General features: G+C 35.0%; 9 protein-coding genes and 1 long non-coding RNA gene across 20 annotated transcripts in view; 7 read left to right on the top strand and 3 right to left on the bottom strand.

Annotated features, from left to right (window-relative positions):
- The first annotated feature begins 2627 nt into the window (after positions 1–2627).
- LOC138327841 (uncharacterized) lies at positions 2628–5183 on the top strand. Of its 2 annotated transcripts, none has more exons than XR_011209112.1 (4): positions 2628–2790; positions 3068–3354; positions 4538–4644; positions 4847–5183. XR_011209112.1 is itself a non-coding variant. In XM_069274261.1 (4 exons), the coding sequence occupies exons 1-4, from the start codon at positions 2733–2735 to the stop codon at positions 5035–5037; spliced, it is 393 nt and encodes a 130-aa protein (XP_069130362.1). In that variant the 5' UTR covers positions 2628–2732; the 3' UTR covers positions 5038–5183. The 2 variants fall into 2 exon arrangements, 1 of the variants encoding a protein (XP_069130362.1); XM_069274261.1 differs by having other exon boundaries at positions 3318–3354.
- Positions 5184–8930: 3747 nt separating this feature from the next.
- LOC138327839 (uncharacterized) lies at positions 8931–12462 on the top strand. Its single transcript, XM_069274260.1, has 4 exons — positions 8931–9071; positions 9268–9304; positions 10832–10962; positions 12007–12462. Exons 1-4 carry the CDS (start codon positions 9014–9016, stop codon positions 12192–12194), a joined length of 414 nt encoding a protein of 137 aa, XP_069130361.1. The 5' UTR covers positions 8931–9013; the 3' UTR covers positions 12195–12462.
- A 2628-nt stretch (positions 12463–15090) lies between these two features.
- LOC138327840 (uncharacterized) lies at positions 15091–16961 on the top strand. Its single transcript, XR_011209111.1, has 3 exons — positions 15091–15810; positions 16148–16275; positions 16540–16961. It is a non-coding gene; the product is annotated as an uncharacterized lncRNA (long non-coding RNA).
- A 7679-nt stretch (positions 16962–24640) lies between these two features.
- Positions 24641–38109, top strand: LOC138327838 (thioredoxin domain-containing protein 2-like). Of its 7 annotated transcripts, XM_069274256.1 has the most exons (6): positions 24885–25172; positions 25339–25448; positions 33102–33159; positions 33342–33375; positions 36823–36926; positions 37189–38109. In XM_069274256.1, the coding sequence occupies exons 1-6, from the start codon at positions 25123–25125 to the stop codon at positions 37229–37231; spliced, it is 399 nt and encodes a 132-aa protein (XP_069130357.1). In that variant the 5' UTR covers positions 24885–25122; the 3' UTR covers positions 37232–38109. The 7 variants fall into 7 exon arrangements, 5 of the variants coding, with proteins under 5 accessions (XP_069130355.1, XP_069130358.1, XP_069130357.1 ...); XR_011209110.1 differs by lacking the exon at positions 33102–33159 and having other exon boundaries at positions 24864–25186; XM_069274257.1 differs by lacking the exon at positions 33102–33159 and having other exon boundaries at positions 24879–25172.
- A 2015-nt stretch (positions 38110–40124) lies between these two features.
- Positions 40125–61031, bottom strand: LOC138327836 (sodium channel and clathrin linker 1-like). Its single transcript, XM_069274250.1, is given in 23 exon segments — positions 40125–41656; positions 44988–45091; positions 45381–45476; positions 45801–45939; positions 46552–46688; positions 47254–47446; positions 48041–48189; positions 48760–48834; positions 50017–50088; positions 50639–50737; positions 51222–51312; positions 51667–51753; positions 51889–51980; positions 52711–52749; positions 52751–52802; positions 54195–54265; positions 54855–54905; positions 55171–55242; positions 55836–56033; positions 56774–56846; positions 57238–57287; positions 57613–57677; positions 60849–61031. Coding segments are annotated over 23 exon segments (2157 nt in total). The 5' UTR covers positions 60886–61031; the 3' UTR covers positions 40125–41541.
- LOC138327837 (coiled-coil domain-containing protein 22 homolog) lies at positions 57871–84236 on the top strand. Of its 3 annotated transcripts, XM_069274252.1 has the most exons (17): positions 61121–61268; positions 61969–62140; positions 62854–62986; positions 63513–63643; positions 64442–64526; positions 65162–65331; positions 66789–66995; positions 67418–67483; positions 67908–68147; positions 68660–68776; positions 69370–69471; positions 69711–69818; positions 70061–70156; positions 70510–70569; positions 72137–72173; positions 73327–73364; positions 80256–84236. In XM_069274252.1, exons 1-17 carry the CDS (start codon positions 61219–61221, stop codon positions 80370–80372), a joined length of 1929 nt encoding a protein of 642 aa, XP_069130353.1. In that variant the 5' UTR covers positions 61121–61218; the 3' UTR covers positions 80373–84236. The 3 variants fall into 3 exon arrangements, with proteins under 3 accessions (XP_069130354.1, XP_069130353.1, XP_069130352.1); XM_069274253.1 differs by lacking the exons at positions 61121–61268; positions 73327–73364 and adding an exon at positions 57871–58507 and having other exon boundaries at positions 72137–72211; XM_069274251.1 differs by lacking the exon at positions 73327–73364 and having other exon boundaries at positions 72137–72211.
- Positions 84237–86115: 1879 nt separating this feature from the next.
- Positions 86116–100485, top strand: LOC138327833 (uncharacterized protein DDB_G0284459-like). Its single transcript, XM_069274246.1, is given in 3 exon segments — positions 86116–86323; positions 94212–96093; positions 96095–100485. Coding segments are annotated over 2 exon segments (2310 nt in total). The 5' UTR covers positions 86116–86323; positions 94212–94239; the 3' UTR covers positions 96551–100485.
- Positions 100486–102162: 1677 nt separating this feature from the next.
- Positions 102163–109564, bottom strand: LOC138327832 (uncharacterized). 2 transcript variants are annotated; one of them, XM_069274245.1, is made up of 4 exons: positions 108753–109564; positions 104597–105138; positions 103636–104170; positions 102163–103569 (listed from the first exon to the last, which is right to left on the bottom strand). In XM_069274245.1, exons 1-4 carry the CDS (start codon positions 109438–109440, stop codon positions 102755–102757), a joined length of 2580 nt encoding a protein of 859 aa, XP_069130346.1. In that variant the 5' UTR covers positions 109441–109564; the 3' UTR covers positions 102163–102754. The 2 variants fall into 2 exon arrangements, with proteins under 2 accessions (XP_069130346.1, XP_069130345.1); XM_069274244.1 differs by having other exon boundaries at positions 102163–104170.
- A 24-nt stretch (positions 109565–109588) lies between these two features.
- LOC138327835 (uncharacterized) lies at positions 109589–112787 on the top strand. The gene is made up of 2 exons (XM_069274249.1): positions 109589–110126; positions 111050–112787. Exons 1-2 carry the CDS (start codon positions 109695–109697, stop codon positions 112136–112138), a joined length of 1521 nt encoding a protein of 506 aa, XP_069130350.1. The 5' UTR covers positions 109589–109694; the 3' UTR covers positions 112139–112787.
- A 1571-nt stretch (positions 112788–114358) lies between these two features.
- LOC138327834 (translation factor Guf1, mitochondrial-like) overlaps positions 114359–121896 on the bottom strand; it is a 25233-nt gene continuing 17695 nt past the window's right edge. Inside the window, exons 10-17 of the mRNA XM_069274248.1 lie at positions 121417–121546; positions 121005–121114; positions 120574–120701; positions 119470–119540; positions 117549–117650; positions 116462–116595; positions 115555–115813; positions 114359–114730 (exon numbers count right to left, since the gene is read on the bottom strand). Of these exons, the coding sequence (XP_069130349.1) occupies positions 114602–114730; positions 115555–115813; positions 116462–116595; positions 117549–117650; positions 119470–119540; positions 120574–120701; positions 121005–121114; positions 121417–121546 (1063 nt within the window). The 3' untranslated portion in view covers positions 114359–114601. The remainder of the gene's footprint in view (positions 114731–115554; positions 115814–116461; positions 116596–117548; positions 117651–119469; positions 119541–120573; positions 120702–121004; positions 121115–121416; positions 121547–121896) is intronic.

Genomic DNA, 121896 nt, shown 5'->3' with positions numbered 1-121896 from the left:
CTTATGGTCTAGTAGCGCGCCTTTTGCTATTTTAAGGTTTTCAATTTTTGTACTTTTTTTCTGTAACCATGGAAACATTGCTGAAAATGGCAGATTTTTGTGTAAGAATCGTTTCCGGAGCACAACTCTAAAACCAGCAGAGATTATTCCATGAAACTTCATAGACTTGTATTTTAAGGTTTTCACTTTTTGTACTTTTTTCTGTAATCATGGAAACATTGCTGAAAATGGCAGATTTTTGTGTAAGAATCATTTCCGGAGCATAACTCTAAAACCAGCAGAGATATTTCCATGAAACTTCATAGACACATTGTTCTTATGGTCTAGTAGTGCCTTTTGCTATTTTTAGGTTTTCACTTTTTGTGCTTTTTTCTGTAACCATAGAAACATTGCTGAAAATATCATATTTCTGTAGCAGGTTCATTTCCGGAGCACAACTCTAAAACCAGCAGAGATATTTCCACGAAACTTCATAGACACATTCTTTATATGGTCTAGTAGTACCTTTTGCTATTTTTTTAGGTTTTCACTTTTGCACTTTTTCCGTTACCATGGAAACATTGCTGAAAATATCATGGTAAATGGTAAATGTTACTTTGCAAAACTCCACCCATCTTTGTGTATATAGTCTAATATAAATGTCAAGGCTGTATACCTGATTCAACAATTGCAGCCCTGCTTTACTTGAATTATACTCCATCTTTCTTTAGCTCAACTTCCTTTTTTTTTTGTTTCATACACATAAGTCTCCACAATCAAACTTACTTCAGCTTTGATATCTCCATTGGCGGGGGATCTGAATGACTATGTCCTTGTTCAATTTTGTGATAATAATTATGAAAACACATTTATCACATAACTGGCCCGTCCAGCCATGTCATACGGCCATGTCATAAATATCGTAAGACACATCTGTAATAACACTGTTATGACGTCACATATAGATTTAGGTTTCAGTAGACGGAAACGTCACATCCGAGTCGGATCTCTACTGTATAATATAGAGACGAAATTTAAAGTTTCATTTCTATTTCTATTAACAAAAGTTATGTGATGAATAGAATTTTACGCTCGTAACTATGTGATATAAAATTTATCAAACTAGTTAAATAATTTGATATGCCATTCGCCTTAAAGGCTTGTGGCATATCAAATTATTGAACTCGTTTGATAAATTCCAAATCACAAAGTCACTCATGTAAGATCGTCTATTTGTCATTTTTAACGATGTAAAACTTGGTGATGTCACTCTTACTTTATTCGAAATTGGGGACATCATTATGTGTGGTATATGTCAAATGATGCCTGATATATTTTAATGAAATATCACACTTAAATTAAATTCAATATTAATATAAGTGTGGCGGATCCTTGGGGAGGGGTGTGTGCTCAGACATCTTCGTCAACCTAAACCGATTAGCTCACATAAATGGTAGGTCTTACATTCGTTCCTTGTTTTACCAGGGAGGTGAAGACAGATTTGTGACGTTAATAGGAAATGGCCCATACGACAACACAAAAACTGGCACAATGAAGCTAGTTTGGCTTTACATCGACCGAGAGCAGATACATCAGCTAGATACACATAATTTTAATTCCTTAAATCGAGAGACAGTATAATTAAAGACTCTCCGCATTTAATGAAAAAAAACTTATGTCTGTGTCGATCGTGTTTCGAGCTTATTGTCACTCAAAGCTAAATAGTTGTCAATTTATTGGTATTTCTATGGGGGTGAGGAATTTCGCCAGTTTTGGGCTAATAGATACACAAGCAGATTAAGCCCAATATTTTGCTAATGAATGGTGTTTGTTTTGTATGGATGTTTGTAGAATTTATTTTCTAGTTGTCTCCTTTAAAATATGCCAGTTTTGATTTAATAAGACTAATATTTTTTCTCAGATTATCAATATATGTTACCCCTACCCTTTAATTTTGAAATACAATATGCACACATTTTCAGTCCATTTTTGCAAAAATTTATCCCTTTATTAGAAAAAAGTTTGGTATTTAAAACTTTTGTTATTTATATTTTGCATATAAACAGGGAATGGCGTTGTTCTTTATAAATCAGGCAGGAAAAATGGGGGGTTCTGTGCTGCTTACTTTTTTGACCCCATTTTCTCAATTTATTTGTTATTTTTCAGTATTTTAGGAGTAAAAAAATAAAAAGTGCTCAAAATTTACATATAAATGTAAAAATATAAGTGACATAACGTGTTTCATTTCACAACATTAATGCTCAATGTTTTATATTACACACGGACCCAGTAGTAAAGTTTAAAGCAAAAATTAGGATCTCCGATACAGCTAAATATACTGGCGCATTGATGATTTATGTAAATCAATTTCAGTTAAAAAATGGGATAAATCTTGTGGCTCTACTCAATAGCGGAAAAAAGACACAATTTTCATAAATGGCGCTAATGGGCCATTTCTTAAAAATCCCCAGTATAAAAAAAATCTACTAAATTAGTAATGTAATTTGTTTGACAAAAATTTGCAACAGGCAAGCTTGCTACAGATATTGATAGTTTTTATTTGAAAATCTCATAACTTCTTTGATTCTATGTCGAAAACGAGACTTCAACGGGACTGACTGAACCACCGAAGAATATCAATCTTAATGTGTATCTTTCTGTACCTGTAAGGTTTGTTCTAGTGTTGCCGGTTTTAAAGCAGGCAATCCGTAACAATAACAAATTAATGCGAACATCTACCTGCCTTTTGCAAGATGGCGTCACTAAATCATCATGTAATTAGTGTGGTGGCATTTCTGGTGGTGTTTCTAGGTGAGTATTCGGTAAAATCATCATTAATCAGATATACTGTACATATTACATTGTGTAACCAGAAATGTGAAATGCTAGCCAATAGTGTTTATATGAATACTACAAAATAAAGTGGACTACAGATTACTCAGTGGGTGGTTTTAACAAGCCACTGTTAAACTTATATTCTCCCATATTATGGACATTTACCAACGTTTTTCTTACACAATTGTTGTCTTTCCTAAATGATAAAATGTGAACAAGCCATAAGGAATCAAAAGCAATAATATCTTTACAGAAAAGGAGCCAACATTCCGTCCTGTGGATGACATTTGTGGCCTGGAACCAAGTCTAGCCCTTGTAATTGACTAGCGTTAACCTGTCACTGATCCAACAAAATGTCTGGGTCTATGTTTCATAATTAGAACCTGTAAAAAGCCTACATGGCGGCATATTTGCTAAAATCGACATATCTGAAAAAATATCAATCGTTTCCCGTGTTGTATCTATACATATTCCGTTAAAGTCAATGTTTTATTGACTTTTAGTCAAAGAAGTCGAATGTTGGTGGACGAACACGCACAGGTAAGTAGTTTCATAACACATGAAAATATGCTTTAGTGCTTCATAAGATTTATCTCATATTTCACTTCAAGCAGCAATGTTTTCTATGTCAGCCAGATATTTTTTTATTATTTGGGCCTCGGCTGTCCTACAATCATCATTTTGTCTGTCTATCTGTCTGTTTGTTTTGCTTTATTTTTATAAAATTGCAATGGGAGGGTATTGTTTTCAAAGGCAGGATAATTTCACATGCCATCCTATAGTGCTGTTTAATGTTTTCAGTAAACCGAATCCAAAATGGCTACGCAGCGACCAAGTTGTCTACTGGAGAAATTTGAGTGTTACCAATTTGGTAGAATAACTCCTCGTGTCATCTAGAGCTGCTGTGTAACATTTTGGGATAACTGGATTCAAAATGGCTGCTGAACGGCCATCTTGGACTTTTACAATGGGATATTTGAAAGTAGCTAACTGATAAACATTTTGTGAAACATAATATGAACCAAGTTTTTCACAAGTTGACATTGAGTTGCCTGACAATGGGGCAACGAAAGCCTCGTCTGACCCTAAGTCAGTGACAGTGGGTTGCAGGTCAAGGTCATTTTGTTAAAGGTCAAGGTCAATGGATCACTACCTCTGATTTTATCTTGAAAAAACGTTGTTGCTTTTAAATGACGAGATTCATTATGATTCTGTTGGGAATAGTATGTTGAATTATATGCATTTAGCAAGAAGTTCACTGACCAATGTTCATAAATGTCTGTCAGAGAAATGTTGGTTAAACATCCGCGATGAATGGTGCTTTCTAATCTATCGAACAGTTTTGTTCAAGTGGAAATTACTGTAATTCACACATGAAATGAAACTATTCAACTGTAATTTACACCAGTTGTTAAAACCATTTCATTGTGCATGTTGACGGTGACATGCATGCGGTAGTCTGATACCCAGGTCGGGAAGTCATATGGCGGAACCCTGTCCGACCTGTTGGTATTTAAGCTATCATAGTTTTTATTTTCACCCCTTACACTCACATTCCTATAATTTTCTGTTTTAGTTAATCTGTTTTAATTAATCACTACTTTTGTCTTAAGTATGATAATAATATCAAAACCAGTTTTGCTAATAAATCCTCTAATTCTTCACCAACTTTATTTTTGTATAAATACCGTATATTGTGACTGAGTTTCACGTTCTGTTTAAGCTACATCATTGCCGGAGGAAGTTGCTCTCTTGTGATCATGGTTTTCTGCATAACTTGTTGCTTACGATACCGAACTTTTGTGGAAAAACGCTATCAACCAGCCAGACGTAAGTGTTCATCAGTCTGGCATATCCAATGTAAAATTCAGGCTTTTCCTTCAGCTTGATGTTTGAACAAACCATGTACATTTATCTTAAGTTCTCACACCATATAATCATCAAAATTATAATTTATTATCAATTTCCAGATCTATTGTAGTCACACATTAAAATATCTAATTTTATTATTGTTAATACTGTTATTTTCCAGCTATGCTAATCGTAGACACACATCACCATGTGGTTGATACATCAAGTAGCCAAGCCAACCCATACAACACTGGGTATGACCAGCGAGGAACACGCAGTACCCTGAACAGTTCTTCATCTGATGCCCAGACAACTCCCGGTAGTCCATCTCCGTCAAACCCTTACAACACTGGATACCATCAAAGAGTTTAGATGCTGGGTTGAGGAGTTGTCTGTCGCGTTCATACTAAAAAAAGATACCTTAAAAGTATATGTTTTCTCGTAGAGTCAGAGCAGTGCCATTTTGTTTGTTTGTTCAGGTTTTTTTTTTTTTTTTTTTTTTTTTTTTTTTTTGTAATTTATTATAGCTACACCGATTGAAATGTCTGTAAATATAACCGGTTACTTGCAAGACTGTGATCCGATACATGCTTGCTTTTCTCACAGTATAGGCAGTTTTGATAATTTCCTTCATCCTTTTGTTATTGTATATCTAACTACGAGGATCACATAACGAGTCCAACTTGGAACAGTTTGTTAGACATTGTCGTAGGTCGGTGGTGTTTCGTATGACACTCAGAGTTTCCATCAGAAGCAAATCCTGGGACGTCTTATTTATCTTATTTGATTTCATAAGATGTTTACGTAAAATCAAACGAAACCCAGAAAAACTGTCATATCAACGTGTTTATTTTCTTCACTTATTCAAAACTACAATTATTAAAATATTTCATTTTGGTTGAAACGGGTTTTTTTTCAGAAAAAAATAAAATGATAAAACGAGAGCACGGGAAATTTTTGAATTGGTTTTGTTGAAGTCGAAATCATTAAGCTTTTGATTTTTTTATATGAATGCTATTATCGTTGCTTCATCCATTTTAAATAAATTTTCCATAGTGTATTTTCTGTCTACACACCGATATACTTTTGTATCCTTACATGTATGATTTACCTTAACACACGTTTCTAGAACTAATATCGCTTAGGCGTACTCTCATATATTGATATTATATAATTTTATTGGATTTTAGGAGATTCTGTTTATCAATATGTTTGTTGTTGTTATTGCTTAATAATTAGGTACAGCTGTATATATTGGTCACGTTAAGGTAGACCGTCTCTTCTGATTTCCTTCACAGAATTTCGTTTATTATTTTTTTTATATTTCATTTTGTATAAATGCTATCTTGTATATTTAGTTCATACATGGCTGTATTCATCTTCAGTAAAACAACATTTCAAATACAAAGCGATAAACCAAGCTTGAGTTGTGCCTGCTATTTGTTCTGTAGGTGACCTTAAATACAGGTGTTTTATGAATCAATAGTCTTAATTAATTAATTACGGTATAATAAATTATTGTGTTTCAAAATTCGATTGTATATTTATTATTAGAATATGATATATGTATGTGAAAACTGAATTGCTTCCCTTGTATTATAGATTCAATTTTTAACATCTATTTTCAAAAATACAAATGCCAAAAAATTAGCAAACCCATTTTATAATTCAGAAAAGTATGAGCTTTTGAATTTCATGATTAAAATTTAAAGAAGCTCGTAACATATAACAAAATATAGGATATATATGACTAAGTGTGGTTTATATTGAATGTTAAAATTGGACAATTGTTTCCCAAAATTAATAAAAATAAATCTATAGCTAGACATTGACATATTGTGTAACATTTAATAGAAATTGATCATTCAGTTGCAAATAATATGGCATCTTAATATGAAATCTTACCTTGTCAGCAAATTAGCTGATAAAACTTGTCCCAAAATTTGTAAATAAAAAGTTTAAATAAGATTTAATTATCTATTTATTGCTTTTCATAAATTAAGGCATTGGTGGCGGAGGGGATCATAGAACCGTTCACCCCCTTTTGATTGAGACAGGGATATCTGCAATTTTACCAGTGTGAGATTTTTCTATCTCACCCTAAGGTAAAGACAAGCTACACGAGATTTTTGCACGTGCTAACGCGGGCTAAGAGAAAATGAGAAAAATAATCATTCACTCTCTTTGGAGTGGGATAGGAGATCAAAGCATCGTGTTTGACAACTTAAGAATATTACCGTCGGGCTAGGATTCTCGTCTCATTCCAAAGGGGTGAACTGTTAATCTCAATCCGGTGAGTATGATTTTTTTGTCAAACACGAGACTGTGCCGAGTGTTTGACAGCTTCAGAATGTTATCCAGATGATTAAGATCTCCTGTCCTACCCCAAAGACGGTGAATGAATCTTTTTCTCTTACCAATCTATAACACCAGTAAAATCGCGGATATCCCTGTCCTGGAAAAGAGAATAAAGTCTCCCAATAAATTAGCATTACACTTCTAATTCTTGTAGCGGGCCCGAAATCAGTGTTGATTCATCCTCTTAACCTGACAAGCCCTGGAATGTTCTTCGTTTTAAATATTATAACACAAAGCAAAAGCGAAATGTAAATAAAAATGTATGGTAGACTTGCGTCTTATGTTCAGTTTGATAAACAATAAGTACTCTTTCCATTCATCCTCGATACCCCAGGGGTTACTATCTAAGTCATAATATCCAATCCTTGGAATATGTTATAGCAAACAAAACTGACCATTCTCAGGCCTGCAGAGATTTCCTTAGAATATTTACAGAGAGAGAGGGGCTCAGCTGCACATCCATACAAAATACATATGTACTGTTAATCGATTCATTCCAAACTACATGCTTACCTGTTGTTGCACAAATAGCCTTTAGGTTTGCTATGATATATTCAGAGGGTGGATATATCGATAGTCATAATAACCCCTGGAGTGTTGAAGATGTTTTTCAATGTACTTGTGGTTCCATTGACTCTACTACATTGTGACTTGAAACATACGTAATTCTGATTATATCAATTAATTATGATATCAATAGCAGCAGCATCCTTTGTATCATCCTCAATACTCCAGGGGTTACTTTCACTGACGTTATATCCACCCCTGAACTATCTTATTGTGAAACACAGGAAAATTGATATTAATGGCAGGGATAGTAACCCCTGTAGTATCAAGGATACCTTTGCATTAGCAAGTAACATTTACTCTTCTATTACCAATGTCCTAATTGACATTAAATATCGATTGTATAGCGATAATACTTAGTATTGGCTTAAATTTTACCCTCAGACTCCAACGTTTCGTATTTATCCTATTTCACAAAGTCTTGAAAATGTCTAATTGGGTTAAGCATAATTTATCTTCAATAAAGGCAATTACCTTTGAGAATCAGCTTTTTTGTTCCTTGATTTATAATTTCAATCAAAGAAAGAATCCATATTTTTTCGAATAGTCGGACGGGTCCGCGGAGACAAACCTTTCGTCGTTGGAAACACCTTTCATATTTACTTTAAACTGCATTCATAACAACTATATAATACTATTTCGTAACAGCTTATAAAAATAAAAAAAGATCAATTTATGGACTCATGAATGTAAGTGGTCTTCATCTTGTCGTATCATGACTGCCCAATGTAAAAAAAATAAAATAAAATATATTACTTTTAAACTCCCATTTTGCACCAATTCTTTTTTCTCTTTCGGCTAATACGAATTTGAAAACGAACAACGAGCAGAATGTGACTTAAAACGCTCCATGTGCGAGCTTCATTTTGTAGCCTCATCTAGTCAGGAACATGACAAGATGGTCTCAAATTCATAAAAATGCATTGTTCTGTTAAAAATTGCCAACACGTTACATTCCTCGTTGCTTAGTTGGACTATGTTAAGGATACTCAACGTATTCATTAAATTTTTACTTACATATAAAACTTTTAATCATCACGTCTTAAAAAGTAATTCAATATTATGATATTTCTGGGATCATCGGCAATTGCAATTTATTCATTTTTACAATCAAAAATCATATCTCGAATTCTGGAAATATACATGAAGTGATAGGTATCGTGTAAAACAATCAATTGACCTCAAAACGTCTATTGATTATATATACTTCTCGCTTGACCAGTATGATATAACATAACAGTAATATGAAAAATGTGGAACCCAATCTAATCTTCATAACGTGGTGTATAATGGTGATCTGTATTTAAGTCATATGGGTGCGAACCAATGTATACTTTATCGGTACGTGTAGAGTCACCAGTCTAAAGCAGGCAATACAAAACAATAGTTAAAGCAATGTATATATCTACCGGCATTTCGCATAATGGCCTCCCACTATCAACGTGTACTCGGTGTTGTTGCATTCCTATTAGTGGTTCTTGGTAAGTAATTAGTATTTTTTTTGCATTTTGTAACCGATCTTTAGAATCACATCACAAACAAACAAACAAAAGCTAAGCTGCGATTCTAAGGTAACACTCAATATTAAAATATGTCGATGTGATTTTTAAGAGTGATTGTTAAGTATCAAATAATTGTTAGTATTTTTATATTTAAAACAATATTTATCACTTTCAGCAAAAGAAGCTGAAGGCTGGAGAAACAACAACGGATCGTGAGTTGCAGCTTATAGTTATTTTGAATATATGATCATGGAATTATTTCATTAAAGGTAGGTTTCGCCCAACCAACTAAATATTTTTTTTTGTGAAATGCGATAAGCGGAAGAAAAGATGAAAAAACATATTAAAATATCTCAATTTAATTTCCTTATGTGTTTGAGATTGAACAAATGTGTCTTGAATACAAAATTGAAGGAAATCCTTGATTTATTACGGTGTCCGTCAGACAAAATAATATGCAAATGAAGCTGCGATGGATTGTGTTGTCGAAGTTTGGCGCATGCGCATTGTCACGCACTAAAAGTAAACAAAATGGCTGAACGAAAGTGTGTGCGATGAAGAAAATATATCTGAATCGGCAACAAAGTGGAGGAAATTATAATGGATTCGGTAGCACCCTAGGATATCTATAGGAATTAAATTCAGAAATGGCATGTAGCAATAAAAGAAACAGAAGCCACATCTCAAGCGGAACTTGCCGGGATCTGTTGGGACTCTTGTAACGGCATTGCACGTGGTGAGTTAAATTTCAACACATATGCCAGCGCACAAATACAGACTAACTACATGTATATTTGGTGTACAAAGTTAGCGAGCGTATGTAAGTAACATGAAGTGTTTTAGATTATATGATATGTATAAACAGTCCCTCGCACTTCGATTTGTTGTTGTTGTTTTTTAACTAAACATGCCGTGGCAAGACTGTCACTTCTATCTGACATTTTGTTGCACGCTTCCGTATGTTGCTGCGGCCTCATCATGTTCTATGTAAAGCTTGACTTCGCTCTATTTTTAGAGGAGTATTTTCCTGGTCAAGCTAGGCAACTGACCACCCATATTGTTCGATGTATGCATTGAAAATGATCTGAAGATTATATCTATGTATAGGATAAATTTCAATTTCGTAGTCTTTATATTTCATTGGGCGAAACCTACCTTTAAGGATCTTCTCTGGTAAGGTTTCACTCTCGTTGAAGTCTCGTTTCAACCACGAACGAAGAATTGTTATGGATTCAAAAAAAAAATTGTCTAATCAAATCTCAAAAAGTCAAATCTGACAAAAATAAGTCTTCTATCTTTTGTAAATATTTTAATAGCAGTTTAAATAAATGACCCATTTGGCGGCCATTTCTAAGATGTGCGCTTTTTACACGATGTGGAGAGTTGAAATTCCATCTTTTTTACTTCAAAGTTTTCACATAAATCACCAGTGTTACGACATTATAAGCTATGTCAACTTATCAAGTTGATTTCTGTTTTTAATCATGGAAGTTCACAAATATGAAAATATCAAGCATTTAATTATAAGAATCGAATTAAAACATTCTGTCTTTTTATTTTTGGATTTAAATGTAGTTTAAGGATTTTTAATTTCTAAGGAAAAACGATGAAAAAGTAACAAATATTGTAATCGCGCAAACTCTCAAAAATCTTCCAAAATTTAGAGGGTATGAGGTAACATATGCTATTGTTTTCCTTTAAGACAATACTGATTTTGCATTTTTTGTCAATCATGTCAGGTACTATATACTTGGAGGGAGTTCAGTGATCGTTATAATGGCCCTCGTCACCTGTTGTTGCATACGATACAGAACGTTTGTGGGAATACAGAAACGCGAACGCGATCGACAACAGCTACAGGCTGCCAGACGTAAGTCTAAAGTCGACTACAAACCATTCTAACAATCGTACTGGGTTATAGTAGTCGCGTTTTCAACATTCGTGTAGATTTACAGTAGACAATTACACCAAAAAGTCTGGTTAAGACGCCCTCCTGCTCTGGGTCGCGAGTTCGAATTTTATTTGGGGCAGTTGCCAGGTACTTATCACCAGTCGGTGCTTTTCCTTAGGGTATTCTAGCTTTCCTCTGCCTAAATTTATGCATAAACATGACACTGTAGGTTCTTAAATGACCCTCACTGTTTTAGGATATTAAACCAATCAAACACTGTATGTTAAATGTTTTCACATATGAATTGTTTTGCCAGCCTGAAATCTATTTGCAAGATAATTCTTGAATTATGAAATTATTCATATATATATATATAAACTTTGCTAACACGATTCGCATGGATATGTTCGCAGAGTTTTAATAAAAGTGAAATCAGCGAAAATCTACATGACGCTAATAATTCCATTTGAACAGTACCACAAGTCACCCATGCTACTCTCGCCTCTTCAAGAAAGGTTCTGTCCCCTGACCGCGACAAACCATAGTCTATAAAAGTGGTAGTTTTTGCTTCTGCTTAGCGCTCAGTATAAAGAGAGTGGGACGACTGGTTTGATCGTTGTCGGTTTAACGTGATCGGGTGAGATGTGCTTGATTGTTGTCCTCGACGATATGCTTTAGTGGGATCGTACTATAAAAATGGCAAGAGTTTCTATATTACAAGAAGACATAAAGCAAATATACCACAGCATCTCAAAACACGCACCACGGAATTCACATACGTAACATGGAGGTCATCCTTAGACGACTCTGGTTGTTGATTTGACGTTAATTTAACTAAAACATTTAAACAAAATAGTTTCAACAGCCACAATACCTTAACAAATGGGCGATAACAAGAAAAACTCCCGTGAATACGTGTAATCTAACGTTACAGCCTGTTATTTTTGGGATTTTAAGATAAAGATTAAGCGATTGAGCGATAACTTGATATGATAATTAAGATGATTATCATATTTTTTCTAGGTTTGGAAATGATCTCGGCAGACACACGGCCTCTCGTGCATGTTAATGTATCCAGCATGCCAACTTATCCCACCGAACGTACACCAGCGAATACACCCGATAATCCTCCGCTGTACAACCAGGAAACGAAATCTCAAGTTTCATCTCCATCATATCCTGGCAACACTGAAATAGATCACCTTTATTAACTGTCGTGTACATGTATTTACAGTATTATTGCCAAAATGTCAAAAAAAAAAAAAAATTTAATAGATGTTTTGAGTGCAAACAGAGTAAATAGATACACAGTCATTTCGTTGTATCCATTGTTCGTTGTGACCAATGTGGTTCAGCGTAGTTCTCTGCTTATAATTGACGAATTTCTGTTCAATCTGTCAGGCTCAAAGTGTGTTGTGTGTATGTCTGTAAACTTAACAAATGTCCTGGTCTGGAAAAGAACAATAAATCTGTATCGTGTATCGTGTCGTCTTGATGTATAATACACAAAACAGCAAACTTCACTCGTGAATGAAGATAGACGGTACATATGTACTTTTCTTAAACACTTCCTGATTGAATTATTCGGTCATACTGAATAAAGTGTAAATACGGCTTATTATTAAAAAGTCTTCTTATCCCTACCAATGCTTAAATGGGCTAAAGAAATTCAAACCTCGACAAGGAGAGTACAAAAGACTACAGTATTCACAATTCTGAATTTAACAAAACGAACTGTTTGAGCTTGATTACTACGGTAACCTAAGATCCAATGGTTCTAAACCCATGCTAAGAATTATAGAAAAAGTACAGGTATTATAACAATCGCATTGTTCTTATAAGTGTATGTTTAAGAAAGAGCTTAATTTTACTTTTAATTAATGAGGCACAATTTCAACATGAAGATTAATTTGGCCAAGAAGGTATTGTTCTGTCACTTTATCTCGAAATATCATATGACTTTAGACCATTGATGTAACATGACATCCTTACATTGGCTATATCATTATGTATATACACGCAATTTGCTATTGATGTAATAGATAAGTTATTTGGTCTAAAAGAAACAACATAAATATTTCGACTCAATATTTTGCTGTGTCGATTGATATCGAAGGTCATTTGAAATAAATCAAAAACTGCAAAAAACTATAAAACAGCTGACTCAGACCTTCTGCAATAGATACGAATGGATACAACATTAGAATTAACTTTATTGTTTTCAAGACATGTGATAACGGGCACGAGTTAACGAGTTTACTATTGAGCCATGAATATTGGATAATGCGTATTCATTCGTTCTGGAGTCATATTTCATACCCTGATCATCACATCGTATCGTGTCTCGTCATATTCTTGGCATGTTGTGACGGCTGTTCATGGACAATTCTTTCATTGAAATTCTATTATGTATGAAATGAATCCCTTCCTGGATGAATTTGATATTAATTGAGAAAAAGAGCAGAGTCGGCAAATTGCTATCTGTTGCAAGAAGCAACACGGCCGACCAGCAACCATCTTGAATTTTAACAATTAAGAGTTTAGTTCGTTATCACTACTGAATTGATATTTCCCGTTAACAGTATCTCCCTCGTACTTCATAGCTTTGGCTTAGGGACGGTTCAATTTTATTATTTATTGCCTCTTCTCAAAAACTATTGAAAAGATTTTCTCAAATTTTATGTAAATGTTCCCAGTCAGCAGCCGCTTCTGTTGTGTGTTTAGTTTTGAGAACGATTGGTCAATGTGTGTCGAAAAATACATCAGGGTTGAAAGTTAAGCATCTGAAAGGAGTAGGTCCCAGGAACTGATGATAGGTAGATGGTTTTTCTCCGCGAACTCTCGTTTTTCTCTCAACGTCCTGAAACGGACACATCCATAAACAAAACAGACTAAAACCCTAAATCCAGATATGATAAAACATGTTAAAAAAAAGAAATAAAAACGTATCAATTTCTTACCGCAGTATTGCCTTCCAGTGTGAATATATTGTAGTTGGAACGAAATATGTCATTTCATCTTTGATTGGTAAACAATAATGTGACACGCAACGAACTTCCTGGTACAGATAATCCGGTATTCATAAGTACTACGCGGCACCCCCTCCATTACCGGGCGATATCTTTTCTTCCCACAAACGTTGAAATAAATAGTTTACATCATTTAAATAGCATGCAGTTGAAGTTGGTGCAGCCTACAAAACACACTTTCTCATTTTGAAACGTAATCCTAATCTTAACAGCTATAGACAACTATGGATATTTCTGTTCCTAATTAAGTTCGACTATACCGGTATCATTTCTCTATAGTGGGTTCTTCTTTTTTCAATATCCATAGTGCTGAAAACTTTATGAATAAACATTACAATTCTGGTTAATAATGGCCAAGGGAAAGTTGATCTTCAAATCATCATGCTGTTTTTTTTTCATGTTAGAGATTCTGTTCTTGACCATAGGTAGAGATTCTGTTCTTGACCATAGGTCAAGGGTCATCGTGACTTGAAGTTGATGTTAAATGTACCATTTTGAAAATAACTTTCAAAACCAATCCTACAATGGATTATGTTGATATAGTGTGATATCGGGTAAAAGTAAATATGCCCAAAGTGCATAAATCGGTAAAACATTATGTTGACTATATCCCCCTGCTCCTGAAGTCAGGCAAAGAAGACCACTGAACTCTATGTTCTGCATTGCTCCACCTATAAAGATATCAGCCATACTATATTTACTTACAGGATACATTCATGATAACTTATTATACGGAGAAATTCTGATATATATATATATATCGACAATGAATTTATATTCCGCTGCCTCTGTAATTTTATTTTTGTAACTAAACACTTTTAGTTAACAGTTGATTTGTTTTGTTAAGTCCATGAACGAGTAATTGCTCATATCCTATACGATCTACCGTATGAACCGCCCACCTCGGGTTTCCCCAATTCTCAACACATATAACTTATTTGTTAATGTTAACTTAAACTTAGTTCATAATTCTGAATCTAGTCTATCATTATATTTATATAAGTATCGCATATTTTTTTAATCATTACGTTTGCAGTATTTTGTTATTTATGTATGAAATTGAAACAAAATACGGTTTAAATTACACTTCTAATGATGAAACGTATTTAGAATACTTTTCATTTGACGATATCAAGAATGCCATTATTCAGTAGGGTATCAAATCCATGAACACTGGCATATTATTGACATTTGTTGCACACACGAACTAATGTTTACCTTAGCGGTACGTGTAGAGTCACCAGTCTAAAGTAGGCAATACAAAACAATAGTTAAAACAATCTATGTGTGTACCTGCATTTCGCATAATGGCATTCCACTATCAACGTCTACTCGGTGTTGTTGCATTCCTGCTGTTGTTTTCTGGGGAGTATCCACATTACGTATATTTAATTGAATACCTATCGCAAATGAGTTGTTGCATTTAGTTAAAAATATTGAAATGATAGAAAGTTCTATCAAGATAATAATATTTGTTTTCAAAATGGAAAGATCAGGGTCCATTTGATCAAAGGGTGATAAGCTTTATTACAATTTTCAAATAAAGATAAAATCATTTTTTTGTAAAACTAACTTTACAAGATTTTACAAGATTATGCAACACACTACTCTTTATCTTCTGGCTTATTTCAGTGAAGATATGATCATCGGTTATACAGCAAATAATAAAAATCACTAATCAGGCAATTAAGCTAATCGCTCTTTAAACAACCGGACTATGACCTGATCATTCTTTCAAACATATTTCATTACAGTAAAAAGAAACTGAAGCTCAAGAATGGAGGAATAACACCAAAAGGTTAGTCATTTTATTTAATATTTATTTTGTCTATATGATCAGTGATGGCATTCACTGACATTCAGTAAATTCATTTCACTAATAATGCGTTTTTGTAGAAACCTGCTTCGAAAGTCGGAAATTTGTATTTACTGTAAAAATACTTTGTTTACAATACTTGTATGTTGTCATGAACTCCGCGTAGCATTTAAAACACATATATCTACGGATCATTGTGTATCGTAAAATAATCAAAGAAAATATATTATTGACCCGAAAGAATTTTATTTTTGAAACAAGTTCTGTAATTTCGACCACACTTGTAGTCTATTATTGTATAGTAAACATTATGTTGTAGGTTTGCTGCGCCTCTGGGAGGTGCTATGATCTTTGGTATGATAGGTATAATTGCCTATTTTGCACGAAGAAAAAGTTTGTGGTAATGTACATGTTGTGATCGCTACCGACGACAACAGGCTGCCGGACGTAAGTTTCCATTCTGAAACAGACCACAAATAGTTTAACAATTTTAGCTCCAGATCGCCTTCAAATAGTTGAACAATTTTAACAGCAAAAACAGACAATATATGATGGCATTTATCAATGCCTTTAACTAAATGTTGAAAAAATACCTGTTGTATTTGAAAATTTTCATCCATAACTGATTCAATGATAGTATTATATCTATCACTGCAGTTCTAGTTTATAGATAACCTTTTTAACTGTGTCAATTATTTTTCCTTGTCCTAGGTGTAGTGATCGCCTCGACAAACACGCAGCGTCTTGTTATAAAGGCATCCGAAAGCCCTGCTATTCTTATCCAACATACAGCATCAAACACCTCGGATAATCCTCCGTCTGATAGCCACGATACCAAATCGCCAACCACCATGGAAACTACCCCATTGTGTGACCCGGAAGCGAAATATCCAACTTTATCTCCAGCTGATCCTGGCAACACTGGCAACGAGCATCTTCAACAATTGTGTAGTTCCAATAATATGGCCAACAAGCCTAACAAAGAAATTGTATAAATGTTTTTGACGAATGATCATCTGAGACATTTTGTTTGAGTGCATTTTTTTAATAGAATAAATAGAAGGAACTCTCCTATCCGTCTAAACAAATCGTTACTGTTTTTTAATTTGAAATGTCGCTGTATCAATTTATCTTATGACGGATTTGATATATATATATATATACCTATACCACTATTCCCCCCTTTTGAGGTTGTTATCATCGTGTAGATGGTTTTTAAGGATGTGTGGATTAATATAAATACTTAACTATAAATATATATTAAGATTAACTTCATTGATAAGTAATGGATAGGTGTTCGAATCCTTCGGAATGCCGGTGTTAGGCAATGTTATGTGTCGGTAGTTTTTCGAAGACAATTAAAGTTTTTTTGTTCACTGACAATATATAAAACGTTTTTAATTTACTCTAGCTGGTAGATGGCTATCAAAACAAAGCCATGTCAAAACAAACCAAATATCTTAAGATATTGGCTTCATTTTTTCGATCAGAAAAAAAAAATCTGTGACGAGTAAAAAGTCTAGACGTTCGTTAGAGAATGAGCAGATTTCAAATTGATTTATAGTACAATATAACGTGTCGTCTGATTGTGTGCTACACAAAACAGCGAACTGCACGCCTGAACGACGATGGTCTGGCGTACGTGTACTCGATGAAAGCACTTCCTAGTAGAGTCGTACGCACGGTCGCACTAAATGTGGTATCAATACAGATTATAGATCAGTACATGAATAGAGTTTTGGAAATGAGAGTTCATACCAAAGGAACAAAGATACTCATTTGACAAAATATTTGATTTCATAGGAATTTTACCATTTAGGTCATATACATGATTTTTTTCCGAATGGTTTTAATATATATATTGATGTTTACAGGATATTTTGCACAATTGCCTTCTTTAAATTATGTAACAGTATTTATGTTTAAAAAGATTGATACTTTTCCTTATAGAATAACAACATGCGGCCATTTTCAACATGTGCCTTTCTGCGTTTTGACTAGAACCATACTTTTGCCATTTTTTAGCTCACCTGGCCCGAAGGGCCGGTGAGCTTATCTCATGGCGCGGCGTCCGTCGTCCATCCGTCGTCCGTCCGTCCGTCCGTCTGTCCGTCAACATTTCCTTTAAATCACTACTAGTCATAGAGTTCTGCATGAATTGTAACCAAATTTGGCCACAAACAACCTTGGGGGAGGGGGAACAGAACTTGTATAAATTTTGGCTCTGACCCCCCGGGGTATATATATTTGAAAAAAAAATGTTCCGGAAAATATTTGAGATATCCTACGAAAATTAGTTTTTGCCTGCTAGTTGGATGGATGGCGTGCGTATGTGTCGAGTTTTGCGGTGTCTTAGACTACAGTAATTCTACTAACAAAACTAAGATGTCTTCTTGACCAACAGTGAATTATTGCTTTAACTTCTTTTATTTTACTTTCAAAGTTAATATTATTAATACCATTTATGTTGATACTAAATTTCACTCCCACAAAAATAAAAGGTCCATCATATCAGTTAAGTTTCCTCTGCATAATCTTTCATCACTCTGTTTCTTGCTGCCAAACCATATACACTTGGTTGTTTCAATATTAGGCTTCAGCCCGGAGTACTTGACATATTGACCAAGAAGATCGAGCGTCTTCTTTAAACTTTTTAAGTTTTAACATTTAAATTGTCTTATTACTAGCATACTACTTAACGTCATAGTCCCTGTTATGTTTCAGTGATTTAATGGAGACTGAAAACATTTGTAAAGGCAGTTATGTTACTAATGGATTTTAATATAGATGGCAAATCAAGCTAAAGATAGTCATTCAATAATTGACGATAAAAATGAAATTAAATAAAATGCAAAGCCATACAATAAGTGATGTATCGCATTGGAATAAAATAATGAAAACAACATCTAATACTTTCTGTCACGTGGCTCTCTCGGAAACCACAGCGTCTAAACTCCACTGCGTTCCGCGAGTTCCGCTATGGGCATGTAGGTTGTTTTAAGGAACTACGTTTGCATTTATATTTTATTTAAATGAAAAGGAGAATTTTCAATTAAGGGATTACTTGAAGTTAAGGAATGTTTGTGAACTGGGCCATATCGCTATCTCTTTATAGACAATGTAGCTATGATCTTGAAATACAGAACTGTAGGTCTACAATACAATAAAGCACAGGACAGTAACATTTTTGTCTAGGAACTGTTAGTTACTATAATGCATTACTTATCATAAACGCCCCCCATACTGAATTTTAATGTTCTATGTGCCATAACTGGGTGAAAATGTTGACGTTCTATGTTTTTCTGCAGTGATGTATTGGAAATCATAAGTTTTGATAAATTCAGCTGTATGTGTAATGCTCAATCTAATTAAAATTCGATGTTCATTATCTACTCCGTACACTCCGTATGTTTTAATTAGATTGGTGTAACGCTTTTACAACATAGTGTATGCACTGTAATAGGCCTTGTTTTCATGCTTTGTGTATGTTGAGATGAAAACGTATCTGAAAGAGTCACTTTATATTTACTAGTATCCTCGTATAATGTGAAATGGAATGGTAGAACACAACTTGGCTATTTGGTGTAACCGTGTGTAGCGTATTTACTGCACTGTAGACGTAAATATCATTATGTTTAACATAACAATAATATGGGACAAGGAAGTAATTCCAACCGTGTGGACAAAACAAAATTGTCAAATTTTCTGCCCCTTTATCAAGACAAAACAAAACAAACACGAAATCTTTTTATAACAGGTCTCAAGGCAACATGGGTAAGGCGGATTTATAAAGATGATGCTAGTTGGATGCATTATTGCAGATAAATATAATGATAAATTTTCATTAGCGAATTGTGGACTTCAAAAACTCAAAATTACTTTGAGAGAATGTACAAACTTGTTTTGGAAAAATGTTCTTGAAGCATGGTATAAAACAATAGAAAGGTCTAATACTTACAATGGTAAAATTTGTGAAAAACCTTTGTGGTATAATTATAACATCAAAATAAACAAACCTGTTTTTTTTACAATTTTTTGTTTGTTTGATTAATTAACGTCCTATTAACAGCCATGGTCATGTAAGGACGGCCTCCCATGTATGCGGTGTGTTGCGTGTGTGTTGTGCGAGGTGCGTGTTTTGGGAGACTGCAGTAAATTCATGTTATGTCTTCTTGTATAGTGGAACTATTGCCCTTTTTATAATGCTATATCACTGAAGCATGCCGACGAAGACACCAAGCAACACACCCCACCCGGTCACATTATACTGACAACGGGCGAACCAGTCGTCCCACTCCCCGTTTGCTGAGCGCTAAGCAGGAGCAGAAACTACCACTTTTATAGACTTTGGTGTGTCTCGGCCAGGGGACAGAACCCAGAGCCTTCCTCACAGGGGCGAACGTTCAACGCAAGGCCAAAAGTGAGGCGGTGCCAAGGAAGGCATTAGGAAAGATAAAGTCAGTTAGGAAGAAAAGAAAAGATAAGATCCTAAATTTAGTCGCCTTTTACGATCATGCAATAGGGGCAGCAGGTACAATTCTAACGCCCTACCTGCAGGGCTGGTTTTTTTTACAAAGAATGATTCTGGAAAGGAGTAATGTATATATATGATATTGTCAAAAAAGATGGAACGTTTTATAGTTTTGAAGAATTTCACCAAAAATATGATATAAGATCCAACTTTTTATTATTTCATGGTATTATTAGAGCAGTAAAACATTTAATAAATAGTAAACATGAAACTTTCTCTTCAGTAATCTGTTTACCAAACACACCATTAAATTTAATTTGAAACTTATATTAAGAAATAAAAAAGGGACGCAGGACATTTATAGAATCTTGTGTTATAATCATACAAAACCCACATCACAAAGAAAAGGGTCTTAAACTTTTAATATCCAGGAAAATCAATGGAAAGAAATTTTTGTAAATGTCTTTAAAACCACTAATAATACAAAACTAAGATGGCTCCAATACAGAATCAACCATAGAATTTTAACTACAAATACAATTTTACATAAAATGGGAATTAAACCAGACAATAAATGTACATTCTGTAGAAATTTTCCGGAAACAATTGAACATATGTTTTGGGATTGTGACAAAGTTACTAATCTTTTAAGTGATTTAAAACAATTAATTAATGCTGATAACATTTTTGTTGATTTTATTAAACAGGAATTTATATTTGGAAAATTCAGTTTTTGTGATACAGACTTGATAGTAGATAACCTTATTTTACTATTGATTAAGCAATATTTGTTTAAAATTAAATGTTTAGAAAAAGATATCAGTTTAATAAGTTTTAAAAAAATGATATACTATTTGAACTTAAAGCTCATAAGCAGATGATAGTCAAACATAAGGCTTACCATAACAACATTGAGCTACACATTTTTTTATAGTTATTTTATTTTTCCAAAGCATTTTTACAAATACAAAACAAAAGATTATCATCAATCGTCATCTGCCACATCAGTTTCATTCACCATCAACATCATAATCTGCTGCATCAGCTTCATTCATCATCATCATCACTATTCATCATCCTCATCTACATCTCATCATCATCACCATCACCATTCATCATCATCATCATCATCATCATTTCAATTGATCGTCATCATCACCATCATCATCATTTGCAGTCGCAGTTTCACACACCATCATTATTGTCTGATGCATCAGCTTCATTAATCTACATCCTTATTGTTCATCATCTTCCATCATCATCATCATCATCATCTGCAGTAGCAGCTTCTACCTCATTTCTCTATTTACGAACATGATCCTCACGCCCACATCCACACAGACACACATACGCCACACACGCCTACATACAGACCCTCGCATGCAAGTTCTTACACAAGCACTCTAAGGAAAGAGTATGATACATATTATAGAGAAAGAGGGAGGGAGATCGAGAGAGAGAGAGAGAGAGAGAGAGAGAGAGAGAGAGAGAGAGAGAGAGAGAGAGAGAGAGAGAGAGAGAGAGAGAGAGGACTAGAGATCAATAACAAGATTTATGTGGTGTTATAAACTCCAGGAGCATAATGAAGGACAACTAATTTATGTATATGGTAAAAACGTTATAGTACATGATACATAGTTATATATATGTATTGCCATGATGTATTATGTATTATTATGTATTATCATAGATTGTCGCATTAAATAAAGAAACATACAAATAGTTAACTAGTCAGCTAAATCAATAATTTTTTCCCATTTTCTCCATTCATTTTCACATTTCCATTGAGCACCTCCACCTTTACTATTGGCAATATGTTTTTGAGAAATGTGGTGTTCTTTAATTAAGTTGAGTAGAGCATGTGGACTTAAAATTTTATGCAAACATCTGGTTTTGTATATGTAATACTTAATAATAATCAAAATTTCATTGTCTACTCTATTTATAGTATGATATCTATTTTGTAAAAACAAACCAAAAAGAAAGCTTTGTTTATTGTATTGAAACGGGATATAGAGTGCATCCAGGAATGTCTCTACGCTTTGCAAAAATCTCTGAGTTTCTCTGCATTCTCAAAGAATATGGACAATGGTTTCTCTTCAAGATTGCACAAGTTATATGTTACAAATTGGATTATTGGCTTATCCTACTTTACATAAAAAACGAGTTTGTTGTTCAAATATTTTGTACTATTCTATACTGAAACCATTGTAGTTTTGTGTTTTTAGTAACCTTGAAAGGATTATTATATATGTTGACCCAATTTAGTTCAATATCTTCAAATGGATCATCCCATTTTCTTCTACCAGTTGTAATGAGATTATTTTTAACCATAATATTATAAAAATCTTTCGTCCCATTTAAATTTTTCATAAAAAGTAAGATAATATTAGGGATAATTGGATAGACTATTTCATGGTTCATATTTACAACATTAAGTCTCGTTAAAAGTCTTTTGATAGATGAGATTATACCCTGAAGTTGAAGGAAATTTATATCGATATTATACACATGCATGAATTCTTGATATGTATAGAAAGAACATGTAGTGGGATCTTTTACTAAATCATTGATTATTGTTACGCCTCTATCATACCAGGACTTATAAAAAACTACCTTTCCTCCAATAGTTATATCTTTATTATACCATAAAGGCTTTGTCTGTGTACATGATAATATATCTATTTTTTTCTCACCCCATCTACATCATTGAATTTTTCCCATGCTTTGAAAACGTGTTTCCCGAAATTGTGACTAGCCCGAGATACTCTGGCCCTAACACCAGACTTAGACATTATGACAGATAGATGTCTGGTTTAGGGCCAGAGCGCAGTAGTACTCGAAAACCTGGAATAAGCCGACACCGTTTGGTATCGGGCCAGGTACTCTCCGATTCAGACTGACCACCGAGAAGCACCACTAACCTTAGTCTATACAACAAATGAATATCATATCTACCCAAATATAGCAATCCGTCGAGATTAAAGATGATTTGCATACTACGAGAAAATGGCGACGACGACGAGGGAAATTTAAAGTTGCGGAAAAGAAACTACTGTGTTGACACAATAGAACGTGCATGCGTGATGAAATGGATGGCTATGAGTAGATAAAGTATTCATTTGTTGAAAAGACCAAGGTAAGTGGCGATTCTCGGTGGTAATATTTTGTAAGTAGAGTACCTAGCCCGATACCAAACGGTGTCGGCTTATTCCAGGTTTTCGAGTACTACTGCGCTCTGGCCCTAAACCAGACATCTATCTGTCATAATGTCTAAGTCTGGTGTCAGGGCCAGAGTATCTCGGGCTACAATGTGACCTACATTCCTCAATATACTCACTACCGCATAATTATAACTTTTGCAAATCAGTATGTGATTTAAAAATAATTCGCCACTTGCATGTCTTTTTTAAAAGCCAGCCTACCCAAGTAAGTTTCAAGGAATCAATAAATAGTTTTACATTTACCATTCTTAGACCGCCTTATTGAGCTACAAAATAATCTTGAAAACTGGCTTAACATATGATCTTAATATCACTATGATGTAGTTTTGTTTTACTAATTTAGATTGGGCAATGTTCTACTAAACTCTGTTATAATTGGCCAGTGTTGAAGTTTTCGCTTAACTCCATATTGAAGTGAATTTCTTTTGAACTATCAAAATTCAGTTCTCATGATGCTGATTTGATAGTAGATAACCTTATTTTACTATTAATTAAACAGTACTTGTTTAAACCTACAACCATTATAACATTAATGACGAGTGAAACTTGGGACAAACTTGAATCAAAATAAAACTTGGGATATATATACTTGCATCTTTAATTTGGGACACATATATACATAATTACATGGAATTCTTATATAAAATGAAACCTTTTTGTGCTGCTAAATAAACCCCATGTTCAAACTGTTAACTATTTAACCATGTGAACAGTGAACCACCTAGTCTGAGTCTGCAAATTAATATAGCTCCCCCCTCCCCCATTGTGTATGTGCTGTCTTTATAAATGTGTGTGAGCGAGTAAGTAAAGGCATATAAAATACCTTAGTTTTTTCGCCAAGGTGTAATAGAAAGATGGACATCAATAAATCAGAATATAAGGTGATGGCAGTATTTACAGTCATGAACTCGACTGTTTTTTGTGTCCCCTATATCACATGCTTAATTCTACTGTCAGATATCATGCAAAAATTACACTAAATCCATTCTTTGCCTGTGGCATATGGGTAGACTTGCATGCCTTAAAGACGGCAATACATAAACATATCTTAGGTGTACAACGGTTTACCCAAAATTAAAAAAAATGGTGTCCCGGAATCGATATTTCATGCGTGAGTATTGAAGATTTCTTTATGTCTGTAAGCATTTTAATTGATGTTTATAACGTAAATCAAAACACAAAATGGGTTTATTTTTGTGTTTTAAAATATTTTGAAGTGTGGTGACGTAGTAAAAAATACTTAGAATCCAGTAAGAAGTATTTTAGTATTTGTCCAGTCTTTCGTTTACCACATTCTTCATAGTTAATAAATACTATATATTAATTTGCAGTAAAAGCAGCGGAATGTGGACCAATACGTGAGTTGCTGCCCTTTACATATATAGATTATTGACTATTGTAATGGTGACTTATCACTGATCGTAATATGACATCATCCTGCTGATTCTATTACGTCAAATATCTATCTTACTACCTGTAAATGAAACGTAATTTTCTTTTGTAAGGTCCCCAAAATATGATCGACAAATTTCAAACTGGCAGTTGTTTAGTCATCCTAGATATCCGAGATGTTTGTACTATCCACCCAAAACTATCTGAATGCAGTTTAGAAGAAGCAAGAGGCCTAGAGGGATTGTATCGTTCACCTGGTTTGTAATGCAAAGTAATATATCATTGTTTTTTTCTGAATGAGTTTAAAGATTTACTTTAAACGTTTTACTCTATGGGGTCAGAGCTAAGATTTATACAATATCTGTTCCTCTTCCATAGAGGTATTCTGTATAAGTTCTGACAATGTTTCACGTTTCGTTTTAGTTACGTCGCCATTGGAGTGGGTTCTACAATTGTAACCTTGATCTGGGTTATTCACTGTTGTTGTCTATACCGCAGATCCAAGTGTCGTCACCAACAACAGCAAAACGGAGGTAAGATTCCATATACACTATCATATATTTCATTTATGTGTCATGTGTCAATATGACATACAAAGAAAAAATATTTACTTTTTGTATTGACATATGTCATTTGCTTTACTATGTAATTATATAATTAATGTTATATCTTTCTTTTAACTATGGTAATGTTATCGGAAGAACCACGTCACCGTGTGTTTTGTACAACGTGGGTCCAGACAACCCGTACAACGCCGGTTATGACCAGTATAGGCGAAATAGAACACCGCTCAATCCTCCATTTTATAACCTGAATAGGAGAAATAGAACATTGCGCATTCTTTCTTCTCCCAGCCAGTCTTGGGCAAATAGAACAACAACAAGAGATACCTCTATCTTATGACCAGGCTATGGCAGATAGAACAACAGAGATACCTCCATTTTATGACCAGGCTATGGCAGATAGAACAACAGAGATACCTCCATTTTATGACCAGGCTATGGCAGATAGAACAACAGAGATACCTCCATCTTATGACGAGGCTATGGCAGATAGAACAACAAATATACCTCCATCGTATGACCAGTCAAGAGGAGATGGAACATTGGATACTCCTTCATCTTATGACCAGGTTATGGCAGATAGAACAACAGAGATACCTCCATTTTATGACCAGGCTATGGCAGATAAACAATAGACATACCTCCATCGTATGACCAGTCTAGAGTAGATGGAACATCGGATACTCCTCTATCTCATGACCAGGTTTTCAAAGCTACAGCTCCTGGTAATTCGTCGCAGTCAGATCCTTACAACGCCGGATATGATCAGCCACATTAAGCCTCGAGGATTTTCCAGGAATATCCTGTCTTCTTTACAAAGAATAGAACCAATGTATCCAGTTAGATATAACGCGGAGACATTACTGAAGTCATTCGCCTTCGTGTGGGATCCAAGCAGATTATGGCATAAATTATGTTGCATTAATTGAACTAGGCAGACCAGCAGCAAGCTATGCAATAGTACAATAGTAAAAATAACCAAAACATCAGATTTTGATTGAAATGGCCTTTTTATTAAAACGACATGAAAAAATTCAGCCACTTTTTTCGAAGCCTGTAACAAGTTCACATGTAAGCATTTATTTTTACATACATTTTCTTTTTGGACGATTAATCAGTTTATGCTATTGATTACTGCTAACGAGATATGCTCATTATACATGTATGGACTTACTTTCGGATAAGGCAATTATGATTTACGGAACAAAAATTACGTATAGTTCCACCTTCGGACTTATTTATTAGATTCATCATTTGTTTATATGCTTTCTTACTTCATGAATGATTTGTACACTCTATGTCATAAATTATTTCGGACCACCTGGAGTTTTTGCTCGAATATTAGATTTATTATTATATATTTACATTTCCGTTTTCTCTTAAGAAAATGAACATTCGCAGATATAAAAATTGAAAGAAAATTCTTTTCGATATAAATGGTGCAGATATTATTTTACGAAGATAAACTTTCACGAATTTTCTTGATCGTGAAATTTGCGAAAACAAAAGGTTCCATAATATAGGGATTGTTACGAAACAATGTACATAGAAACCATAACGTGGAAGTGTTAGTGATCCCTTGGTATAGTTTTTATTCCACTACAATAAATATTAAAAAGTGAGACACGAGATTTAGCAATACAAATATTTTGTGTCGTTTATCGAGCAAATAAATACCATTCAACAACTTTTATTGTGTTGCATATTTTACATTTCAACAAGTAGGCGATAAAGAGAGAAGAGGAATTAATTAAGAGATCACTGTCTGCGTATAACATACAGACAATGATATATATGTAGTGTAAAAGGAGCGGGTTGGTGTTGTTTGATCATAGTGTTAATACTCAAGTATATGATTTTTACATAGACTTGAGTAAAAATTCTGCTTGAGAAAGTTTTATGGTGCCGGGCCTTGGGTTTGATTCCTGGTCAGGGCACTCGACAGGCACCATATGTGTATTTTCCTTGTTCTTCTACAGTAGTATTGTAGTATATCGTATTGTCTTCATTTTTGATGCACAAAACAGCTAACTGCACGTCTGAACGACGATGGCCGGGTGTTTCACCTTTATGTACTTCCTGGTAGAGTTGTTGAGTCATACCTAAGTGATATGGTGTTGATTACATAGCCATAGCCATTTCTCTAACAGGGTACGCAAGGTAGTGGGTAATGGTATGATGGGTTTTAAGTAGGATAAATTCTGCGGGCTCGGTACAATCCATTCTCTCTAATAATGGACAGGCTTTCGGAAATTATCCCTTACTTAAAACCCAGCTAGTAAAGTTTCCTTTGTTGTATATGACCATTATATTAAATAATGGACACCTAGGAGTCCATTATGTAACTCGCTAAAACTAAATGATTGTGAATGCATCTCAACATTGTTAGTCCATTATTTGTCACAGGTGAATGTTTGACAAGGGTTATTGTACAAGTTATGGCAGTATATTGTACAAGTTATGACAGTATATTGTACAAGTTATGGCGGTATATTGTACAAGTTATGGCGGTATATTGTACAAGTTATGGCAGTATATTGTACAAGTTATGGCAGTATATTGTACAAGTTATGGCAGTATATTGTACAAGTTATGGCAGTATATTGTACAAGTACAAGTTATGACAGTATATTGTACAATACAAGTTATGACAGTATATTGTACAAGTTATGGCAGTATATTGTACAAGTTATGGCAGTATATTGTACAAGTTATGGCAGTATATTGTACAAGTTATGGCAGTATATATGTACAAGTTATGGCAGTATATTGTACAATACAAGTTATGACAGTATATTGTACAAGTTATGGCGTATATTGTACAAGTTTGGCAGTATATTGTACAAGTTATGGCAGTATATTGTACAAGTTATGGCAGTATATTGTACAAGTTATGCAGTATATTGTACAAGTTATGGCAGTATATTGTACAATACAAGTTATGACAGTATATTGTACAAGTTATGGCAGTATATTGTAACAAGTTATGGCAGTATATTGTACAAGTTATGGCAGTATATTGAACAAGTTATGACAGTATATTGTACAAGTTATGGCAGTATATTGTACAATACAAGTTATGACAGTATATTGTACAAGTTATGGCAGTATATTGTACAAGTTATGACAGTATATTGTACAAGTTATGCGTATATTGTACAAGTTATGGCAGTATATTGTACAAGTTATGGCAGTATATTGTACAAGTTATGGCAGTATATTGTACAAGTTATGGCAGTATATTGTACAAGTTATGACAGTATATTGTACAAGTTATGGCAGTATATTGTACAAGTTATGGCAGTATATATGTACAAGTTATGGCAGTATATTGTACAATACAAGTTGTACAGTGGCAGTATATTGTACAAGTTATGGCAGTATATTGTACAAGTTATGGCAGTATATTGTACAAGTTATGGCAGTATATATGTACAAGTTATGGCGTATATTGTACAAGTTATGGCAGTATATTGTACAAGTTATGGCAGTATATTGTACAAGTTATGCGTATATTGTACAAGTTATGGCGTATATTGTACAAAGTTATGAGTATATTGTACAAGTTAATGGCAGAAGTTATGGCAGTATATTGTACAAGTTATGGCAGTATATTGTACAAGTTATGGCAGTATATTGTACAAGTTATGGCGGTATATTGTACAAGTTATGGCAGTATATTGTACAAGTTATGGCGGTATATTGTACAAGTTATGGCAGAAGTTATGGCAGTATATTGTACAAGTTATGGCAGTATATTGTACAAGTTATGGCGGTATATTGTACAAGTTATGGCAGTATATTGTACAAGTTATGGCAGTATATTGTACAAGTTATGCAGTATATTGTACAAGTATATTGTACAAGTTATGGCAGTATATTGTACAAGTTATGGCAGTATATTGTACAAGTTATGGAGTATATTGTACAATACAAGTTATGGCAGTATATTGTACAAGTTATGGCAGTATATTGTACAAGTTATGGCGGTATATTGTACAAGTTATGGCAGTATATTGTACAAGTTATGGCAGTATATTGTACAAGTTATGGCAGTATATTGTACAAGTTATGGCAGTATATTGTACAAGTTATGGCAGTATATTGTACAAGTTATGGCAGTATATTGTACAAGTTATGGCAGTATATTGTAAACAAGTTATGGCAGTATATTGTACAAGTTATGGCAGTATATTGTACAAGTTATGGCAGTATATTGTACAAGTTATGGCAGTATATTGTACAAGTTATGGCAGTATATTGTACAAGTTATGGCAGTATATTGTACAAGTTATGGCGGTATATTGTACAAGTTATGGCGGTATATTGTACAAGTTATGGCAATATATTGTACAAGTTATGGCGGTATATTGTACAAGTTATGGCAGTATTTAAATTCATGAACTTTACAAATATTAACCTACAAGTCTTTTGTCTTTTGAAGACTATATATCGTAAGAAAACTATTCTTTAAAGCCTTAATTAGCGAATAAAGATATCATTTTTCAATAACGTGTAATAAAGCCTTATTTGATATATTGCGAGCAATTTTTTAGGTTAAAAGATCTACCAATACTACAACGTACTTTTTGATTACCTTGAATATATTTTTATGTTATGGAGATATCACACAAAAACAAACCTTGACCTACAAGTCAATGAAAGGCGTCGTATGTATTACAAAAGTCGGCTAAAACGGGTCTAGTGGGTTTTTTTTATTCAGTTTCAATTTCAAAAACAATTTATTGACAAAAATCAATGGGATTAGACAGCAGGCATTGCCTGTGTAGGTCTTCCGCCTACGGAACAACACAGTGGTACAAGTTACAAACATTCATTAGCAGTAACACACACAAAAAAAAACATGAATAATAGTCAACTCATTTCAAATGAGGGGAGATAACTATGAATATTATTCAAACACAGAATTCTAAATAGAGTAATGGACAACAAGAATATAACTATTTTTATAAATATAGAAGCTGAAATAAAACGATTATTTTTATTGGTAAATCTAATTCTCAAATAGGTAGTGCATATGTGTCCCCTTCTACAAGTTTAGACGCAAGGCTGTCCATTTCAATTCAATTAATTATTTACATGGTAAACTTTTATATCATTTTTTTCCCACATTTTTCCATGAAGTAAAACTACAAAATGAATTTCAGTTTAGAAAATAGCATACCTACATATAAAATGTAAATGTAAATAAATCATAATTTCTAAGCAAACTACATGTATTTAGTGTATCTGTGTCCCATTCTTCAGATTTATAAGGAAGGACTATCCATATCACATTCAAGCACTTTGCTGGGAAATAATGGTTTGTTTGGTATTTACATTTCAAAGGTATGCTAATTTAAATTTTCAATAAGAATTAAATGCAAATAAAGCATATATGGGACGGCCCAACTGATACCAATATACATACATTTTTTTTTGTATTCAATGTTATAATGTCATCTGAACTTGGTGGGAATAATGTTTTTAAGAAAAAAATGTTTCATTGAAGAGTTTAAGAGCATTTCCACAAATCTGCATGTTTTGCCCAAAATACAACAGTAATATAAAATATTTTTCTCAAAACTGGTCTTCGTTTCATGTTCAGTGTTCCTAAATATATACAATAGATGTATTTGAGATGATTGAAACTCCTTCCCATATACTATATCTGCATTGTATAATCTACAGCCGCCATATACCTAACAAGGTCAAAAAGGACTTGATGTGTATGCCTATGTAATGTCGAATCCGGTCAAACTATCGCTCCTACTACATGCTATAAACACTAGTAAACACAATGGCGTGGTTATTTGGTGACAGAAATATGTACTGAACCCCGTGGACTTGCAAAACTGAAATGTACAATTTTTTTGCATATTTTGTCAAAATTTACAAATAACACAACAATCTACGAGTCAACAGTAATATCTTGGGTTATGGCGGATGCATAGATACATTTTAGTAGCTAAGTTATGTTCAATTATACATATGAGTGCAAACAAGATGATTGTTCAAACTTTTAAACATACATAGGAAGAAATTAATTCCAATGATTATCTTCTCTTCAAAACTCTTTGATAGTGAATTTAGCACACCCCACCCGGTCACATTATAATAACAATATGGCGAACCACAGGTTTAAGACGCGCTAAAAAAAGGAAAAAACTAATACCTAAAAAGTGATAAATCACTCTTTTAAACAAGGTCTTAAACCTTAAGCGTTTGAATACCACATGCGTTATGATGTTGATAAATCATGATTCGACATTCGTCAAACATAGCGAATGATCGGCAGACTTTGTCTCTCTTCTCCCGTAAAGAAGGAAGGAAGCATGGACATATGAGACAAGTACACCGTATTTTGACAGTATCTGTCTTTTTCTGTGGTAAAACAATATATCGACTTCTTCAAAATTCTATAACTGAATATGATTTAATTTAAGTTGAATATAAAACCTTTCAAAAAATTAAAAGAAATGCCATTTTTGAAGGTTACGGGTTGAAAATGAAACGTATTAAAAGCACGAATAAATAGCATATTTCTGAAGGTTGCTGTAAAAGTGTGAATTAAAGATTTAACACTCATTAGAAACAACTGTAAACCCAATGTAAGGGTCGAACACCAGATTTAAGGTCCAGCTTATTTTAAAGTCCATTTATTCCCATCGTAAAACCCTTAACATGCTAATCAGTGTAAGTGTGTAATGCATACCATTTCACTACCGTATATACCATTTCACCTATTTAAAACAGAATTACATGTACGTTTTTATCTCACTTTTAACCATATTAAGTTTTCATGAAGCTTCCTTTAAGAAATGTAACCAGTCACAATCACCTATGGACGGGTTTATTATAATATAAACATTGAGAGTTAACTTGGATACCTACGTCTGGGTGGTTAATGCATGAGTGCCGAAAAATACCACCTCAGGGCTGGAGGTTTGACATCTTGGCGTAGTTACCTGGACGTTTTCCCAGGGAACTCACATTTTCATCAACGTCCTGAAATTGACACAAACTCTAAATCTAGATATCATGAGACATTTGAATAAGGAAATAAAAACGCTGAACAGAAATCTAATTACCCAATTTTCTTCGCAGTGTTGTGTTTTCTGTATGAACATATTTGATTGGCTTTGTTTGGTACACATTAATGTGCCACACGTAACTTCCTGGTACAGATACTGTGGTAGTCATCACTAAAACGAGGTGTCCCATTACTAGGCTTTACCTTCTCTTCTTACTGGTCAACGAGGAAATGAACAATCATCATTTATTAAAACTTTGACATAATTATGTCATGTCTTTTTACTCGGTAAGTTCAAACACACTCCTAATCAAAACAATCTAGACAAGATTAAATATTTTATGTGTCTTAATCAAGGTGGGAATATTTCATATCTTCGGTATTTCTTAATATTTATTTTATTTTCAATCAGCATGGTTTTATAGCTTCGATAGCATCATAATTGCGAAAGAATGCTCTAAAATGATGTGAATAATAATCAAAGTGCATAACTGTTCTCTACCTGTGGGGATACGTAGGGTCACCAGCCTTAAGTTACACATTTAGTAACACTATCCCAAGGTATCTACCGTCTACATTTATTTCACAAGATGGCGTACTTCAATCAACATGGACATCATATTGCCGCATTCATACTGATGTTTCTTGGTAAGTAATGAAGATTTGTGTACACGACTTTTAGAATTTCGTAAATGAGGTTTAGACCTATGCAGTAAACACACAATTAGTAGGGTTTTTTTTGGGGTTGTTGTTGTTGTTGTTGTTGTTGTTGTTGTTTTTTGTTTCTTTATATCTTTCTTCGTAATAAATAATATTATATTAATTTGCAGTAAAAGAAGCCGAATGTCAGACGGACACAAACACGTGAGTTTTTTTCTTCTTTCTTAAAAATGAATATATTCGTCGGTAGACTATCTTTGGAGATAAATAGTCCAGCGGATTCGTGAAAAAATTGTGCACATTTTGATAAAAGCATGAAACTTGGCACAAATATACTTAAGCATATAGGAAACAAAATAAGGACCCGGGCCACCTCAGATTTTTTCTAAATATAGAAATAGCGGCCATTTTCCAAGATGGCCGCCAATTTATAAGAAAAATCACTATATCTCCTATGTATGACTATTTTTTGTTGGACTTTAACATATTAAGTGGTATTTTTACTGAAGTGTTTCAGCAATTTGAATTAGATCATAAATTTTTGCTTTTAATCCCATAAGTTGACTTATGGCATTATAAAAGACATTTTCCAAGATGGCCGCCAATTTATAAGAAAAATCACTATATCTCCTATATATGACTATTTTTTGTTGGACTTTTACATATTTTCTGGTATTTTTACCGAAGTGTTTCAGCAATTTGAATTAGATTTTAAATTGATGCTTTTAAAGATTTTAAATGGATGCTTTTAATCTCCATAAGTTGACTTATGGCATTATAAAAGACATTTTCCAAGATGGCCGCCGATTTATAATAAAAATCACTATATCTCCTAATATATGACTATTTTTTGGTGGACTTTGACATATTTAGTGGTATTTTTACTGAAGCATTTCAGTAATTTGAAATAGATCATAAAATAATGCTTTTAATCCCAATAAGTTGACTTATGGCAATATAAAAGACATTTTCCAAGATGGTCGCCAATTTATAAGGAATAAGGAAACATCATTATATCTTATGTAATTGAGAATATGTGTGTTGTACCTTGACACATTTGGTATTAAATTTACTAATGGACATACGCATTTATTTAAGTACAAGGCAGTCTCTAATTGACATTTTCCAAGATGGCCACTAGTTTATAAAAAAAATCTGAAACTGTTATGTATATATCTATTAAAGGTTAATATCCTTCATATATATATATACTAAAGGTTAATATCCAAAAATATCCAATCCAACAGGAATAGATATTTGCAAAACTTCGGAAGTGAGATTTTTATGAAAGATATTAATGATAAATTTGTTCAATATGTTTCAATCGTTTAACTAGCCTCCCGATGATGGGGGGGAGGGAGTAGTTATCTGTATTATTAAGTGTTGTGATGGGTAGGAACAATCATTTTAAGGAAGAAAATGCCGAATTTTGATAACTTCAAGATGTCCAATGGGTCGAAATACTAGGTTAAGGTTTTGTTGCATGTTGTGAAATGCTATACATGCATTATCTGAGCAATGATATGGATTTAAACACAGATATTGGATTATAAGTATTGTTTTCGGTATGGGCAAATATTTAAAGGTACAAAGTAGAATTTTGAGAATTTCAAGATGCTCATGGGGCCAATCTGTACTTTACTTTTCCTCACCAACTGACATTGATTTCTGCATTGGTATATGGTCTTAGGATTACATTATATGTTGTTCTGGATATAAGCAATCATTTTAGGGATAAAACATATTATTTTTAGAATTTCAACTTCTTCTCTGAAACTAAGCATGAGATAGCACCCATAATGTAATGGTAGCTTCCTTATAGGGTGGGGATTCAAAATTGTACAAATGATGGGGCTGACCCCCTGGGGCCTGAAGGGCGGGGTCAAAAGGGCTCAATGTGGCTTTTTCCATATAAATGACTTCTTCTCTGAAACTAAGCACGGGGTAGCAATCATAATGCAATGGTAGCATCCTTATAGGATGGGGATTCAAACGTGTACAAGTGATGGAACTGACCCATCCGGGAGCTGAGGGGCGTTGTCAAAAGGGATCAATTTGGCTGAAACGACTTCTTCTCTGCAACCAAGCATGGAAGAGCACTCATAATGCAATGGTAGCATCCTTATATGGTGGGGATTTGAAATTGTACAAATGATAGGGCTAACCCCCCGGGGCCTTAGACGCGGGACCAAAATGGTCAATTAGGCTACTATTTTCATATAAATTACTTCCTCTCTGAATCTATGTATTGGATAGCATATTTGTATGGTATCTATATCATCATTAAATGGTTATGATTCAAAATTGAACAAATTTTGTAGTCAATTTCGTTAATTTTCTAATTGTAAGTGTCTTTGTGATAATTTTTAAAAAAAAAACAGGTGAGCAATACAGGCCCTCTGGACCTCTTGTCATGTTGTTTCTTCTTGTATAGTGGAATTATTGCCCTTTTTATAACCAGTCGTCCCACTCCCTTAATGCTGAGTGCTAAGCAGGAGTAGAAACTACCACTTTTATAGACTTTGACGTGTCTTGGCCAGGGGACAGAACCCATAGCCTACCTCATAGGGGCGAGCGCTCAACAGAAGGCCAAAAGTGGGGCGGTGTCAAAGGAGACGTTAGGAAGAAAAAAGATAAGATCCTAAATTGAGTCGCCTTTTACGGTCGTGCAATAGGGGCAGCAGGTACAATTCTAACGCCCTTCCTACAGGGCCATATTTGCGTCGTCGTATGTACTGAAACTTTATAATAATTCCTTTGGTAAGAAGCTACACCAGTGATAAGGTACCTAAACCTTCTTTGTGTTCCTATTTGGAACTGGTATCTGGTATCCACTTTGATCCCTCTGCCGATACATCTTACCATTATGAAATACCTCCGCCTTCTATTTTATTTGGGACAAAGATGGTGAAATTTTATAAAAAAAAAGTTGTGATTTTTCTCCAGTGATAAGTCATTCTCTAAGAAGGGTATGCTGTCTGTACCGAAAAATTTCATTGCTTGTTATGAAAATGGATTATCCATACCATAGATCACACCTGCAAGTGCCTTGACATCTTATAAGTAGAAAACTTGATAATGTGTTGTCTTGTCGTCGGATTTTTAGTCTTTTTCAGTTTTTAAATTAATATACATGTTCCTATGATTCAGCTTCTGCCTTTCCCTTAAGGTAATGCTGATTACTACTAGGTATTTCTAATGAGCCTGATAGATGAATAAAGCATATAATTGCCTTTGTTATGTCTTCACTCTTAATTTTCTTGTCTAAGATTTTCTTCACTGAAAGATGCTGCCAAAGACCCATTAAACTGCAAATGGGAAAACCAGTCGTCCCATTCACTTTATGCTGTGTCTTAAGCAAGAGCAGAAATATCGTTTTTATTGACTATAGTTGAATCTTCCAATGACACCAATATGTCGTATGAATAAAGAGAAATCAGTAAATAGTGTAATCTTAAGAAATGATGCAACATAAATTTGGAAGGTTGATTCCCAAAGTGATCAAGGAAAATAATCATCACATGCTTTTATGATAAAAACGGATCTTTATACATGCTAATGGAATATATAAATACCATCCAGGCAATGCGGACAGTTCAAATCTGCATATATTCATCATATGTTATGACGATGTTTCACGTTGTGTTTTAGTCTGATATTTGCTGCAGTTGGGGGGAGTGCTATGGTAATTGGCCTGATCTTAAGCTTCATTCTGTACTGGTATTGTCATTACCACACACGAACGGAAGGTGGAGGTAAGATTTCATAACAATACACTATAATATCGTGTATAGGCTTAGCCTGTTGTTTGATCCCTTTTCATATTTTTTCATACTTTTGTTGAAAATGAATCATAATATATAGAATACATTTATTGTATTTACGTGTTACGTATCAAAATCACACGTTTATACAGTACACTAATAAAGAAATACTTGATGTATTGAAATTTGACATTTGCTCATTTATCATCATGATACACGACATACAATAATAAAAATGATATCTCCTTTTCAGGTTTCGAGATCATATGCCCAGCAAGCATTGTTCGTCAGTTTAGCATAATTGCTATGCCAAATGTTAGTCAGGACGTCATTGACTAATATTTGACGTAGATGTAAAGCACGGTCGTCCTATTTATACCAGCAAAATAACATCACATTTACGTTCAAAGTTCCTATGGATAGCTATATAGGCAACGAGATCATTATCATACATGTGCATGGTACGTGTTAATTAACACGAGAGGTCACACAACCACAGACATGAGAAACCGCTGTATAGAGAAGGAACTGATGAATCATTGCATCATGTACTGCTAGATTTCATTTGGACTTGGTGCTTTGATTTTTTCATGTGGATTGGAAAAACTGTATTCAATCAATTTTCATTTAGGCCTTATTGTGTCTGTTGCTTTAGAAGTTGTGAAAAAAGAACATTTATATTTGTAAACTTGAAACAAATATTTGCAAATTTGGCAGAAAAAATGTCCAATAAATTTTGCATTGATGTTTTTTGAAGCATGAACAACGATTGAACGCTATATTCTCATGATACGATTTACAAATGCCATTTGCATGACAAGGTAAAAAGAACTCGATGTGTATGTTTTTGTAAAGACGAATCGGGGCAAACAAACGCTCCATGTACATGCTATAGACTCTAGTTAACATAGTGGCATGGTTATTTGGGGACAGAAATATGTTACAAACCCAGTGGACTTTTTTTTGAAATTTTTTAGTCAACAGTAATACTTACTATTAGCTCCAAATGCATAAACACTTTTTATCGACATCGTTATGTCCAAGTACATTGGTTACAACTCAGAATGTATGCACTGTAAAAGTCTGGTTTTTATGTTATGTATATTTAGAAGGAAACATCTCTGCGGAAATCACTTAACTAATAACACTGTAAAAATGTTAAATGGAAGGTAGACCAAAATGGAAGGTAGACAACTTGGCTTCGTGGTCTGTCTGATCATAAGTTATCATGTCACTGCAAGGTAGATGTAAATATAATTTCATTGTCAGCTTTGTAAAATTAAAACCTATGCATTGTAAGAATTGTAATTCTCAAAGTGTTGGAAATTTTTGGTAGTGAATAAAATATAAAAAAAAATCTCTTCTTGATTCGTGTAAGTATGAAGTTTATGACATATATAACTTTAACTTGAAAAAACGAGGTGTTGTGATCTTCAAACTTTAGGGGTTATAGTAACATATACTTGTATTCTGAGCAAATACAATGGATTGGCAGCGTGTTGCTGTTATTTTTTTCCAAAGAAAACAGGTTTTATTAATTGTGCAAACAATCATACTTATCAGACAACTAATTTGGAAGTCATTGGGTTTTTTTCTTTTAGCTTTTTATCTGTTTGTGAAAACAGTGAAATTCCCTTAAAATATCACACTGACAAATAGCTATCTTTGATTCGCAATAGCACAAGCCATATTATTTTTATTCCATTTTTAACATTGATATGAACTCTATTTTCAAAAATCTACGCAAGAAAAATGTTAGTCATAACAATTTTTAGCAAAGAATATCCTTATATGTCTAAAATACTTTTCTACATAGATTTTAAGTTTTAGAAAATGTTAAGTTGTGATTTTGATAATGATTACTACAAAAAATTACTTGTAAATCGTATAGCATGTCTTTTTTGTATCCATCTTATCCTATCGATACTGCAACAAAAAGTTGAACAAAGCTGGATAAAAAACAAAAGTCCCAAAGGCCTCAACGGTCATGTGACTACCTTGGCAACAGTCATCTAGAACTTAACATTGGATATGGTGTCATGGTATATAGCCATCTTCAATTTGGGAGTAGGCAAGTTACAGCTAAATCGCACCAGTAGAACTTGAGCAGAAGTTCAAAATGTGTTTTCAGAATGGTGACTGTGTCTACCATCTTGGATTTCGGATCGACCCATAAAATAACAACACTTTGTCAGGACCACGTCAGGATCATTTCAGGCAAGTTTTAGCTAAATCGCACCAACAGAATTTGAGAAGAAGTTCAAAATGTGTTTTCAAGACGGCAGTTGTGGCGATCATGTATTTTTTCGGATCGACCGAATAAGTAACAAACTTTGTTGGGACCATGTCAGGCTCATTTCGGGCAAGTTTAAGCCAAATCGCACAAACAGAATTTGAGAAGAAGTTCAAAATTTGTTTTCAGAATGGAGGCTGTGGCGGCCATCTTGTATTTCGGATCTACCCGAAAAAGAACAACTCTTGTTCGGGACCATGTCAGGCTCATCTCAGTCAACTTTCAGCCAAATCGTACCGGTAGAACTTGTGAAGTTCAAAATATTTTTTTCAAGATGGTCGCTGCTGCGGCCATTTTGGATTTCGGATTGACCCAAAAAATAACAACAGTTTGTTGGAACCATGTCAGCATTATTTTAGCCAAATCGTATGATAGAACTTGAGAAGAATTTCAAAATGTGAAAAGTTTACGCACGGAGGATGGCGACGGATGAAACATGATGACTATAGGTCATCCTCACCCTTGACCCTTTGGGTCAGGATGACCTAAAACACCTTTAAATATAACTGGATCTAAAACCTTTTTTAAATAGCCAGTCAGTCTTTTGGAAAAGGAGACATTATCCTTATATCTCTTATCTGGATAATTTAAATTTTTGATGTGTTTTAGGTGAAGATGACACTTTACCATATACTGTTTCCGGTATGAAACCTTTATTGAGAGTTGCCAGGTACAGATCATAAGTCAATGGTTTCTCTCCTGGTAATCCCCCCTCCCCCTCCATCTCCAAAACCTGACAGTCCTTAAATGACCCTGGCTGTTAATAGGAAGTTAAACCAATTAAATCCAATTAACGTGTTTTAGTCAATAATGATATCCCAATGAAATTCGATCAATAATTAATTATCAGTTTTGTAAAAGTAGGATTTCAAAGTTATAAATAAAACAACTACAACTTCGGTTTATTTATTTTGTTTTATTATTGTAGTCTTTATAAATATAAAATTAACTGTGTCCATACAACCATCAATATGTTCATCCTTGCTCACAAACTTGTCTTATAAGGCATCATATCAACTTCTCTCACACAGTATACAAAAAATAACTTAATAAATGCACATCAAATTTTTGATTTGCAAAATTTAATATACAAAATAATAATGATATGGAAAAGTGTTTGTATGGCTATACACTATATCTTGCTTTTCTGAATATAAATAACAGAGAGTAAATAATTACAACATAATATATACCCCAAGGATATACAATATATTTTATATAAACAAACAATCTGTTATAACTGTAATTTGTGATGGTTATAGATAATTAGAATTCAGTACGAAATACTTTGTGCAAGTATTATTTTCATAAAGAAAATCTTTATTGAATCTTAAATAAAGTCGTAATTGGGAAAAATTGCCTTGAAAAAAAATATGATAATTGAAAGGTTTAAACTGCCTTATTCTTTTTTGAAAAAGACAATCTTAACAGAAATCTACCAAATTTTACTTGTGTCATGTTATTCTAGCACATTGTAGTTAATATATAATAGGAAAAATAGTCATTTGTTCCTTGTCTAGGAAGAAATACAGATTTTGCACTATATGCTAAAATAAATAAAATGTTTCAATTATGCATTGAAGTACAATGTCATTATGATAAGAACAGTGAATGTAGCATGTTCTAATTTCACGAACATTCCTTAATGCATTTCATAACTTAAAAAAAAAACACTTTTTTTTCTTCTTTTCTCTTTAACTTCTGTAATGCTTTTTATTGGAAGGAGGAAATCCATTATCATTAAATAAGGAACGTTTTTGAAACCGGCTAAGAGATGGAAAAATTGGACAGATGGACGGAAAATTTTACATGAAAGGCTTAGCCTATTTTAACAATGATCTTAATATTTGTACTTGTGCTTTTAATTTCTTGAATTGTGAATATAACAGTCTACACCTCAGACAGACTAGAAACCTATCCTGGGGTCCAATGACCCTTCTCTGCTGCGACAATAATCAGATCCAAAAATTCTGTGGTACTTTTTGGTCCAATCATCTTTGTTTAAAAACAGATAAATATTTACAGGTCATTCATACAAGGACCCAGATATCTACAGAATTCTGAACTTCCATACAGAAAAATGAGTAGTCCATGATGCTTGTTTAATTTATTTGCTTTCAACAGATTTCTTAGAGGACGGAATCTGGCACATCAAAATATCACCTTCAGAGCCTAATACGTTGTATGTATTCTGACAGCTACCTTGAATCTGTTCGGGACTTTTTGTAGCCACATTGAGGCAGTATTAAATGACTGTAGCCCAGTCACATGTAACTGCATACCAGTATGTAGGAGGCACTTATGTAAGTTGTGTCATCGGTCTGATAAAGCGTCCTCTTGATCTCTTAGTTTAGACTCGTGTAATGCTGAATTGTTTAAACTTCTATGACTAGTGGAGAGCTCAGCTATCACCATAGAGTCACCAAATCTGTAAAGGATAAAAATTAATAATTCTTAAAGATTGAATTATTTATGAAATCAAATCTTATAATGAAACTTTATCGCTAATTGTAACTGGGTTGAGTTCAATTTAATGCATTAATGTTCATATACTTAAAAGAGATACTTTTAAAATCATTAGCGCTTTCTACAAATAATTTTAAATAAAAAGCAAAATGATGTGATAACACTTTTAGTAAGTGATGATATTTTATGAAAATAATAGTATGACAATCATCGACCTATATAAGAGATTGCACAGTGATCTTGGCGCCCACTAAAGAATGATCTACGTCTGACAAAGGAAAGGGTGATCTTTTCTCTACTTTTCAAACTTTTTCATACATACTTCATATAAAATATGAGACAGATTGCTTCAGTACTTTCTGAAAAATAGCGGTAACAAACTTCAATTATCAAAATCCAAGATGGCGGCAGTCTGTCTGCCATCTTGTTCACCGATAAGTCCAAAAATGCAATATGCACAACTAGGGCCATAGGGGAACATGAATATGAAATTTGGGACAGATCCCTTCTGTACTTTTTAAGAAATTGCGGTAACAAACTGCTGAATCAATTATTAAAATCCAAGATGGCTGCTTGTTGAACGATCGGTCCCAAAATGCAATATATGCACTAGGGGAAACCTATTTGAAAAAGTTCCTTTTAGCACTTTCTGAGAAATCGCGGTAACAAGAATTGTTAACTGACAGACAGACGGGCGGACAACGGACAACGGAAATCGTGCTAAAACATGATTTAACAAGAAATTTGTGAGTCATTTGACACAGTTGTGTGGACATACATCAATTTACTAGGCGCAAGACAGGTGTAAATTACAACAAAATGAATAAACCAAATACAAAAGGTTTATAACTTCTCTACCTAAAAATAACAATCCACAAACTAATCAAGAACATATCAACAACATGATATTAAGGTAGTTTGTGTGGCAAAAACTGACAGCTGGTGAGTCGCATCACATAGGTACAGTCTGTATTTGTAAGATTACACATGGATTTTCAGGCAGTAGAAATTTATTCTATTAGAAGTCATCATCTGCTATTCATTTTTGCTAAAAGTCATGTGTAACCATACAAATACACATGTGAAGGCAGGAACTGGAAGAAGGCATTTATTGGTTGAAGACATGTGGTGCACATGAAATCAACTGTTGACTCTGACATACATCTGACATTGTGCACAGGAAATAAATGTTTTCAAACTAACAAAAATGACAGACTACAGAGGAATTCAACTGTTGAATCAGACAAAAATTGGGGGAGAAAGCAAGTAACTACCATATGTGTCGTTACTTTTACTTGACGGTGGCGCTGAAGGAAAAGTGAAATCAAGATGTGATTGATCCTATCAGCAAAGAAAGGAAATTTCTCAACTAATATGAGGAAAAACACCACCCATGTCAATAACAGAAACTCCACTTTATTCATCATCCCCTCCAACCCTGTCCATCCCCTTTTTACTTCATGTTTATTTCCCAACCTTGTTGTTCTAAATACTACAATTAATAGCATCTAATTTAAAAGTGTATCAATAGTATTCCGTCTTTGCATATAACAGAATTACCTCCCATGCAGGTAGGTATGCATAGTGACATCATCATTTTGTGAGCGAAATTCATATCGTTTCTCTGCAAAGTATAACGTAACCCTCGCAAACAAATGACATCACAATCAATAACTACCTGCATAGGTCAGATAACTCTGTAATACTCAAATACAGAATATTTACTGTGTAACAAACTAGTTAAACTTAAATTGTATGATGATCCATTGTGTGAGTTTACAATATTAAACATTTAAGTCGTCCTCGTCCTTATTAAGACGTTATAAACATTACCTCTCCATTTGAAAAAACTGTAATATTTGTTTTATTTGAACATCAATTTTGCACATGATACAGAAATTCATGTATTACAATATTTATTTTAGGCTACCACTTTAATTAGATAAATGTTTTATCAAATATTGTACAATTATATTATCATTCACAGAAAACTTGGAGATTCTTACCAAGACTCTTAAATATGATATACATGTACTGAATGTATAACTCAAATTTGGTTCAATGAGATTATAGAACAATAATCTTCTTTATTATTTTTCTGGATTTTTTGTCACTTCTCATTGGTCAAAAACACGGCACGTGATCACCGATAAAAAAATATATTGCACGATTTTTCCGGAAGTAGTTTATAGAAAAAGTATATTGCACGGTTATTTTTAGATATCGTCTACGTTACCAAAACGCTTCGTGTTCCTGGCGCTTTTAAACAAACGCTTTAATGACCTCAGTTTGAAGCGTAACCACCAAATGTGACAGACGACGTTGATTGTTTCGGTTTCTATCAAGGATGATGATGACTTCTAGCTGATGACTACAGTTTAAACTTTTACATTTTCAGCATAAACACGGTAGGAGAGTAGGAAATAATCGAATAACATTCATTAAGCATCTGGAGCCATTGAATAGTGAATACGTTTGATGTTTATTTTTAAAATTCCAACTAGGCTAGTAACAACGTTAGGCCTTGGCTAATCCTACTGTATTTATATGATTTTTGTATTATGGAATGGAGTACTAAGCATAAGAGAATGTATCTTAATGTCAATCTGAATCTGTTAATATATGTGTGACTTCGAAGTGTATTATTTCAACAAAGAACAAACTATACACTTTATTGACTGTGTCTTTAAGACATTGAGCTACAGGTATAATGGAGTACATGTACATGTATGCAATTAACAAACACGCATGCATCGGGTGCATGTAATAAAAGCATGAAGTGCATCAATTGTTTTCATATGTTGTTTTTAAAATAAACTTGTTACAAAATCATAAGATTGTAACCGTCATCACGAAGCGGAATTTACAATGCGATGCTTATTTAGTTTCAAACTCATTTAAAAATGTAGAAAATCCAGAAAAATAATAAAACAATATTAGCATTTTGATTTCGGTCAATACATGGTTATATTGACCACAGAAAAAATATCGACCTCGGACTACGTCCTCGGTCAATATTTTTTCTTTGGTTGATATAAGCATGTATCGACCTCACCAAAATGCTATATTTGTATAGTATCTCTTCCGTATTTACATATTACAGACTTATCTGCCCTTGTAGGTAGGTATTGATTGTTAGTCATGTTTCTTGAATGTAAAGTCATATTTTTCAGAGAAAACGCCATAATATTTGCTGAAGTAATGACGTCACAACTCATCATACCCGCATAGGAGATAACTCTGTAATATACAAAGACAGAAAATAACACTTTACAGATAACTGTACCACATACCTTGCTGACCTGTTCGGTGACCCTGATGTACTTCTCTGTAATTCGTTCATCAAACTTCTTCGTTCACTCTGAATCTGTCTTTGTCTCACAGATTGGCGTGACAACTGAAAAACAAACAAAAGCAAATTCTCATTTTACTTTAAATAGTTGGTTTTTTTGTTTATCTTTTTTAAATCATTAACTAATGTTAAAAGAAGAAGGAAGAGCTTTTGGTATACAAAAATTATGTGTATTCCCATATCAAGTTGCGGTCAGAGAAAATAAAATCAGACTGAATTTGAAACTGTTAAAGACCCATGACAATTTTTAAGATTGTTGTCATCTTTTTATCTAGATTCGTTGGATATTGTATTTGGACTAATTTATACACTGTTCTGAGGTTGCAATTTTTACCTGTTTGGTGGCCTCGGCAGCTCTCGTTTCAGACTCTCGAACCCTCTCCTCCATACGGTAGATATTTCGAGCATAATCGGTAATCATCTTTTCTGCCTGTGTTTCAAATTGAATGAAAAAATGCATTAAGAAGAATCCTTAAGAAGAGAATTTGCCACCTGCCATTTGTGTTTCCATATGAAAGCAAATAAGTTTTATTTTTGGCAACAGAAACATTGACCTTTGACCTTCTTCATGGTTATTTGAAAATCAATCCTCAGCAAGCATCTTTAGTATCCAAGGGAAGGTTTGTAAAAGTTATCAAATATCCTAAAAGTGCTATGGTTTCAATCAGCTTATTATAGCTATGGCATAAACAAATAAAATTACAAAGAAACCAAATCGCAGATTATTACATCTATCCATAGCAGCAGATCTTACCTCCATAGTTTTTGCTTGGCTGTCCCGAAGTAGAGTAGTCAACTCATCATTTCGTCTGCGCACATGGCTCATCTCTGTTCTCATATCATTGATTTTTACTTCAAACTTTTTTGTTATCGTCTCACATTCTTCTTTCCATCTAAAAATGATGAACAGTATCCATACAATGTGACCAGCATAATCAGTCTTCACACATTATTTAAAAGTGGTTAACGTGTCCTAAAATATTACCACAAGCACTGCACCTCTGAGTTATGAGTTTGAATCCCATGTGGAGCAGTTGCTGAACACATGTTGATGGTTTTTATCTGGGTACTCCAGCTTTCCTCCACCTCCTTCACCTGGCACTGACCACATGTTGACCCTTGCTGTTGACCGAACATTAAACCAAACAAACTACATATTTCTGGTTGGGACCCTCCGAACCTTGCATGCAGTTTCAGAAATCTCTTTGTATATCTATACTAGATAGACAATATTAGATCAACATAACAATTTCGGAATTCTTTTTATCGGACTAAAATTTGCAGAGGTAACTTAACTAACATTACTTTGATTGTGAAAGCAAATAGCATGCAAAAAAAGAAAAATGGTTTTCAGTAGCTAATCAAAGACTGGCTTGAGTTAGAGTAGCTGTTATCATATGATATTGTAAGACTTGATATATAAATTCTGTAGGCATTTATCCTGAAAAGAATTATTCTGCTATGATTAACACTGTTTTAATGAAACACTGGCAGTATTTCCTTACTTGGCGGACATTCTCTGCTGGCCAGTCAACAGTTTTCTTAGCTCCCCCATAGTGTGGCGATTGGCATCCTCAGAGCTCTGTAGTCGCACTTCATAATCCTGCATCTTCTGTTGCTGCTCATTCTCGAGAATCGTCATCTAGTGATATAAAAATTATAAAGTTTTTTCTATATGATAGAAAGAAAGTAAAGGTCAAGGTTTACTAGAATGTTACACACAGTGGTCTATAAAGTGTACAGAGATAAAGTTTAAAAATTTAATTATTTTTCTCCCATACTTATAATGAAAATGACAAAAGTATTATAGGATTCAAGTATTTTCACCTTGCCATCACTTGTGTCCATATTGATGATGTCATCAAAAATGTACACCATGGTTATGCAGCATCTATAGCACATAATTTTCTAGCATGTGTGAGTTGTCTTACACACACCCCTCCCCTGTGCAAGAAAGAGTTGTCTTATCTCTAGGATATCCATGTGTAGTATTGGAGAAACTTTAATGAGTCAAAGTAATACTGCAGAATTAGTCTTATACAGTAACAGCACCTCCTTACCTAAAAGAATCACATTTGGTAGATTAGTCTGCAACAAATACAAAATCAAAGGCACTAGCACCTTTATTTTTGGTTATGTTTTCTCCCCATCTACATGAGTTTGATATTTTAATTATGATGATACTCTGTATTTTTTCCTGTACAAACCTCCTTTTGGTATTTACGCATTGAAAACTCTTTCTCCTTATTAGCTGCCGATACAGATTTCTTCATTTCATCTGCTTCATTTTGTAGGCGAACTCTGTCATCGTTGAGATGTTCAAATTCATTCTCCATCTGTTTCATCCTCTCTGTCATCTGCATAAACTGGGTTTCATACTGGCTCTTGAGCTGTTCGTTACTAAAAAGAAGAAATAGGATATCATTTTGGTCGTTACCAATTGCATTGAAATATGCTTCCAAATAAACTTTCTTTCTTTCTTTTTATCATTCATTAACATGCAATATGTTCAAAACAATATTTTTGATTTCAGTTTCCACATATGCAGAATACATGTCCTTTCCTATTAATGTTCTATTCTGTATTTGCATATTGCAGCAGTTACCTCCTTATTCATTGTGACATCATTTTGTTAGCCAAACACATCGTTTTCTCTGAAAAATATGATGTTACGTTTGCAAACACATGAGATCACTATCAATACCTACCTGCAAGGGTACATAACTCTATATATTTACAGAATTCTCCACTATCATCTGGTTTGACACATTAGGTTAACACCTAGATTATGTATAAGTATGCTGTGGTGCCATAGCTCACACATACATAACAAAAATATTGTATACAAGCTATTCCTTTCCAAGACCAAGATCAGTTTGACCACACATGCAGTACCCATAGTTCTTTGATTAATCAATTAGTGATAAAAAATTAAACCACCAGCAGAAATCAATACTATTACACTGTAATGAGGCCAGCCAATAAACGACTCACTTCATCTCCTGTCGTTTCAGTTCATTCTGTAAAGTATCAAGCTTGACATCATTGTCATCTCTGCTTCTCTCTGCATTCACTGCTCGTCTGTTCAGGTCCTCGAATGCATCCTTTTCCTTTGCTGCCTGCGCCATGGAGTCTTTGAATGCCTGTAAATAGTAACCATAGTAACTGGTTATAAAACATATTATTGATAAAGGAGTTGAACAACTTTTACTGCATTAATCATGATATGAATATAATATGATAAAGACATGTCTCATGTAGTGCGTTCATCATATTTATTATCATGATAAAACTACACTTATTTAGTTAAAATGAAAGGTCCAAACCATTAAAGATGTTACAACCATTTTTTTGTACAGAGAATAACAATTCAACAACTTCATTTATTTTTTTCCGAAAAAAAAATGAAATGAAATTCAAATTGTATCAACATTTAAGAAGTATGTATTTCGAATAGAGCAAAATTTGTTTTCTTGTGTTTTACATTCTGATAACAGTTCAAATCAGATGTGGCTGGTTTTTGTAGAGAACGAAACATGATGCTAGTAGTTAGTAAATACTAACTGTTCCATATAAATATCAAACTTGTCAATATAAGGTGAAGGGCTGGTGGTGGATCTTACCTATTTCTCCACCATGGTCACTACAGTAAATATATACATATACATCAATTTTTTATTTTAACTTACAATACTGTAGGTGTAAATTCTTACCTTTTCTAGTTCTACTTCCACCATTCTCTTCTCCCTAATGGCTCTTTGTAGCATCTCAGTCTTCTCTGCATTCTCCTACAACAAAAAGTGATCAAACATTCATCTAACATGTATGCTGTGTGCAATTTTATTTCTCCTTAACAAAACCAAATTACCATCAATTAAGAACCAGGATCTAGGAGAAAACTCACATAGTCATTGCCTGTTGTTCCATTCTTTTTCCATTTATTATTGAATTAAAGTTTTGTTGAAATTAAAATTTCATCCACTAGCAACTTTTTTTGGACATGTATCTGATTACTCCATGGAATGAACTAAACAATGCCTGCTAATTTACAAGTTTAAAGATAGTATACAGGAAGCAGCTAGATTAGATATATTAATGAAGATATACATCATATGTCTGTAACCTTGACCAGTACACAGGACAGACACATGAAGTAATGAAGTAAGACTTACCATCTCCATACTGTGGAGTTCCTCTGTGAGTTTGACCAGTAAACAAGACTTACCATCTCCATACTGTGGAGTTCCTCTGTGAGTTTGACCAGTAAACAAGACTTACCATCTCCATACTGTGGAGTTCCTCTGTGAGTTTGACCAGTAAACAAGACTTACCATCTCCATACTGTGGAGTTCCTCCGTGAGTTTGACCAGTAAACAAGACTTACCATCTCAATACTGTAGAGGTTCCTCTGTGAGTTAGACCAGTAAACAAGACAGACCATCTCCATACTGTAGAGATCCTCTGTGAGTTTGACCAGTAAACAATACTTATCATCTCCATACTGTGGAGTTCCTCCATGAGTTTGACCAGTAAACAAGACTTACCATCTCCATACTGTGGGAGTTCCTCTATGAGTTTGACCAGTAAACAAGACTTACCATCTTCATACTGTGGAGTTCCTCTGTGAGTTTGACCAGTAAACAAGACTTACCATCTCCATACTGTGGAGTCCTTAGTGAGTTTGACCAGTAAACAAGACTTACTATCTTCATATACTGTGGAGTTCCTCTGTGAGTTTGACCAGTAAACAAGACTTACCATCTCCATACTGTGGAGTTCCTCTGTGAGTTTGATCAGTAAACAAGACTTACCATCTTCATACTGTGGAGTTCCTCTGTGAGTTTGACCAGTAAACAAGACTTACCATCTCCATACTGTGGAGTTCCTCTGTGAGTTTGACCAGTAAACAAGACTTACCATCTCCATTCTGTGGAGATCCTCTGTGAGTTTGACCAGTAAACAAGACTTACCATCTCCATACTGTGGAGTTCTTCAGTGAGTTTACTGATCCTCTCGTTACTCTGCTGTCTGATGTTGTCAACCTACATATGATATGATGCAAGTGTTCAAATCTTTTGGTTAAATCAAATTAAAAATATACATGTTTAAGGGACATCTTCCATGCTTTTAAATATAATCTATTTATCATATCATACCAGTATTTGATTACCTTAATATTTTTAATGAGAACTTTGCAGTGTAAAAATTTGTATTTTAGGACAATTCAACCATCACTTACAAAATAACACTATCACCAATGTGTTTGACAAAATATTACTGAATAATATAAATAAGACAAACTATAATTACTATTGACAATCAAAATCCCTGAGCTGTTCATTATTATACAACAGGTAAAAACTGTTGTTTCAGTCATAATTGTAATCTTTACTAAAGAAGTAAGTGTCTAAATGCACTGTACCATTGATAATTCTGCAAGTAGATATTGATTGTGATATCATGTGTTTACAAGCATAGCATAATTTTTTTCACATAAAATGATGTGAGTTGCCCACAACATTATGATGTCATCATAAATACTTACCCGCAATGGCAGAAACAAACTCTCATATGAAAAGACAGAATACATACCTCTTGTCGTGTGCGAATGCCAGCTTCGTTGATTAGTTTGTTTATAGAATCTTGAAGTTTTTCAATTTCTTCCTCCCTTTGTTTCACCTCAACTTCTGCCTGCAATGTTTAAAATTTCAAACTTTATTGCCCAATTTCATGAAGAGTCAAGAGATATACAAACAGATATTTCAATATAATAAAATTGAAAAAAAAAATATGAAATTTGAATAATTTGTAATGTTAACATCAACACTTGTCTATTCACACATATCAATGAATACATGGACAGCTTATATGACTTATAAACACTTTAAATTGCTATTACAGTAGAAACCACTTAATGTCATGTTGATTAATGTCACATTCCTGTTAATATCACATTTTTGGTCTGACAAATGGAACATGACATTAAGAGGAATTCACTGTATTGCATCTTCATATCTCAGCAAGGATCCAAGTGAATATTAAAAATGAATTTTGTTTTTGCGTAGTCTTAATTTATTGTAGTCACATTTATTTGATTCTTTTACCAAACTGTAATACAACATAAAATATTTATACAAGTATCTAATAAAATCATATTATTATTATAGTATTTCACCTGTTCCTTCTCCATGACAGCATTTTCCACCATCTGGACAGCATCCCTAACTTGTGTGACTGCGTCCACTTCCTTGGCCTCCAGTTCAGCACTGATAACATACATACAGAAGGGAACTTTTAAATAACAATCAATCAGGTATTAGATTATAGATTACCGGCTTCATTGACAAAATTATGACATGACATACTTACTTATTTAAGGAATTATATCTCTCATTACATTGGCTATTTCCTTATAGACAGTGGTTACAGGAAATAGGTTTTTAATAGTATTTTCTTGAAAATCAAGACTTCAGTTTTAACTACAACACAAAACTTATAGGATAGCTAGTGCAGGACTCTCCTGAAAATCAAACACATAAACTGTTAGACACCTTGTTATTTATTTAAAAGAGTTGGAAGTCCTCGTGATGTCTGAAAGAAATACAGTGTACTACACTTACTTTCTTTTCTGCATTTCTTTAACTCTGGCTTCCAAACCTTCTTTGTCCATCTTAAGTGTATCCAGTTCTTTTGTTGTTCCTGTTAACCTGAAAAATTAAATTTTCTTCAGAATAATGTCTTAGAACTTATCAATAGTGTGTGTACTCCTGAGAAAATATCATGGATATGAATCTTATCAATATTAATTTCACAAAAGTTGAAAAAGTGGTTGACTATATTACTTGTTTTGCAAGTTGTCTAAGATTTTCTTCATATCTCCAACTCTACTGTCGGATACACCCTCCTTGAAGAGAATATCTGCAATCTCCTGGTCCTGAAAATAAATGGAGAATTTAGCTTACATCACATAGCAATCACATATGCATGAAATCATTTTTTATTAATATTTTTCATTTTTGTTTTATGAAGTAAATATGTTGTTACGCAAATTGTATTTAAAAGGATTTACTTTTGGGCCCCGCCCCTCCTTGCCACCCCCTGGAGGCCAAAAGGACTATACCAGAAACACTGCACTAAATCCAATTTTATTGAAATTTAAATGTGTATATGTAGCAAATTACAATGTCAAGTACGTTAAAAAAAATGAGTGTGTCAGATTCAAAATGAATAAAGATTTTGGTTGTTATTTTTGGCATGAATTATTAACAATATACACCTACTTCCAAGTTTGGGTGCAATTGGCAAACTATAGTCATTTTTCTGTCAAGAATCTAACGGTGTCAACGATGTCAATGCTCATCAGCATAAAAAACATTTGGGTGGTTTTCTGACCACATCCAGTTAATAACAGGGATGGGGTTCAATAACAAGCAATGTTAATAAATTAAAATTAACATTAACAAAAAGTGTTCTACGATATACATATATTATGTTTGTGGCGAACATTTTAAGGCAATTTTCCAAGAAATATCATGAACACAAACTCATTGAAGATAACCATCTACACTACAGCTACCACTGCAGATAACAAAAGAGATATGAATTGAAAAGAACCATCTACACTACAGCTACCACTGATTATGAATTGCCAGCTTTTTACCTACCTTCCACTGCAACTGTTGTTCCAAGTCTTTATTGTTTTTTCTTTAGATCTTTGTTTTGCATTAATGTTGCTTCTAACTCTTGTTTAGTCAGCCTTACAATGTGAAAATAAAATAAAAACAATCTCATTTTAATCAGATAGTAAAATAATGCCTATCACACAATTAAAAAATAAGATACATTATTTTTTATGTTTAGTTTAGACATTGAAAAGGGATGCAGGGTATAAACAACAGTTGTTTTTTTCTATTTTTTTTAACATTTTAATTTTTATTATTTTTCTAATCCAACCATATCAAATCAACTTCTCTATGTGAACAAAATAATGAGCACTAAACAATTATTCTGTATTTGTATATTACAGAGTAACTACCCTTGAGGGTAGATATTGATCATTATGTCATGTTTTTAATAGTATAACATCATGTTTTCCAGAGAAAATGACACAATTTTTGCTCACAAAGTAATGATGTCATTATTGATGCATACCCGCAAGGAAGGTAACTCTGTAATTTATATCTTCATCATCTACACAATTAGTGTTACTGTTTATTTACCTGAGATCCTGTTGAGTGTCCTCCAGCTCCTTGTTTAGGGTACCGACGGTCTCATAGTACTCGGACTGCATCTGTAACAACCAACAGTCAAACATACTGATACTGTATACACTACATATTTAAACCTGAGGAAATATTGTCCACACCTGTCTTACCTGATTAAAATATTGAATTTTTGGTATTAAAGTTTATTGGTTTACCCATCCTATTGACAGCCAGGGTCATTTAAGGATGTGCCACATTTAGATGGTGGGGAAAAGCTGGAATACCCGGAGTAAAACCACAAGTGCCTAGCCTAGCATCTGCTTCACATGAATTTCAAACTCACAACCCATGCCAGGGGTGGAGGGCTTGTGGTAATATGCCAGGACTTATTAACCATTTGGATACTGCCATCCCTCAGGCCAAAGAGTAATAACAAATAAAAGTGTTTTTGAATGTCTTTCAAATTGGGCAAATAGTTTATTATTACCATATTTTTGTAAGTACTGTATAGTGAGCAGGTACATCTTTCAGTTAATTTTGAGATACATAAAACATTATAACACAGATGATAATCTGAAGATGAAAAATATTAAATAAATTATCTATACAACAAATACTGCATTTTTAATTTTTATTATTTTTCTAATCCAACCATATCAAATTAGTTCACAACTTTTCTATGTGAACTAAATAATGAGCACTAAACTATTATTCTGTATTTGTATATTACAGAGTAACTACCCTTGAGGGTAGATATTGATCATTATGTCATGTTTTTAATAGTATAACATCATGTTTTCCAGAGAAAATGACACAATTTTTGCTCACAAAGTAATGATGTCATTATTGATGCATACCCGCAAGGGAGGTAACTCTGTAATTTATATCATCATCATCATTCAGAACAATATACAACTATATTTACACAATTAGTGTTTGTTTACCTGAGATCCTGTTGAGTGTCCTCCAGCTCTTTGTTTAGGGTACCGACGGTCTCATAGTACTCGGACTGCATCTGTAACAACCAACAGTCAAACATACTGATACTGTGTTCACTACATTTTTAAACCTGAGGAAATATTGTCCACACCTGTCTTACCTGATTAAAATATTGAATTTTTGGTATTAAAGTTTATTGGTTTACCATCCTATTAACAGCCAGGGTCATTTAAGGATGGGCCACATTTAGATGGTGGGGAAAAGCTGGAATACCCGGAGTAAAACCACAAGTGCCTAGCATCTGCTTCACATGAATTTCAAACTCACAACCCAGGGGTGGAGGGCTTGTGGTAATATGCCAGGACTTATTAACCATTTGGATACTGCCATCCCTTAGGCCAAAGAGTAATAACAAATAGAAGTTTTTTTGAATGTCTTTCAAATTGGGCAAATAGTTTATTATTACCATATTTTTGTAAGTACTGTATAGTGAGCAGGTACATCTTTCAGTTAATTTTGAGATACATAAAACATTATAACACAGATGATAATCTGAAGATGATGAAAAACGAAAATATTAAATAAATTATCTATACAACAAATACTGCTGCTGAACTATGCTAAGATCATACAAACAGATGATAGTAAGTCAGTACTAACTGTACCTTGTGTGCTTGTTGTTCCACAACTTTCCATTGGTGACTGTCTTTTTCATTCTGCAATACAGACAACATTATTGAGTTTTGGCAAAAATTTATACAGATATTAGGAATGTAGAGAGATTTCTTCTAACATTTCATCAGCAAGATGTGCTTTCATTTAAAATATATCTTGTAGCTAGATAGTCATATTGTAATGCAAGAGCCATCTCCATTGAATTGTAATACATTGTACACTGTATATCTATTTTTCATTAGTTCAGTTAATGTGGTTCCTAGTTTGTGTGTGCATATTGGGTCAAACACCATATTTGCTACATACTTGAAGCTGCCTCTGCAGTCTGTCGATTTCATGATCAGCCTCCTGCCATCGAGATATTGCAGCCTCTTTTTCCTGAATTTAAAAACAACAATTATATTAAGTGGAAATACAATATTATAAAATTTGAAATTATGTAATGTAAAATTACAATGTACAACTAAAATAATGAAAATATCATAAAAAGTTTGGAGTTCTTATAAATAAATATCAAATTACCAGATTTGATAAAACAATTCCAATGAAGTGCATGTGTTGGCGGCAACTTCAGTTACAGGAAAGAAATAACTTTCTTTTTATAGTGACAGTGACCTTGACCTTTGACTTTTAGCTCCAAAACGCCATCACAAGGTGAAGCAAGCACTTAAAGCAAGAACTTGACTTATTTAACAGAAAACCCTTTGAGGAATGTTGAAGCTGTTGTACACACTGACATCTACATCACCACTGACTTATATGATCTGGAGGCAACACAAAATTTCTACCTTAAAATTTCATGACCTGAACATATACCACTACAGATATTCCAAAAGTCAGTATAATATCTATTACTAAGCTCTGTACCATGAATACTTTATGATAAAAGACTATCTTGAAAATTCGGTAATCTATTTTATCTACATGGTTAGGATTACATGCTTGTCCCATATATAAAGAGCTCCTGTTACCTGTAAGGCACTATCTGCCTGTGTCTGTAGGTTTTGTAAAACTTGTTCGTTTTCAGTTGTAGGACTGTAGTCTCCACCCTCTGTGTCAGCAGGCACACCAGCCAAGTGGTTGTCTAGCTTCTCTTTCAGCTGTGCTGACAATAGGTTGTTTTCATTTACAACTCTATCTAATTCTGGCCTCAAATTTCCCATTTCTTCCTGAAAAATTTGAAAATACTATTTAATTATCAGATTATAAAGTGAGACACGGCATAGTGATATGGGTGGTCAATTATTTTTTTTTTTTTTTTTTTTTTGTAATTTTTTATTTTTTGTCAAACAATACATCAGTTTTACATTAATCACATATTCATGAATTATTGATATAGTTATCTTCCATGCATATCTTTCACTCTGCCATTCTTTCATTCATCATTATAATTTCATTGTTTGATTTTTTTTTATAGAGAGAGGGGAGGGAGAGAAAAAAAAATAAAAAAAGAACAGAAAGAATTGGGAAGGAAAGAAGGGAATGGGTGGTCAATTTATTTAAATTGCTAATATATGGATTTTGTACAGACAGACAGTATCTTCTATGTTCATCACCAAGACTGAATTCAAAGGCATTTCCTTGTTGTAATCAATCCATTGCGAATATCAATCATTTTCATACCGAACATTTTGCCTATAATTTTTTTTAAATTTTATGTCTATGTTAATCTAATAATATAGAATAATCTCAGTTTGGAAAAGAAAATATTTAAAGCAGTCCTGACAATACTGATTTTTGGATAAACATAATGATAGTCTTTAGAAAGTCTGAAACTGTGCTGATTTTCCTTGAAATTCTTTACATTGTTTGATTTACTAATAACTTCCTCATTTTTCCGTTATTAGTAAGTCATTTAAGTCATTTACACAGAAATTATCCAGAATTAATGAAGTAAATAATTACTTACTCTGTACAGATCTACTTCCTGTTGTAACTGATTCAGCTGCTGATCATATTCAGCAATCAGGGGAGATAATACACTGTTAAAAGTGAATACCGTAATGATCATTTTCTTCATACCCGTACATGTATAACAATACGAAAATGACACGTATAAAAAGTAATACATTCAAGGCTTATTTTACATTAATCTGTTAAGCTTGATTTCTCAAAAGATTTACTCCACAAAGTACATCATAAATGTGATAAGTATTCACCTGGTAAGCATTTGGGTTTATGATATTATGGACTTCTAACCAATAAAAATGAGTGTAACAAATGAAATCAAATTATATAAGCCAGGGTAGAGAACTTATCAGTAATACAAGATTATACAAAGATACACCAAAAATCATCCCATGTTCAGAATCTGTACTGGTTTAGATAACAATGGAATTACATTGACAGAAATTAGTATATTCTGTGACATACTTGTGATCAGTCAGCCATGGCGCTGTAGGTCCTTCCTGGGCAAGAGGTCCCTATAAATAGCCATCATAGTGCACTGATGCTCAATAAACTTGCACATATTATAATTGTTGAAGTTTCAATCTGCTTATCAAATTTAAATAAAAATTAATTGCTGACAAATTTATCTTATCTAGTCTTTTCTCAATAGCATGATACTTTGGTTTTTTTTATTTGTTGGTTTAATTTACAAACATAATAAAATAACATAATCCTCAATATCTGCATTTATTTATTTTAAGTAAGATTTTATCAAAATGTAGTTAAAAAGTCAAAGTGATATACATGTATACTATATTTTATCATCAGTTTCAGTAAAATGTAAATAACACCACTTACTTCTAGCTGTATATTATCCAATGAACCAGACACATATTTTGACAAAGATGCACTCAGTCTTTGAACTGAAATATAAAAGCACATACAATTGTGTAAAATAAGAAATTAAAAATCTAAAAGATACTTTATATTAATTACCAGTATTAAACTGCAGATCATAGAAATGACAACAATGACAGAAATATAGTGTCAATCACGGTCAGATATCTATCTGCACAACAAATCCTATATGTATTATTTGCCTTGAAAGTTTCTGTGTGATACGTATACAAAATGGATAGATAAGTTTGCATGATTAAAAACTGCATTTCATCACACAGTATTCAATAGTTACTGTGTAGCAGTATTGACTGGGTTGATCATGGATGACCAGCTGGCAGCTCAGCGGTAGAGCATTCGGCTAGTGTTCGAAGGTCCCGGGTTTGAATCCCGGTCAGACCACTACATTTTCTTTTCTCCGGTTACAAAATTGGCGCTAAACTGGTATAAGGGTCTCGTAGTGGGATGCCACTGCACAGTATTTTTTCTATTTGTGTGATCTGGTGTGTGTGGTAGGGGTCCCATACAGAAGAGCAGTATTCCAGTTTGGGTCTAGAGAGTGTCTTGTATGCATGTTCTTTTATGTGTGGTGAGTTGATTTTTAGGTTGCGTTTCAGGAAGCCTAGAGATTTGTTTGCATTGGAAGTGATGTTAATTATGTGTTTGTCCCAGCGTAGGTTGTGTTGTTGTGTAACCCCTAAGTATTTGCTGTCCTGAACATATTCTAATGTGTGATTTAAGAGTGTGTAGTTATGGTGTATTTTGTTTCGTTTTAGTATGATGCTAATGATGTTACATTTGTCTGGGTTGAATGACATCAGCTAGCCCTGCGACCAGTGTCCTGCTGCATGTACATGTAAGTCTTCTTGTAGCTGTATAGTGTGTCCTTCTGGTTGTGTATTTGCTTGTGTATAAAGCTGTCATCTGCAAAGAGACATAGTTTGTTGTGTTTCAGGTATTCTTGGAAATCGTTAATGTACCGGTATATGAGAAAGAGTATTGGTCCCAGACAGATACCTTGAGGGACCCCTGACGTTACTGGTATCTTATTTAAGTGTTTTCCCTCAAGGACTACGGTCTGGGTGCTGTGTGTGAGGAAGTCTTTGATCCATGTGTGTGGGTTCCCTGTGATTCCGTAATATTTTAGTTTGTATAGTAGGTGTTTGTGTGGGACTTGCTTTGGCAAAGTCCATTATGATGATGTCTGTTTGTGTTTTGTTGTTGTTTGATTGTTTGAGGTCTTGTATAAATTATATTAGTCGAGTCTCACATGATCTGGAGGGTCTAAATCCATGTTGTAAGTCGTATAATACATTGTTGGTTTCCAGATATGTATTAGTTGCACTTGTAATGACGTGTTCAATGAGTTTTGATGTAATGCATGTGAGTGATACATTTTGGTCTGGCTGTTACATTTTCTCATCTCCTGTTACAACTATTTTATTTAGTCAAACTTATTAAGGCCTGATAGAAACACTGTATTCGACCCCTGTAAATGTATATTTACTATGAAATCATTAATTTTCGTGGGGGTTTAATTTTAGGGAATTCATTTTTTGACCAAAATCAACGAATTTACATCCCCACTAAAATATATATACCTATACCAATGTCATGTAAGTTTATGCGTTCATACATAGTATGATAATTATTACCCAAGGATTTTATAAGTGAGATACGTCCTTGTTATTACCTCACTACATAAGGTCTATTTTGGGGACAAACATGACAAGTTCAAAGTTGGAAAATATTGTTCAAACAAAGATAGTTTTCAGAATTTCATAGACTTCATCTACATGAACCAACAAATAATTGATTGAGTATATCATGACTCTATCAATGTGACACGATAATTGTTTGTTGGATACATCTGTAAAAACACTGGCTGAGTACCGATTCTAGATTGTGATTGTAACTGTGTTGTGTGGTAGAGCTTAGTTCTGCTTGAGCGATCACACAGTATAGGTGACAGTGTGGTGACAGTGTCAACTGTGTATTTTAACAGTAATGTGTAAGGTCTTCTCCACAAATATAAATGCCAACGAAATTGTAAAATTTTAGAATCCACAAAAATTAAGCCCAACGAAAATAAATGATTTCACAGTACATTTGCGTTTCTTCTTTGCTATATAACCTTACCAACTAGGATATCGTTAACACTTGCGTAAACGCAGTCGGTTGTCGTGCAAGTATACATACACCGGAACACTGACTTTCGGAAGTAGTGTTAATGCGCATCAGATTTGGTCTATTGTTTCTGTACTTTTTAATTCTTCAATATTAATAATTTGAATGTATTGAAAATCTTTAAATATACCATATACATATACACAGAAAGAAATGTTTGAGAAATATTGCATTAATGGAATGAAAAAGATAATGTTATTGTGGAACTATATTTTGTGTACTTTCTGAACTCAACAACATTTCCCACCAAATTGGAGCCAGCTGTTCCGGAATTCCATCAACTGACTGTTACATCAATCGTATAAAGTTTAAAAAATGAAGTTTTGTTTTATCGGACCTTTAGATTTAAAAGAAATAGTCGGTTGAAATGTAAATATAAGAAATGATTTTTATTATCGGTTGTTTACTGGTGTGTTAACTGCATTTCTTGGGCAGATATTTCAACATGACGCGCTGGTGCGCGTCATTTAAAATATCTGTCCAACAAATGCAGTTTACACACCAGTAAACAACAAAAAATAAAAAAAACAATTCCTTAAATAAACGCCCCTTCCCCTTTTTATAAGCACCCTCTCCCCCTTTTGAGGGTTAATCTCAATTATTTACGTGAAATTATCTCAATGTCAAATCAAATGCATTAATGGCTTACTTGAAAATTTTTTTTAAATGTTAGCCCAATCCAACTCTGAAATTTTTTTTTAAATGTTAGCCCAAATTTGGTCCTTTTAAGCGCTCTTTCATTGATTTTCAATATGTAAACGCCCCGTGCGCTCATTGGGTCGAATATGGCAGCCTATGCATTTTTATAGGTACCGAAACGTCTTGCATTTTACGTCTTGGATCCTAGATCTAGAATACAATTATCTAGCATACCAAGTAAATGGAATGTGTAGGGAAAAACAAAGAAAACATAATTGTCATAGGCCTATCAAAATATTGGATTGTAATTTGTGTGCAGTGATCCTCGGATAAGTTCAAACTTGCACAAATCATCGCGCCACATAACAAACCTTGATCTTTCAAAAACTCGACCTCTTCAGACTCCATTTTAAACTGAATATCTTAGATTTCAAAATAAAACGTAAAATACATTAGACTTATAATGACAAATAGATTAAACTGGACGATTTTCAAGAAAGAGTGCTTTCAATGATCAGTTTTTCTTGATTCTGCCGCCATTGTTGTTTACAAGCAGTATCGCAGCAAATTTTTATTATATTAATTATTTTCACAACTTTAAAAAATTAGCGGCTTTTCTTAAAAATATGTTAAATAAAAAACATGCTGTACTTATATTTCATTGTTGTAATTTGTTTATTATTGATAATCTTTGCTACATATTCCGCCCGACTCTACTAAACAGTCACATGACAGGACAAGATGGAGGAGGTGGATCACATTATCATTCACTCCCTTCGAGTGATCGGTTGGTACGTGCATTATAAGTTTGTTTTGATGTTTCTACACAAGAAGACGTCGACATCATGAACTCAACAATAAACATATATGGCTAAGATTTTGCATTAGTGTGTAATTACTATGCACTATGAGTTTTTGTGACTGTTTATCGGGCTGTCAACTGCAGACATCCCGGCCCACTTCGGACCCCTTCAGAATGAGATTAAAAATTCACACATGACAAAATTCATAGAATAGATAAGCAAATCACTTCTTATCTTTGGTTATATTAATATCTGATGATATCAAGGTTTGTTATTTACGATGGATATTGTTGAAATATAATTATTTCCATAAAATAAATAATAAATTTCGACATATGAATTTTCATAATAAAAGATTATAGTGAATAGCGGATTTCTTAATGTGTCTAGATCTATCATCTTTTTTAGATTTTTTTTTAAAGTTGTCTAGTTATTGATAATTATTATCCCATTGTCCTGGGTTCATTTATGATATATTAAAAAAAAAAATGATTATTAATTGCAAATTAAATGACATTTATAACACAAAATATTTTTATTACTATTTCTTAATCTCCATAATTTTGAAAAGACCATGCATACAGGTCAAATGAAAGACTAAATTATATAAACATCTATCTCTACTGCGAGACCTTAATTATAAACTGCATGCAGTGTGTTTCTTACATATTCGATTTCATTTACACAGTGATATAGAAGATGATGTGACAAACCTGAAGCAGTTTTCTACAGAGCTGATTGTGTCAGCTGTGGTGAGATGTCTCAAGGTCATCCTCAGTGATGTGGACCTCCCTAACTCTCTCCCCGGGGGAATGTCAGCCAAGTTTAGGATTGGTACCTCTATGGCAGCTCATATCCAGGTGATTTGGTCTTCAGTTAGATCATTTCAATAAAGGTTTTAACTTCACCAATGTAGAAATTACAGATAAAAACACACTCAATCGTTAACACAGACAATGGATCATGATTGCTTGTGGATTTAATTTAGAAAGAGTCATACTGTTTCAGTTTTGCAAAACTAATGAGAGCAGATCTAGAAGCATCTAATATATGTTTCTGATGACAGTAATGCAAAAACTGTCATTTCTATTTTCATGTCATATATATGATTATAAAAGCCTTTAGTGACCAATAATTCTTAATATTTCATTTTTGGTCGACTGGGATTGATTGATAATTCAATATTCTATGACACTTTCACATCATTTCAGTTAACCTTTCCTTCCACTTTAAGTTAAACTATAGATAGGACATAAAACTGGGCCATGCTGGCCGAGTGCTAAAGATATCCTGACATATTACCACAAGCCTTTCACCTCTGGGTCGCAAGTTTGAATCCAATGTGGCCATTGGGTAGTTGCCGGGTACTGACCACTGGCCGATGGTTTTTCTACGAGTACTCAGGTTTTCCTCCACTATCAAACCTGGCATATCTTAAATTACCCTGGCTGTTGATAGGACATAAAACTAAACAAAAGACATAAAACTAAATAAACTGCCATTTTTCTTTGATGATCAATTTAGTATTTAAAGAAAATTTATATTAATCATAAGATTGATTGTTTTTCCTTAGGAACTTGGATACACAGGGGAAATTGGTTACCAAACGTTCCTCTATTCCAATGAACAAGAGATCAGGAGAGTGCTCATGTTCCTGGTAGATAAGCTACCGAAGGAGACAGCGGAGACAGTCGAGGAAGTTCTGGGTATGGCAATGGATGCAAAAATGATTGATTACTGTAGTATTATTCAGCTAATAAATCTTCAGTATGTCTTATATTATCAAGTGAACACATTTAATATAATCTTTTACACAGAGAAATGTTTTCATGTCTTTTAATATTCCATTAGTCTTGTGTAAAAGTCACAAATTTATCTAGTACATTCTATGACATAAAATATTGATTAACTTTTTCAAGTAATGTATCATTGGATCAACACGCTGGATGTATTACAAATATGTTCTGTTGGAACTATGGAATAAGTAATGAATACCATAAACATGTGAGAGAATGAGGGATAAGTAGTAGGGCACATACCTGGCTGTCACATGTCCAATATAAAATCTAGGTCTATAGCATGGTGATTCCCAACAAGACTTTATTATTAAACTCAGTACTGTTAGTACTGTAAGTACTGTTTAGTCAAATGGAGAATTATTTAAATGATTTTTTTAAACTTGACATGTCATTTTAAGATGTTTTCAATATTATTTCCGTCTTTATTATACAGGGGCATCTGTCCTGCTACAGAGAACTATAGCCTCCACATTAGCCAAGCAGTTAAACTCTGTATGGACTCCACCCTACCTCAAACACAACAGTATCACATGGAGGGGCACTCCCCCACACTGGCAGAGAGAGGTATGGTATTGATAAAGGTTTATATTTTCCAGAAAGTTTTGCTTTTTAAATATAGCTCAATATATTTTTAGGGAAATAAAGAGGAAAATAAATCTGAATTTATAGTTCTGGGACAGAAGTTGAAGGACTAGGTACTTGAATGTGAAGTTGTCCAATATTCAATCCAGTGATCCCAAAATCCTCCGACAGTTTTGTCAGCTTATATGGGGGTCCTCCACATCTGGGACAGAAGTTGAAGGACTAGGTACTGGGTCCTCCACATCTGGGACAGAAGTTGAAGGACTAGGTACTGGGTCCTCCACATCTGGGACAGAAGTTGAAGGACTAGGTACTGGGTCCTCCACATCTGGGACATCAGTTGAAATCTAGGTACTTGGTCCTCCACATCTGGGACAGAAGTTGAAGGACTAGGTACTGGGTCCTCCACATCTGGGACAGAAGTTGAAGGACTAGGTACTGGGTCCTCCACATCTGGGACAGAAGTTGAAGGACTAGGTACTGGGTCCTCCACATCTGGGACAGAAGTTGAAGGACTAGGTACTGGGTCCTCCACATCTGGGACAGAAGTTGAAGGACTAGGTACTGATTAATGTTTTTCCAGGAACTCTAGTATTCTGGAAGATGACACTTAATTAAATTGTATTCTAAAGTGAATTTAAAATTAAAAACAACACTCAATAATATTATAAATGTTTCATCCTCGAATGATCTTAAGTTAACTGTCCATCAGAAATGTAAGAATCTGAATCACACTAGTAAACATTTATTGGGTACTGTGTTGATATGTTTTCAATTCAGGGTGCTAGTTCCTTGTGTAAATTCCATGCTTCCCACCTACAAGTACCTCAGGGTATGACCGACCTCAAGAGAAAACTTCCTAAAGGTATGCTTCTACTCTTAAAATATCTAACATGTTTTGATCTATTTCCTGTTCAACCTCATTTAATATAATCAGCTTGTCTGTCTGTCTGTAGAAAAAATGTTGTCCAGACAACCCCTCCTAAACTACTGGACCGACTTCAATGAAACTTAGCAGTATTGTTGGGGACAATGTGTAGATGTGCATGTAGGTTTTTGTTTGTCGAAATTTTGATTTCCATGATAACCAGGTCACTATACACAGGTTTTTGTAGAAAACTTTTGTCCGAACAACTCCTCCTAAACTATTGGACCAATTTCAATGAAACTTGGCAGTATTGTTGGGTACTATGTGTAAAGATGTGCATGCAGGTTTTACTTACCATGGTAACCAGGTCACTATATTAGTCAGCCATCTGCTTACAGTTCCAGTTTTATTTGGATCTTGGAGTTATCAGAGATATAGAGATAGGAAATATCATGAGTCTTTATGAAGAATAATTATGAAAATACCAAATGTTATTTTCTATCATTACATTACTTGTGATGTGTAATAGGTTCTGCAATCATTTTCTTACTTGTCATAAAAAAGAGCTATGTCATATGAAAACTGATATATTGTACTGAAGATTTTACATTTTAGCATGGTTTCTTTTTCAGCACTGAAAACCTACTATTCCCAAAGTCTTCCATATGTAATTAATCAGACCATGCACCACAAAGATACTGCACCCTCGGTTATTGAGAAAATGGCTAATGAAGTCACAGCCCAGCAGGAATGGGAAAATGAATGGAATCAGGCTGGTTTGGCTTCTAGACTCTCTGAACAGGTAAGTACCAAGCCCTTTTGGCCTCTTGGCTTTCTGAACAGGTACCGTATTTTTGCGCGTATAGTGCACACTTTTTTTCATGAATTATCAAGTGAAAAGTCGGGGTGCGCACTATACGCAAGCACAGGCATTGGGTCATGATGACCGACCGGCAGGTCCAAGCTAAAGTGTGCAGTAGCCTAACATTTTGTACATGTTGAGAGTTATGATTAAATACTTGGATCTTTAAGTCAATATTTAATGCATATATTCAATATAAAATGAAAATCTCACTTCAAATTTATATCTTTAATTTCTTGAAAGTCCGTTTTGGGATCCACATGTGTTCATGACCGGACACATGTTACGATCGTGAATCTTCAGTAAAGCATCTCCAAATCTAAATGAATGCAGTCTGGAGCTTGAAACGATGTATAAGTGTGTAATTGATTCGTCACATTAAACTGATTTCCTTATAAATAGAATCTATGTTTCGCCAGCATTTGAAAACTTTTGAACTTGCAAATGTTTACGGAAGTGAGTGTAATAGCCATATGCAGAGTCAGCAAATTAAATACGAAACTAAAACCTTCTTACATTAAAACTGACCAATCGTCACTATAAATGACGGTATGGCTGTCAGCAGATATACTCTTATTACCATCCTTTGAAATGGTTCTGTAAAATCTCATCTCATGCAGTCAGTACTCAAATATGGCGGCCAGCTCTGGTTGATAAGCCTAGCTCGGTCGGCTTTCCAGCTAATATCTTGGACATAATTAAATCTAAATGCCCATCAGATACACAATAGACTTGATGGAAACCACTAGGAATTATACAAGGTATGATTAATTATTTGATTGTAAAAACATCGTTGTTGATACCTCATTATTTAATAGTGTCACCGGCAATTTACAAGCTAACTAGGCCTGTCGTTAGTGCTGTGTAAACAAAGTGTCAATCATCGTGTCGAACTCCTCGCCAGTTAATTTTAATGAACAAAAGGTTGTTTTAGGCACTGATAAACAATAGGAAGAGTTTGATTTTGTTCTTGAGGAGTGTTTGGAGCCTATGCAAAACGTTTTGAATGAAGATGTAAAAATTCGATTTTTTTTTGTAAATTTTTTTTTTTCAAAAATAAAACTCAAAAACATTCCTGCGCACTATACGCGCAAAAATACGGTAATTATCAAGATGGTCCAGTGTCTAGATCCTTTGATTTAGTAAGAACTATACCGGTATGCTCTGTCGAATATTGTTTTTCTGAACAGGAATGGACCAGACTAGTCTGGATGCCATGTTTTTTGGGTGATATTTTTCAGTCCAGATTTTACATTAGGCTTAAATTGAATATAAAAATTCACAAATATTCAAACACATAAATCATACTATGGTACCGTAACCTTAATGACCAAATCCTTACTGTCCACTTGTAGGATAATATGGTAATATTATCTTCTCTTAATCAATGATTTCAGGAATACAGAGAGAAGAAAAAGAACAAGATTCGGAAGCGAGTGATGGACCAGTTACGTCAGGACGTCCAGAGAAGTGGGGACTTTGCTGCATCCAGGAAGGCGCAGGATTTACAACAGATGATTGATTCCATCAGCAGTAGAGCTGGAGGGGGTGCTAAAACCAAAGGCTCTCGCTTCACACACACAGAACAACTCATATTCGCTAAGGTAGGTTGTGTAGTGTAAAATGTAAGACTTCAACCAGTGTTGAAGACTCAAAATAGATTGGTAATGTAACCAACAAGCTAATACATATATAGATACGGTAGTATATGTAGAAAAGAAAACCTTAGATCATTAGGTTCTGAAGTAATAAAAAAAAACAGGACACAAAAGAGTATGATCAAAGTTTCCTAGAGATGCACTGCATAGTGTATATGACACAGCTAAAGGTTTATTGATATCAAAACATAATATACTGTGGATCTTTATCAAATTGTACATTGCTTAATAGCATATTGTATTAACATTCAAGATGCCATGGGAGAATACAAATATGTATTACCAAATGTTTCATGCTAAAAGACTTAATGTTCCAGCCATATTTCTATGTGCCATTGTTTTACATTTGATTCTGTGTGTTGTATAAGGATGAAGAGAAGACTATGTCGCAGATGGGAGGTGATTCGGAGGCTGGACAAGGTCACACAGAAGAGGTAAAGACATTGTTAATGCAACTTAAATAACAAAATATCACATCAAGTAACTCTTCAGATAAATATGGTCCATTGGGGATAGGACTGTTTAGAAAGTTTCATACATTTGAATTGCTATTAGTTCCATTTCTCATACCAGTATAGGTACTGATGTAGTTTGTAATTCAGTAAAACATCTTAATGAAGGAACATATTGTCTCAATGGAAGATGAGATGTTTTTGGAACATGAAATACTCATTGATAGGAGAGTTCCTTTTGTAATTTTATGGTTTTAGAGTTTCAGATTTTTTATACGATTAAGTTACATTTGTATATTCCATAACAGCCTTAAAATAATGAAAGTTGATGCATGTATTTTTTATTTACGATTCATGCGCTTTATACTACATTTTTTTTCTAAATGTAATAAAACAACCATTCCAGGAAATCCAACAGCAGCGAGAGAGTGAGGTAGAGAGTCTACGTGAGGAGGTATCGGGTCTCGTGTCTCGTCTAGAACAGATGGACCTAGAGATGCGTACATTCACTGCAAGTGTTCAACAGATGGAGGAGGAGATTTCCAACCAGGCTCGTACCAATGCAGACAAAGAGGAGGCATACAAAGTCAAAAAGAGGACACTAGACCTACTACCTGACGCTGAGAACAATATAGCTAAATTACAGGTATGATAATTAGAGTTCAACATTGCAAAGTTACAGGTTCAGTGGACTGCGATAAACTGGACACCAAAACTCACAATCCAGACAGAATTTTCAGAGAACAGATTTTAATATTCACAATGGAATCCAGATATTGACAATGGAATCCAGCAGTTGGGGCAATTTTAATACATACAACTTGGGTGTGGGACATAAAATTATTGATGATCCACGGTATGATGATTAGTCATGCTCAGTATAGCTATTAAAAGTATTGGTATGATAAGTCAAGTTCTGTATGGCAAAGTTATAATTTATCAGTCTGTTAAAACAAAAGATGCTATTGGGTAATAAAATGATATTAAAAAACTAAAAATTTTAGGTACTGTGATAATAGATAAAATACCCAAATTAACTACTATTAAAGAAAGTGAATTTTGTTTAGCTAACATTGAATTGGTTTACCTGCACACACATGTGTATAATATTTACCTATACAATGATTTACCTGTTGTTTATTTACCTGACACCTGCAGACAGTTGTGGACAGTAGTGCCCAGCGACTTGTCACACTAGCCAACCAATGGGAGAAACATAGAGCGCCGTTAATAGACCAGTATCGGGAACTAAAAGATATCAATTCTAAAAAGGAGGTAAGTGATCACACATTGATCAGACAAGTGTTCTGTTTAACGGCAGGCATATACTGTGGTCAGGACAGGTACCATTAAAGGAGCATTCATCTCATTATGCTTTCCTGATCTAGATCTATAGACATCATCTTTTGCTCACTATATATAGACTAATGCATATGGTTATTTAAGACTGAGAATTTATTTTGCTAAATCTTTTAATAATCTTCAATGCAACTGTGACAATGTGGTGAAAAGTATTACATGTTACCTATTTCTGTCTTAAAATTAATCAAAGTGATCAGTTTTCAGCGTTAAGTCAGTTTTAGCCAAAGTATTGTACATTTCTTCACTTTCATTATAATATATTTTAAGTATGTATACATGTTTATGTCATAAGTTTTGTATGACTTTTAACTTTGATCTTGAACAAGATTACCGAGTTCTTGAGAAATAATTGAATTACCTGGTAACTAAACATAACTTTCCTCTGCCAATGCAGGAGATTGCCTTTCCTATTTCTTTTTATTCATTATTCACGCTGAACCCATCAGTATATTGTTTATTTCACTAATGTTATCATGTTTTTCATTTATTTCTTTTTGCTACACTAGTCTGAAGCAGAAAAGAAACTAGAAGAGATTAAAGCATTCCGTGTAAGAATGAAAGAAGTAGCAGACGATGCTAGACATAAAGAGGAGCATCTAAAACAGCTGGTAAGTCAACCTCTATAGTCACAAATATGTTTTCAAGTCTGACTATTAAATTGAGGGATTCTTGTACCATCTCCTCCTTTTGCATTCTGCTCAGATTTCATATGAAAGGAAGGTCAGTTATACATACCTTTCTTAAAAGTACATTTCTTATTCTTCATGTCTCAATTAGTTGTAATATATTCCTGTGTTGTGACTGCCAAACGGTGCCTGTGAAATTTATACTGTAAAGTCTTTATCAGGTGGCTGAATATGACAGGATGACCAAAGATGTGAACCGATCAGCGTACACAAAACGAATCAGTGAAATCGTGTCAAACATCAAGAAACAAAAGGATGGAATCAACACGGTAGGCAGTTTGATAAATTCTAATACAAAATTTATTAATTTTTTAGAATAAAATTACACCCAGACTTAAGTCAATTGCTGACGAATGTCTCAGTATTTGAGTAATATTAGAATGAATGTTCGTGTGAAGCCTCTCCAAAAGAATTAGTAGTGAGTTGCCAAGATATACACGAGAACGATGAGGATTACGTTCTACTGCCATAATGTAATTTAATAGGGTACAGCACTTTCTACTGTTTTCAGGTTCTGATTGACACTCGAGCTGTCCAGAAAGAAATTAATCAGCTGACTGGAAAACTAGACAGAACATTCACAGTCACAGACGAGTTAATCTTTAGAGTAAGTTTATTTACTGGAGTTTTCAACTCTGATTTGATTTATTGTGATACAAGTCATAGACATAGCTACACAAGAGAAGAGGAGAATGGTCTTAAGAAATACAGAAATTTCCAAAATTGTGAAAAATAGATCATTTCAAATATTCCAATATCATACAAGTTGTGCCAATTGTTCTTGTTCTGCTGTAACAGAGGGTCAATATCATATTAATTCAATTACATTGTTATGTGTATCAAAATTAACTCATACATTTAAATAAAATCAACCTGTGGATGTAATATCTACGTATCTTATTGACAGGGACAAATGATTTATAAAAGTGTATACTATTGTGAGCTTGAATGTTTTTACAGAATGCTAAGAAGGATGAAGCAGCCAAGAAGGCCTACAGACACCTGGCAGCTCTACACGAGGTAAACCAACACCCCACATGAATGATTATCTACTTCCGTCAAACCTAAAATCTACCAGAATACTGCATATCAAATATAATCCTGGGCTGGGGAAATGTACTCGTTCGCTCGTCAAGACGAGTGGATTTGGCCATCGGACGAGTGAATGTTGACATCACGCTTGTCCGTTGGACGAGTGAAAAATTCTGACAATGACTATATGACCTACACCTTATTAATTATATTGTTTCGCAATAAATGTATATAGGGTCTGATATTCTTAAAGGTTCTTAAAAATATGAAGAATCGATGATAAGCTTTTGCTTTCTGCATCATTCTAGGAATTCCCGACTTTTGTTTTCAATGCACATGCGCGTGTACAGCATTGTAACATGAATAAATCCGAGGTCTATTGATATCGTAATCAAGAGTCTAGAATCGTATCAAATAACAATATGTCATAGCGAAATTTGCGTCAGTTTTTTGCAACATTCGCCTAAAAAAAACTTACCAGAAGCTAATGGAGTTAAAAATAATGTATACCGACTACATTGGAAAGTAAGTTAAAATATCGACCCTTTAAAATTATATCTTTTTTATAACACTAGCTTGCATACAAAATTGTTTGGGAATTAAATGTTTTGTCGGTCTTCTTGTAAAACTGTCTGTTAGTCATGTTATCCCAAAACCGGCATCAATACAATTCTAACAATCAAATGGATATATCTAAAACCGCTGTAGGCTAATATATACAGTCACATCTACTTATTTATCTTACAAATATTGTGGACAAGTAAAAATGTCATTCGGACGAGTAGATTGTGATGAAGCACTTGTCCGAAGGACGAGTACATTTCAAAGTTTTTCCGCGGCCCTGTAATCAAAACAAAAAGGAGCTTTTACCTTTGGTTGGTTTTAAGTTTTGAATCAATGTTTTTGGAGTGTTAATTCAAAAGGTTTGTCAATGGGAATAGTGCACATACCAAGTGATACCTGATAACTTTTGTGCGGAACTATTATTTCTATTGGTGATGGAAAAACGTTAAAAGATGTTATCCCACGCTAACATTATTTCAGCGGGAAGATTACAAATAGTTACGTTCCATTACCAATAGAAACAATTGTTCACAGTATCATGCGGTACGTGAATTAGTCCTATTCATCGTATCACCTTCCTGTTCTTTGAAGCTGGATTTATGCAAAATATTATCAGTATTTACAGAACCTAGAGCTGTTTCAGTTCGTCTGGTTGATCATAAAATTTCCTGGTGATATTGAATAAAACATTTATTTGTCACTTTTGAACAATTATCTGTAAAAACAAATCCATCAACGTTTATGCTAGAAATATCTTAAAAAATACTTATATATCAATATCTTCAGCATAGAGTTATCTCCCTTAGTCTATAAGCTATGAATTTCAGTGGGAAAAGCAGAAAAGTTTTTAATTTGTTTCATACATGTATTCTTACAATGTAATTATTATTACTTTAACTATTTTGTATTTTGGCAAATAAAACTTTCTAACTATGTTGTTTCACCTTATATTACTATCGTTTAAATATAACTTTGTTAAAATTCATTTCAGAGTTGTGAGCTTTTGATATCTACAGTGGAGGAAACTGGTGTAATTATGAGAGAGATCCGAGAGTTAGAGGACCAGGTAAATATTTTGTCAATAGATACAGGTGAAATAAACAGGTGTAATAATAAGTGAGATCCGAGAGTTAGAGGACCAGGTAAATATTCTGTCAATAGATACAGGTGAAATAAACAGGTGTAATAATAAGTGAGATCCAAGAGTTAGAGGACCAGGTAAAAATTCTGTCAATAGATACAGGTGAAATAAACAGGTGAAATACCGTAATTACTAATTAGAGAGATCCAAGAGTTAGAAGACCAGGTAAATATTCTATCAATAGATACAGGTGAAATAAACAGGTGTAATAATTAGAGAGATCCAAAGGTTAGAGGACCAGGTAAATATTCTGTCAATAAATACAGATGAAACAAGCAGGTGTAATAATTAGAGAGATCAGAGAGTTAGAGGACCAGGTAAATATTTTGTCAATAGATACAGGTGAAATAAACAGGTGTAATAATTAGAGAGATCCGAGAGTAAGAGGACCAGGTAAATATTCTGTCAATAAATACAGATGAAATAAACAGGTGTAATAATGAGAGAGATCCGAGAGTTAGAGGACCATGTAAATATTCTGTCAATAAATTCAGGTGAAATAAACAGGTGTAATAATGAGAGAGATCAGAGAGTTAGAGGACCATGTAAATATTCTGTAAATAAATACAGGTGAAATAAACAGGTGTAATAATAAGTGAGATACGAGAGTTAGAGGACCAGTTAAATATTCTGTCAATAGATACAGGTGAAATAAACAGGTGTAATAATAAGTGAGATACGAGAGTTGGAGGACCAGGTAAAAATTCTGTAAATAGATACAGGTGAAATAAACAGGTGTAATAATTAGAAGAGATCCAAGATTTAGAGGACCAGGTAAATATTCTGTCAATAGATACAGGTGAAATAAACAGGTGTAATAATTAGAGAGATCAGAGAGTTAGAGGACCAGGTAAATATTCTGTCAATAGATACAGGTGAAATAAACAGGTGTAATAATTAGAGAGATCCGAGAGTAAGAGGACCAGGTAAATATTCTGTCAATAAATACAGGTGAAATAAACAGGTGTAATAATAAGAGAGATCCGAGAGCTAGAGGACCAGTTAAATATTCTGTCAATAAATACAGGTGAAATAAACAGGTGTAATAATGAGAGAGATCCGAGAGTTAGAGGACCAGGTAAATATTCTGTCAATAAATACAGGTGAAATAAACAGGTGTAATAATAAGAGAGATCCGAGAGTTAGAGGACCAGTTAAATATTCTGTCAATACAGGTGTAATAATGAGAGAGATCAGAGAGGTAGGGCTAGGTAAATATTCTGTCAATAAATACAGGTGAAATAAACAGGTGTAATAATAAGTGAGATCGAGAGTTAGAGGACCAGGTAAAATTCTGTCAATAGATACAGGTGAAATAAACAGGTGAAATACCGTATTATAATTAGAGAGATCAAGAGTTAGAGGACCAGGTAAATATTCTATCAATAATACAGGTGAAATAAACAGGTGTAATAATTAGAGAGATCAAAGGTTAGAGGACCAGGTAAATATTCTGTCAATAAATACAGGTGAAATAAACAGGTGTAATAATTAGAGAGATACGAGAGTTGGAGGACCAGGTAAAAATTCTGTAAATAGATACAGGTGAAATAAACAGGTGTAATAATGAGAGAGATCCAAGATTTAGAGGACCAGGTAAAAATTCTGTCAATAGATACAGGTGAAATAAACAGGTGAAATACCGTAATTACTAATTAGAGAGATCTGAGAGTTAGAAGACCAGGAAAATATTCTGTCAATAGATACAGGTGAAATAAACAGGTGTAATAATTAGAGAGATCCAAAGGTTAGAGGACCAGGTAAATATTCTGTCAATAAATACAGATGAAACAAGCAGGTGTAATAATTAGAGAGATCAGAGAGTTAGAGGACCAGGTAAATATTTTGTCAATAGATACAGGTGAAATAAACAGGTGTAATAATTAGAGAGATCCGAGAGTAAGAGGACCAGGTAAATATTCTGTCAATAAATACAGATGAAATAAACAGGTGTAATAATGAGAGAGATCCGAGAGTTAGAGGACCATGTAAATATTCTGTCAATAAATTCAGGTGAAATAAACAGGTGTAATAATGAGAGAGATCAGAGAGTTAGAGGACCATGTAAATATTCTGTCAATAAATACAGGTGAAATAAACAGGTGTAATAATAAGTGAGATACGAGAGTTAGAGGACCAGTTAAATATTCTGTCAATAGATACAGGTGAAATAAACAGGTGTAATAATGAGATAGATCAGAGAGGTAGAGGGCTAGGTAAATATTCTGTCAATAAATACAGGTGAAATAAACAGGTGTAATAATAAGTGAGATACGAGAGTTAGAGGACCAGGTAAAAATTCTGTCAATAGATACAGGTGAAATAAACAGGTGAAATACCGTAATTACTAATTAGAGAGATCCAAGAGTTAGAGGGCTAGGTAAATATTCTGTCAATAAATACAGGTGAAATAAACAGGTGTAATAATTAGAGAGATCCAAAGGTTAGAGGACCAGGTAAATATTCTGTCAATAAATACAGATGAAACAAGCAGGTGTAATAATTAGAGAGATCAGAGAGTTAGAGGACCATGTAAATATTCTGTCAATAGATACAGGTGAAATAAACAGGTGTAATAATTAGAGAGATCCGAGAGTTAGAGGACCATGTAAATATTCTGTCAATAAATTCAGGTGAAATAAACAGGTGTAATAATGAGAGAGATCAGAGAGTTCGAGGACCATGTAAATATTCTGTCAATAAATACAGGTGAAATAAACAGGTGTAATAATAAGTGAGATACGAGAGTTAGAGGACCAGGTAAAAATTCTGTCAATAGATACAGGTGAAATAAACAGGTGTAATAATGAGAGAGATCCAAGAGTTAGAGGACCAGGTAAAAATTCTGTCAATAGATACAGGTGAAATAAACAGGTGAAATACCGTAATTACTAATTAGAGAGATCCAAGAGTTAGAAGACCAGGTAAATATTCTATCAATAGATACAGGTGAAATAAACAGGTGTAATAATTAGAGAGATCCAAAGGTTAGAGGACCAGGTAAATATTCTGTCAATAAATACAGATGAAACAAGCAGGTGTAATAATTAGAGAGATCAGAGAGTTAGAGGACCAGGTAAATATTTTGTCAATAGATACAGGTGAAATAAACAGGTGTAATAATTAGAGATATCCGAGAGTTAGAGGACCATGTAAATATTCTGTCAATAAATTCAGGTGAAATAAACAGGTGTAATAATGAGAGAGATCAGAGAGTTAGAGGACCATGTAAATATTCTGTCAATAAATACAGGTGAAATAAACAGGTGTAATAATAAGTGAGATACGAGAGTTAGAGGACCAGGTAAAAATTCTGTCAATAGATACAGGTGAAATAAACAGGTGTAATAATGAGAGAGATCCAAGAGTTAGAGGACCAGGTAAAAATTCTGTCAATAGATACAGGTGAAATAAACAGGTGAAATACCGTAATTACTAATTAGAGAGATCTGAGAGTTAGAAGACCAGGTAAATATTCTATCAATAGATACAGGTGAAATAAACAGGTGTAATAATTAGAGAGATCCAAAGGTTAGAGGACCAGGTAAATATTCTGTCAATAAATACAGATGAAACAAGCAGGTGTAATAATTAGAGAGATCAGAGAGTTAGAGGACCAGGTAAATATTTTGTCAATAGATACAGGTGAAATAAACAGGTGTAATAATTAGAGAGATCCGAGAGTAAGAGGACCAGGTAAATATTCTGTCAATAAATACAGATGAAATAAACAGGTGTAATAATGAGAGAGATCCGAGAGTTAGAGGACCATGTAAATATTCTGTCAATAAATTCAGGTGAAATAAACAGGTGTAATAATGAGAGAGATCAGAGAGTTAGAGGACCATGTAAATATTCTGTCAATAAATACAGGTGAAATAAACAGGTGTAATAATAAGTGAGATACGAGAGAGGACCAGTTAAATATTCTGTCAATAGATACAGGTGAAATAAACAGGTGTAATAATGAGAGAGATCAGAGAGGTAGAGGGCTAGGTAAATATTCTGTCAATAAATACAGGTGAAATAAACAGGTGTAATAATAAGTGAGATACGAGAGTTAGAGGACCAGGTAAAAATTCTGTCAATAGATACAGGTGAAATAAACAGGTGAAATACCGTAATTACTAATTAGAGAGATCCAAGAGTTAGAAGACCAGGTAAATATTCTATCAATAGATACAGGTGAAATAAACAGGTGTAATAATTAGAGAGATCCAAAGGTTAGAGGACCAGGTAAATATTCTGTCAATAAATACAGATGAAACAAGCAGGTGTAATAATTAGAGAGATCAGAGAGTTAGAGGACCATGTAAATATTCTGTCAATAGATACAGGTGAAATAAACAGGTGTAATAATTAGAGAGATCCGAGAGTTAGAGGACCATGTAAATATTCTGTCAATAAATTCAGGTGAAATAAACAGGTGTAATAATGAGAGAGATCAGAGAGTTCGAGGACCATGTAAATATTCTGTCAATAAATACAGGTGAAATAAACAGGTGTAATAATAAGTGAGATACGAGAGTTAGAGGACCAGGTAAAAATTCTGTCAATAGATACAGGTGAAATAAACAGGTGTAATAATGAGAGAGATCCAAGAGTTAGAGGACCAGGTAAAAATTCTGTCAATAGATACAGGTGAAATAAACAGGTGAAATACCGTAATTACTAATTAGAGAGATCCAAGAGTTAGAAGACCAGGTAAATATTCTATCAATAGATACAGGTGAAATAAACAGGTGTAATAATTAGAGAGATCCAAAGGTTAGAGGACCAGGTAAATATTCTGTCAATAAAATACAGATGAAACAAGCAGGTGTAATAATTAGAGAGATCAGAGAGTTAGAGGACCAGGTAAATATTTTGTCAATAGATACAGGTGAAATAAACAGGTGTAATAATTAGAGATATCCGAGAGGTTAGAGGACCATGTAAATATTCTGTCAATAAATTCAGGTGAAATAAACAGGTGTAATAATGAGAGAGATCAGAGAGTTAGAGGACCATGTAAATATTCTGTCAATAAATACAGGTGAAATAAACAGGTGTAATAATAAGTGAGATACGAGAGTTAGAGGACCAGGTAAAAATTCTGTCAATAGATACAGGTGAAATAAACAGGTGTAATAATGAGAGAGATCCAAGAGTTAGAGGACCAGGTAAAAATTCTGTCAATAGATACAGGTGAAATAAAAAGGTGAAATACCGTAATTACTAATTAGAGAGATCTGAGAGTTAGAAGACCAGGTAAATATTCTATCAATAGATACAGGTGAAATAAACAGGTGTAATAATTAGAGAGATCCAAAGGTTAGAGGACCAGGTAAATATTCTGTCAATAAATACAGATGAAACAAGCAGGTGTAATAATTAGAGAGATCAGAGAGAGTTAGAGGACCAGGTAAATATTTTGTCAATAGATACAGGTGAAATAAACAGGTGTAATAATTAGAGAGATCCGAGAGTAAGAGGACCAGGTAAATATTCTGTCAATAAATACAGATGAAATAAACAGGTGTAATAATGAGAGAGATCCGAGAGTTAGAGGACCATGTAAATATTCTGTCAATAAATTCAGGTGAAATAAACAGGTGTAATAATGAGAGAGATCAGAGAGTTAGAGGACCATGTAAATATTCTGTCAATAAATACAGGTGAAATAAACAGGTGTAATAATAAGTGAGATACGAGAGAGGACCAGTTAAATATTCTGTCAATAGATACAGGTGAAATAAACAGGTGTAATAATGAGAGAGATCAGAGAGGTAGAGGGCTAGGTAAATATTCTGTCAATAAATACAGGTGAAATAAACAGGTGTAATAATAAGTGAGATACGAGAGTTAGAGGACCAGGTAAAAATTCTGTCAATAGATACAGGTGAAATAAACAGGTGAAATACCGTAATTACTAATTAGAGAGATCTGAGAGTTAGAAGACCAGGTAAATATTCTATCAATAGATACAGGTGAAATAAACAGGTGTAATAATTAGAGAGATCCAAAGGTTAGAGGACCAGGTAAATATTCTGTCAATAAATACAGATGAAACAAGCAGGTGTAATAATTAGAGAGATCAGAGAGTTAGAGGACCAGGTAAATATTTTGTCAATAGATACAGGTGAAATAAACAGGTGTAATAATTAGAGAGATCCGAGAGTAAGAGGACCAGGTAAATATTCTGTCAATAAATACAGATGAAATAAACAGGTGTAATAATGAGAGAGATCAGAGAGTTAGAGGACCATGTAAATATTCTGTCAATAAATACAGATGAAATAAACAGGTGTAATAATGAGAGAGATCAGAGAGTTAGAGGACCATGTAAATATTCTGTCAATAAATACAGGTGAAATAAACAGGTGTAATAATAAGAGAGATCCGAGAGTAAGAGGACCAAGTAAATATTCTGAATAGATACAGGTAAAAATATAAACAGGTATAATAATGAGAGAGATCAGAGAGGTAGAGGGCTAGGTAAATATTCTGTCAATAAATACAGGTGAAATAAACAGGTGTAATAATAAGTGAGATACGAGAGTTAGAGGACCAGGTAAAAATTCTGTCAATAGATACAGGTGAAATAAACAGGTGAAATACCGTAATTACTAATTAGAGAGATCCAAGAGTTAGAGACGGTAAATATTCTTCAATAGATACAGGTGAAATAAACAGGTGTAATAATTAGAGAGATCCAAAGGTTAGAGGACCAGGTAAATATTCTGTCAATAAATACAGATGAAACAAGCAGGTGTAATAATTAGAGAGATCAGAGAGTTAGAGGACTAGGTAAATATTCTGTCAATAGATACAGGTGAAATAAACAGGTGTAATAATTAGAGAGATCCGAGAGTTAGAGGACCAGGTAAATATTCTGTCAATAAATACAGGTGAAATAAACAGGTGTAATAATGAGAGAGATCAGAGAGTTAGAGGACCATGTAAATATTCTGTCAATAAATACAGGTGAAATAAACAGGTGTAATAATAAGAGAGATCCGAGAGTTAGAGGACCAAGTAAATATTCTGTCAATAGATACAGGTAAAATATAAACAGGTATAATAACGAGAGAGATCCGAGAGTTAGAGGACCAAGTAAATATTCTGTCAATAGATACAGGTAAAATATAAACAGGTATAATAACGAGAGAGATCCAAGATTTAGAGGACCAGGTAAATATTCTGTCAATAGATACAGGTTGAATAAACAGGTGTAATAATGAGAGAGATCCGAGAGCTAGAGGACCAGTTAAATATTCTGTCAATAGATACAGGTGAAATAAACAGGTGTAATAATGAGAGAGATCAGAGAGGTAGAGGGCTAGGTAAATATTCTGTCAATAAATACAGGTGAAATAAACAGGTGTAATAATGAGAGAGATCCAAGAGTTAGAGGACCAGGTAAATATTCTGTCAATAAATACAGGTGAAATAAACAGGTGTAATAATTAGATAGATCCGAGATTTAGAGGTCCAGGTAAATATTCTGTCAATAGATACAGGTGAAATAAACAGGTGTAATAATGAGAGAGATCTGAGAGTTAGAGGACCAGGTAAATATTCTGTCAATAAATACATGTCAAACTTTTGCGCATACAATACATAAAGAGAAAAAAAATCAGAGCCAGGTTAATATTCTGTTTAGATGTAGATTTGGGTGTAAACATTCAGGAAATGCACAATTTCATTTTAACACTTACCAGGTAGTCTCTTCTTCCTTATATTTTAATATATTGGGGGGGGGGGGGGGCTAAAAAATTTTCTCACCACTAAGTAACTGTAAAGGTGACAAAGACTTATTTCATTTTGTTGTATATATACCTGTATATGATTTCTTTAGCAAATTTCAATATAATTCACGTGTACTAGCTATTGTAATTCTTCAAATAAGATCCTTTCTCTTGATTTAAAAATCATGCTCATCTGTGTTTAACATAAATTCATGTCTGCATTACATTTTTTGTTACAGATTGAGAATGAGAGCAAGAACAAAGTATTAAGTAATTTGGAGAAGATAACCTCGGATTACCAACAAATGAAGAAAGAAAATTCAACACTAATGGCCAAATTGAAACAGAAGTCGTAAATCATATTATAACATTCAATATTTTAAACTTTTAGCTATATATATTTATTTCATAGATTATTGCATTGGATGTAACAGAATAGCAAGCATTGGATTTAACAGTTGAGTAAAATCATAATTTAGGCATAATCTTTTCGTTTTGTGAGCAGGTATCTACGACAAGGGGAGATAATTTTTCCAAAACAAAACAAAAACAGGACTCCTTGAACTAGCCATAGTCTCAGGCTCAGTAAATATGTCTTGATATACACTGTACATGTATATGATTCTGTCAATGCAGGTACACAATCTGAATTCATAGTTAGGCTGATTTATCTCCCCTTGTGAGCATGTCATGTCTAGGATAACAAGGACATTCATGGGTTATAGAATGTGATTATATTGTCACACTCCCAAGGCAGGGAAAGATTTTATTAATCTTCTGTTATGAAGATTATTATGGGAATATCGTTAATTTGTGAGAAAATGATGCATTTTTTACACCAAAACAACTCAAACAAGCAAGGTAATGATACTCTAAAAGGGAGATAATTCAAAACAGAAAGTAAAAGAAATAGATTCATGAGACTAACCAGTGTCTGGACAACATATTAGGGTTAGCTTCTACAGTCTTTAAGTCTGTGATAAAATATTTTTACAGTATCTGATATATCAAGACCATACACAAAAAGTTTAAATTGATTTAATACATACTATAATTTGATACTTTGTTAAAACATGATTGGTCCTATAATCATAAAAGATTGTTAGGTGATTAATCCATTGTTTCTTCTTTCAAATAAATGAATTAAGGCAAAAATAATTTCCTTGCTCATTTATTCCCTATCTCATTCAATGTGTGGGTTTTTTTTAATTGAAGTTTTCATGTTACCTGACTTTATAAAAAAATTACCAGATGAAGTCTTTTGTGTGAATTGTTTAAAGTCATTTTCATTCATCCACTTGGCATTAAGCCTTAAATTTCTGATGATGTAAACCAAATATAATTGTCTCTATCGATTCTGTATTTAAGCAACTTTGAATGGAAAAAAATATCAGAAGCTTGTTTGATTATATATCAAAATACAGTTACTGAACATTTTTACCAACAAATTAATTCAAAAGCGCTAACACATGAATGAGAGTGCACACAAACAGTTCTAGTCCTGACAAAGATTTCTAACGATTTGATCCACTAATAACAGTGGTAGTGGCAGAGAAATCAATTGTATTGTATCATCACAAATCATCCCTATCACCATTACAGCTGGTTGCTGTACCAGGAATGCCGCCTGAGATTATTTTATATTGTACTGATAATGATGTTAAAAGGACTGATGTGCCATAAAATTGGCCTAGTGATCTTAATTAATGTATATTTGTAGTTTGTTTAAGCATTGAGCTATTATCAATAGCAGTAAAAAGTTTATGAATAATGTTTTAGTGAAAGTTGAAAACATATGGTCCACATTAGCTTGTGTAAGGCTTCATTTCCAACAAAAAGTGATATCCACAGCATAGATAATTTTTGAAAACATGTATAGTGAAAATCTTGTTACGCTTTTCAAATCCTGTACATTTATTCCTGTTTATGAGCAGATGAAGTTTCTACAATCTGAGATTTCTGAAAACATCTATAGGCTGTCATAAAAGTTTGTAAAATTTATTGTACATTACGTACAGTTTCAAATTAATTATTAAACAGTGGTTAGCTTATACTTTAAATTAATTATTGAAATATTGGTTGAACTATTAGTCCCAGAATGTTAGGAATTATACATCATCTTTGTTGGTGTTAAATTTGATATTTTATTTTGCTCTAATTTTATGTTAATTCATGTTGATTAATAAGCATGCAGGTAGTTAATTCTGTAGGTTTCTATTTGTTATTGGCACAGTGATCTTGTTTCTATTTCGTCTTTTCATATTTCAGAGTTATCTCCCTTGCAAGAAGGTATCAATTGTGACGTCATTATTTTTGTTTTCTCTAAAAAATATGAAGTTACAATCACAAACACATGATTCGACAATCAATACCTAATTGTAAGAGCAGATAACTCTTTTGATATGAAAAGATAGAATTTGGTGTGTAAGAGCTATTATAATAGAGCACAAAATGAATTTGTCTTCCTAATAATATTGTAGCGGCTCAAACTTCACTGCTGGAATATTGTATATAAAGCTTATTTGTATAAACATCTCCATTAAACCTTTAATGCAATATATGACAATTATTTGCATTTGATGGATCGCCAGCTGTCAATCAAACCGCACATCACTTTTGCTTTTTGTATTGTGTATGCTATAACATTTGTGCGGACATTGTATAGGTACATATATGTTTGCGAGTACAAGTGTGGCTACAATTACTGCCTGGCAATCAGTCAATTCTAAAGATTGTTGACAAATAGCATTGTATGATAGATGACCAAAAGAAGATGAACTGCCTTAAATCTGTATTGATGTGAATCAGTCAATACTAAATATTCATCTTTTGATAAAAATGATAAATGTAAATCCTTAAAAAATTCTTAAATTGTGCACCTGAAAATTTAACAGGTAGGTGTACAATGTACAAGGTACATGTATGTGAATTTTGATTTTGCACCCCATTGTACACATTGCTATTGCAATGTATAAATATCTTGCTTTAAATTATTACATTGGTAATTCGTTTAAAACACCTTAATAGTGTTGTATTTCCAAGTTATATACCATAGCATTAGTTATACTTCTATACTTGTACTAAGAGGAATTATCCTTATTACTTAAGCATTGTATTACAAGTTGATAATGATGTGCCATCAAATGTGGCAATAATCTGGTGCTGCTTGTATGTAAATGTCATTATACAGATGTATATATATGTAAACATGACATCATACATGTTAATTGTTCATTTTAATCACATTCATTCCTATTGTACATAACAAACAATTTACTGCATAAACTCATATGTCATCATGTTATTGTATTGACCATGATGTAATACATTATAATGACTCGTGGTATTTTAACAGTTTGGTTTAGAACTTTGAACTTTCATAGTATTTTAGTATATTAAGCTTAGAGCAATTTATTTTTGCTGTCGGGACTGAAAGTTGCACCTGGTGTTTATTTACAGGTGTGAGTTGGGTCCTGCATGGTAACCATAGAAATGATATCCATGAACATTTAAGACATTCACTGGAAATGAAATATTTTTATTTAATATGGAACAGATTTTAGATATGGGAGGCTTTCTTAGCAATTGATATTCTTCTTTAATATCTCTGTAGTGACATCATACTTCAGTAATTCACCATACAGATTTATTTACTTTTCTTCTCGTTCAGCAATGAAAAGAAAAAAAAATAAGCAAACAAAAAAGAGCACACAATGGAGAATTAATTATATAATAGTAAATTAATGAAAGAAAGTACACACAAAAATATCATGCTGTACTGTAATAAAACATTATATAGATAAAGAGATAAGACCATCTGACTTTTTTCATGAAACTTGCACACAACGATGGTTAGAGACTACTACGCCACAGGGACCTGGCACGAAAATTTTTAACCAACAGTATAAATATATATTATAGTAACTATAATATATATATGTATACTGTTGGTTACAATTTTTCGTGCCATTTCCCTGTATACTACACTACTGTGTACTTATCACAAGTGTAGTGTAGTAACTATAAGTGCAATCAACTGTAGGTCTTTAATGATGAGTGTCTGAACATTAACTTATATGAATAATTATAATAAACTTATTGGAAAGGGACATTATGGTTGGTTCTTTTACCAGTACAGCTGTTATTGTTGTATTATTATATACATTAAGAAAATGTTATTGCATAACAAATTCCATTTTTTAATAAAATAAATGCTTAAATTTTAGTGTTGTTCATTTTTTAAATTTTAATTCTGAACACCATTTAATCAAACATCTGAATGAAATTTAAAAAGCATCCAAATTTAATAATCTGGAATAAAAAAGGTACTTATCTTTAATTCAGGTATATGTGTAAATAAGTAATTATGGTTATAATTAGTCTGGCGTCAATATGAATTTAGATTCAATTTAAGGGTGGATGTGAAAGAGTTTTGAAAGTTGAACTGCTTTATTAGGCCAAAATAATGTCTGTTTAGGGTTACCTGACCGACCCTAATTTTTTACCACAACCCTAATTTTTTTCCCCATTTTGCTGCGAAATAAAATTAGAAGTCGGGATTTCAATCTTAGACTCAGAGGTTGCCATTTCGATCTCAGACTCGGAGGTTGCCATTACTTTAGAGTGAAAGAAAAAAAAATATACTTCATTTGAGGTTATTACCTCTTTTGTTGAAGGACTCTGGTCCAACAGTTATTTTCATACTGCTTCAAATCAAAAATGACATAGATCTACAAATTATTGAACCACAATTACATGCATTAGTGCAGATCATGGTGCATGCAGTCAATTAATACATAATTACCACAATTTAGGCCCTCCACCTCTGAGTTGCAAGTTTGAATCCCATATCAGAGGCTGAATTAACTCCCACAAGTACTACTGCATTCCTCCTATCTCCCAAACCTGATACATCTTTAATCGTCCTGGAAGTTAAATCATATCTTATCTTTCTGGTTAAACTTTTTTCATTCAGAAAAAATGAACATTCAATTATCGAACAGAATTATTATTTCTCAGCTTTACTGTATTTTTTAAATTGACAATATTAAAAAAAATCTTAGATTGATGTGAAAAGCCAACGTTAATGTGATATCACAATAGAAATTCACATTTATATTGTGTATTGATTTGGAAAAAGAATCCCTTATAATCAACGAAACGCCAATGAAATAATACATTAAAACGTATTTAAAAAATATTTCATCAAATAGTCTGAATAATGATATACTATTGTGTATTGATTTGGAAAAAGAATCCCTTATAATCAACGAAACGCCAATGAAATAATACATTAAAACATATTTAAAAAATATTTCATCAAATAGTCTGAATAATGATATACATTGATGTAACTTTTCTTTATTATGATCAGGCTATAAAAATGTGTTTCCAAACAATTTATATTAAAAATTATATAGGTTTTGAAATGTTTTAAAGAAAAAGAAATATCCATAATCAATAGAAATATTGAGACCCTTAAAGGCATTAAAGTATACATAATAAAAGTTGACTCGTTATTTACAAATATTGAGCATAGTAGAAGAACGGAATGACAAGTCTAATTTTAATTAGATTGATAAATAACATAGTAAGATAAGAAAATGACTCACAAACGGACTTGTGCAAGGCTAGAGTAGAAATTGATATTTATATCATTATTACATTTATTCTTTTCGAAATTGAAAATGAATAAACTCTAGCTATTCTTCTATGCTTGGGATTTGCTATTTCTTGATAGGTGAAAATACTATTTGTGAACAATTAAATTTATTAATTTCCGTATGTTCGTAAAGTGAGAATTCGCAATATTAAAACAGTCAATCGATTTCAATACACTTCCGGTAAGTGCGGCTTGACATGTCACGGATGAAAGGGTCAATGTACATAGCCGATCTAACTCTCATTCTACTTTGTTAACCAATAATAAACTTGTGTTATCATCTAATTAAGGCCTTTGTTTCATTGCTCATGCAGGCATTTATTGATTTACAGCGAAAGAAGGCAATAACTAGAACCAAAACAAAGGGCATAAGGACAAAGAAGTAGAGCATAACGTGAAACGAAAGGTGAAAGGGCAAGGTCGTTCAATGACTTAACATGTTTATAGGTCAGCAGGAGAGGGAAGGTGAGGTCGAAGTCTTGTCTGAATTTTGTCTGTTGATGGATACTTCCCCAAGTTCTTCGCGTTAAACATTATTCTTAACCTTACAACGTCTATAAGACGGAGCGGTTGAAATGTTTCCATGACAACTACGTCTATGAAAACCGTCAATTTTAGTGTTTGATTCTGACAAGGGACAAGTCGGTAAGTTCACCTTCCGCCATTTTACCGTGGTCTTTGTGGTGACGACAAGTCATTATATTGATAAGTGTTATTGTTCTTTGAATCCTTCTGTTCAGGCCATGATTTTATATCGTAACCTGTTTATTTCACGCCAAGCCGTTTATACAGTACGTTCATGACGCTGATATCACTTGTTGTATTTTGAAATCTAATAACTTCAAGGTCATTTTCTGGAACTAATTTTGTCAAATATCTTATCTGATTTTTACAGGTAGGCCTACAAGGCTGCAAAATTTATCTCAGTACGTGTACGTAAATTTGAGAAATAAGTCTTATGTTTATTTATTTTTTATCAAATTTTGAATTATAATTTCTTAGCAAAAAAAAAAAAAAAAAAATATGAAATAAAACAAAATAGCAAGCATAATGCAAAAATGATAGCGCTTACCATATTTGCCGAATTTAGCACCCCTCCCACTACAGTGCCCTTTCCCTCATCTTGAGAAGGAGTTTAGTGAAACAATACAAATGTGTGATGCTTTTAACCAACACCGGCATTGTATTCCATTTAGGTTATGGCTGCGGTGCTGGAAGTTAAGGAATTTGATCTGTCAAAAAAGCATTTGTGTGCTTATGTTTTGTTTGCATTTGTTTGCTTATCTGGCCTTTGATTTATCAACAAAAAAGAAAATTGTTAGATCTGTTATTGAATATTCTGTCTTTACAGATTACAGTGTTAGCTCCCTCGAGGGTAGGTACCTGTACGACTTGTGACCTAATTTTTTTGTGAACACAATTCACGTTGTTTTCTCCGAAAAGTATGATGTAACAACGGTGATCACATGAAGTAACAATCAATACCTACCCTCAAAGGGAGATAACTCTGTAATATGCTATTAAATACAGAATATATAATAATTCCCTGACTAACTGTGTAAACAGATACAAAAGTTACTTACTTTAAACCATTACCACATTGAAAAGTTAGAGCTTCTTATCTAATACAAGATAATTATGAAAATATTAAAAATTCCATGGCACTATGTACTTTATGTATATGGAGTGATGTAATTGATTACAGTGCCACCAAAAGGAACAAATAAAATTATTTCATATTTATTTTTGTATTAATGTAGCACAATTATATGGGTACTATGATTAAACACCAATTATGTTCAATATGCCAATTTTTCTCTACATGTCTTACCCCAGTGGGAAAATACATTAAGGGGGGGTGATTATGTCATGGTTTTTGAGCCCTTTTAAGCCTCCACGTTTAATCGGACAAATCGTCATTTTTAAAACTGTTTTTTTATTGATTAATCGGAAGAAATCCATTCAGGACCATGAATATTTTATGCATTATCAGAAGGGTGTGCAAATATTTGTAATGATTATCAAATATTATGGGAATAGTCAAATATTTTTATGAGTAGCTAATCAAACTAACCAATATCCAACTAGTCCATAGGGGACCAGTTAGTGCAACTGAGGACCCAATTACCCAACTGACCCTAAGATGGTGACCACAGAGGTCAATGTGGACTAGTACCAACTGGTTTAAGAACATGGTGAACAGAGGTCATTGTGGACTTGTACCAGCTGGTAGTTAACATGGGGACCAGGGTCATTGTGGACTAGTACCAACTGGTAGTTAAGATGGGGACCAGGGGTCACTGTGGACTTGTACCAGCTGGTAGTTAAGATGGGGACCAGGGGTTCAATAGTGGACTAGTACCAGCTGGTAGTTAAGATGGGGACCAGGGGTCATGTGGGACTAGTACCAGCTGGTAGTTAAGTGGTGACCAGGAGGTCATTGTGGACTGTACCAGCTGGTAGTTAAGATGGGGACCAGGGGTCATTGTGGACTAGTACCAGCTGGTAGTTAAGATGGGGACCAGGGGTCACTGTGGACTAGTACCAGCTGGTAGTTAAGATGGGACCAGGGGTCACTGTGGACTTGTACCAGCTGGTAGTTAAGATGGGGACCAGGGGTCATTGTGGACTTGTACCAGCTGGTAGTTAAGATGGGGACCAGGGGTCACTGTGGACTTGTACCAGCTGGTAGTTAAGATGGGGACCAGGGGTCATTGTGGACTAGTACCAGCTGGTAGTTAAGATGGGGACCAGGGTCATTGTGGACTAGTACCAGCTGGTAGTTAAGATGGGGACCAGGGGTCATTGTGGACTTGTACCAGCTGGTAGTTAAGATGGGGACCAGGGGTCATTGTGGACTAGTACCAGCTGGTAGTTAAGATGGGGAACAGGGGTCATTGTGGACTAGTACCAGCTGGTAGTTAAGATGGGGAACAGGGGTCACTGTGGACTTGTACCAGCTGGTAGTTAAGTTGGGGACCAGGGGTCACTGTGGACTAGTACCAGCTGGTAGTTAAGATGGGGACCAGGGGTCACTGTGGACTAGTACCAACTGGTAGTTAAGATGGTGAACAGGGGTCACTGTGGACTTGTACCAGCTGGTAGTTAAGATGGTGAACAGGGGTCACTGTGGACTTGTACCAGCTGGTAGTTAAGATGGGGACCAGGGGTCACTGTGGACTAGTACCAACTGGTAGTTAAGATGGGGACCAGGGGTCACTGTGGACTAGTACCAGCTGGTAGTTAAGATGGGGACCAGGGGTCATTGTGGACTAGTACCAGCTGGTAGTTAAGATGGGACCAGGGGTCATTGTGGACTAGTACCAGCTGGTAGTTAAGATGGGACCAGGGGTCATTGGGACTAGTACCAACTGGTAGTTAAGATGGTGACAGGGGTCACTGTGGACTTGTACCAGCTGGTAGTTAAGATGGGGACCAGGGGTCACTGTGGACTAGTACCAACTGGTAGTTAAGATGGTGAACAGGGGTCACTGTGGACTTGTACCAGCTGGTAGTTAAGATGGGGACCAGGGGTCACTGTGGACTAGTACCAGCTGGTAGTTAAGATGGGGAACCAGAGGGTCACTGTGGACTTGTACCAGCTGGTAGTTAAGATGGGGACCAGGGTCACTGTGGACTAGTACCAGCTGGTAGTTAAGATGGGGACCAGGGGTCACTGTGGACTAGTACCAGCTGGTAGTTAAGATGGGGACCAGGGGTCACTGTGGACTTGTACCAGCTGGTAGTTAAGATGGTGAACAGAGGTCATTGTGGACTAGTACCAGCTGGTAGTTAAGATGGGGACCAGGGGTCATTGTGGACTTGTACCAGCTGGTAGTTAAGATGGGGACCTGGGGTCACTGTGGACTTGTACCAGCTGGTAGTTAAGATGGGGACCAGGCAGGGTCACTGTGGACTTGTACCAGCTGGTAGTTAAATGAGGACAAGGGGTCACTGTGGACTAGTACCAGCTGGTAGTTAAGATGGGGACCAGGGGTCACTGTGGACTAGTACCAGCTGGTAGTTAAGATGGGGACCAGGGGTCACTGTGGACTAGTACCAGCTGGTAGTTAAGATGGGGACCAGGGGTCACTGTGGACTAGTACCAGCTGGTAGTTAAATGAGGAAGGGTCTGTGGACTTGTAGCAACTGGTAGTTAAGATGGGACCAGGGTCACTGTGGACTAGTACCAGCTGGTAGTTAAGATGGTGAACAGGGGTCACTGTGGACTTGTACCAGCTGGTAGTTAAGTTGGGACCAGGGGTCACTGTGGACTTGTACCAGCTGGTAGTTAAGATGGTGGACCAGGGGTCATTGTGGACTAGTACCAGCTGGTAGTTAAGATGGGGACCAGGGGTCACTGTGGACTTGTACCAGCTGGTAGTTAAGATGGGGACCAGGGGTCACTGTGGACTAGTACCAACTGGTAGTTAAGATGGTAAACAGAGGTCATTGTGGACTTGTACCATGTGGTAGTTAAGATGGGGACCAGGGGTCACTGTGGACTTGTACCAGCTGGTAGTTAAGATGGGGACCAGGGGTCATTGTGGGACTAGTACCAGCTGGTAGTTAAGATGGGGGACCAGGGAGTCATTGTGGGACTAGTACCAGCTGGTAGTTAAGATGGTGAACAGAGGTCACTGTGGACTTGTACCAGCTGGTAGTTAAGTTGGGGACCAGGGGTCACTGTGGACTAGTACCAGCTGGTAGTTAAGATGGGGACCAGGGGTCACTGTGGACTTGTACCAGCTGGTAGTTAAGATGGGGACCAGGGGTCACTGTGGACTAGTACCAGCTGGTAGTTAAGATGGTGAACAGGGGTCACTGTGGACTTGTACCAGCTGGTAGTTAAGATGGTGAACAGGGTCAAAGGTACTAGTCTGTTGCATTGGCCAGTACCAGCTGGTAGTTAGATGGTGAACAGGGGTCACTGCTGGTGGACCTTGTACCTGCTGGTAGTTAAGGTAGTGAACAGGGGTCACTGGTGGACTTGTACCAGCTGGTAGTTAAGATGGTGAACAGGGGTCACTGTGGACTTGTACCAGCTGGTAGTTAAGATGGGGACCAGGGGTCACTGTGGACTAGTACCAGCTGGTAGTTAAGATGGTGAACAGGGGTCACTGTGGACTTGTACCAGCTGGTAGTTAAGATGGGGACCAGGGGTCACTGTGGACTAGTACCAGCTGGTAGTTAAGATGGGGACCAGGGGTCACTGTGGACTTGTACCAGCTGGTAGTTAAGATGGGGACCAGGGGTCACTGTGGACTAGTACCAGCTGGTAGTTAAGATGGGGACCAGGGGTCATTGCGGACTAGTACCAGCTGGTAGTTAAGATGGGGACCAGGGGTCATTGTGGACTTGTACCAGCTGGTAGTTAAGATGGGGACCAGGGGTCACTGTGGACTTGTACCAGCTGGTAGTTAAGATGGGGAACCAGGGGTCACTGTGGACTTGTACCAGCTGGTAGTTAAGATGGGAACAGGGGTCATTGTGGACTTGTACCAACTGGTAGTTAAGATGGGGACCAGGGGTCATTGTGGACTTGTACCAGCTGGTAGTTAAGATGGGGACCAGGGGTCACTGTGGACTAGTACCAGCTGGTAGTTAAGATGGGGACCAGGGGTCACTGTGGACTTGTACCAGCTGGTAGTTAAATGGGGACCAGGGGTCACTGTGGACTTGTACCAACTGGTAGTTAAGATGGGGACCAGGGGTCATTGTGGACTAGTACCAGCTGGTAGTTAAGATGGGGACCAGGGGTCATTGTGGACTAGTACCAGCTGGTAGTTAAGATGGGGACCAGGGGTCACTGTGGACTTGTACCAGCTGGTAGTTAAGATGGGGACCAGGGGTCACTGTGGACTAGTACCAGCTGGTAGTTAAGATGGGGACCAGGGGTCACTGTGGACTAGTACCAGCTGGTAGTTAAGATGGGGACCAGGGGTCACTGTGGACTTGTACCAGCTGGTAGTTAAGATGGGGACCAGGGGTCACTGTGGACTTGTACCAGCTGGTAGTTAAGATGGGGACCAGGGGTCATTGTGGACTAGTACCAGCTGGTAGTTAAGATGGGGACCAGGGGTCATTGTGGACTAGTACCAGCTGGTAGTTAAGATGGGGACCAGGGGTCACTGTGGACTAGTACCAGCTGGTAGTTAAAGATGGGGACAGGGGTCACTGTGGACTTGTACCAGCTGGTAGTTAAGATGGGGACCAGGGGTCACTGTGGACTTGTACCAGCTGGTAGTTAAGATGGGGACCAGGGGTCACTGTGGACTTGTACCAGCTGGTAGTTAAGATGGGAACCAGGGGTCATTGTGGACTTGTACCAGCCAGGGGTCATGGTAGTTAAGATGGGGACCAGGGGTCACTGTGGACTTGTTACCAGCTGGTAGTTTAAGATGGGGACCAGGGGTCATTACTGGACTAGTACCAGCTGGTAGTTACGATGGGGACCAGGGGTCACTGTGGACTTGTACCAGCTGGTAGTTAAGATGGGAACCAGGGGTCACTGTGGACTTGTACCAGCTGGTAGTTAAGTAGGGGACCAGGGGTCATTGTGGACTTGTACCAGCTGGTAGTTAAGATGGGAACAGGGGTCACTGTGGACTTGTACCAGCTGTTAGTTAAGATGGGGACCAGGGGTCACTGTGGACTAGTACCAGCTGGTAGTTAAGATGGGGACCAGGGGTCATTGTGGACTTGTACCAGCTGGTAGTTAAGATGGGGACCAGGGGTCACTGTGGACTTGTACCAGCTGGTAGTTAAGATGGTGAACCAGGGGTCATTGTGGACTTGTACCAGCTGGTAGTTAAGATGGGGACCAGGGGTCACTGTGGACTAGTACCAGCTGGTAGTTAAGATGGGGACCAGGGGTCACTGTGGACTTGTACCAGTGGTGTTACCAGGGTACTGTGACGGGTCTGTGGACGTACCAGCTGGAAGTTAAGATGGGGACCAAGGGTCTTTGGAGGCTAGTACCAGCTGGTAGTTTAGATGGTGAACAGAGGTCACTGTGGACTTGTACCAGCTGGTAGTTAAGATGGGGACCAGGGGTCACTGTGGACTAGTACCAGCTGGTAGTTAAGATGGGGACCAGGGGTCACTGTGGACTAGTACCAGCTGGTAGTTAAGATGGGGACCAGGGGTCATTGTGGACTTGTACCAGCTGGTAGTTAAGATGGGGACCAGGGGTCACTGTGGACTTGTACCAGCTGGTAGTTAAGATGGGGACCAGGGGTCACTGTGGACTAGTACCAGCTGGTAGTTAAGATGGTGAACAGGGGTCACTGTGGACTTGTACCAGCTGGTAGTTAAGATGGTGAACAGAGGTCACTGTGGACTTGTACCAGCTGGTAGTTAAGATGGGGACCAGGGGTCACTGTGGACTAGTACCAGCTGGTAGTTAAGATGGGGACCAGGGGTCACTGTGGACTTGTACCAGCTGGTAGTTAAGATGGGGACCAGGGGTCACTGTGGACTAGTACCAGCTGGTAGTTAAGATGGGGACCAGGGGTCACTGTGGACTAGTACCAACTGGTAGTTACGATGGTGACCAGGGGTTATTGTGGACTTGTACCAGCTGGTAGTTAAGATGGTGAACAGAGGTCATTGTGGACTTGTATTAGCTGGTAGTTAAGTAGGGGACCAGGGGTCATTGTGGACTTATACCAGCTGGTAGTTAAGATGGGGACCAGGGGTCATTGTGGACTTGTACCAGCTGGTAGTTATGTTGGGGACCAGGGGTCACTGTGGACTAGTACCAGCTGGTAGTTAAATTGTAGACCAGGTGACATTGTGGACTTGTACCAACTGGTAGTTTAAGGATGTGGACCAGTGGTCACTGTGGACTAGTACCAGTGGGTAGCTAAGATGTGAACCAGGGGTCACTGTGGACTAGTACCAGCTGGTAGTTTCATGTAAGATTGGGAGCAGGGGTCACTGTGGACTAGTACCAGCTGGTAGTTAAGATGTGGACCAGGGGTCATTGTGGACTAGTACCAGCTAGTAGTAAGATGTGGACCAGGTGGAAGTTAAGATGTGGACCAGGGGTCACTGTGGTCTAGTACCAGCTGGTAGTTAAGATGAGGACAAGGGGTCACTGTGGACAAGTACCAGCTGGTTGTTAAGATGGGGACCAGAGGTCATTGTGGACTAGTAACAGCTGGGAGTTAAGATGGTGACCAGGGGTCACTGTGGACTAGTACCAGCTGGTAGTTAAGATGGGGACCAGGGGTCATTGTGGACTAGTACCAGCTGGTAGTTAAGATGGGGACCAGGGGTCATTGTGGACTTGTACCAGCTGGTAGTTAAGATGGGGACCAGGGGTCACTGTGGACTAGTACGAGCTGGAAGTAAGATGGGAACCAGAAGCCATTGTGGACTAGTACCAGCTGGTAGTTAAAATGTGGACCAAGGGTCACTTTGGACTTGTACCAACTGGTTCTTTAAAAGTTTGTCATGACAATGAATATTACTTACTTGTATATATTATTATTATTATATATTTAATTTATTCTATTTTGTTTTGCAGGAATTAGCTAGCTGAGAAAGGGTTTATTATGGTGAACAAGACAAAAGTAGCCAGAATGAAGGAAAGGGAAAGAATTGCATCAGTGCTTAGAGCAGCTGTCCTGAGCCTCTGTCAGGAGAAGTACAAGAATCCTATAGAAGTGGATGCGTTGATTTGTGTAGCACTGACGCCTACAGACAACCATGTGGTGAAAATTCATGAGACGCTTGGGAACTTTAGACAAAGAAATACAGGATTTATTTCGCCTCACAATACGAATGGGGACCAAAACATCTGTAAGGTATCAAACATCTGGTCTATGGGTCCAAAATCAAAACGAAAAAGAAAGATGACACCGGACTTATCTTATGCAAATAAGATGATACCAGCTCATGAGGGAGGCTGGCAGGCAGAGGATAGTGCTGAAAAGTTGTCGGATATCAGCATAAATGCTTCAGGGTCAGAAGGTTTGACAAGTGACACGTCAGTTAAAAAATACCCCTATCTGGTGCAGACCTTATGTGGGGAGGACAACATGTATCTCAGCCCTGTCAGTAAGGAAGCATTGAGGTCAAAGGAGGAGGAGAACCCAGCCCCACCAACACAACCCAAGGAACCAGCATCTGTAGCATCCATTTTGTCTGGACTGATGATCCCCATGAGCACAGCGTCAACACGGAATGTTCCACCAGTACTGACAGCAAATAGTCAAAAAGTTTCTGATGCCATTGTAGGTCAGAACATAAAAATGGATTCTAGTGAGGTAGACAGATCCACTCCAGTAACTCAGAATGATGAGTCGTCACAGGAGTATACCGCCATAAAAGAGCAAAGTGAAGATAGAATATATAAACAGAAAGATTCCGACAAGGAGAAGGAATCTAGTGTAAATAATGATGAAAGCAATAGTAATCAAATAATCAGTGAGACGTTACCCGGTGGAATTGTAATCAAAGAGGAACCAGTGTGGAATAATAATGACGAGGACTCGCAGCCAAAATGGCCGACAGAAAACGAAGAGGGAAACAACAGTGAGGCTGAGAATAGTCAAAGTTCCAGTGGATGTAATACTCCAGCTCAGTTTTATCCGTCACAAGCAGAAAGTAACGATGATCCCATGGAGATGTCGGTCACATCAATCAAAGAAGAGCCACAGGACTCTGATGTTGGGGAACCAGAGATGGAGATTGACACCGATATAGATACATCACAATATGACCAGAGACAAAATTCTGATTCAGGGCCGATATCAGAAACAACCAAAAATTCCATCCTTTTAAAGATTCTGAAAGGAAAAAGCTTAGCTGAAGCTTACAAAAGTAGTGTGCCGACAGAGAAGGTCAGTATTGGAAATAAAAATGGTACACCGAGTTCGATGAATCAGTCCAATATGGGAGAGGATCAGGATAACTCCCTGGTCTACAGACTTCCATTCGTATCATTCCAAGATCTGTTTCCTGGAGATGTTTCTGGAGACAAAAGCCAGCAGGGAGAAAATGTTTCAGTCACTAGTCCAATAGAAACATCAATTGCAATGAGAGTAGGAACGTCAATGACGCCTACAGAAAAAGCTAATCGAAAGTTTGATTTGCTCACACGATCCTTACTGGAAAAAAGGAACCGAGGCAAGGGACCATATTCAACTAGACTGTCTTCAGGGAGAAAAAATCCAGTGAATTATACTGAAATGGCAGACGTAGGGTCTGACTTTGATGTGTTAAGTGATGACTCTGAATCTCCCAGAAGTGAGCAGGATGATTCTTACTCACCTAGATTACGAGGACTGCTTGACAATGTGGAAGATAAGAGTAGACGCCCAAGAAAAAAGGTATACAATCGTCCACTTTCAGACTTACCTACATTTAAACAAAAAATTCCAAATGCAAAATTTGACATGCAGACATGGTTTGGATTCAAGATATGAAACAGATAGTCAAAAGTCAACATCTACATGCCAGCCTACCAAGTCCTCTTCATCATCGTCATCAAATCTTCTGTTGTTTGCTTGTAGCATTTGTGGAAGCGAATTCTCATCACGTGCCGAGCGTGACCGCCATGAAGAGGAAGAACAGTACAGTGAATTCGTTAAATGCCCACTCTGTAATGGATATTTCGGTGATGAAATGTCCAAACGAAAGCACATGCGTGAACGACACAAGGTATGTGAGAAAGAATTGTTCACACCTACTGGTTCAGGGACCACTGGAGAACTACGAACTCTAGAGGTACCCAAGTTCTCTGAAGGAATGCTCACCTATCATACTACACAATGTCCAGTCTGTTACAATTTCTTCTACAGCGAAGCAGAGAGAGATGAACATTTGAACAAGGAACACAATGTGACTCCTGTCACACAGTGATGGTACAGTGTAGCAACACCGTAGTCTCATATACTTGTTAAACTTTAGTCGGAGTAAACAAGATATTGTGTCCTAGCTAGCTCATACATATAATAGATCACCTGCATCACTCATCTAAAAGTGAAACTGTTCATAAAAATCAGTTACTTTTACATACTGTATAGTATAGCTGCATATTTTTGTGGGTCAAAATTTTCACATTTAAAAAAAAAAAAATTTTGAGTTCAAAATTTTCGATCAGGCTTTCAGGTATATATGATAATAATTCAATCACTTCTCAATATTTTGTGGATCAAATTTTCATGATGGAAGCAGCTATACAGTACATGTAGTATGGTTTACCACTCCAAATTTATCCAGGCATTGAATTAGCCTTATTATTATATATCTCCTACAAAATGGCATCCTTGATACTCCATGAGTTCCAATTAAGAGATTGTAAGTGATAGGAACCCCTGAAGTATCGAGGATGACAAAATGGCGGATCACACATTATATACAGAAACTTTCAAATGTAAATTTGGTGTAGAAAGCAAATAGTCTTTGTCTGATAAGTTAAGATTGTTACTAATCGATACAATTTGAATGTTTACAAGCTGAAAATTTGAGTCATCTGTTAACGTTGGGTGTATCTGTTTATTGTTAATTACATGTAAATGTGTACTGTAATTCTGTTAACATTCTTATTTTTTTGTGCAACCAAGTTTTAATTTTGCGCAGATTAGCACAGTGATGAATTCACATGTAATGATACATGTAGGTAAACTAGCATTATGTAGAAAACACGATAAAGCACAATAATATTTTAGTGCAAATTATCCAGTGCGAAATATGCTAAATATGATTACTTCAAAAATATGTATGTATTTGATGAATTTTTTATTTACTTAAAAAATGTTATACAGTGATATTTTAACAAGTGTCCACTGTATCCTAAAAGATTTCTGTCTCTCTGTGAATCTTTCAACATATATTCTTAAATGTACAGATCTTTGATTATGTATGAACTTTTCACTTGATAGTATTATTAAATAAGATGAAAGGCTGCAAAGGTAGTTATAATATATTACCTTGATAAATATCCTCTATTTACTATTTTAGATCAACTCGGCCAATCACAATGCGTGTTATATAGACACTTCACCTGTAACATGAAGCCATGTAATCTACTATAATATATATATATAGCTACAGTGAGTCGATACACTAGTACTGTAGCACAATCGTGCAATCTTATGATAGAACGGCAGTAAGGCTCAACTAGGTTCTTTCTTATACGAATGAAAAAAACATATTTTGTCTTTGTATACATTTCAGGACTAAAAGCTCAGAGTACCATGCATTTTGATATATATATAAATATATCTTTGATGGATTTCAATAATTTTAGAAGTACTCTTGTAAAGTTCTATTTACTTTAATTTATGATATTAACATAAGACAAATAATTTGAGACACTGGCAAGGGATACCGCTTCAATCTGAAGTTCTTAATTAAAGTGTTAATGTTTCTTAATTGTCAATATATTCTTGAATTGACATGGTAGAACTAAAAAGGATCATTAAAAATAAAAAAAATTTGTGTCATATTTTGAACTAGACAATTACCGGTATTGCATTTACTGGAAAAAACACACCCACTGATTCAAACTGTGTACAAATTTTGCTTTAATAATATGTAGAACTTTTTCATAATTCTGGATACAAATTCTGTTCCAAACGTGGACTTCTAGCCAACAAACAATTATATTGGAAAGTTGAATATTTGACTTGTTTTCTTTACAAGAGATCATCCTGAGCATCATCATGGACATTATGAAAGGCAATCCATTTTTTTTTTATTATATATTACATTGTTTTTATTTTGACTGCTATATATTGATGAATATATCTATATAGATATCAGTACAGTAATACTGATATTGTTGTAAGACCAACTATGGTATGGTCTTTAAAGTTTATTTTTGGGAACATTTATAGCAAGCTTAGTTGCCCTCAAAAGGCATTGGCAATAGTAGTTTTAAGATTTACATGGATACTATTTTTATCTATCAGAGTTACTTCCCTTCGTTTCACTCCATTAGCTGACAGCTAGATCTATAGTGCACTATGGGAGCTCATCGATTGTAACTCAATTGGTTGTACATGAAGCTCAGATGTGATACAAGGTTGCCATTGAGGACACTACCCCTTGAAAAGCGTTTGTTCATGGATGCTGTGTGTTGTACATCTCCAAGGAGAAAAATTACATTTAATTTCTTGAAATAAGGCTTTAAGTTCAACATTTTAATAGCTGTTCATTTTCTGGCATAATTAAGTTTTCAAGCGAAGAAAACAATTTCTTTCATATTCTTACACCTAATACATCTGAGGTCATGTTTTACATCAGAGGAGTTCTGATTGGACAGAGTGAAACAAAGGGAATGAACTCTGATAGATCGGATTGATACCTATATGGAATGACAGAAGTAGTGATGTGTTTAATTGTCTTATGGATGTTTTTTTTTCCTGAAAAATACGATCAGAATGGATGATGAAAAAGATGATAAAAAGGGTTGATTATTTCCCGTACACACTCAATACTGAAAAGGAGGCTATATGCTCTTGCTTGCCAGAATCTTTTTTAAATCCTAGTTGACAAATATAAACAATCTTGGAAGTTGAGAGGACATGCCTTGGTTCTCTTAGTTACCGCTACATTTGTAGATGGAATCGATGTACCATGACATATATCGTCATTCAATTTTAAAACTACTTTTGCTGTGCCTTTGTGCTTATATGATAAAATGTTATTTGACAGTGTCTTTGCAACTTTGCCATTCCCTTCTTTTTACTGTAAAAGTTGTTGCAATGATTCTTGTATTGATTTATATATATACATGTATATATTCATAAAATACCAAGATTTGTACAATTTCGGTTTTGAATGATTCATTTTAAACGCATCATGTTTGCATTTGTTGGATAAAACTGTGTTTCAGCTATGTAGTAATGTTTGAAGTTTAATCTGCAAAGTTTATGAAATGTTTCATTTGAAAATATTCAAAATTCTACTTCCTTCCACTTGTAAAATATATCTATGCCATATAATTTGCCAGCTTCTTCAAACCACTTACCAAAGTTTAATAGTGATAATAATAGTTTAATTGAAAGGTTTCCTAGAATGTTGATTTTAGTACTTGTAAAAGTATGTGAATATCATAATGGCATTGGAAATGTCAATTATCTATATGTATAAGCTCCTTATTTTCTCTATTTTGAACTATTTTTTAAAAACATTTTTATTTTAATATTACTTATGTTTTGATTTACATGGAGTTATTATGCTGTTATTTACAATGTAATTTATTTTTATCAATTCAAAGTTACAACAGTAGTAAATATTATTTGTGGTATTTTTTGTTAGATACATGAACATGTACTTAAAACTTACCATTGTAAATATACAAAGAGCATATTTTTCTCACCAAAAATGTTTGCAGAATTCAAACATTTGGAAATCATTTATTTCTTAATATGTTGAGACTTTTGATTTTAAAATGGTATGTTTGTTATCACATTTGCATATTACAAAATCATATTGAAAAATTGCTTTCAGGACAGATTTGTTTTCTCCTACCTGGTATTTGTTACTTGGATTAAAGAATCTGGTATTAAAGCTATAATCACAACACAGGAAAGTGCTCATAGTGTAGTAATGATAAATATATTGATATCATCTGATGTCGCCAAACTGTCATTACATTAATTTCAAAATTGTAATTTAATCCTTAAATGAAACTTCAATAAAAGCAGCAACCCCTAGAATCTACTTTGTTCCTTAAATATCACATACCAAAACTGTAAGTCTACATCTGCTTATCCATAAGTTACGGCTTTTCTATGTATTGTGTTATAACTGTTAATGTACAATAAAGCGTTTCGTCATTCCAGTAATTGAAATATTTCTTTATTATTTCTCTGCCTTGCCAAAGCAGATAAGCTAATATCCCATGGTGCAGTGCCAGCCATCTTTATTCAATCAACAGAATCTTATTCTTACATGGTCAATGAATGATCTATCTGAGTTATCTCTCTGTTTCAATCCTTCAGCATGTAGTGGTAGTTTATTGGGTCATTTGACCTGAAAGGTTGATATAACCTTCACGTATAGTCGCCTTTCTCTGCACTTCATTGTTGGCTGTGCATAAACTTTTCATTAAATGACTTCTCAACAAGAGCTCAATGGACCTAAATTGCTCACTTGCAACCTGGTGATCATATAATGAATGTATAGAGAATGGTAGTAGTCGCAAGATAATAAATTTGATATTTTTCCATTCTTTAAAAATAATCAAATCAACTTTGTTATGAGCTTGACCTTTATTTTAAGTTAATTTGATATCCCAGCATGCCACGTGCAATGCCTTTATTTTTAGGTGTCAGGCATCTTGGTAGCCTTTCATTCCAGCTTGCTAAAAATCAAACATCAGTACCCTAGACCTTTTGTTTATTGAGGAGAAGTCGGTTGAATGAAAAGTTTATAAACAGCAGACAGCACACGATTACAAATAAAGCATGATGACTATAGGTCCTGATCTTGGAATAGGTTCTGTACTGAAAAAATTATTTTTCAAAATGGGAGTCGTATAAAGTGGTCATGACAGCTAGCATGCAAATAACATTTAATGAGCTGTCTTTTGTTCACATCTTTGACATTTTCAGTTAAATTGCAACGCTAAAACTGGCCTGAGTGTGTTTTTCAAGATGGCATTTGTGGCAGCCATCTTGGTTTTTCAGACCAACCTAAACAAGAGATCCCAGAGGGATCTTGGCGCCCACCAAAGAATGATCTATGTCAAACAAACGAAAGAGGGATCTCTTCTCTGCTTTACAAACTTTTACTACGTATAGCAACATATGAAATTTGAGAAAGATCCTTTGAGTACTTTCTGAGATATATAATAGTAACAAACTTCAATTATCAAAATCCAAGATGGCTACCTGTCGGCAATCTTTATGATCGATCAGTCAGTCCCAAAATACAATATGCACAACTAAACCCATAGGGGAACCTGCACATGCAATTTGACACAGATGCCTTCAGTACTTTCTGAGAAATAGCGGTAACAAAATTGTCAAAATCCAAGATGGTGTCCTGTCGGCCATCTTGTTCACCGATCGGTACCAAAATGCAATATGCATAACCAGGGACCTAGGGGACCATGCACATAAAATTAGAGATAGCTCCCTTCAGTACTTCTTGAGAAATAGCGGTAACAAACTTCACTTGTCAAAATCCAAGATGGCGACTTGTCGGCCATCTTGTTGATCGATCGGTCCAAAAATGCAATATGCATAATAAGGACCCTTTGGGAACCTACATGTTAAATTTGAGAAGAATCCCTTCAACACTTTCTGAGAAATAGCAGTAACTAACTTTAACTATCAAAATCCAAGATGGCGGCCTGTCCGCCATCTTGTTCTACCAGTTAAATTTGGTTAAACTCCAACCAACAGTTACAAAGAAGTCGTTGATTGATGACATATGGATGGATGGCAGACACCATGGTATGGCATATGCTCACCTTGTTCCCCTGGACCAGGTGAGCTTATGAGAAGAAAAGATAATAATACTGTATGTATACAACTGTATTTTAAAATTTTTAAAATCAACAAAAAATAATCAACATAATAATACTGCATTCGCCATTGTTAGCACCCAGGGCACCTATATTGTAACAAAGGGAGAGGGCGCATAATAGGGAACCAAAACTTACATTGTGGACGTTATAATTAATTCTAAGAATAATTTCCTACGTTTTAACACTCTGTGTTGTCATGGCTTAGTAAACATGTATATGCCTTCCTTGCTTTGAGACGCATTTATATCACAAGTCGTAAAACCTTTTTAAATTCATGGGGTTGGGGTGGCATGTACATAACTTCAACTCCTTCTCCATATGAGTGGAGGGGAGCTTATGGGGGGGAGGAGGGGCACTAATTACAGCGAATACATGCAGTAATAACAATATGTATTTATAGTAAAGTTAGAATTCATGGTATTATCAAAGGTGTGGACGGATCAAAGTATCCTGAAACATGTACAGTCATAGATATTCTACAGAAACTTGCAGTTTTGGAAAAGACACCATAAGAAATGTAATGTCATCTGGATGTCTGAAGACTTTTCCTATCATTAGAAACTGAACATCTCTCCACAAAATCATACAAATGGAAACTGATATATTGGTTCAGGATAACCTAGAGCAGCTCTGATACCTAATTGAATGTCTTTACTTTCACTGCTAAAATGTTCTGCTCTATTGCTATTACTGGTAATTTCAGACAGGTTTCGGCTTGTATTTGTGAACATATTATCTGAATGTCTAACACTGTCACTGTTGGACAACTCTCTATCAATCGCCATTTCTGAATCATCTGGATCAGAATCCTGTGGTTCCTCCTTGATTGAAGTAACAGACATTTCCAGTGGAACCTCATGATTTCCCTCTGATGAATAGACACACTGTGTCGGAGTGTTACCGACAAGTTCACAGTTTCCACCGTCCATTCCCGGGTTTTCTGACGGCCATTTTGATTGTGTCTCCCCCACACTGTCCCACGGCGGCTCCTCCTTGATCACTACACCTGTTAAATTTTCACCTGGTGTTTGATTACCATTACTTTCATCATTGTTATTAACACTAGAACCTCGATGATATGACAAATGCTTTTCCCGTTGCTCTATGATCGATAGATAATTCTGAGATCCTTCCTCGTGATGTTGTATCTCGGGTTGATCTAACTTTCTCTTTCTGCATATCAGAGTTTTTCCATTTGAAGTAGATATCGGATAAACTAGCATTGGAGATTTATTGCATGGTACCAATAATCCTACTGGTGTAGGTTGTATGTGACCCACAGAATTATCTTTTCTTGATGCATCAGTACTGTAGTACATGCTGTCTTTGTCATGAACAATCTGTCCCAGGTCTTGGTAACTAAGATGTGGTGTCCTTTTTGAGACTGTTTCTGAACCTAGTACACCAGCGCTACTTACATGTAAAGGTAAGATTTTAGTATTCTGTACCATGGTTTCTGAACCCAGTACACCAGCGCTACTTGAAGGTAAGCTTTTAGTATTCTGCACAATGGCTTCTGAACCCAGTATACCAGCGCTACTTGAAGGTAAGCTTTTAGTAGTCTGTACCATGGCTTCTGAACCCAGTACACCAGCACTACTTGAAGGTAAGATTTCAGTATTCTGTTTCTGTACCATGGTTTCTGAATCACCAGTGCCATTTGTCATCAGTACATTTTCATTTCTTCCATTCGATTTTGGTTTAGGGTTTTGCTCTGTGGAGTACATAGCTGATGGTATGTCACCATGTTCACCTTCAAATGACATACCTGAAGTCTTGTCACTCCAATTCCCAACTTTCTCATGAATTTTCACCACATGGTTGTTGGTAGGTGTCAAAGTTACACAGATTAACGCATCAACCTCGATCGGATTTTGATATTTTTCCTGACAAAGACTCAGTACAGCCTTCTTTAACAGCGCCTCAATATTCTCCCTTTCCTCCATTCTGTCCATCTTTGTTTCAGTCATCATGGGCAACTGTTTCTCAGCAAAACCCTGAAGAAAGAAAACACAATATAAAGCAATTTTGTAGAGTCCCAAACGTTATCAACTTACATTTAAATGATACTATATGGTACATATCATATCACCACTCCCTGAACAGTTATAAAAAGATAAAAAAAAAATCAATGTTATAATTCCTGTAACATGTGCCATCTTAATTACAGTACAGTAGTTGAGTATCACTACACCAAGTGGCAAAACAGTGAGATGAACTTTCATTGTTACATATATTTACACACGGAGTCTTTCACTTGTTTGTTGTTGTAAATTCATCTTTATAATGTCATCAAAAAACTTAAACTTCAATAAATACTTTGCACTTTGTACATATTAATTCAATAAATTAAATTAATTAAATAATATTACAAGCTATTTCTAAATTTTCACTTTTAATTTCATGTTGGATGTCAAACTTACATTTGTACTATTAGAGTAGGGTAGCTCGGGCACACTTTGCAATGGTAGTCTGTTGATATGGATATTGTTCTGTTCCTCGACATGTGAATTTGCCATCGTTTCATATGAACTTGTTCCACCTGCTGCAGCTGCTGAACACCTTTTCACACACTTTGCTTTTGGATCCACCTGTCCACTGAGGATATCTGACATTAAACATCTCCCCTCGTCACTAAGCCAGAAGGTGTGGTTCTTTGTTGTGGGTTCAGGCCTGTGATGACCTGATACACCCAACACGTGACGGGTCTCCACCCCATAATGATCCAGTTTTGCGATACTAGTGGCCCTGACAGACAAGTTTGTGTATCTTTTACTCAGATGAAAGTCTTGGCTAAGTTTCTTCATGTAAGAGTAAATTGCATTTTTCCCCACAGGAATACCCTCGTACCACGTGGGGTCCTCTTCACAAACATTCTTTCTTGGCCTCTGCCAGAAACTTTCAATTCCTGTATGAAGTTTACTCACATACTTTTTGAAGGATGCCACAGGACAGTTAGGATTACCTGAAAAAAAAATCTGTACAGATAATGATTTTATATAAAATTATTTTTGTTAAGATTTTTCATGAAATTTTTTATAAAATGTTTTATCTAAAATTGATCAGTTGATAGCTTACAATGATAAATCAATGATTGGTTATGTTTTTATACAACAACTGTGATGATTTCATCATTTTGATGAAAGCCTTTTTATTTGCTCCTTATATACACCATAACAAATACATGTATCTAAATAACAAGAATTCCACGGAAGTGGATGTGTCGCCTGCACAGCATCACAAAAAATAGTTATCTTCAGTTGAAGATATTGTTAATAATTATATGAAGTTATCAAGTCTGTAACTCTTGATTATTGAACTCATCCTAGATCTCATTGATATTAATAACAATTTATAAAATTTGGTTGAAATTGGACGATAAATATTTATGTTATCGAGCGGAAACGAGGGATTTATCTGTTTTGACGATTTTAAAGTCACGTAACTCTTGCAAATATTGACAGAATTTGACCTTTATCAAACTCATCGGAACCTCATTGATATAAAGCAATATACCAAATTTGTTTGAAATCGGACAATAAATACTTAAGTTATCGCATGGAAACCGTTTCCTGGACGCAGACGCTGACGCCGACAATGAATCTATCCTTGATACACTTTCAAGGTCAGAAGCATAGCACGCTATCAGGAAAAGTGACAAACCTTGTTTGTATGAATGACCTTGACCTTCAAAGTTCATTCAAGGTCTTAAAGTTCAAACAGGAATCTATAAACAACTTCTTCTCAATATAAGAGGACTAGAGACCTGATATAAGGCTTGTAGCATATCATGCTGAGTGAAAGTGCTTTAAAATTTGTTCAAATGAATAACCTTGACCTTCATTCAAGGATAGCCATGAGTCAAAGCCGCCTATTTTTTTTCTAGAATCTAAATAGTGATCTGATATTAGGCCTGAGTCATGTTGAGATATTTAAGACTACCAAGTTTGTGCAAATAAATGTCTTACCATTAATTTAATTAATATTTCTGGGGTCAAATAAGCCAAAATTTTATATAACTTACTGAACTTAATGAATGTAACTAACTTACTGAACTTAATGAATGTAACTAAGGGGTCCAGAGATATGATATCTGGCATGTAGCATCATGCAATGAAGGGTTTCTAACCTCATATTACATGTGTTTAACAGTAGATCTTCACTCAATATCACAAAGGTCTGTAACAGGATTGGACTGAGTTGATCATCGGTGACCAGGTAGCTCAGTCGATAGAGCACTCAGTTAGTGTTAGGAGGGTCCCGGGTTCGAATCCCGGTCTGGCCGCTACATTTTCTCCTCTCCTGTTACAGAATTGGCGCCCAAATAAATAACTCACATTGGTGGTGTTTGGAAGGGTCTCGTGTGTCTTTGAGGGCGAAGACTTCGAGAAAGGAGGGAGGAGTGTAGTGGGATTGGACTGGGTCGATCATCGGTGACCAGGCTAGGTAGCTCAGTCAGTAGAGCACTCAGCTAGTGTTCTGAGGGTCCCGGGTTCGAATCCCGGTCTAGCCGCTACATTTTCTCCTCTCCTGTTACAGGTCAAATAGATCAAAGGCAAAAAAAGTCTAAGAGTCCATTAAAATTTGCTCACATATCAAAAAAAAAAAAAACAGTTCTAAGGAAGCCAAATAAGTCAGTTTTACTGTGATATGCTAGTATAACACACTATGTTGAACTTTTACTTCATTTAAGGTTACCAATGTCAATATGATTTTTTTTTTTGTTAACTGTTTTTTTAATAACCAAGAACTCTGAGCATCTTAAATTGGGCCTGTAAACACTAAGCATGAGTGGCACGCCAAATGTGCTAGTAAAGTAGTACTGATTGTGAAGCCACTACCCCTGACCTGAAATTCACTAGCCCCGGGTGTCGGGGTTTACTTTCATGGTGCATCTGCTCCATATATTTCGAGGATAGCTTGTACATCGACATTATCAGTATTATTCAACCTTATATACATTGTACATTATAATTTGATAAGGGGATAAATCAACTTTGAAACAGAACTACGCTTGTCAACACATGTGTTTTTAATCTTGCCTTGTGTGTACACTGTTGTCATGCGCCAGTGAGTTCACTCGAAAGAATTCACTGAAGTAAAACTGATACAACAAAACACATCCTACTAATGTATACATGTAGTAAGTTGTTATCAATGAATTGTTTGCTTTACACGGTCTTAGCTTGTTTATACTCAGTCGACAGACAATTGTCTATAGGTATAAACATGTACATACACAGTAATAAAGTCTCTTGATACATGGCTAAAACATTGAAAAAACAGGAGATATGGACACCACTGTCACCGATATTACGTGACCCACGGCACCTAGTAGATAACAATACTTCTCAGCGCTGTGCTAAATATTTCGCTGGTGTTTAAAATTTTCAGATTTCGATGGAATTGCGAATATAGCGAAAATAAAAACACCGCAAAATTAATAATACAATATAACTACTAGATAGGGTATCTGGAGTGGACCTTTAGGTTTTGGCAATTTCTGAAATCAAATCATCATTAAAAAGAAATTTAGATCTAAAGGATCAAAACATGTGACAAATAGATGCACATGCTTCAATATCAAGGAGTCAGGTTTAATTTTGGAATGTCAAAAATATCCACTCAAGGGATCAAGTGTCTGATTTGAAGGCTGTGCTAGCTAGAGGTCAAGGGTTCACTACACATTAATGTAGGTTACCGTACATGATTTAATACCAATCTTGTGATTTGATTGCTACACAATGTTAATATTATTGCTAGACTGGATTGCCTGCAATAGTTTTTCTACCCTCCACTAGGCTGGTTGTATCACTTTCAAGGGTTGATAAATTACTGTATCCACCTAAAAACATGTTGATAACCGTTTTATTACTGGTATATGGCATTTACATGATATTAGACCTTAAAAGAGACTTATCAATATACCGGTACATATACTGAGCTCACACTGATTTTCCAGTTTACTTAGCAAAAATTGCGAAAGTGATTTTTTCTCTTTAGTAAATAAGAATTCCATTTTGCAAATTGTGCATTCACAGCATTTCATAATGAAAAGCATTAAATTACTAAGAGGCATCAAATAATGTATTTTATGCATCAAGTGAAAAGTACACACATACAAAAGATCCTGATCATTCATTAAACCATACTCTGTCGTGCATATTGCATGTTACTTTACATTCCTTCAACATTAAATTATATATGCAGGTACAGTAACTGATTAATTTATCAACTGTTTTAGACTTGCTATGAAACTAATGTGATAGAAAAAAACTATATTTGAAGCTCGTGTCCGTGTGATTGAATATCGGGTGTGTGAAGTAAAACTTAAGCATTTTTTGCTAATTAGGATGAATTTATTTTAGCAAATAGCCAGATCGATTCGTTATTAACGAAAATGTGAATGGGTAACGTGAGCCCAGATATACTTAAGTATTCATGAGCGCAGCCTTAAATGGAGAGAATAGGAAATAAGGCAGGTATACCGCGCAGTTTAATATTATTGCATGCCAGACTGTTTAATAGAAGAGGTGAATTGAATGATGACTGAGACAGCACTTATACAGTATATTTTACCTGGCCTGTCATACATTCGAATAGGTTCGTTGAGGATGTCATCGACTTCATCTTCTCCATCATTTTTCTTTGTCTTAATAGTTCTAACTAGGGCAATATACTTTCGACCTGATAAATTAACTTCTTCCACAAAACTAGACTTTTTCAGTCCACGTATGTTTTCTCGTCCACGACTGCAAAAGTAATAGAGGCATTCAAACATAACTTTCCTCTGAAGTCCTTCTGGAGTACGGGTGTCAAATGCAGGCCCACCATAAAGTTTCGCCATGTCCTCTACGGTAACTGGTTCTGTATGAACACTCTCACCTATACCATCCTCTTTTAGCTTTAATAAAACTGCTTTAAACGTTTCGTTGGATTTAAAATATACCTTGTCGTTTATGATATCTTGTTCTCTTGTTCTAATAAAATGCTTCTGTATACCATATCTAAGGGAAACCAAAGATTTCTTTGCATATCTTGTTCCGTCTTCCTTTCTGGTCTCCGCATAAAATTTCCGCAGTATATCGTCACATTCTTCGTCAGAAGCAGTTTCAATCTCTTGCAACCGTTTCCCTTTTGCCTCCAAATAATTCTGCAACACAGCAACAGACGCCTTCACTATTTTCTTTGTGCTTTCTGAATCCTTTTTTTCCAAGAGTCTTTTCAGATCACTTTCATCAAGTTCTGTAAATCTATCGAATGCCATTTTCTACGACTAGCCACGTTAGGACAAGCCTAATTATCACAACAACTCAGAATCCAAGCTGATACTCAAACTGAAAACGAAACTAACCAACAGATCGACGTCATACCAACGCTCAGAAGGGTCGCATGACAGGTCAAAGGTTTACAAGCGTCTTACTGATCCTGGTAGAATATCGACTTGGGAGTACCCAGTAGGTAGGACTGGCGGATATTTTTCCTTTTCACTGGATATGATTAAAGGCTAATTTGCTAATTATGTCGACTGCGAGATCTAGATCTGGTAAAAGACATAAATGTGTAGCATTTGGCTGCGGGAACGGGCCTAGTGACGAGCATGTGTCCCTCCACAAGTTCCCATTGGATAATCCAGCACTTTGTAGGATATGGACGAATTTTGTGAAGACAACGAGAGCCAAATGGGCTGGCCCTACTACAAACTCAAAACTATGCTCGAGCCATTTTACCAAGGAATGTTTCCCGATGCGGTATGCAATAATGGAGTCGATGGGACATCCTCAAACTAAAAGAAGAACTGTCAACAGAGACGCTATTCCGACCATTCATTGTTGTAAAGTTTTATCAACTAATAAGGACTCCACGAGAACAGATACACAGGGGGAAATGTATGGTAGTAAATCGTCCACTCCAAAACCCAGGACAGCATTTATAAAACGAGAAAATGCTAGAGTAAGTTGTAAACAGGGAAACTGCCTTTCTGTACTGTAACCCTGGTGAATACTAGCTATACTGTTCTAGCGCTGAAATGTCAGTCAGAAGGTGATATATTTTCGGCTACAATAGTTGCTAGGTGAATACTAGTTGCAATATACTCGGCTAGAGAGAACTAATCTCTTTAGCTCGATCAGCTGAGCTTCAAACTTGAGTAATCTACAGGTCCAGAGTACTAGTTCAATCCCTAGCAAAGGGCAATAACTCTGTAATTAAGTAAGGGTCAAATCAAGCTGATTTTTTAACTCGTCAGAGATCTTTCCAATGTTAGTCTACATACAAAGTTGAAATTAGGCTGGGTGCATATTTACTAAGTTATCATGTTCACAAGGTCCAATCATAATTACTATTATTCTCAGTAAGTTACGATCTAATCAGGCCAATCTTTGAACTCATCAAATCTTTCCAATTTTAGTCTAAATACAAAGTTTTATGAAGCTAAGTGCATATCTACTCAAGATATCATATTTACAAGGTCCAATAATAATCATTAGTACAAAGGGCAATAACTCTGTAAATTACTGTGGAATCAAGCTGATTTTCGAACTCGGACAAAAGACTAACGCAATAGGTCACCATGAGAATAAATGTGTAAAATACAAAACGTTTTTGAGAAAGGGAGGTGCTATTATTATTGGGGTTTTGATATCCAAATCTATAGTATGTGGGTAAAAGTACTATTTACGGTCAATTTAGTCCCACCTATGGTGATTATGACATCACAAAATACACTCCAAGATATGACATAACAATGCATCAAGAGGTGGACTAAGCGACTGTATGTAAATCGTTCTTTGTCTACGTCGTTTTGGAATCTCAAAACCAGCGTATTAGTTAAAATACTGTTATGTCCATTAATGAGATCTTTTCTTTCCTTCCAGATTATAGCTGATTATGAGAAACGACGTTTGACTCAAATGAAGACTGAGAAAGAAGAAGCTGAGAATGCTGCTACAAGCCAAGACGAAGTTCACGACAAAAACGCCAACGAGATCAAGAGAGGGATTTATGGAAGTGGTGACACATTTGAAAGTAATTCCAAAACACAGAATTCAAAACCAGCATCAGGACTTCAATTTGTTACCACTGAATCAGGTTTAAAAATTGTTATGAATTGTGCTACACCAATTGATAACCAAGGCCAGTTTCTGAGTAACTATGAGAACAAACAGCTCAATACCAGTATGTCCAGTTTACTGTCTACTTCGTCCACACAGCCTAAACCAGCTGTGATCCAAAAATGTAAATCACCCATTCATCTCATACCTGTAGTACCTGTAGCATTTGAAAAAGTGACAGGTGACATCAAGGACAACATGTCTAACTACACTGACACACCAAGGAAAGATAACTCTGGAGTTAACACACAACCTACACCAGTAGGTCTTGTACCATCAGGATTAATGTTGCCGTATGGTAAATCTCCAATGTTAATTTATCCCATATCTACTTCAACTAGAAAAACTCTGATATGCAGAAAGAGAATGTTAGATCAGGAAGAAAAACCATGTACTTTTCTTAAAGCCCAATTTAAGAAGGAAGGAGACCAAAGTGAAAACCAATTCTCCTATCATCAAGGTTCTAGTGTTAATGACAATGATGAAAGTAATGGTAATCAAACACCAGGTGAAAATTTAACAGGTGTAGTGATCAAGGAGGAGCCGCCGTGGGACAATGTGGGGGAGACACAATCAAAATGGCCGTCAGAAAACCCGGGAATGGACGGTGGAAACTGTCAACTTGTCGGTAACACTCCGACACAGTGTGTCTATTCATCAGAGGAAAATCATGAGGTTCCACTGGAAATGTCTGTTACTTCAATCAAGGAGGAACCACAGGATTCTGATCCAGATGATTCAGAAATGGAGTCAGAACATGTCACACTCCAACACCATGTTTCCAGTCATCCGAAAAAAGATCCCAGGCATCAATGGAAATGTGTGTTAATCAAGGAGGAACCAAAAGACTAATATTGGGATTCAAATAAAATAGCTAATACAATCAGCTACCTCACCATATAAAATTTACAAGATAACTTTCTGTAGATTATCAGAAATAGTAAAGAAGGAAACTTCCAATTTCCTGGAAATTTTTAATATACTTGTATCACCAAAGACCTTGAAAAGGATGGGTGAGGGGCAAAGTTTAAACCATGAATCGATGTACAGTGTACTTATATAAGGCCCTAAAAAAAAATATGTATGTTTCAGGTACTCCAACCTACCCTAGTTTTTACTTCCGACCCTAGCTATTTTATCACACTTTTTCAAAACCAAAATGTTGTGTATGAAGTTTTCAACTTAGATTTTTACGTATGCTTTAAGTTTATCCAGATAAAGTTCAATTACAAATATGGTAATGAGAAATAAAAGACTTCTAGGTAGCCTAAAATCTGATAGACAACTTACATGTATTATTTAATTACTTTTTAATGTAGTTATAAAGCCACTTGACCCCTCCCTCACCCCTCCTAAAAAAATAAAATTTAAAAAAAAATCCCGACCGACCTACCCTATTTTTTTCAGTCATGTAACCTGAAACACACATATAATTTTTTTGGCCTTATATGGTTTATTCAAAACCTATTAAAGGATTAATTAAAATAAATATTTATCACAGAGCTGACAGTACATTCCTTCTGTCTGTGTCCTCATTTCAGGGTTTACTTATTTAGATTGACAACTTAAATGATTGTTTTGAGTCATCAGAATAGCAACAAATGGGGAGTTCATTTTAGATTTAAATTTAAATTATTTAAAACACAAAATCAACCATCACGGCTTGATTTTATTATCCTCCGCCCAACGAAGTTGGCGGGGGATATACAAATGGGTTCCGTCCGTCCGTCCGTCCGTCCGTCCGTCTGTACGAATTGTTTCCGGAGCATAACTCTAAAACCAGAAGATATATTTCCACAAAACTTCATAGACACATTGTTCTTATGGTCTAGTAGTGCCTTTTGCTATTTTAAGGTTTTTACTTTTTGTACTTTTTTCTGTAACCATGGAAACTTTGCTGAAAATGGCAGATTTTTGTGTAAGAATCGTTTCCGGAGCACAACTCTAAAACAAGCAGAGATATTTCCATAAAACTTCATAGACACATTGTTCTTATGGTCTAGTAGTACCTTTTGCTATTTTAAGGTTTTCATTTTTTGCACTTTTTCCGTAACCATGGAAACATTGCTGAAAATATCATATTTTTGTACCAGGTTCGTTTCCGGAGCATAACTGGATAACCGGTTGAGATATATGCACGGAATATATGCACGGAACTCCATAGGCACATTAGTCTTATGGTCTAGTAGTGCCTTTTGCTATTTTAAGGTTTTCACCTTTTGTGTTTTTTTCTGTTACCATGGAAACATTGCTGAAAATGGCAGATTTTTGTGTAAGAATCGTTTCCGGAGCACAACCCTAAAACCAGCAGAGATATTTCCATGAAACTTCATAGACACATTGTTCTTATGGTCTAGTAGTACCTTTTGCTATTTTTAGGTTTTCATTTTTTGCACTTTTTCCGTTACCATGGAAATATTGCTGAAAATATCATGGTAAATGGTAAATGTTACTTTGCAAAACTCCACCCATCTTTGTGTATATAGTCTAATATAAATGTCAAGGCTGTATACCTGATTCAACAATTGCAGCCCCGCTCTACTTGAATTATACTCCATTTTTCTTTAGCTCAACTTCCTTTTTCCTGGGGTTTTTTCATACACATAAGTCTCCACAATCAAACTTACTTCAGCTTTGATATCTCCATTGGCGGGGGATCTGAATGACTATGTCCTTGTTAACTTTCAAAATGTTTTATCATCTTAAAATTGTACATAGAAGTCTTGAATCTTATATTCTCTACATAAGTAACCGGCACACATGATCGTTATCTGGTGCAGAAAGAATTCCAATACGAATTGAATTCGTGCATTAATCAGCTATGGAGCTACTATTCTGTATTTGCATTTTTCCGAGTCATGTGTCCTTCGGATAGGTATCGATTGTTACATGATGTAGTTGTGGATGTAACATAATATATTTCAGAGAATACCATCACTCATAATTCAATGACATCAAAATCCATACAAGGGCAGATAACTCTAATGTGCAAAAACTGGAACTCTCAAAATATGATAACACCATTATACTATGTGTACTTTAGTACTTAATATGTACAACGTAGATTCAAAATGCCAATGAAAAATAAATTTATTTCATAAATAAATAAACAAAGAAGTTTGTCTTTAATCACAATGTGATGTAACATCCATGTTACATGTTACTATGCACTAGCTGGTTCCTGTATGATACTTTATGGTACAGAACTTTGGTTGATATATAAACTGTCCACGTTTTCCAATAAAGGAGGCATAGCACAGTAAGCACCCACACGTTTTTCCCGATTTTTACAGTATTTCCTTGTCTCTGGAGCTGTTACTTTTTCCTTAATACATTGACAAATGTATCCTTAGGAATTTTAACTGTTCCCACTTGTTTAAGTTTTTTCAGGTATTCTGCCTGCTTGTTCAATAACTTATTTTTCCTGGTCACATCACCACCGTACTGCAAAGAAAAATATATTAATTTAGAATACAATTATTAATCCTAATTTTAGATTTAAAGTGTAAATGATTTACAAAGCTATGTATAACACGACGACGGACTAAAGACTATCACAATAGGTCACAATAACTATGATCAGATGACTTATAAACCAAACTTTTTCCTTGTGACCATATTTGATCTAAAACCCTGTCTATACTGACACATCATCTATAACAACCATCTACATGTCATCATGCTATATACAAACCCACCCTCAATATACCACAAGCCCTCCACCTCTGGGCCGCGAGTTTGAATCCCATGTGGGGCAGTTGCCAGGTACTGACCGCTTGTCGGTGGTTTTCTCCGGGTATTCCGGCTTTCCTCCACCGACAAACCTGGCATGTCCTTACATGACCCTGGCTATTAATAGGACGCTAAACTAATCAAACCAAAATATCATAGTGAAACTGGAGGCATTTCAGGAGAGAAAGACTAAACCAATCACAGACTTGTACAGACATATCCTTTGAAGATTACAAGAGAGTCACACCCAGCTTTATAGCTATACAGTGTATAGTTATTCAATTTATTTGATGAACATCAAAGGTCCAAACTAGATGTCTCATCTAATGTCACATATAGAGCCTTCAGTTTTGCTATTACATAATCCAGGTGTAGATACAACAGTAGTGATAGTAACCCCTGTAATATCAAGGATGGCATAACATAACTTCCATTCTGCTCAGAAATATATACATTGACAACTTATTGAATACCTACAGATTGAAATGATCCCATGAAAAGAAGAAAAAAATTTGATCTTGGAAATGAAATCTTACACATTTAGCGAGTACATCCTTCTTGATTGGTTTGATGTCTTCCCTAGCTATGATGTCGTTCCCAATGATGGCCTGAATCGTGACGTAGGTCATCTGGCGAGGGATGAGTTCCTTCAGACGTACACAAATCTCCTTTCCACGCAGTCTTGCTCTACTGACATGGCTTATCAGTGTCATCTCTTCTACTGGAAGCTTGTTGATAAGGAATTCAACTTTTACAAGTTCTGATGGTCGATAACCATTGTCCTCATAATCAAAACTGAAACAAAAAGGAGACCTGAATTTATTGCTGCTAACAATTCAGCAGTAATAGATTATAAATATAATCTGAAGTAGAAACAGAAAACGTAAGGATTCCATGAGCTGTGACGTAAGCTGTAGAATTTTTACAGCAAACGGGTCGTTGATATCATGCAGATTACAAATATGTTAATTTCTTGTAAGCCATATTCATAAAAGTACAATAGTACAGATAATACTGTAAACGTGGGTATTTTCACAAGTGCTAATATGGTGATTTACATGTATAAAAACTTCCACAGTGTTGGTATTACTATGATGGATACACTTTCATACTTAGATTTATTCATGGACAGAATCTTAGCGAGGGAAAAATTTTCACGATCAAGCGACATTCACATAATTAGCAAAAATTTCCCACTCGCATCAATGTTAACAGTATTGTAAACGTACATATCTTAGCAATAATTTTATTTTTAGCTCTTTTTCACGGTAGGAATGTCACACAAAAAAGGATTGTGTCTATTGTATTTGCCATATATCTTTTATATGGCTATGATGGTGATTGCAAAAAAATCATAGTTGCAGTAACTTGTTCAAGATCGTGTTTTTGCTAAAATTTCGTTGTATCAAAACAAGTACATTCACAATATTCTCTGTACTGTACCTTGCATAGCCAGACGTGATGGACTTGAGTTCGTCGTAGAAGTCAACAAGGACCTCATTCAGTGGAAATGTACACCTAATTACCATTCTTTGTTGGTCTATATAGGTCTGTTCATGGGGTTCACCTCGCCGCGACTGACACAAAAATAACCAAAACCAAACAGTATCAACTGATGATAATATTACTGATATGGCTTTATACAAATACTTATAAATAGTTTTGAAGTGAATAATCTAAGCTTATCACCTTTCTGTGTAAGAAAATAACAAGGGATCATTTAATTGGATATTTTTAAGCTTAACAGTGAACCATTACTCAAGTCCGACAAAAATGGCAAAAGATATACTGTAAGCAGAACACTGGTGTATTACCAAAATATCTTTTCCATTAAAGATGCTCCACCGCCGACAGAGCATAAATGATATTCATTTTATGAACAATAATTGGTGTTTTTTCGTGTAAATATATGTCTAATTAATGCAACAAATAATATAAAATATATTATTTTACCTTTGGTGCATGGGCAATCAGTAGATCATTCTATATATGATATAGACTGTTTTCGGGATGCAATTAACTATTTTTGATATTTTTAACTTGAAATAAAATTAGAAGCTCCAACTTTTCAACGATGGTTATGGTGTAAAGAAAGTAACTTTTGTAACTGAAGAAAAATTCTAAATTGTCTGCTGCTGTTTTTGATAGTGAATAAATACCATTTGTCAGCTTTGGAGCATCTTTAATATTTGCTGCAATTAATGCATGAAAGCAAACCATGACTTACAGATTAACATACCTGGTAAATACCCTGTGTTTACCATGGCATGGGAGATAATAAACATACATGACACACTGAGAGTACAGAGATGAGGCACTGGTCAGGGATGACTATGGTAGCTGTGATCAAGGGAGATAATAAACTTACATGACACAGTGAGAGTACAGAGATGAGGTACTGGTCTGGGATGGCTATGGTAGCTGTGATCAAGGGAGATAATAAACTTACATGACACAGTGAGAGTACAGAGATGAGGTACTGGTCAAGGATGACTATGGTAGCTGTGATCAAGAGAGATAGTAAACTTACATGACACAGTGAGAGTACAGAGATGAGGTACTGGTCTGGGATGACTATGGTAGCTGTTATCATTGGTTCCAAAAACTCCTCTATAATACTCATAGGTGGTAGCTGGAAAGAACAAGATTAATTATCACATTTGTTGCATAAATCACATTCTAATGACAATAAATCTCCCTCACCTTGAAGTAAGCATTTTAAATGGAAGAGTCTTATTAATGAAACCTGTAAATTAATTCCTTTAATTTTTTTAAATGTTATGGAAACTTGTTCTGCTACATACATGTATATAAACAACAGAAAAAAATACAGGCATTGTATAAAATGATATTACAAAAATTCATCATTTCTGGGACCATTTTCAGAGTTAATGAAATAAAGATATGTAAGATATCTTTGTCAAGACCAGATGATTCTAGTGGCACATGTAACAGAGCTATCTCCCCCTGTACCTACATATCCAATGTGATGTAATGTGATTCTGAGTTGAGTTTAAACATATTTTATTGCAAAACAATTACAACAGGATTGGTCACAAGTTATCACAACTTATAAAAGCCCTCTCCTAATAACAATGACAAATTAATAATTACAAATTGTGTTTACATGTACTACATATATAAGATAATGAATAAATATATAGATCCTGAGTGATATTATATACGAGACAAGGAAGTATTTCTAACTGTGGGCAAAATATATTGTCAAATGTTAAAACCCTTTTATCAAGACACAAATACAACAAACATTGTCACCTGATATTTTCTAATTAGAAAATATTATATTAACGAGAGGCCCATGGGCCTTAACCTGAGTTAGAATTTATAATGAAACAAATAATGAAACAAATCAAAGACATATAAACACTATATGCTGGGCCTTGAAGTTGGTCAGTGATTTATAAATTTGACTTTTTAGACTATGAAGAGTATTTGCTTCCATCAAACCTGTGAACTTAGAAGTATTTTTTGAAATCTTAATCATTTTGACCCTGTTTGGTCCTGCCCCTCTGGTCCCCCAGGGGGCTGGTCCCCCAGGGGGTCATCAAGGACTGATATGGATTTTAAAATGCTATATCTTAGGCTAATAATTCTAATCAAGTTTGACTAATTTCCTATGAAAATTTGGCAAATAATGTTCACAAATATGTTTTTCCTATATAAACTAAAGTAAACTTGACCCCTCCCCAGGGGATAACGTGAGACCCCAATATAATTCACAATTTTTATAAAACACCTGAAGACCTTTCCAACTATTATCATTTGATTCTACTATTTCCAGAATTTTAGAAGATTTTTTAAGTTTTAGCCTATTTGACCCTTTTTTAGCCCCGCCCCTCTGCCCCAATGCTATCTCAGGCTAATAATTCTTACCAAGTTGGACTCATTTCCAATGATAATTGAGCAAAAAATGCTCATTAATGTGTTTTTTCTATATAAACTATGTAAACTTAACCTCCTCCCCAGGGGGAACCTAGACCCCAGGGTCATATAATTCACAATTTTTGTAAAGGTCCTTAAGACCTTTCTATCTATGAAGAGTATTTGATTCTACCACATCTGTGAGTAGAGAAGATTTTTGAAATTTTACTCAATTTTACCCCTTTTGGCCCCTCCCACAGCCCCCTGGGGGGTGGGGACCATATAATTCACAATTTTGATTGGCCTTATGCCTCAGAAGGTTTGTGCAAAATTTCATTGAAATTGCTTCAGCAGTTTTGGAGAAGAAGTCAAAAATGTAAATTATTTACAGACATATGACGGACGACAGACGACAGACGACGCACGACGCACGGACAAAAGGCGATTAGAATAGGTCACTTGAGACTTCGTCTCAGGTGACCTAATAAATCTGCAACTCTATACTATGCAAATACAGAGAACTAATACTTGATGGGTATTAATCTCATACTACCAAAAGTAATTCTTACCTTACAGGGATTCAGCACATCTACTAATTCGTCTCCGTAACTCTTGATGTTCTTTTTTCCTTTTATTCGAACTGAATAACAAACAAGAGGCCGATGGGCTTTAACGGTCACCTGATATTTGATACAAAATTAGTTATGTCATTTACTAGCCAACGGACATCTTTTGTTCACAAAATACGAACATACATCTAACAGCTCTACATATTTACTCACATAACTGTGTTCACAAGGTTCAACAATTATTATTGCAAAGGGAATTAACTCCGTAAATAAGTTAGAGTCGAATCAGGCCAATTTTTGAACTCTTCCAAGATCTTTCCAATGTTATTCTACATATAAAGTTTCATTAAGCTCTGTTTACATTTACTCAAGTTATCATGTCCACAAGGTCCAATAATAATTATTAGTGTAAGGGCAATAACTCCGTAAATTACCGTTGAATTTCGAACTCGTCCGAGATCTTCCCAATGTTAGTCTACATACAAACTTTCATTAAGCTTGGTTTATATTTACTAAAGTTATTGTGTTCACAAGAAAATGTTAATAGACGTCGCACGACGAATGACGCATGATGACGGACAAAACACTATCGCAATAGGTCATCATGACCTATTGTTAGGTGACCTAAAAAGTCAGAACTCAAAAAATAGTATTTTCAGTAGAGTATATATACATGTATGATATCATTAATTTGGGTGACATTGACATTTAAATCTGATACTGTAAATATAAAATGACCATTGTCTACGGTATAGAGTGTAAGTACTAAAATCAAATACATGTACTCTGCAGTGAGACCATACATCACTTTTGTATGATATATCAAACAATGGCAGGTGAACTTAACTAATTATCGGGTCAGATAAGTCAATCTATTCCATCCAATGGTCGATTTAAATTTTTAGCCAATTTTTTGAGGCATCAGTTTATATATTCAAAGGTTATATCAACAACAACCCTCTAAGAAATCTAAGAAATATGTACATTGTATAAGCCTTGCCTATATGTACCTTTGTAGTGTACATTAGGAGCTGTAATGACGACTGAGGCACCAAACTCCAGCTCCAGTCTTTGACAGAAGATGTATAAGCCATTCCTACTTACCTTTGTAGTGTACATTAGGAGCTGTAATGACAACTGAGGCACCAAACTCCTGCTCCAGTCTTTGACAGAACACATCCATGTGTAACATCCCCAGGAAGCCCAGTCTCCAGCCTTGTCCAATAGCAGCACTGGAATTCAGAACAACAGCGTAAAATCTCAATACTTTCAAACAGAAAAACAGAGCGAATACAAGTTATGTTTGATATCAATCCAATAGGAATTGATCAGTTCCGATTTATCAGAATGAAAAACAAATCTGCTACCTGGTCATTTCGGTCAATTTTAGAGATTATGTGTGTCCAAGTTCAAAGGATCTTTTTATAAGAAAAGCTCTAAAAATGAATAAATCAATCATTTCTTTTGTCTCCGCCAGTTAATTAACCAAGTAGGTAGGTAGGTAACACTGTGTTCATTTATTTATTATTCCTTACCTGTTTTCTATGTTAATGGACACACTGCTATCATTGAGGGTTAGTTTGTTAATGGCAGCCTTCAGTACTGGTAGCTGTGACTGATCTGATGGAAATATTCCAGCAAATACCTGAAAAACATACCATTAAGAAAATTATTCTTCCTTAATCATATAACAACTCAATAAAATTGATATGATTACTCTGTATTCAAAATACCCACTGTGATATTATCTTCACTAAATCACACCATTCTGGTATATAAACATTTCTGTGTGGTAGCCAACAGCCACAACAAAGACTCTGGTTGCTTTGGAATGTTCATTATGTTGTAAATAATGTATCAAATTAATATGGTTTGACCAATAAGACATTGTGAATTGCTGATCCTTATCTTTGTACGATTATAGATATAGATCTGTGAGGTGTTTACCATTGGTACAGCAGGTTTGAACCCTGGTAACGGTTCTACAGGAGATTTCTGGTGACAGAATGTGTCACCTACTTGGAAGTCTGAGATCCTTTTTATGTTAGCATGTATGAAGCCTACTTGTCCAGCAAATCTGTAATGAACATACCAGGTAATATTGTACAAATTAGTTCAAAAAGCCACATCAGATAAAGTTTTTATAGGGAGTAGCATAATACAGGTTTAGTGAAAGTCAAGCTAGGTAATCTTTAAGTTTTTAATTGAAAAAAATTCAAAATGAGCATCTTTCAGAAACAAGGAAATTTCCAAATACTGGGTATATATTTATCAATATTGCACATTTTAGGTAAACATGGAGGAAAAAAGCCATGCAGCTGAAGATTAATGTATCGATAATCAATCAGCACCATGATTAGAAGCACAACATATATTTTGGCACAAAGAACACATTCAAGTTTTGTACCTATTATGCCATCCATTTAT

This window comes from Argopecten irradians, chromosome 7 (assembly GCF_041381155.1).
Source record: "Argopecten irradians isolate NY chromosome 7, Ai_NY, whole genome shotgun sequence".
NCBI classification, from domain to species: Eukaryota; Metazoa; Mollusca; class Bivalvia; order Pectinida; family Pectinidae; genus Argopecten; species Argopecten irradians.
Note: the sequence above shows the minus strand (reverse complement) of the source record. Positions and strands in the feature narration are given on the sequence as shown.

Excerpts from the sequence above, each read along its gene's own strand:
- LOC138327837 (XM_069274252.1), top strand. The coding sequence starts at position 61,219 with ATGGAGGAGGTGGATCACATTATCATTCACTCCCTTCGAGTGATCGGT. Across the intron at positions 61,269-61,968 it reads TCCCTTCGAGTGATCGGTTG|TGATATAGAAGATGATGTGA; the intron begins GTACGTGCATTA and ends TCATTTACACAG. Across the intron at positions 64,527-65,161 it reads CAAGAGAAAACTTCCTAAAG|CACTGAAAACCTACTATTCC; the intron begins GTATGCTTCTAC and ends TTTCTTTTTCAG.
- LOC138327838 (XM_069274254.1), top strand. The coding sequence starts at position 25,123 with ATGCAGTTTAGAAGAAGCAAGAGGCCTAGAGGGATTGTATCGTTCACC. Across the intron at positions 25,173-25,338 it reads GGGATTGTATCGTTCACCTG|TTACGTCGCCATTGGAGTGG; the intron begins GTTTGTAATGCA and ends GTTTCGTTTTAG. Across the intron at positions 25,449-25,769 it reads CCAACAACAGCAAAACGGAG|CCAGTCTTGGGCAAATAGAA; the intron begins GTAAGATTCCAT and ends TTCTTCTCCCAG.
- LOC138327832 (XM_069274244.1), bottom strand. The coding sequence starts at position 109,440 with ATGGCATTCGATAGATTTACAGAACTTGATGAAAGTGATCTGAAAAGA. Across the intron at positions 105,139-108,752 it reads TCGAATGTATGACAGGCCAG|GTAATCCTAACTGTCCTGTG; the intron begins GTAAAATATACT and ends TTTTTTTTTCAG. Across the intron at positions 104,171-104,596 it reads CCTACTCTAATAGTACAAAT|GGTTTTGCTGAGAAACAGTT; the intron begins GTAAGTTTGACA and ends TTCTTTCTTCAG.
- LOC138327839 (XM_069274260.1), top strand. The coding sequence starts at position 9,014 with ATGGCCTCCCACTATCAACGTGTACTCGGTGTTGTTGCATTCCTATTA. Across the intron at positions 9,305-10,831 it reads TGGAGAAACAACAACGGATC|GTACTATATACTTGGAGGGA; the intron begins GTGAGTTGCAGC and ends CAATCATGTCAG. Across the intron at positions 10,963-12,006 it reads ACAGCTACAGGCTGCCAGAC|GTTTGGAAATGATCTCGGCA; the intron begins GTAAGTCTAAAG and ends TATTTTTTCTAG.
- LOC138327841 (XM_069274261.1), top strand. The coding sequence starts at position 2,733 with ATGGCGTCACTAAATCATCATGTAATTAGTGTGGTGGCATTTCTGGTG. Across the intron at positions 3,355-4,537 it reads TGGTGGACGAACACGCACAG|CTACATCATTGCCGGAGGAA; the intron begins GTAAGTAGTTTC and ends GTTCTGTTTAAG. Across the intron at positions 4,645-4,846 it reads ACGCTATCAACCAGCCAGAC|CTATGCTAATCGTAGACACA; the intron begins GTAAGTGTTCAT and ends GTTATTTTCCAG.
- LOC138327835 (XM_069274249.1), top strand. The coding sequence starts at position 109,695 with ATGTCGACTGCGAGATCTAGATCTGGTAAAAGACATAAATGTGTAGCA. Across the intron at positions 110,127-111,049 it reads TAAAACGAGAAAATGCTAGA|ATTATAGCTGATTATGAGAA; the intron begins GTAAGTTGTAAA and ends CTTTCCTTCCAG.